The sequence below is a fragment of the Chanodichthys erythropterus genome, chromosome 3, assembly GCF_024489055.1.
Source record: "Chanodichthys erythropterus isolate Z2021 chromosome 3, ASM2448905v1, whole genome shotgun sequence".
Lineage (NCBI taxonomy): Eukaryota > Metazoa > Chordata > Actinopteri > Cypriniformes > Xenocyprididae > Chanodichthys > Chanodichthys erythropterus.
This window is the reverse complement of record NC_090223.1, coordinates 39385912-39527924: the sequence shown is the minus strand read 5'-3', so window position 1 is coordinate 39527924 and position 142013 is coordinate 39385912. Positions and strand designations below refer to the sequence as shown.

The window sequence follows — 142013 nt, the reverse complement described above, 5'->3', positions numbered from 1 at the left end:
TCTTTTGCACAATAATACAGAATTCATTTATCATAAGCTATTTATCAAGTATCTAAAGATACCTTCAAAATGTCCTGCAGCTGTTTCAGCACTGCATGCACCTCCTCTTTCAGCAGCCAATTAAATTCCTCCTCCTAAAAGCACATCAACTTGCCTTAAAGACATTGTTCACTAAAAATGAACATGACTCTTTGTTTTGTGGAACTCAAAATGGAGATGTGGTGGAGACTAAAACTCTCAGCCATCCTTCACTTTCACTGCATACTTTTATTTCTATACAGTGAAAGTCAATGGTGACTGAAACTCCTGTTCTAACATTTTTAAGCCAAAAAAAAAAAAAAAAGATTTGCAAATCCTTTCTGAGCGAACTATCACTTTAAATCTGCTGCAAAATCGATCGGTATGTTGCATTACTGGGGGAACCGGTGGTCAGAAGCAGCATCAATACATTCTGAACAGAGCAATGATAAGACAGAACAAATCACTGTTAAGATTGTTTAAGCATTCACACTGGGATGCATTTGAACTTTGTCCCACCAGATGCGCTGCACAATTACACCAACAAGCTCGGTCTCCTCCGCAAAGCAACATACACATCTGAAACTGAAATCTGCATCTGAAAATGACTGTTCATAATCAAATCAGTAATGTCTGTGATGCATCTGGTACATGTCCTAAACACAAACGAATCTCTCACCAGCACAGTCCTCTCTGCTTGACTCGCGGCGGTCATTTTCGCTAGTTCAGATAGAGTAGATCGCTCTGCTCCGAGCATTACAATTCAATAAAGCTGTCCAAAATCTGTTAAAAATGAGCTGAGCAGTCAGCTGTTTAGTGTGACGGGCTAGACGATCACACATAAACAATTAGGATTAACACCGCCCCCAACTCACAAACTTCCGGTTTGTGCAACCTTGAAATCTTCCGGCTTCAAAATGTACTTGAATATTTATTTCTGTAAATTAAATTTAAAAATAAATAAATAAAAATTAATAAAACAATAAATAATAAGTATGTAATGGCATTGCAGAGTTTTTATTTTTGCACATTTTCTGCAGTTTTGTATTGGTTAGTGCTGCTGAGTAGATTATTTACATATTGTAGATACTGATTCTAAATTAATAACTGCAGTTCATTACACATTTTAGGTAATCGGTATGCTGCTTTGAAACGATATGTATCATGAAATAAATGTGAAAAAAAAGTGTGAAATGTAATATCATCTGACAAATTTTGATTACTTTTAAATTACTTTTGACCTTATTTATCACATTGAATTGAATAAGATAATGTACCATGTTGATATACAATACAAAGAGAAAGAAAACATATTCTATCATCAACATGAAGTGCATTTTACATTACTTCAGGGTTTCCCAAACAAGGAACTGCAGGGGGTTTCTTACACATTTTAAATTAATTTTTAAATAATAAAAATTATAATAAAAATGTGTTTGAAAGACAAAAACCTTCCAAAGACATAACAATACAATGGCTCTGAGTGATTATTCAAATAGCAATGCATGTTGCAGTGTTGAGAAAACACTTCAAAGTGAAATGACAGTAAATCCAGTAATCAAATGCTTTGTGGCCTCTCAATTCTCCATGTAATTACAGCCACGTGACAAGTGGCTCGTCTGTGTGTGCAGTATGTGACATGTAAGCAATATGCTTTTTCAGAAAGGAAATTTTAAAACATGAAAATGATTATAGAGCAATATGTAATCAATTAAAAGTAAATGTAGTCTGATTAAGAGTATTTTAAAATGGAACAATCTAACTACAAGTACTTAAAATTTTCCAGGATTTTTCCAGGACATTTTCAATTTTACAACAGCGGGAATAAAAGACAAGGATCACGCCCTGAAGACATATATTGCTCTCTAAGTCTTTAAAAGGCGTACAGTTTATTGCCATGACTTATAAAATCAGTTTTTTAATATGAGCTCTTAATCATACATTATGACTATGGAAGCTTGTTTCCGTCACAGAATAAAAAAATAAATAAATAAAAAAAGGAAATTGCGACTTTGCAACTTCAAAATACCCCCACAAAATGCAACTACATAATTGTGATTCGATAATTGCAATTGCAAGATATAAAGTCAAAATTGTGTGATATAAACTCGCAATTGTATGTTATAAAGTCATAAAGACTTTTTTTTAATAGACAGACAGATTGAGAGTGACTCTTGAAGGACCAGCACCACATCCTCTTGTACCTCTGTTTGAAGGATTTATCTTCCAGAATCTGGCAGTATGTTTTGGAAGATCATTATCGCTGCAAGATGGACTTTTCAGGAAAGGAGATGGATTAAATGTGAACTCCCACACCTTACTGCCAGATTCTGGAAGATAAATCCTTCAAACAGAGGTACAAGAGGATGTGGTGCTGGTCCTTCAAGAGTCACTCTCAATCTGTCTGTCTATAAAGCCTATATATTTTACTACAATTCGGTATGTGATTCGAATTAAGTGGGGGTCATTTTTTAGGATTCTTTACCTAGCCTAAGTCTCTAAAATCCTGACACCTTGCACTTCTAATTTTTTACTTTTCAGTCAGAGTTAAATCTGTTTTGGCTCATTTTATCTGTAAAAAAAAAAAAAAAAATAACCCCTACTTAATAATTATGCACACCTGAAAAGGCATTTTTCACTTCCAGCCTTCATGAACAATTATATATCACATAAATGATTAAATAAAAAATTAATAGTAGTTATTAAGGTCCATGTGGTTTGGAATTGGTCAAATGTGCTTGAAAAAAAAAAAAAGAGATCAGAAAATCAACTTGAATGATAACTATGCACGCAGACTACACTAGACTATACATAGCAAGTTAGTGAATTAGGTAGCTGCTTACCAGTTAACATTCGCTGCATACATTTAAGCAGTTAATAACATTAACTAACTGCTGCAAGTGGCAACACGACACTAAACGTCATCATTGAAAATACTACTCCCATGTGTCAAAACTCAGTACTCATGAACATTGCACTTTCTGCAACTAATGGTAATTGGGCCAGTGATAAACTCTGTTCTTGGCTAAAGAAAAACCCCAAGAATTTAAAAATAATTTTCCAGGACATTTTGCATTTCCTCTAATTTTCCATGCATTTTCCAGGACTGGAAAATTTCCAGGATTTCAAGGTTTTCCAGGACGAATGGGAACCCTGTAAATGTTTGTAATGATTGTAATCCAGATTACATTTAATCAGTCACTACCCAGTACTGTATGTATATGTATATACAGTCAAATTTATTCAGACACCTTGAAAATTACATTACAGTTTATTCACTATAGTTAAAAAAAATGGTAAAATATTAGAGCTCAGAGTTAAACTGTGTCAGAAAAAATTTATCTTAATTATATCAGATAACACTTTAGCAAAACATGGTCAGGTCAAAGTGAATAATTTTTGGTTCCAAATTTTTATCAGTTTTACTGGTAGTCCACTGTATGAAGAATTTTTGGGTATGTCACAGTTTACTTTATTTTGCTATCCTCACTTACATAAAGTATATTTCTACACTTAGTAAAAAAAAAAAAAAAAAAAATTATATATATATATATATATAAAAAAAGAAAAAAGTATGAATAATTTTTGGTTTGACTGTACACACACTAATATATTATATATATATATAAATTATGTACAGTCAAACTAAATACACACATCTAGATATAATTTATTTGTATATTTTTAAGAATACAACAATATAACATGGACATGAAACCTAAACACCACTAGTTGGATTTTCGGTTCGTTTATTATTCAGAGGGTTCAGTTGACCGCACAAACAAAAAAGAAAAGAAATTTCACATTTACATGAAATTATAAATAACTCCGATTATAACACCAATACCTTCCTTGCACAACTGGAATCAAGTTGTCAGTATGTCATTACCAACTCTGTTTAAGCCACAAAAATCAAACCATTTACAGTAAATAAACCCATTAGCTAAGACAAAAGAACAGCCTACAATATTAAGACACCATGATTAATAAATTCAGTAGAGTCAAACTGAAAGCATGTTATTCCATGTATTCAAATAACCCAACCCACTCATGGGGATATATACAATGTCTTAATCTTACAGAGTCCTTAGTAATCACAAAATTCTCATCTATAATCAAAGTCTTTTTTTTTTTCTTTTGGCAGAACAATTTATAGAAAAGGAATCACCCTGTACTTGTTTTGAGTTTTAAACAATACCAAAATAACCATATTATATGCAACTGAATTTATGTCTTGTAATATCACCTAAATTGAACGAATGCAATCCTAATTGAGGGATAAAATGCAGCAACACTTGAAAGTCTGTTTTATATTTTTCATAACTGAAATTAAAATAAAAATTGTGTCAATTAGTCTTTAAAAAAAATTAGACAAAAGAAAAATCAAAAGGCAACAGATCAATCTGCCAGCTGACTGACTTGGACAAAATACGATAAGCCCAATTTAAAAATGCTCAAATAAAGCAAAATTATAATAATAATAAAAAAAAACCTTCAAATGTCAAAATGATTTTCTTTTTTTGCAGTCCAATTGAAAGACTTTAATGCTGTGATACAAATCTGACCCTAAAAAAGTCGAGCTGGAAAACGAAGTTTCACTGCAGAAATGATAGTCAAGACTCAAAACCTATTGGATTACTTTCAGCATTAACTTCATTGTAACTGATAAATCATTTCAGGATCCGAGTTACTCTTACACAACCAACTTCAAAAAAAAACAAACAAAAAAAAAAATACTGCATTTCTGATAAGGCAATAAAAACAAAAAACATCAACTTCTGATCAGGGGACCTCAAAAAAAATAAAAAAATAAAAACCTAAAAAAAAATAAAACGTACGGCCAAATTGCACCTGACATGACGGTGTTCCTTAGAGTTAAAATAAATAAATACATCTATCTTATATGGGTATTAAGGCAATGCAGTGGCTTTTATCTTCGTCGTGCTCCTCCAGCCTGTTTGTGATCAAAAATTCATACTTTACAGATTTCTGAACATCGAAAATTACAATGAGGGAATTCATTTGTAAAGATATGAATGATAAATAAAACCCTAGCCTCTTCAAACAACACTGCATCGTATGCAGTAGCCTTAACGAAATGTGGATATAATACACTGCACAGTCTATCATAAAATAATCATTCGCAGGGAGTCTAATAACCTCCCTTTGAGCATACGTGCAGCAATATTACAGTCAGTGCAACGCTCAGATTAGGCTGCTAAAGAGATCCCATTATACATGGGAAAACATATCACTGGTGCCCAACAAAATTCATCAGCAGAGGAGAGAAAGACAGAGGGAGAGGAACAAAGAAGTAGGTGAGGTTTGTGGTCCAGGACGTAGAGCACATCTACAGAATTAGTGAATATATGCTCTGTAGACTGCAGACATGTCATTGTCCGACTGGTCCAATGCTTTTGCTCTCTTGTACACCTGCAGAAATATGAAATAATGCATTACTCTAATGGAAGCATATGCAGAAATTGCATTTAGTCCTACAGAAAACAATTAAATTGGGGGTGTAATGCTATTTCATGCACTCTTGACGTATTTACACTGTTAAAGAGTTGGATTCTCATGCTAAACATGGCCAAAGTTTTAAAACACGAGTTGGACGTTTGACGGAGTATTTCTGTGCCAAAAATACTCTTCCAAATCCTCATGAACTTCGGGGTCTTTTTTTCAAGTATGGGCATGTGTGACGTCAGAATGGTCAGAATTCCTTGTACGGGCACTTCCCCCGGAAGAGCGCGCATGCACACGTCGACCAGAGAGAGAGCAAGAGGACGACATCAACGCACATTCGGCTTTACGGAAGTCATCGGCAGCGCTGCACAAGTCACAGGACTTCACGAAACCAACAATGTCACCAAAGAAGTGTGTTTTTGGTTGTGAGGGAAAGATAACCTTGCTTTCCAGCATTAAGTAAAGCTGAGAGTTTTGTGCTCTCGCATTACATTGATGCGCTCTCGATATTTATCATTAAAATAACCATAGAAACTGATAGTTGCATTCACTTTTTTTATTGGTTAAAATGAATGGAGAATATCTCAAGTTTTTCCGTGGCTGCTCGAGCCCTCAGGATCAGTGCTTATGGTTTAATAAACAAGGCCCAGTTCGATGCTGGATTTACAGATTGTTTGAAAATGAAAGATGTAGCGGTCACAGCGATAATGATCCCGGTCATGAGTCAGAACTGCAGGTGGTGAGTAAAACTGCATCAAATGTCTGTTTTGTCGGCAATAGGCGTGTGCATATAATGTAAACAACACGAACTTAGTTCATTTATAAACTCATTATTCATCATTCACTATACGCTGTATTCATTATAGTGATTATCCATGGATAACGCGATGGTGTATTGTGTGTGTTTAAATATATTTGTTTAGCTGACCATTGATAGCTTGCAGCCAATCTCTACACAAAAGCTGAGCGTGCTCGTGACAGATCGTCACTATCTCAGCTCACATGACACGCCTCCAGGCGCTCGGCTGTTTTCAGAAAGACTCGGTATGTGTATGTATCTTTTATAAATATGATCAAACTAAGGTAAAGGTATTTAAGATTAACATGAGATTGGCAGAAACTGTGTGATACCCCCCTTTAAGGTTTTAATGTCACTGATTGTTTACAGATAAGCTGATAACTCATTTTATGGCCAATAGTGATAAAGAGCATGTAGTAATAATATAGAATTTTTAATATTACTACATAATAATAATAATAATAATAATAATAAATAATATAAAGATAAAACACTAAAGAGAAAATTATCATTTTAAAAAATTCTACAAGTGAATTTAGGCATCACATTATAAAGTATTGTAAAAAAATAAAATAAAATGGATATTCATTTTGAGATTTGCTAATGATTGCATTTAACTGGTTTGTTACATTATTCATGCTTTTAAATATGAATTTTATGTGAATGTTAGATGACAACAAAAGGTAATCCAAATCGAAAAATAGGGAAAATGAGCAGCACAATTAAAGGGGTCATGAACTGCGTTGTTTTATAATGTTTCCTGGGGTGCACTTATAATGTTAGTATGCTTTTTACATAAAAATTTTCATACTTTAATAATAATAGGCATTTTTGCTACCCTGATTTTACCCCTCTCATTTGAACGCTCTGTTTTAAGGGGTGTGTCTGCTGTGATCAAAAAACATCTTTCCATTTGAAATGGACAAGTATTATTCTCTCTTTTAGCAGGTTTTCACCATTACAGCTCTCTAGGTTAACTAATCGTGAAAATTGCTGCATTACAATTTGCAGTACAATTTCTGCACACTAACGAATGCTTTCATTGTGGCTAATTTATATCGCTTTTTTTACTGTGTAAAAGCGACAAATGAGATTTGTTGAATAAAATAGGAGTTTTGGCACGAGTCCAGAACTCAGTCACTGAAACTTGTGCTGTTTGACAGCTCCAACTTTCTTTGATCGCTTTATATAATTTAAATCACTGTTTAAATAACAGATTATTTTCGTCCTACTAACAACAACGTGAAGTTGAACATTTAGACACTGGTTTGATTTACTGACACATGACTTTATATGAATCATTACATTAGAGCATTACTCTTACAAGTAACTAAGTACATGTTGTTGTGTTACTGTCGAGTCCATATCGTAAATGTCTGTTTGCAAAGCCAAAATGCGATTGATTTACTAAAGAATCCACAGTGAAATACTGAATACTAATAAATAAAGCTCAACTGAGACATTCACATTGTTGAAAAGAAATAACCATATTCCTAACATAAGGATCCTTTGAAAGGTAATGTTATTTTTAGTCCTGTATCTCTCTCCTCCTCATCTAACTAACACGCCAGTGGGCGGGGCTAACATTGCAATCATGAAGTAGGCGTTGATTTCTTCTGCAGAGGCGGGGTTGTCGTTGGCTGGGCCTGGTGTCAATAAAAGCTCTTATTTGACTAACAAGGAAGTTCAGTTCTGAAACTTCCAGGATATTCTTATAGTACGATAACCTCTTATATATCAAAACCTCAAGGAAAAGTTGATTTCTCAATTCATGACCCCTTTAAATATCCAATAATTTAATTCAAAGATGACACTCCAAAATAATCCATTCAGTTACCAAATGTTGTCTTACCTCATTTGCAGCTGCTGCCATTGGTGTTGGATGATTGACCGAATCTCCCATTGAAATGGCTAATCTCAGATCTTTCTGAATATGTTTCAGGTAGTAATCAGGTTTGAAGTTGCCTTGCAAGATATCTGCAAAGAAAACAAATAAATTTTAAGTTACTAAGGTCAATTCTAGTATTATTTTAATAGTTCCAAAGGTTAAATTGTCACACTGAGTTACCTCTAGATTCTAATAGTTACCATTTTCCACTCAAGTTTTGCAAGTTCTGTAACATTCCTCAAAAAATTTGCACAATGGATGACTAAATAGGCATTTGGTGGGCAGCGTTTGACTGAGACCAAAGGTTACGATCTCCAAGCAGCACCATGTTACAGAAAATGGTTAAAGGCAGGAGGATTCAAAAGCAGCAACTTACAACTCAGAAATACTATCAAAAATGACAGATCAAAAATAGACTTCATTGTAATCACTTATGTTTAGTAGAATCTTTAACATATTTACAAGTAAACCTACTCTGGCATTTCTGGTCCACAAATGTGCTTGCCATCTGTCCTTGGCAAAGAATATCCAAGAATGTTTGTTGTGACTGTCCCGTGGCCTGCGCCAAGGTCAATCCCTCTGCGATGGTTGCCATAAAACTGCCTTGAACCATGTTAAGGATCAACATCATTCTTGCAGCATTTCCTGCTTCCCCTGCTTCGTTGGACAGGACAAAGTTAATATCACATGGTAACATGCAACATCAATCTGGTACACAGCCCACACACCACAAATGAAAGGTGGTAGTACCTATGAAGAAAGACGTCTTCCCCATTGCCTGGAAGCAGCTGCTACAATCTTCATAAACACTGCGGTCACCTGCAGCAACAATGACCAGCATACCGTCATTGGAAAGCTGCTGGCTGCCCGAAACCGGGGCTTCTAGGAATCTGCCGCCTCTGGACGTGATGACCTACAGATTCAAATGAACCTTAGTTATAGACTAGTGCTGTCAAAATTAATGCATGTGATTATTTTTTTCAGTTTAACGTGTTAAAAATATTTAACGCAGCATCCGATTTTTTGTCATCCTTTAGCTAACGTTACATATGGTCACACTCTTGTTCATGCAAATGCTTTATGCACACACAAACGAGTCGTGCGCATAGAAAACTGCTTCAGACATTAATTTGGAGATTAAATGTGAAACTATAACAATAAAAAAATATATTAAACACTTTAATGTTAGGTGCGATTAATCGTGATTAATTACAGAAAAAGGAGTGATTAATTAGTTAATTTCTTTTAATTGATTGACAGCACTATTAAAGACTTATTAGTTATAGACGTTATTAACCTGACAGACTTGTATGGATGATGTTGGTTACCTGTGAGAGCTCTGTGATGGTTTCTGGATCAACAGTGGACATCTCCACATAACATTTGCCCGGTCTGATTCCCTGTAGGACTCCACTAGGACCTAAAACAAGCTGAACAGAAATAATACTGTATATGTAAACCAAAGAAAAGCAACTTGACAGATTGAAAACAAAGAGCCATTTACAAAACATTGACCTACATCTCTGGCAGCTTTAGGGTCTGATACACAGGAAAATGTGATATCGCACATGGACACAACCTCTGCAGGCGTTCGTCCTAATCTGGCACCTTCTTGGATGAACAAATCACACTGCAGAGTGAAAACAACAACAGTTGAAAACAAATCATTTACAAACTTAGTGTGACTTCAGAAGTGACCATATTTAAACACGTCTGATTGTACCTTTTCTGCTGTGCGATTCCAAACAGTCACAACATGCCCCATCTTCAACAAATTAGAAACCACACCACTTCCCATCAGCCCTAGTCCAAGGAACCCTATCCTGTTGTGAAAAAAAATAAACTACATTACAAACATTATAGGTATTATCATAATTTAAGCAAACCGTTCAAATGGGAAATGAACACTGCTCAGCAGAACACAGTAACATCAGCAGGACAGGAAGTCTGTACAAATGCAAACACAGCCAAAAGGGAAAAAAAAAAAAAAAAAAAAAAAAAAAAACAGGTCTGGGGATTTTAAGAAAGTAGAGTCGCTCAAATGTTATTGTTAACAACTCAAATTATACAAATTTGATTTGAAATAAAATGAAATAATATATAAATATTAAAAGAGAAACTTAAAATTATAAATATTATAAATAAAATGTTATATAATTTTATAAATAAAAAGAAGAGATTAGTAAAATTACTAAAACTGAAATAAATTATAAGTTATATAGAAATAAAAACTAACAAAACAGTAACACTTTACAATAAGGTTCATTAGTTAACATAAAGATTAATATGTTAATTTCAACATTTACTAATACATGATTAAAATTAAATGTTGTATTTTGTTAACATTAATTAATGCACTCTGAACTAACATAAACAACTGGATTTTTATTAACTAATGTTAAAGATTAACAAATACAGTAACAAAGATATTGCTCACGGTTAGTTCATGTTACCAACAAAATGACAAAAGCACATACCAAATTTCCAAATCTAAAACGAAAATAAACTGAAAATATAAAAATAAAAGCTATATATAGTGTGATAACCACCACATTAGTGTATAAATAATACTAAAATAACACTGATCACAATTAATTGGAAAAATAATATATGTTTTTTTACCCAGCCCTATTCAAAGACCTAAAATAGCACAGAATCGGGAATAAATCTTTATTTCTAGGTTTTGAATCCCAGAATTTCAATGCGTTTCTAACCACTAAAAATATGATTCTTTATTACCTTTTGTCTGTAGGCGTGATGCTGCCGTTGATGGCTGTGCTGTCTGCTGCTTGAATAGATGTTGATCTTGTGTCCTTTTCAAAAATAAAACACATAATTATTACAATTACTTAGCAATTCTAGCCAGCTAATGCATCAGATTATTGAAGAAAACCACAAGCTGTGAATTTCTAGGCAGTGCTCACCTCCTCGATTATCTTTAAACGTTTGGTGATGGGCTCCATTGATGAAGCTGGCTGTAAAGAAAGGGAAGGGTTTTTTGTAAATCAAAGTCAATTCAATATTCATCTTAGATTTTCTAGAAAGAGCAAGTCTTGCACTCAAAGGATCCTAGATACACATTAAGGTGAAAACACCAAGAACAAAGCCAGGGAAGGAAAACCAGGTGGAAACCTTTTGGCCCAACAGTCACAAATGATCTTAAGTGCATGTTACTCATTGCTCTGCCGGCTTCCTGTAAGGATTTCTCATATATTATCCTCTGTTGTCATGTCACGCGGCTCATACTGCCATATCTGATGTGAGAGCCAGGAGCGAAGCCAGTGTTAGGAACTGAAAATCAAGTTATCATGCTCAGCCACATGCTCCTTTTCAGTTTAACTGAAACTTATACAGGGCAAGAAAACGGCTGACACAGCCTACATCAACATTTTAAAAAGAAAAGCCTCTGGCAATTAAGATCTCAGTGCATCCTTTTTGGAGATATAAATTTAAGATCAATTTGTTCTAACTGTGGCGCCTGAAAGCAAAAGGGCAAAAGGACAAGCAAGAAGGAAATGTTCCTCTGAAGAGGAAGTGCCAAGAGGAGAGGAAGAGTCATTTAAACAGTTTGCTAGTATAACTGGCACAGGAACAGAAGCACAAGAGTAACTTGGCCAGGTGTCTCTGCTGGCTGAAAACAATCTTTTCCAATACAGCCCCCCACAATAAATCTAATCAATTATTTAAACACACTAGCCTGTACTGTGCAACCATAGCCAGGGTCCAAAATTAACATTTTGCCACACCTACGGACATAAATATTTATTACTACCCATGTATTTTGAATATTTGTATATTAAATAAGTATTTATGTCCACGATTTCACAGCTGTAGTGGCACAAAAAAACAGTACGATTTTCTTTCTCATCATAGTATTGTTTTAATGGCCTGTCAACTAACTATCACCCCACTTTTTGAACAAGCTTGAAAACTACTCAAAATGGTTGCAGTTAACAACTTTTTATTTTATCAACATGTATAATTGAGGGCATAACTGTCTCTTATGTCCAAAATTAAAATTTTCAGGAGAGATATTCAATGTACAATAGTGAATCTAGAATACTATTCAAAAGTTTCATAGGGTCAGTAATTTTTTTAAGGCTCTTATGCTCACCAAAGCTGCTTTTAAGCAAAAATATAGTAAAAACAGTAATATTGTGAAATAATTACAATTCAAAATAACTGTTTTCTGTTTTAATCATTACTCCAGTCTTCAGTGTCACATGGTCCTTCAGAAATCAGTCTAATATGATGATTTGATGCTCAAGAAACATTTTTTTTTTAGGATTCTTTGATGAATAGAATTCAGCATTCATTTGGAGTAGAAATCTTTTGTAACATTATAAATGTTTTTACTGTCAATTCAGATCAATTTTATGTGTTCTTGCTGAATGAATGTATTAAAAAAATGTATCTTACTGACCCCAAACTTTTGAGTGGTAGTGTAAATGTTTAGCCATGTGGAGTACTGTAGTAAAATAAAAAGTGTTAATTTTGGACCCTGACCACAGCCCAGACAAAGACCTTTTAAACAGGATTACAAAACCATAGCCAAAAATATGTTTTAACAGCAAAGCTGAGTACACGTCAGCTCATGATCAGAGGGGCAACCAATAAGCTCAACATAGCCTCGTTCTGCTACATAACTTCAGTACAACTGCCATGCTGCAGATTTGGCCGAACAGCATCGCCAGAAGCAGTTTGGGGGAGGGAATTACTCTTAGATTATTAGAGCAGCCACTGTATGCGATGTGCAAGAGACAGGGGTAAGGTTGCACTAACTAGAAAATCATTCAGCATCCCAGTAAAATGTCTCCTTACCTTCTCAGACTGGCTGAGCAGAAAGTGATGGAAATGTGGGTCATCCTTTACTGGCTATAACGGAAGAGAGTTAAATTGGAAACTATTCTCCAAAGAGACTTACTGACCTGAGAGCTGTTTAATCTGCATCTAATTAAAGTGACATGGTGGAAGGTGCAACTACACAGTGAAGGAACTAATGACTTGCATTTTAAAAAATAAGGTGTTTTCACACAAGCTAATTTGAGTGACTTAAAATAACCTTATTGGATTCTGTGTGTGCAGCTGCTATGAAAATTCACAGCTGTGACTGCACCTAACTCCATCAACCAACTGTGGATAAGTCTTATCGTTAACTAAAAAAAAAGGGTATTTTATGTGCAGAACCCATAAAAGTGCAGAAACAAACTGTGAATGTAACCTACACTGCTCTCCCATTTGAATCCTGATACTGTTCCAGCGACCAGCCGTTGTACAGAGGATGGCTCTGGGTCAGAATCAGTCTGTTCCTTAAGGGAAAGAGAGACACATTCACCTTGTGTATGAAACAAAGCCCTAAAATAGCTGCATCGCTACCCAGTCAAAATACAGCCATGCGAATGCATTGATCGCACTGCTAAAGATGACATCAGTCTCAGTGAATGGGTGGGTCCTGACTGACAAATCAGACACTGAAAAATATACAATTGTAACCCGACTCCACAGCAGGTACAACAGCAAATGGCCTTAGCAAAGGACAAAAAAGAAAAAACACGTCGGGTTATGATCTAACCTAACCCTCCACAGTGCCAATTAATGGTAAAGCATTATCTTCCAACCTTGTCCGATGAGCCACCCTTGAAGGCGTCTTCATCATCCTCTTCAATGATCTTCATTGGTTTAGCTGCTTTACGGCCTTTATCTGACTTGCTTTTGTCATCAGAGTGTGTCTGTAAAACATAAGGTTTTATGCAACATTAGCAATTATTTCTGAAACACTTCACTACTAGCTGGTGAATTTCAAAGAACCTGTTTACACCTGTTACCAATGTATTCTGGGTGTCAATCATACGTGGACAACATTAAATAGAGGCTTAAATCGAGCACAAAATGGTTTCTGATCTGATCGCTCAGATTCACAGGTAATCCCAGACAAAGCTAATAAGTGTAGCTTTAAACAAAATTAACAATCCAATTGAAAAGCACTTCCAAATTATTGTGATATGAAAAAAACTTCACCAGATGACTTGAATAGCTCTATTTGGAAAGAATTAATCATTCTAGCATGATTGGGGTGATTTTGTAGGTGAGTGAACATGCATAGAAAATAATGAACAAATTACAAACATAGATAAATATAATAGAACAAAGATGAATGAAATGAAATAAATAGTGCTTACGGTTAATAATGGGAATTGACTAAACAAACAACAAATATTCTGTTCAAAACATCCTGTTTACAGTGAGATTTATGTACTGTTAAAGTCTATTAACAACAACATACTAACAACATACTGCCTTTACGATACAGTATAAAAAGGTGTCGTGAGTCGTGAATCTGATTCTCGAAATCTGCTCACAAGTGGTGACAGGAGAAATGGGTCTAAATACAGGTGTAAATGGGTATAAAACATTTTAAATTTGTCCACTTTCAACAACTTCAAACAGACTGCTTTCATAGTGTAGAGGCTCATGTGATCGAATGTGTCCAAACAGCCACAAAAGCCTGCCTACTCACCTAATACGTAATCAGTGTGGTACGTATTGTGAAAAAGCGGACCAAAAGAAGCAAGTCAAATTTCACTGCATTTACCAAAACATGTTAATTATGGTTTAAACCGGGGGTGTCAAACATACGGCCCACAAAGGTGTCCAATCCGGCCTGCAGGATGATTTGAACTATAATAAAAAAATAGAGATGCACTAGTCCACTGGTCATAAATCCAAATGTTTTTTTAGTTTTATTTTGGTCAGTCTTTATTCCAGGCTTTGTAATAATTTCCCAAAGTTTCATTTGTGTGGAAATATTTAAAGGGGTGGTTCAGTGTTTTTTTTCTAGGCTTGATTGTGTTTTGGGGGTGCAGTTTAACATGTCTTAATGCTTCGTTTTTTTGAAAACGCTGTATTTTTCTATTCTATACCTCTGTTTCCACTGTCATATGAACGGCTTGTTTGACTTCCTGCTTCTATGAAGCCACTCCCTCCGATATACGCAATGTGCTCAGATTGGTTGGCAGGTTGGTAGCTGGCCCAGTGTATTGTGATACGCTGAAGTGTCCAGAAACGCCACGCCCCTTACCATTTGTAGTTACGCACTAAGCTGGAAATGTAAATAATGAAAGGATGTTTATGAATGGTATTTCATTTAGTATTTGTGTCAAAGTGTCTAGATGCTGTCACTAAAGGTATCGTTTAATTTATAGCATGAACAACTGTTTGTCTATGAACATAGACGTTTGTTGGTGTTTGTTGCACTAGAACTTAGCTAACTGGCTAGCAAAACGAGTTGCTCTTTGTATATGTCCTTGAAACATTAAAAATAGAAACAGAACTATAACATTACGTTTAAAAGACATGTACAAACAATAAAACGTACTTACAGTTTGAAGTCAATAAACAGCAGCTTCTGTTTTTAAAGTGGGAACTGCTTCATCTTTCAGTAATAACTTTTGTGCAAATCCAGCAATGAACTCGTGTAGATTATGGAAGAGGTCTTCAGCACCGCATCCAGTGAAGACAATATCACAGATTATAATGGGTTCTATTATCTTTTGACGCGTTGCACTGCTCGCGTCCGGTGTACACAACTCTTCCACTTCCATTTTGCTGCGCCACATGGCCTCGCCCACTTTGTTGCGTGTTCCCGGGTGCAGTGTTTATGATGTCACCAACCCGGGAAGAAGCTTGTTGTAGTCCAAACCGGCCGTTTTTGTATGCAATAAACTGCCATAACTTGTAACTGAATCTTCCTGAAGCAGTGTTTTGAAATCGGCCATCACTATATAAGTCATTATTTTTATTTTTTTTTTGGTGCTCCAAAAATATTCTCGTGGCTTTATAATATTAATATTGAACCACTGTACTCACATGAACTGATTTAAATATGTTTTTAGTACATTAATGGATATTGAGAGAGGGAAGTGTCATTGCTCCCGATGGAGGCCTCACGGAGCCATCGGATTTCAACTAAAATATCTTAATTTGTGTTCTGAAGATGAACGCAGGTCTTACGGGTGTGGAACGACATGAGTGCGAGTAATAAATTACATTATTTTAATTTTTGGGTGAACTAAACCTTTTAAATTTGTGAACATACTAACCTGATCTTTCCCCTTGGCCTTCTTTAGATACTCCTCAACCGCATCAACAGCCTGTTGGAAGCGCTTGCCTTTGTTTATCTTGATCATCTCCTCTTTATGGGGGTGGTACGGCTTCAGCTGTTCTACCTTAATCCAGGCACTAACAGGGGCAAAGCATATCAAAAGTCAACATCTTCTTGGTTTAACCTCAAAACCTCTGCAAACAAGAGGAAGTGATGGTAAACACTGTCATCATTTTACTCACTGATCTTCAGTTCCAAAAAACTTGACAAAGAAACATTTTTTGCCTCTTGGCTTTTTCAGGTCCTTCGGAGGACTGACGATCTGAAAACACAATGTTTGGAGGAGAGTAAATAAACAACCAAATAACGTACATTACTATCCACAATAGTCTGTTGATACAGTAGCTGTATCTCAAGCTGCCTACATAAAAACAATTTCTTGACATGTTTGAACGTTTAATTTGAAGCAATACTGCTTTGGTTTGATTAATAGCTCTTTTAAGACAGCTAGATCACTATGTTTTGAACACATAGTAGCCGGTTAGTTCGACCTCTATATGCAAGATCCAACAGCTGACCTCAGGAAAAACAACACAAGTTCAACTCAATCCTTTACATGAACAGATCTCACCTTTCCTGGCCAAGGTGGATAGCGTCCAAGCTTACCCCTGAAAATATATTGAGACAAGAGTTAGTGTTTGATATGACCGTGGCTCGAGTGAGGGTTTATTATCGTGCATCGAAACAAGCTAGCTAGTGTATAGCGTAACCCGCTCCGATCCCATCAGCAAACAACCATCTTAACTGCACTTAAGCTTGTATAATATTCAGTATTCATATAAACACACGTTTAAAAGTAAGATTAAACACCCACACAGCGTTAAACACACAAAGAGCACGTGTTTCCCCCCACAAAAAAGCACAGAAAGTAATCGTTAGCGTGCATGCTAAGCTCTCTCTCAGTGTTTCAGTGTTTGGCTTGACGACACATAAACTGGGCCATATGCTCGATTTTTTAACAAAACATTTTATTGCAGCCACGATAATCTGTCTTCGTGCTCGAAAAAGTATTTAACCTCGACGTGAAATGAAATGGTAAAAAGTTAAATTTGTTATCTCACCAAACCAGATCCCCGATCCTGAGATGCACGGTCGCCATCTTAAACTGTTAGTGAGATTGTGAGAAACGTCGCACTGAATGCAGGGAATGAACACACCCACTACACCCATCTACCCCCTACAAGCGACGCGACGCGACGCGACAAAGAAGGGCGCTCTCGTCACATTATAATCAGTGGTTTTTTTTACTGCAAAGCGTTGTAGTTCGGCTCGCTAGGAGCGCAGATGACCAGCTCTTCTAATTCATGTATATCTGCCCTGGACATGAGAAGTTATACAAAGTTATACAAAGTTCTCCAGGGAGAATTCAGATAACCAACCCGAAGAGAAATACGAAATTGTAAGCTAGGCTTTGAAAGCGCCTCACTCTGTAAGATAACAGAAACTGTCACATATTTGTTACTGAGTCAGGTTTATGAGCAAACTTATACAAAATAGATGAAAAGTAGTTTAATTGATCCATGTAGGGGTATTTAGTATTCTTCAATAAACTAAAACTAGATTAATGTCAACCAATAAAAAAATAAAATATTTACATAAAACCCCCAACAATCAAGACCCCCCCCCCCCCAAAAAAAATGATGTGGTGAAAAATCAATATAAATATCACTTGTGAATTTTTTAATATTTTGTCAACTTTTATATAAAAATGTCATGCTTGAGAAAAGATTTGAGAAATGATGTGGTGAAAAATCAATGAAAATATCATTTGTGAATTTTTAAATATTTTTATTTTGTCAACTTTTGTATAAAAATGTCATGCTTGAGAACAGATTTGAGAAATTATGTGGTGAAAAATCAATGAAAATATCACTTGTGAATTTTTTAATATTTTTATTTTGTCAAATTTTGTATAAATGTCATGATTGAGAACAGATTTGAGAAATGATGTGGTGAAAAATCAATATAAATATCACTTGTGAATTTAATATTTTTATTTTGTCAAATTTTCGATAAAATGTCATGATTGAGAACAGATTGGAGAAATGATGTGGTGAAAAATCAATGAAAATATCACTTGTGAATTTTTTAATATTTTTATTTGGTCAAATTTTGTATAAAAATGTCATGCTTTAGAACAGATTTGAGAAAATATGTGGTGAAAAATCAATGAAAATATCACTTGTGAATTTTTTAATATTTTTATTTTGTCAAATTTTGTATAAAATGTCATGATTGAGAACAGATTGGAGAAATGATGTGGTGAAAAATCAATATAAATATCACTTGTGAATTTTTAAATATTTTTATTTTGTCAAATTTTGTATAAAATGTCATGATTGAGAACAGATTTGAGAAATGATGTGGTGAAAAATCAATGAAAATATCACTTGTGAATTTTTTAATATTTTTATTTGGTCAAATTTTGTATAAAAATGTCATGCTTGAGAACAGATTTGAGAAAATATGTGGTGAAAAATCAATGAAAATATCACTTGTGAATTTAATATTTTTATTTTGTCAACTTTTGGATAAAAATGTCATGCTTGAGAACAGATTTGAGAAATGATGTGGTGAAAAATCAATATAAATATCACTTATTTTGTCAACTTTTGTATGTCAACTTTTTTTAATAAATATTAATGTAATTCCCAGTGGTACTAAACACTACATAGTTTGAGATGTCATGGAAATGACACTGGTGTTATTCTGGGGTGCGTTTCCCAAAAGCATCTTTAGCCAACTTACATCGCAAGTTCCGTCGTTACTTACATAGTTCAACGATTTGGTGTCTCCCGAAGCCACAGTTCAAACGAACATTCACAAACTGCCTCGCAAACTTGTGTGGTTTGAACGACAGCTCTCGCGCTGTGGTTAGAAGCATAGTTTCTTGTTTTTATGACATGTGGACTTAATAAATCCTTATCTTGAGCAAAATAAGCAAGCTAACAGAGTGTGCATGTGCGTACGTGTTCTAGTAGTAAGAACAAGCATTTGATTTAATCTGTAAATAAAGCAAAATAGCCTAACTGAGGAAAATATTTTAATTTATTTTAATTAGTAATCTAATGCCATATCTGTAATTTATAGCAGAAATTCTAGCATTAATTTGATCTCAAACAGATTCTTTTAAAGCGGAACTCAGTAAGATTTGTGAAGCTCCCCCTACAGTTTCCTTCAGTGAATCACACTGTCATAAATACTCCAAGCGCAGCTCTGGACTACAACACTCACCAGCGCAGTAGTTCTGCAAATACAGTACAAGAAATCTAGATGAAGGTGGGTAATTTTCGAAATTGTCTTATAAAGTCATAATATATACATTGTTTTTGAATTACCGTAAAGCATTTTGTCACTCTCGCGTGAACGTGAACATGAGGTGAGATTGTGTCGGGTTGGCGAAGCTCAACTTGCAAGTGCTGTTTTCTGGCGTAGACGTGCCAGAGGGGGTTAGTGCTCGCCTCAAACACACCACTACATTAAATATTTTCAGTCTTCTAATTTATTGTGTAATGTTTGGGAATCATTTAAACCATAGATGAAAGATATCTAATGTTTTTGTGAACTAAAAAGTAAAGGCAGTTTGAGCTTTTATCGCTTTATGATAAAGATGAAGGGAAAGAACACGCATTACTCAGGTTTATCCACATCTCATTCATGTTTTAATCTCAAATCAAACATATGAGAGAGAATAGATTAATCTGACTAGTGAACAGTGCATGAAAAGAGACAGATAGGGCTGTAACTTTATCATTAATGCACACACTTTATATGCCTGTATTAGATCAGATTACAGTGAAACTGAACTAGATTTCAGTAAAAACATCCTCAAAGTGTCTTGTCTGCTAATCTTCAATGAAAACACTTCAGGAATAGTGAAAGGAACATTAACCCAAATTCAGCACCATAACCATAAATGAACACCATCTTGCATTGATATAAGAATGCATTTGAAAATAAATACATACTGTATTGAGAAAGGGAATATAAAAAGAGATTTCAGCTGCAAATTGGGGGAACAAACAGCATGTTTACTCAAGATATTAAACCAAGTAAACACAATATAAATTTTGTAAATGGATTTATATGACTCTGCCTGACAGCATGACACCGAACTCCTGGATGCTTATCTCTTTGTTGTGATATTGTTGCACCTGACGGTTTGTGATGTTTCCTGCCCTCAGAGCATCATCAATGGAAAACTTCTTGCCTGATTTTCTGTCGTGGAGAACGGAGGACTCGCCATTCGGACCCTTGACGGTGATCTCCTCCCAGTCGCACTCTTGACTCTGAAGGTTGACGAACATTTTCCAGTCAATTAGACCGAGCTTGTAAGCCTCCTCAGGCCTCATCTCCTTTCCGGTGTCTGGATCGATGACGACAATTGAGCGGCGGAGGTGACTTTCTCGCTGCTCCTTCTTCACTCTCATTGCAGAGAGATTCTTCTGAAGCTTTTCGATCTCTTCATCCTTCTCCATTCTGATGCGTCTAAGGTCAGAGAGTTCTCTTTGCAAGGATTCCAATCGAATTTCCAGGTTCCTGCTACTCTCCATCGGAGAAGACTCAGTGATGTGCCTGGTTTCCTTTGATGTGATCTGGATTTCAGCTTGAAGCTTCCTTAATTCGTTCTGTAGGCGCTGGTTCTCCTGCTTCAGCTTGTTGCTTTCATCGCGAATGTAGTCGAGCTCTTTAGATGATTTTGTATTGGTAAACTCCATCTCAGAAAGCTTCGAGTTTAGGTTGTTAATCTCTTGGTCCAGCTCACGACGTCGCCTTTCCTCTTCTTCAAGGCTTTTCTTTAGCCGTATGATGTCCATCTCGGCATCTGGGTCTCGCTCAACTTGCACTTTTTCAGTTCGCACAACTTTTTCACGCACTTCCGTTCGCTCAAGTATTTCTTGTTGGTGCAGCAAGGCATTGTACTCCTTCTCCAAGAGCATGCGCTTGTGCCTCTCCTCGTCAACCTGAAGACGAAGGATGGAGTGCTCTTTTTCTTGCTGAGGGTCCTGCTGGAGTACAACCTTTTGCTTTACTGTAACCTTTTCTCTGTTTTCCTTGTCCCTAATCTCTAGTTCATTAAGCCGCACTCTCAACCTCTGAATTTCAAGCTCAGCATCTCTGCGGGCTCTGCGTTCGCGTTCCAGGTCCTCGAGCTGGAGATCCAGTTCAGTCTTTTGATGCTGCAGCCTTATCAGCTCCTCTTTCAAGATCTCTCTCTGTTTCTGCTCACTGTTGATATTTTGAGTGAAGGTGTCACATTCTGACCTCAAGAGTGGATCCTGCTCCATCTTCACTACTTCTTGCTGGACAATCTTTTCCCTCACCTGTGACAAGTCGATCTTCTTAAGCCTGATCCTTTCTTCATTTGTAGCCCTTTCGTTTTCCAGGTCCAAACGTTTCCTCTGTTCCTCAGCCAGTTTCCGCTTGAGACTCTCAATCTCCTCCCTGGTTTTAGGATCTTCTCTGTATTGGATGATCTCATTTACAACCTCTTTGGTCTGAATCTGAGGCTTGGTGTCTTTCCATCTTTGAATCTCCTCTTTGAGTTGGAGGATCTCCAACTCGAACTTCTCTGTTTGGTGGGTTTTGTCCACAATTTCATTCCTGAGTTTCTCCAGTTCTCTTTCGGTTTCTGGGTCAGTCTTGTATTTGATGACCTCTTTGATAATCTCTTTGTATTCAATTTGTGGGCCTCTCTTTCTTAGCATTGTCAGTTCATCCTGAAAGGACCTCAGTTGCTGCTCTGAATCTCTGCACCTTCTCTGCTGCTCCACCAGTTCAAGTCGAAGATTTGCCACCTCCGCTTCCGCCTTTGGATCAGGTCGAACAATCTCACGGACTTTCTCCTGAAAGATGACCTTCGACTTCTCTTCCTCCAGACTGGTAATCTTGCGTTGAAGGTCTGTTTTCTCTCTCAGCGAAGTGCTGCGCTTTGTGTTTTCGTCTTCATACTGTCTTCTCAGATTCTCGACCTCTCTCTCCAAACCAATATCTTTCTCAACTTTCAGGACTTCTTTGATGGAGATCTTTTCCTCAGCCATTGATTTTTCCTTTTCAAGACGCCTTAATTTCTCCTGCAAGAATCGAAGCTCGTCTTCAAGTTCCTTTCGGCTGTTTATTTCTTTTTGTTTCCTTTCAAGCAGTAGTCTGTACTCGCTCTCAAGTTGAGGGTCGTTTTGAACCTTAATGACTTCCTCCTCAGTGATGATTTCCTGCTCCCTGCTTTTCTCCTCTGCAAGAATAGTCACTTGCTTTTGAATCTGAATGATTTCATTCTCTCTGACCATCTTTAGCCGCCTGACTTCCTCTAGCTCTTCTCTTAGTCTCCTGAGTTCCTCCTCCTGCCCCCTGTCCCTCTCAATACGGAGAACCTCTTTGACTGTATACTGCTGAGCTCCCTCTTTCATTTCGGTCTCAATCCCACGCAGCTTTATACGAAGAGTGTCCAGTTCACTCTCTAAGACTCGAGTGGTCCTGCTTTCGTCTAAGAGCTTCTGCTGGATCCTATGATATTCTTCATCCAGTTGAGGGTCAGGCACCTTCTTGATGAGCTCTTTCTTGACGATTGTATCCTGTGGCTTCTGGCCCTCAAGTAAATAGATGTCAGTCTGTACACTTTGAATTTCCCTTTCCAGTTGGTCTCTGCGCTGAATTTCTTCCTGAAGCTGTTTTTTGATTCTCCAGGGCTCTTCACCTGGGGCTGATGATCTCACAGTCTGGACATCTTGCTTGATTATTGCAACTTCTGGTTGCTATAAAGAATTATAAAATATTGAATGTATATAATACGTAAAAAAAAACAAAAAAAAGCAATGCTTATACCATGCTATGGTTATTTGTATGCATAGCATAGGATAATGTGTTTTACCTGGTTAAGAAGGCTTTGAGCAAACTCTAGGTTCTGCAGTCTCTGCTTGTTCACAGCATTCACTTCAGTGAATTTTGCCTCAATTGCAGATTCCTTTAGAATACAACATGTTTAAACTTCAAAAGTCAGAAAAACAGTTCTCACTAAGAAGACCATAGAATGTTCTAATTATTTGATCCAGGAAACGGTTTACTTTTCAAAAATATTCACCTCTCTGTTCACTTTCACGGCAGGAGATTCAAGTCTGCTCCTTTTGTATGTCTGGGGAACCAAGCCATCTTCAAGGTCAAGGATGGATTTAAACCGTTCCGCTTCATTTTCGTAGTCCTGAAAGCCATGACACAAAGGAGTTCACAAGGCTTTGCATAAACATGATAGTAGGATAATTCTCTGTGAGTAATACACTGAGGTTTTAGTACCTTGACTGCTTGCTGATAAAGCTGTGCATTTCTTGACACATTGTTCAGGTCTGATTCCTTTCTTGTGATGTCAGAGAGCAGATTCTGTACATTACAAACATAGTTTTGGTAAATAAATATAGTTTGTAATATTACAATGCAATTATTGTAACGATGGAAATGACTCAAGAACTTACTCTTTGATTTTTCAGTTTTGCTTCAATCTGTTGGATGTCATCAGTTTCTCGTGGCTCATAGTTTGGTACTCGAGAAAGCCAGCTATTGAGGTTGTCATAGTCATTGTGGTAGTTGGCGTAGGCGGTTTTGGCTCTTTGCAGACATTGGTTTCTGGAAATTTTGAATAATTCTTTTAATTTCAAGTTTTATAAATTAACATTATTTTATGTATTATGAACAAACAAGAATTAGCAGTGAACAACAGTAAATTTATACATTAAAATGGATTATTAAATGACCAAATTTAACAACTAATATTAACAAATTGAACCTTGCAGTAAAGTGTAACCAGAAACATAAATGGTGAAAACAATCCTATTCATTTTAGGTGTAATATAAATAATATAATCACAGTACACAGTATACTAAAGACTAATCAGCAGAATTTAATTCTTATGTAATTTTTTTAAAGGACACTCCCGTTTGAAATAACCTTGGTTTAATATGAACTCACCTGGCTTCAGTCTGTCTGTTTAGGTTGTCAAAGCGTTTGGTGAGTTTCTGAACATCAGCCTCTTGCCTCTCAATATCAGGGCAATGTTCTTGCACTTTGTTGGCCATATTGCTGCAGCTGGCCTTGGCATCTCTCAGGTTCTGCTCAGTCTCTGTGATAACAGATCTTTTGCTCCTCAGCTCAGATGCAATGTCCTGGAGACAAGAATACATCAGAGATGAGTGCATAGTGAATCTTGGAAAAAAAGATCAGGAGAAAAAAGTGGCATGGATTACGAAGCTTACCACCAACTCGCGCTGGGTCTTCTCCAGTGAGATGAGGTCGGATGGAGCAATCTCCTCTCTTGCCAGTTTGTTTTCATAGGTGGACAGCAGAGCTTTGCCATTCTGCAGAGAATTCTCCAGCTTATAGGAGTTCTGCAATCTACAACAGTGCAATTTTAGGCTCAAAATTCAAGTTCAAGACATTCTTGAATTCCGTTGTAAAAAAAAAAATACTTACTTGTCACCTGCACACTTCAACAGCAAATCGACTTTGTTGTATTTTTTGTTAGTCTCATCCACCTTGGAGTAGAGCTGTGGTGCACTTGAACATTTGGGAGAGGATCTGAGGAAAGTCTCAGCCTCCTGTAATTTTGCTGACTTTTCTGGCTCTATCTTGCGAACAGCAGTAGCAATGTCCTATGAAGAAAATATTGGATTAAGGCAAGGTCAAAACATCATTTGCCACTGAAATACAGGGTCAAAAGTAATGCGTTTGTGTTTAAATTTCAGATTCTTGTTCACTTTACACATTAAGTGTACTGTGCTGATGATAGACATGAGATAAAATTAGGTGCATGTGCAGTTCACACCAAGAATGATAACTATAACACTATATTAGAGCCCAGACCAGCAGATGATATTGTTCTGTCTTTTCTTATTCTCCATTCACACGAGGCGTCAATGCTTGATGGAGGGCGATGTTGCATGAACGCAACTGGCTAGCGTCTGCTGTAGGGTATTTGCATAAGGCGATCTGATTGGCTGATGCCTGCGTTGGCGCTTGAAAAGTGGAACATTTTTCAACTTCTGCCACGAGCAATGCCAGTGACGCAACGCAACAGAACCCACAATTCAATTCAGCAATGCATGAGGTCACCCATTCGAAGTAAATGAGAAGTGGTAATGCCGACACCCGGTGTGAATGCGCTGTCAGTGCGCACTGCAGTTTATGTTGTCTGTCACTTTAAATGTTTGAGCTCTTAAACCAGGATGAATTCTGACTGGCTGTCAATGTTTTTATCATTCATCAGCTAGAAAAAATCATTCTGAAAATGATTCCAATGATATTGTTTCAATGTGCTGCTATCTTTATAGTGGACTCTGCTATTCTTTTATATTTAAAATGATTTTTAGAACTATATATTTGTGGTCTTTATCTAAATATCTGCTCAGACATAATTTAATGAACATTATTAGAATGAAACTTATTATAAAAGGTATTATTTATTCAGACACATGACACTTGTTGTCTACTACAAAATAAATACCAAAAGACTAAACGTTGTACCTTTATGTCCTGTAGCCTGTCAGCGCTGTCTTGAACAGGACGTGTTTGCTCCAGTGGGGGGCGCACGCGTGAGTAAATGGCCTTCTCCTGCTTATCCAGATCACTGACCACTTTATCCAGTCCTGCCATCAGTTGACGACACTGCTGCTCTTGTTTATCTGAGACCAAAGAAAAGAATGAATTAAGTATTCAAATCTCTTTAGGAGAGCTCTGGATCCAAGTTTATCATAACGTGGGAGACAAACCTTGACTTCCTGTACTCTCCTTCCTCAGCTCTGCCAGTCGTGTTTGTAGTGCAGATTTGCTGCTGGCTACTTTCTGTTTGATGCTTTTGTGCTGGTTTATCAGACTGCAAAAATGTTTTCATATTAGGCACAACTTACACACATACAAATGTCATATACAGATATCAAGGAATACCCACTTGTCAGCAACAGCCACAGCCTCAGGGTCGGTTGGCGGGATTATGAAGCACATTCCTGGAGCACTCATGGTGCGACCATTTGCATCCTTCATGTCCCATTTGGGCCCATTGTTCCTGAGCAGGGTATACCGCTCACCTCGCAAAATTGAACCCTGTGTCATTCAAAATAAGCAAAGTAAGCTCTGTTTCAACTTGATATTGCAGCTAAAAAACACAAATTCCTTAAATAAATGTGAAATCCGTTCAAAATCCTCTGCACACGTCTCCAGAGGTTTATATGAGATGAATCGTTTGGGTGAAGGCCGTCTTAAGGATTTAAATACATTAGATGGGGGAATCCAAAACCCGTGCAGAGACAGAGTGTAACGGTTTTCTATGCTTACTCATGATAATAGCTGATGTTTCACTGACTGGTATTAGTGGCGCTCTAAGCCGCATGCATAGAGTGAGCGAGAGCTCAAACTCCATACCTCATTAGTCTCGTATTCACACAGAGCCTCGATAGGAAGCAGTTTCTGAGGAGTCTCCCTTCGGTACTTCAGAGGGAGCACCTGCAGGCTGCGCTTCTGAAGATTTTTCAGTCGCTCGTCAAAATGATCCATGGCCTTTGCCTGATCCTGTCAATACAAACACAGACAGCCTTAGACAGTGCAGACACCTTTTAATTCATATATGCATAAAGAAAAAAAATTGTAGAAATGTGAGAAATGCAGTATATTTACATCCAGGTCAGCAATCAGACCCTCCATCTGGTACATGTCTTTAAACTCGGGATTATACTTCTGGTTGATCTCAGTCTCCAGGCGCTTCAACAAATCGTTGGTGTCTCTTGCATCCTTGTGGAACTGGAAAGAAAAAGAATAATGTGACTGAGCAAGTCTGAAAACAATATGATGGAGTATGGAACAGGAAATGATTGTGTGAAATGCAGACTGACCTTGTGATAGTCATCCATGTTCTTGAGGTGGTTCTCTTCACAGATGAGCAGGTTGAGGTATTCCTTCCAATCCGCATGCACGGCATCCATGTGTGCCTAAAAACAAGGCGAGATTTAGAATATGACCCATCACATTTGATTTAATTTAATTTAAAATGTTATGTTTCATATTTTAACTTTAGTTATTAGTTATGTGTACTGAAGTACGGAAGAGGATTAGGGATTAAGTATGGTGGTTATTTTAATATATGAAGCAGATTATTGTCCTCCAAATAGGATCACATCCTTTTATGATATATATGTCATTTGGCTCAACTATGCTCAGAGAAAACAGAGTGTGAAAACTCATATCAGATTAGACTGGAGTCATTTTGTCTTAGTTTCAGTGTTGAAACTAAAATTACTGCATATTTCTTTATAGTGCAGTACAGTTATACACTGTAAAATATACAGTTACAAATATGACATTCCATTATGCCTGAAACATTGTCAATGTATTTTAATGGTTATATTGTGGTAACCACAACTTCTAGTTTTTGAGTAAATTTAATGGGGAAAAAATGACTCATTATAGCAAACAGCTTATAATATTACCCCAATGACATTTTTTCCCGGATGGTTCTGCTCAATAAGTTCCTCTCCATCTTCATTCAGCTGGGTGACGGTTTTCTCCTTAGACTCCAGACACTTGCTGATGAAGTTCTGATGAAGTTGTCAAGCAGCATGTTAAAAATATATTTATAAGTAGTTTATTTATAAGCATTTCAGTACTACAATCATATCATTTGTAGGAGGTTTGAATCATGAAATCATTTACCTCGTACTGCCTCTTTCGGGCAGGGTAGTCCAGGTTGTTGTCGCTCCAGTCATATGTGATTCGCTCTTCAGCTTGCTGGTCCATCCAGTAGAGCTCGTTGGTGCAGCGCTGCATGTAATCTCTCAGACTGAGCAGGTTCTTCTGACGTGCAGCGGAGCTCGCCTGTGATGGACATGGTCAAATCCACAGCGTTTTGAGACATGTGAATTGACAACTAACTCTTAGTCTTTTACTAGTGCAACTTCAGTGCATAACTAGGTTGCAAATTAAAGGCAGAAAATTAAGTCTCACCAGTAGCTTGTTGTACTTCGCCTGCTGGCCATCAACACCATCCTGTTATGCAAGTAAACAAATGAGTCACGGACGCCACTCACATGACTGTTCATGTTATTCTTTTATTGCATTGCATTTTAAAATCATCAGTAAAAAATGTACCCGGTCTGCAGAGATATACGGAGCCAATGCCTCCACTTCACTGTGGAAAATATTGTGCTCCTCCACTTCATTCTCAATGGTGGGCAGATCTTGTCCAAATCCTTTGTTGTTCACATTTGCCTACATGGGAACATTTTTGAACATGTACCATTTGCATTTTAAATCATATATTTGAAAGAAAGACATAGAAGTATGTTTAGATACACACCAGTTTCTCATCAATCATCTTTCCCCAGTTGACGGTGGGAACCTGCTCCGATCGCGTGATGTGGTAAATGCGATCATGATCCTCGCGGAGCTTCATCACACGCACGCGCAGCTGTTTCATACTTTTTCATTGAGGAGAAAAAAAAAAAGTCATCCACAATCCCATATTCACAGCTTGCATGGCATATAGCATGCTGTTGGCAATTTCACTTTAAAGGTGGCTATATAGACTCACTCCTTCTCAATCATCTCAGCCTGAGGGTGCTGCAAACGAGTGGCTTGGGCTGCATCATTATCCAGGCTATTCAGTAGCTCCAGTGAGTTCAGGATCCTCTTGTTTGTGTCCTCCTGGTACAGGGGCTGCTTGCCCTCATTGATCTTCTTGATATCCTAGAAACATCAACGAGCAATGCAATTAACGTTAAAGGGATACTTCACCCTCATGTCATTCCAAATCTGTTTGATATTCTTTCACTTGTGTAACACAAATATTTTTAATTTATTTTTTAAATATTTTAAGTTTAGTTTATTTACAGTCATTGCAGTTTTACTTAATGTGTGCTAGACCAATGTCTTCCTACATTACCACCTGTGTTTTATGGCGTTTTTATTGGATTTTTATACACGGAATAACAAGTGTATAGATAACAGACCCATTCACCACTTTCTTTCATTTGTGTAACACAAAAGAGGAATTTTTGAAAAATGTCTTCTTTTTTGTCTGTATCAGTAAAATCAGTTGGGTCCAATGCTGTTTTGGAAATAAAATAAAATTAAATAAAAAATATTTTTTGAAAAAAAAAAAAATTTGAGACTCTTAAAAATATCTTCTTTTGTGTCACACAGAAGGAAAAAAATCCTATAGGTTTGTAGTTGTGTAAGGGCAAATAATGAACTGTCCCTTTAATGTCTCTTTCTCCATTGGTATACAACAGTATTGTTAATGCCAACTAAAACTAAAACTATTAAAAAAATTGTTAATTGAAATAAAATAAAATATAAATCATTAGATTTTAATCATTATATAATTAATTAATTAATAATTAATTATAATAAAATTATTAAATTATTAATCATATATATTCAATTATATTATTATATAACTGAATAAATATATAATTAATTAATAATTAGTTTTAACTATTAGATTAAGATAAAAAAACTAAAAAGAAAAACTAAAAAAAAAAAAAAAAAAAAACTTAAAAGGAATAGTTCACCAAAAAATGAAAATTTGATGTTTATCTGCTTACCCCCAGCGCATCCAAGATTTTATTCTTCAGTAGAACACAAATGATGATTTTTAACTCCAACCGTTGCATTCTGTTAGTCAAATAATGGTAGTGAATGGGAACTCGAACAATAAGAGTTGTAAAAACATGCACAGACAAATCCAAACTAAACCCTGCGGTTTGTGAAGACACATTGATGTCCTAAGACACGAAACAATTGGTTTGTGTGAGAAACCGAACATTATTTATATAATTTTTTACCTCTAATACACAACTATGTCCAACTGCGTTCAGCACTTGCTTAGTGAGGTCTGATCGCGCTCTGACAACAGCAGTGATGTCTCGCACATAGACTTCAATGAGAGCGAGACATCACTGTCGTTGTCAGAGTGCGAATGCTGAACGCAGTTGGACATAGTGGTGTATTAGAGGTAAAAAATGATATAAATACTGTTCGGTTTCTCGCACAAACCGATCGTTTCGTGTCTTAGAACATTAATGTGTCTTCACAAACCGCAGGGTTTAGTTTGGATTTGTCTGTGCATGTTTTTTTTACTCTTGTAGAAAAAGTTCCCATTGACACGCATTATACGACTGACAAAATGTTTGTGTTCTACTGTTCTACTGAAGAAACAAAGTCACCTACATCTTGGATGCGCTGGGGGTAAGCAGATAAACATCAAATTTTCATTTTTGGGTGAACTATCCCTTTAAAAGAAAATTCAAATGTAGACTTGGCAACTAACAAATATTAAATAAGTTGAAGTACTTAAATAATTGAAACAAAAACGGAAATGATAATGAATTCAAGCATAAAGAATTAAATGTAGATATATTTAAAACAAAAATTATTGACAAAAATACATAACAAAATCACTTCAACTAAAACTAAAATGAAAACTAAAAATATTAATTGAGGATATTTATAAATACTACAATATTTATCAATGGCATAACACTGGCATACACTTTCCACTATTTTAACCCAAATAACCCTAAAGGGACATATTTAAAGATGGCATTCAAATGACAGCCGGAGTGACAAACTCTCTAGCTTTGATTGTAATCCACAGAAGCGTTTACTGTTCTTACCCTATTGAGATTCTGTTCTGTCTCAATGATGTTCTTTTCCACCTTGTCAGCATTCTTCTGCAACTTGTCAATCAGGGTGGCCAAATCAGTGTCAGATAATCTGAGGTGAAATAACAGGAAGATAGTTTTTGAGGGAGCAGTTTTATATAGTTTCAGTGAGGCAAATATACACAAGTTTCGGTCTGCATTTTCCCAAAATACCGCAGCAAATGTAGTAGTTTTGTTATGTTGAATCTCTGGATCTAGGACAGAACACCTCACTTCACTTCTCTGTCATGCTGAGATGCTCTGAAAATAAATACAGGACTCGAAACACTTTCATTCCACATCATCTGGCACAGACTTCAGATCTGTTAGGAGAACAATGGTGCTAACAAAAAATATCGTCTCAGCTGAACCATACTGAAAAAATGCAGAAATGCTGTTCAGCTTAACTGCAGCCTAGCATGGTTTTAGCGCATTCTGGGAATTCTAGAAAAATACTGTGCGACAGTGCACAGTAGGCATGACTAAACTTGATCAGAAAACAAATTACGCACCTTGGGCCGTATTTGCCTTAAGGACAAGGCATGCTATTTGAACATACAATAGCATGAATCATTAATAATAAGTTTGCTGCATATTAATGGCAGTTATAAATACTGCCTAAAATGATAATGTCATGAATAAGAACACACAAAACAGTTTTGTGTTTATTTGAGCTGAAAAACAACAACTGTAGCACTGAGTTATGAGTGAGATATGTAAATGAGGCTGATAATTACAACAAGAAGGTGGCTTTAATGAGGGCGTTAGAAACACAAACAGGTCTAACTGGTTTTACTCACACATGCAAGAAGGTTAAAAAGACTTTCTAAGTCATCTAATGCATCTGTATGTGAAACCCATCACAATGTGTGGCAAAACACAGCTGGTCAGTTAAAGAAATAGATTATGTAACCAATGTTGTTGTAACTTTTTAAATCAAAAACAACTATTAAAGGAAAATAGAAAAACAAAGCTGTATTTTTTTGTTTTCCTGTCAAGAGAAAATGATTTAATGCGATTTGAGAAGAAGATCTGGGTGTGGCAAGTAATTATTTGATGCTCGCTTCCCTTCCCTAGAGGTGTTCCCATATCCAAAATATACAAATGCAAAAACATAAACTAAGAAATCTGGATATCTTAAGAACAGTGTTATGAAATAGACAAAGGTTTTGTCCTTATATAGTTCACTGCAAGCAAACTGCCCATATCTCTGTATGCCATGCCTTGTTTCTGTCAAAAGCAGACAGGCAAGTCACAAAATTTGGCACATTTGACACTGAGGGACCCATTGTGTGTAGCACAGTCAAACAACACCCAAAGATGACCTAAACAGAAAACTATGTGTTTAAGAAAACCCTTTTTTTTTGGTACATCTGTAACCAATAACATAATTTTGACTCAAACTAAAACCATATTCCTAGAGCAAAATCTTCCACAGTTGCAGTGAACTGCCCTGCACTGCTTTCACTATTTCGGAACGAAGCTCAAGGCTAGACTCATCTCTCAAACCATCAGCAGTTTATGCTTGTTTGAACTTGAACTTGTCACCCTGATCATGACACTTTTACCCTTAACCAATCAGTGTACTTTAAACATTCCCTACTTATGTTGACTCCAGCCTGTACTGATACACATGCAACTTGAGAACTATACAACATGAACTATAAAAATGTTGATTAATGTTAAATCATATGAATAAATTATATATGATGATAATAATACATTAAAATAAATAAAACATTTTTTAATGACTACTGTATATTCATCTAATATCCATTTCCCAGTTAGCCCACATCACTTTACTCTGTTCAGTACAGAATAACCACGCAATAAGTATCTCAGGGAAAAGTTATCCAACCTGTTACAACGCCACACCCTTACTACAGTAACCTCATGTCAAGCAAGCACAAAACCGATTTAGTAGAAATTGAGATTTTAAATTACGAGTTAAATTGTGGCTAATCTGCTACAAACCATAAACCAAACGATAATGAAGCGGAACCCAGTTAAAACACTCGCTCGCGCGCTCCGTCATGACACTCCAGTGACGCGAATGAAAGACCTCATCCCAACAAAACCTATAGAGAGTCAAAGTGTATCCGGTTGCCACCGACCTTTTCTCAGTGATGGTCGCTGTGTTCTTTGCAGTCTTTCTCTTGAACATGATGACAGTTGCGGAGTTCCTCCAACACCCGTCTAGCAGCTAAAATGGCACAGTTAGGATCCCACTTTGGTGTCTGTCGTTCAACTACCTGAAGCGTCTTCCAGGACAGGTACACCTCACATACAACGCCCACAATGAACGAAACTGCAACTACCCTCCCACGAATACGAGCTCGCGCTGTCCGCCAAGGTTAGAAACGTGCTTAAAAACATCAAGCCCATTTAAAGTACAGGCTGGTGTCCGCCCCTTTCTGAGAGACATACCTGCAACCTATCGAAACAGAGGCGTCGTCTCTGTTTCTTCTCTGTTTCGTGGGGTACATTTAACAGGCGACTTCACAGCAAACTTTTAATCAATAGTATGCTGTTTCAGTCAGAAAAGTGTGCTAAGCAACAATGCATCAGAGTTTACTGTGAGTATTTGGATAAGTGTGTAGCCAACAAATGTCTCAGTCCACAATTACGATATACACTTTGGTATCTCATAATTTAAAAAAAAAAGAAGAAAAAGGAAGTGTTTTTGAGACCTATTAAATTTTTTCATAATTTTTCATAAACAATCATCTAACATAAACATTTGAAAAAATATTAGCTAAATGTATACATTTGACTGTTAATTTGGCCAAAAATGTATAATTATAAAAAAATAACATTTTTATTTATTTTCAATACTTGTTTATACACATATATATATATATATATATATATATATATATATATATATATAATGGGGAATTCTTTATTTTTGTAATGCAGTAGGCTATTTATTTATTGAAATTATCAGTGCACATCATTATTAGATTTTTTTTTTAATTCATATCCCCTAATAATATCTTTCTGATGAACACAATCGGAAAAATATTAATAAATATCTTGACACATCCGAGCTTTATAATGGCAGTGACAGGGATCAATGAGTATGAGCTGAAGAAAGTGTCTCCATCCATCATAAACATGTGCTCCACACGGCTCCGGGGGTTAATAAAGGCCTTCTGAAGCAAAGCGATGCGTTTGTGTAAAAAAATATCCATATTTAACAAGTTATGAAGTAAAATATCTAGCTTCCGCTAGACCGCCTTCCGTATTCAAATTACGGAAACTGGCGTTGCATCAGGAACTTTTCCCTGAGCTGAATAGGGAAGGCATAGGACGTAGCGTAAGCTTTCTGAACTGCAAGACTTATACACTTTATTAGTAATTTGAATACGGAAGGCGGTCTGGAAGTTAGATATTTTACTTTATAATTTGTTAAATATGGATATTTTTTTACACAAACGCATCGCTTTGCTTCAGAAGGTGTTTATTAACCCCCCGGAGCCGTGTGGAGCACATATTTATGATGGATGGATGTGGATGGAGACACTTTCTTCAGCTCATACTCAATGATCCTTGCTGACTGCCATTATAACGCTCGGATGCGTCAGGATATTTATTAATATTCCTCCGATTGTGTTCATCAGAAAGAAGAAAGTCATTTACACATAGGGCTGGGGGATATATCGCATGTGATTATCACGCGCATTTCGTCAGTAAAGCCGGTTCCCTGATTACCGCTAAATCGCCATCACCTGCTTTCAAATGGAGCGCCATTTACTAGACAGAGCCGTAGTTCACTGACGAGCTACGAAATATCGCATTCATTATCGAAGGCGATTCATCTGTGATATGAACACGATATTGCGTAGCTTGTCAGTGAACTACGGCTCTGTCTATTAAATGCTGCTCCATTTGAAAGCAGGTGATGGCGATTTAGCGGTAATCAGGGAACCGGCTTTACTGACGAAATGCGCGTGACAATCACATGTGATATATCCCATAGCCCTATATACATCTAGGATGGCTTGAGGGTGAGTAAAGCTTGGGCTAATTTTCATTTGAAAGTGAACTAATCCTTTAAGTGTGTGTCCCAATTAACTCCCTAGTTCAGTAGTCAGGGCACTTATCAGTGAGTCGGCCTTTTTAAGGGGTGTCTTTAACTGCAAAATTCTTTCAGTGCACTGAAATGTTCATGCCCTGAGAAATCCCACAATGCGCCACAAAAACCAGGAAGCATTGATTCTCACCATGCTCCCTTACTGGAAATTATGTCCCATTTATGAAGCTTGTAATATAAAACGCACAAGCCAATTTAATAAATATAATGATATGCAAGATTTGAAAAGACATTACCGAATTACTCAATTTCTGGCAAATCCATGCATTGGTATGGTCTCTGGTGAACCGGGGTTCTTACCTGTGTCTTGAATCGTGTACATGATACACTGATTCAGAAGTTAGGGAGCTGTTTGAGGTGCACCCGTTTCACTCGGATATACATCACAATAGGGAAAAAAGACTATCGCAACTTCCATTTCATGACCACATTAATTCTGATGTTTATGTAAAGTTTAGCTAGAAAACTGCAAATCTCAAACACCAACATTTTATTCATAATGACTCTTGATTCTTATGTAAACAAAACATCCACCACAATTCAAATTAGCGTGTCTTATTTATTGATGGCTTTTTTTAAGCAATAGTTCTAGGTGGACATAACTCATTTTTTTCTCATATTAGAGTGTCAGATCAACAGACGGTTTACATAACCAGTCCGACCTTTGTTTGGGATGCAGCAACTTTATGAGCCAGACCTGTTTTTGGATAGAATGCTAATATGCTTGTTAATCTACTAGAGCGGTTTTAATTTTTATAGCTGGTACATATCTGAAACCGTTTTAAAATATCGCAATTGTCTCTGAACAGGGCCTCATGCTCAGAGCAGCTAAGAAGTCACTAAGGGACCCTTCTTAATGCCAACAGAGGAAAAGTCATGAGAACCGGGTATTGTTGGATGGCTAGAAACAATGAGTCATCAGGGGGTGTGTATGTGTGCATTTGTGTGTGTTCCAGTGTCTGTTTTTGAATGGAAGCAGATGGAAAAGCAACAGAAATGCTGGTTGGTGTTCGGTATCTCCCTTACTATTCCTTTTCACAGAATGCCTTAGGCCTCACTCTATATAAATAATAAGGTATTTTTTTCAAAGACCAATTCAACAGGTGTCAGGTGAAGATTGCGGCGTAATCACACATAAAACATAAAGTACAAACAAGTAGACAAAGCACGGGACAAATTATTTCTGAGGGCGTATAATTTCAAGCTGACCCAGGATGCATTATGGTTATCTGAATTACAGTTAAAAACGAATGGTAAAACAAGAATAATATAACACAAGATTAGCTCCAGAAACAAATAGCAAGTGTCCACAGGTGTCAACAGCCTCAAATATGATCATCTGCACTGACCGCAAACCAAATTCAAATCAAAGTGTTTAAATATTTTATGCTAATGTTTATGCTGATGTAACTTCCTGAATATGGTCAGATTCCAAGAAGCTTAAGAGCCTTTTAAAAAATGTAAAGTGCATATAAACGTGCACTAGTGTGGTGTCACAGTTGGTCGTAAAAACATTGAGGAGGAGGATCTATTTGCAGCAGTATCAAAGTTTATGAAACAAACACTCAGAACACTAGAAAACAGAACAACCGAATGAACTGACAATGATCTGAAAGAAACACAGCTGGCTGTAATACACAGGTGAATTAGACTAAATTAACAACAGATGTAACACATAATCAAATCAATGAGAAACCATGGCAATGAACTGAAAACTAGAGCTGTGTTCAAAATCTCCCCCTAATCCCTTATTCACCATTCCCTACATTACTACACTAATATAGTCCACTTGAAGGAGTGAATTCGGACACTGAGTGTGCCAGAAGGGCTGCCGCTTTTGCATAGCTTTTGTTTGCCGTTTAATAATCATTTGAAACATCAACTGGCAGCTCCAATAGTGATGGTAAAAAGATTAAAATATTTATCTTGAACTCTGTCATGGAAACTATGTATAAACCTAAATTAAACAATTTAATAATCAATTAAAAATGAATTTATATGATATTACACTGCAGGCGTCATCTTCTAGCGAGACGCTGGAATTAATTCGGCATGACTCTCACAGTGCATTATGGGTATTCTCTAGCCTTTGAGTGTACAGTTGTACACCCATTATTGCGGTGGATTTTGGGATTGAATAAGTGCACTTGATAATGTCCACTATGGTTTTGGACACCACTACAAATGGCTGTCGCCTCAAATACTGCCCTATTCAAGGGCAATTTCTGACACAGCCCAAGCCAAGCATAAGTCACAGAACTAAAACACAAACCCAGACAATCCCTTACATGTCAGAAATAAAATTTAAACTAGTAAATGTATTTTATTAATGAAAATAAAGCAAAAATAAAATAATAAACTTTTTTTATGATGTATTTTTATGTCAGTCAAAGTTGAAAAGGTACGGAAGAGGATTAGGGCCAAGCAATAATAAAAAAATAAAACCATCTCGAGATTAAAGTTGTTAAATTTAGAGAAAAAAGTCGAGATAAAATGTTGAGAAAAAAGTCGTTAAATTACGAGAAAAAAGTCGTTAAATTATGAGAACAAATATGTAATTTAACCAATTTGTTCTCGTAATTTAACAACTTTTTTCTCATAATTTTACAAATTTGTTCTCATAATTTAACAACTTTTTTCTCGTAATGTAATGACTTTATTCTCAATATTTTATCTCGACTTTTTTCTTGAAATTTAACAAGTTTTTTTCTTGAAGTTTAACAACTTTAATCTCGAGATGGTTTTATTTTTTTATTATTGCTTGGCCCTAATCCTCTTCCGTAGTGTAAAGAGCTTTACAAATAAATCTGAAATTAATTAATGTTTCTCTTCAGGTTTTTACATCAACTATTAAAATTGGGGGAAAAAATACACTATCATACTCTACATTATTTAATAATCAGATCTGCTCTCAGTACAATGAGAAATGAGTCTTAGATAAGTGAAAAATAATGAGAGCTCATTCAGTATCCTGTAACAAGGGCCTAATGCCTGACGCTGTAGAAGACATGAAATGTGTTATAGTTATATCTGTCTTACTATGGAGATAATTAATATAGCTGCAAGGCAATATGAAATCACATCTCTAAAGGAATGCCCAAAGATAAGCTACAACTGTGGAGTCCTTGTGTGGAAGTGGCTAGAAGTGAACACAGTCCATTGCAAAGGCTTAAATATTAACTTTATCATGTAGCCAAACCTCTCAAACAGTGTTTATAGAACACTTCCTAATGATCATTATGTGTGAATGGGTTTCGTCTATCATTTACATTTAGATAGATCTTCACCATTAGAGTCATTTTCATTACCTGCAGAGTTTCTTCTATGTCGGATGTGCTTGTATCGACTGTCTCTTCAACATTCAACAACTCAACAACATTCTAGCTGTTACACATTTTACACAAGTGAAAAGGGCAAGCAATAAATTTGTCATCACACGTTATATGCAAATGAATGGATATTTGCATGCACTGCTGATAATGTGTACTATTCATTGTAAGTGGGTTTGGAACAAAGAATTTATGAAACAGGTAAAAAGCCGGAATTCCCATACACACCCATAGTGAAGGTGAGGAGCGGAGCTGATTGAAGCTCCTGACAGACATGCGTGGATCATTATGTGAACACAGCGAGACCTGTGCTGCCAGATTTTAAGTACTGTAGTGCATCTATGCATGTGGGTTTCTTAGCATTCCACTGCCAGGATGGGCCTGTTGTGGAACTCAACACACCCAATGCAAAGTTGTAATGATGAGCTTGTGTGCAGTTAGACATTGTGTAGTGAACTTTTTAGTAGTGGGGGGCACAAATGACAGTTCATTCTCCTCTGGGGGACTGATAAACATGTAGTATGGACTATGGGGTGTGTACTGCATTGCACTGAGCATGTCTCTCAGTACAAGGTGCATTATCCAAACATGGGTGGAGAGACCAAAGTATTTTAAACATGTAGTTGTGAGCTATCAACCAAAACGGATTGCCCTACCTGACAGTGTAAGAATGAAGCATGCATCTCATATCAAGGATTTTTTAAAATCCTCCACTAATAGGCAAACCAATACATTATAACATTTGATTGGAAAATAGCAAAAAAGTAAGTGATTTATATTATATTGATGCATATATTTCTAAAATATAAGTAGAAATCACATTAATCAATCTTCTGATTTATAATGAAAGAGGAGTGTCGGTTTTTCCGGGTATGAATATTTAAGGTTCAATGGCAGGAGTGTCAGCACCTGTATTGTTAAATACACAACAACATTTTCTAGCCACTAAAGGTGTGTCGCACAGTTTCCCTTTGTTTAAAATATGCCTAAAAATGCACCTAGAAACGATAAAGTGCAAATATGCTAGTCATCCACTGAGGTATGTTGATACATTGTTGGTGACAACATGGCTTTACAACGTTTGTCTTGAAGGGGATACGCTTCAGTCATGAAGTCTTGCTTTACACCCGTTTCTCTTTCAGATAAAAGTGACACTTAGGTTCTAAGACAGATTACTTATCCTTTCTTTAGGTCAAAGAGGAACATTTACAACCACTGAAAATGCTGTTTCAGTGAGAGGCCAAGAAAGGTCATTACTTGAAATGTTCTGTTTCAGCTATAAAACAGTAATTCCCCATGTAAATGCTGTAGGCCGGGTTTCACAAACAGGGTTTAGACTAAGCCAGGATTAGGCCTTAGTTCAATTAGGGCATTTAAGTAGATTTTTATAAATGTTCACTAGAAAAAAACATTACTTGTGTGCATCTTGAGACAAAACACTATTTTAAGATCAGTCAGTGCAAGTTACTTTCAATTAAAACAGCTCAAATATGCATTTTAGTCTAGGACTAGCTTAAGCCTGGTCTGTGAAACCAGGGGAAAGTTTGTGAAGTCGGTCCAGACATAGATATTGGCTTCATCCAGCATGTCTACACATTAATCAGACTACAAATGGCCTCATCATTGTGCATTTACTCCAAAAGTAAAAAAAAAAACGCTCAGTGAGCATTTCAACATTAAAATATTCTTTGAGTCACGTAAACTTGGACAGACAGATGGAGACTGTAGCTTAGACTAGGCATGTAAACATACATATTTATTGACATTTTGATGACAAATGTCACTCCAAACTTGTTATTTCTCTACAATATTCACCTTTTGGAATGGGCACAAAAGGTGCATTGCTACTGTCAGCAGTGTAGTGATAAACAAAGCACAGAAGTCACTTTCAAACCAAGCAGAATTTTGTTGGTCAATGTGGTGAAAAACTTGAACCTGTTGCAAAATTCCCAGTCACATGAATTCCTAATGAAATGACTGGATAACGCCCATGAAATTTCGCCAAGCAACAGCAAATGTAACTGCACCTTTAGGGTTCAAGTTTTATTGGGTGTATTGTATCGTATCGTTATTGTTATCGTATCGTTGGGTTTCATTTGCAGTACAAGTTTCTAGTTTCTAACTAAAGATTCTGTATCTGTGTGTTTTAGGTATCTCTACATGATAGCACTACATTTCCATTTTGTTCGGGAACTCTTTTGGGCATACAGAGTGTGTCCAGAGATTGGCTGAATCCTCCCCGAGACTGTGGATAAAGCAGGAAGCCAAGGCTCAGTGAGTTTGAAAACCTCCCAAAGACCCTCTGACACACAAAACTGCTGTGTTGCAGCAATCCTGTTATGGCCCAGCCACAGTTCAGCAAACCAGACTGGCCATGGTCTCAAATCCCCAGCAGAAAAATCTCAACAGGGCAATGATTATCAGCCCCCATTGGCTAATCACTCTATTCATTCCTTCAGAATTCGCTTTTGTTTTTGTAGGATGTCAGAACGCCTGGAAAGTCTGATTAGAAAATGTAGAGCTGAAAGTGGCTATATAAAAGAGTCATGGAGTGCCACTGACACATACAGTACAGGTGACAACCACACCTAGGTCAAGAATGAGATTTAGAAAGAACCTGCTTGGCTGGGTCAGACATTGCAGCCCCACCTACATTCTACAACGGGGAGGGTCTGAGAAAACCAGCCAATCCTGTCCAGCCACAGCCATTTAAGTTATTTAAAAACAAGTATTAAACATGCTTTTTAAGAGGTCATAACTGTTTGAGACCAATATGATGTGTTGTTGAAAATGTCACTTTAGGGAATCTGCTGTCAAAAGCTGTAATTCCTCTCTGCTTGCTTAACAAAAGGAACATTGCCTTTCAGATAAGGAGGAATGTTGACAGAATGACTGTGAGCGGGCAGTAATGTGCGCTTGATCTACTATGCTATCTGAAACACGCTGCCACACCCTTTCTGTCACTCTCTCTGTCACTTTACTCCGCACATCACGATCTCATTCAAAGTATGTCAAGCGTTGTAGTTACCATGGCACTGAACTTCATGAAGTGACTCTTTTCTTTCTTAGGCAGGATGTCACTATCACTTACTCTTAGGCACACTTGGGTTTAAACCAGTGTGTAAACATGGTCATCTGCCACTTGCAATACACTTTAAATATTGAGTATAATTATGCATGCCAGGAGTCTGGAGGATAACATGGTTAACTACACTGTGATGCTCACTAAAGTTGTCACAGCAATAGCGCTTCCCTGCGTTACCAAATTCCCCACTAGGGGGAGTCGCATCGTTTGACAGAGACTTGGAAAAGGTGTTTCAGGTGCTAAATAATAAATAATAAATAAAAACAAAATATACGAAATGATGCATTTTTGATGCTAAATAATATACATTTAAAGACAAAATTTGCAATCATTCATCCTCTTGTTCTAGGATAATGTATGATGGCCAGTAAACAGAACTGAAAAAAAAGAAAGAAAGGTAACCATACGAAATATCATACTAAAGTTATTGTTTCTACAATAAAATAGTTGTAACTTGATATTAGCCACCACTTTCCTCACAGACAGATTCAACACCCTCTTTGTAGTGTAAAAACGCTGTGGTTAAATATGGCAATACAAAAAAACAAAAATTTGTTTCTGATTTTATTTTTGTTAACAAATTTATAATAATATTAAACTTACATTTACAAAGGTTACCAAGATTAAAATGTCCGGTAACACTTTACAATAAGGTTCATTAGTTAAACATTTGTTAATGTATTAACTAACATGAACTAACCATGAGTAATTAATTTGTTACTATATTTACTAATCTTTGTTAACGTTAGTTAATGAAAATACAGTTGTTCATTATGTTATTTCACAGTGCATTAACTAATGTTAACACGATTTTAGTAATGTAGCCTATAAGTACATGTTGAAATTAACATTAACAAAGATTAATAAATCCTGTATAAGTGCAGTTCATTATTAGTTCATGTTAACTAATGTAGTTAACTAATGTTAACTCGTGAACCTTATTGTAAAGTGTTAAAAAAATATATATCAGGAGTGTTGCTTTAATGTACACCACCTTTATTCACGCTTCTTTACACTATTTGAGCCATGTCCTCTATTAATTTATTATGATTGTACATTAGTAACCATAACTGCAATAGATGAAAGTATTATTACTATGGTAAATGTGTGTAAGGGCTTTTGACCATATAAGCGTTTCCTAACAAAACAACAGCAAATCCTATTTGACTAAGACTTGATAAATTTACAGAGTCACACAAAGCACTCTCCTCGCTTCTCTGGTTCATATGTATAAATGAAGGAGGAGTTACATAATAGTGTCCTTGTTTGTCACACAGACAGGTGACCATGTGTTGGGGGTAACGCATTACAAATAACTTGATTAACGTAATCCGATTACTTTTTTTTCAGGTAGCTAGTAAAGAAACACATTACTTTTAAATTTACAACAAAATGTCTGAGTTACTTTTTCAAAAAAGTAACTCAAGTTACTTAGTTTTCCCATTTATTGACTCAAACCTCTCCTGTCCCCATGCATGTTGAGAGAAATCGTGAGGCATTTTGTGTGAACATGATGGTTACTGTAGTTCTATCTAGACTAAATGTGAGCATTTACTCATCTCACGTGCACAAAAACAGAGTCAGTATTGCTCAAAATGAATAAAAACAGTGAAATGCAATCTCAGAATATTGCACAAACCTGCAATAGTTAAAGGTGCCCTAGAATTGAAAATTGAATTTACCTCAGCATAGTTGAATAACAAGAGGTCAGTACATGGAAAAGACATACAGTGAGTCTCAAACTCCATTGTTTCCTCCTTCTTATATAAATCTCATTTGTTTAAAAGACCTCAGAAGAACAGGCGAATCTCAGCATAACACCGACTGTTACGTAACAGTCGGGATCATTAATATGTATGATCCCAATATTTGCATATGCCAGCCCATGTTCAAGGCATTAGACAAGGGCAGGCAGTATTAACGTCTGGATGTGCACAGCTGAATCATCAGACTAGGTAAGCAAGCAAGAGCAACAGGAAAAAATGGCAGATGGAGCAATAATAACTGACATGATCCATGATAGCATGATATTTTTAGTGATATTTGTAAATTGTCTTTCTAAATGTTTCGTTAGCATGTTGCTAATGTACTGTTAAATGTGGTTAAAGTTACTGTCGTTACTGTTACTGTAGACTGTCGTTATTTTCATTTTTAAACACTTGAAGTCTGTATAATTCATAAACAAAACTTCACTCTTTATAAATCTCTCCAAAAGTGTAGTGTTAGCTTTAGCCACGGAGCACTATCAAACTCATTCATAATCAAATGTAAACATCCAAATAAATACTATACTCACATAATCCGACGCATGCATGCAGCATGCATGACGAACATCTTGTAAAGATCCATTTGAGGGTTATATTAGCTGTGTGAACTTTGTAAATGCACTGTATTATAGAGTCGCGAGCTCGATGGGCAGGAAGCACGAGATTTAAAGGGCCAGCAGCCCTGAATCGGTGCATAGTTAATGATGCCCCAAAAAGAGGCAGTTAAAAAAAATTAATAAAAAAAAAATCTATGGGGTATTTTGAGCTGAAACTTCACAGACACATTCAGGGGACACCTTAGACTTATATTACATCTTGTAAAAAAACGTTTGATGGCACCTTTAAACTAAACAAATATACTTAATGTATTTAATCTCACTTTATTAACCAATGTCTTTGCTGCTGACCTTTAATGATCTAATTCAGCCATACTATTAAGCAAAAATTACTTTAGATAAACATCACATTTATGATCAGCCTGAGGCATATTCATTTCACATTTGGTGTGAAAAGGCCTTTACATTTGCCAAAAATAAAACTTTTTTGTTGTTATTAAAAACAAAACAAAACAAGCAAGCCCAGCCCAGGTGAGAAAAAGTAATGCAAAAGTAATGTAACACATTACTTTCCATAAAAAGTAACTAAGTAACGAAATTAGTTACATTTTTGGGGAGTAACTCAACGCATTACTTTTAAAAGGTGACCATAGCAATGCCTGAACACTGAAAGGCAGAAAATGGCCCCATGGCAGGACTAGTTCTTAAACACAAAACAAAGTTGATTCCTTTTTATTATTATTATTATTATTATTATTATTCATATTTCTTCTTGCATGTAAAAGGCATTGCAAATCCCTTTACATAATACATAATGGTTTTGAGTTCTGCTAAGTACAAAGTGTGATGGTTTATGCCAGGACACAGGTTTTGATTTAGCTTACAGTACGAAGCTACAGAGAGAGATATTGGTGTTACAAACAAATGTCTATGTGAGGAAATTGGAAACCTCCTGGTGTTTAGGCTGCAGTGCAGCGGATCTCTTAGGACAGGTCAACAGTCGCACTATTCATCTCAGTTACCTGAAGCTGAACGGTCTACCTCAGTCCACAGTATATCTCTGTATATTAACCCATTTCTCAAAGCTTAGTTACCTATTTCAGGAACAAGCCTATGATGCCCTAAAATGCTCTCTAGGTAGGCAGCTCATGGTTTTTGAGAGGCAGCCAGAGACTCACACATCTCAGTATACTTAGACAGACATTACCTGTAGCTTGGCAAAGTCAAAGTAATGTGACCAGAGGGCTGTCGACAAGATGTAGATTGTGTCTAACAGACGACCAGGTCAGCATGAAAACCACGTGTCTTACAGATTAGAAACGGGCATAGTTGAGTCTCTCTCTCTCTCGCCTGGCAGTTGCTGTATCATTGATTTAATGCTGAATGAACGCTGACTCTTGAGCGAAGCTGCGAACCACAAGCATGACATGAAATTGCGGTGATGTGTCTGATGGTAATATTTGGAGGCAGCATTTAATTCCGTTTCCAGAGCAGACTATTTCAACCTTAACGTTTCTGGTGGATGCAATGTCCTATCTGAATCCCCGGGGGAGAGAGCTCGAGCGTTTTGATGGACTTTCGCTCATTTACTGGTAAGATTTGAATTTGCTTTTAGAGTTTTGCATGCTCTCTATTGTTTACCTTTGACATTAAATTAAACTCTAAACTTTACAGTTATTCTTGTAAACGACCTAAGTTTCTAACTGTGTGTATATATGTAACAAGTAAAGACAAGTCAGCATTATGAGTGAAAAAAGCATGTAGTACATACAGTATTGCTCACACACTGTTCTTGACGACGAGTACACAGAGAACAGGTATCCGTGAGCATCTTCAAACATATTTCCGGATAAACAAAGATATTTGGTACAGATTTTGTGGCAGATATTGACATTTTTTTGAGTAATGATAATATTTTGGACAGTCTCTTCAAAAACATAAATGTTCGCGCGCAATGTCTGTAGTTATTAAACAAAAAAGTACTGACAAAACGTGTTGTGTTTATATATAGCCTATACATATACAGATGAATTCATACTACATATCTTCATCTTCTTTTAGACCAGGGGTTTTTGATGCCCCAAAATGATGATACCTTTGCGAGAGAACCTCCGCCGATTATATAAAGGCAGATTTATATTTTCATATAGACTCATTTGTACTGAAAATATTAACCCTTAGCCTAAATTATAAAGTCAATATGTTGTTACCAGAATTAAATAATTGTTAGCCTAACTGATATTGTCAGTGTATTAAAGAAAAATGTACAATGAAAATAATATATGGAGAATATTTTCTTGTAAATGTTTAAACCTTTAAAAATGTTTTCTTATTATTAAAAACTGGGGCTGATAAAAGAACAAAGGTTTATAGTGATTAAAAATGATTTAATCGAATGATTTCAACCATTTTTTTTGAACGCACATACAATAATAATACATTCTGCCAATGCATTAAACATATTTAATCAACATCTTGATTGTTAACACAATAACTTTGACAGCCCTAGAATTACTATTTTGAGTAGGCTACAGAATGGCAGACTTTTTCTGTTTGTTTACATCTAAAGGCATTATCCAAATGTAGATGTTAAGTAAGGTGAACAGGCAATCTGTCTCCTTCTGAAAGGAGTTTAACATGGTTTATGATCGTCAGCAGCCTTCAAGTTCACATGAAAGTCAATAATTGCATCACCGATATCGGGCATCATAGCATGTGTGTGATTGACAGGTGGAAGCATTCTTGAATATTCTACTGATGGCACATTTATAGAATAGAAGAGCTAACAGCGAGTCTACCTGAGAATGAATCTGCCCGGTGACGTGCTAAATTTAGAGTTTGGTGACCGGGACTTCAATAGACTATTGGCAAGCCAGAGTAGAGAAGTGATGCCATCCCGTGATCTGAAGAAACTGAAGCATGTTGTTTGTGGAAAGAATAATATTTCTAAATTTAACAAAATAACATCTTTAAGATATAACAAAAGCTGCATGATATTATAATGATGTGCAAAGTAATTCTTTTGATAGTCATGCTTATTTCCATCTATAGACACTACATTTTGGTTGTCAATTTATTTATGTATTCACTTTTGATGTTTAATTGCACATTTAATGAGTACTTTAACTTCATAGTGTTGAAGAAAAGATTTATTTTGATAGTTTTTATTTATTTTTGTCACATTTATCACTTTTGCACCGATAACTAAATAGTTGATCTGATCATGGACATGGCGTCTGAGTCTCAGCATTGTGTCCATGTCTCCTAGACATTTATACACTAATTCGAAATTGACGCTATAGTCAATCAACTCAACCGACTTTGTGTACCATTATTTTTACCTTTATCAATCAGTGCATATGGTGTTTCACAAACAGGCCATTGCGTCCTTGTGTTCTGAACATTGTGAATTTGCTTTTACTTTTCTTATTTGATACAAATATAAACCAATCATGTGGTGTACAGCACCATGCTTCAGGTTTCTTTTTGTACAAATGATGTCTGAGAAGTTCAGAGAAGTTTTTGCAGCATTTATCTCATAGCCAGCATAGAAGTTTTGGACTTGAATAAAAGTTTTGCAGGAAAGAGCTCCCTCTACCATTAGGCTGCAGTTTTTTCAGTGTGACTGCAGGAATTTGTGACTGTTATGTCAATGTCTGTGGATTAAATACTCGACATCCAGTGTTGGGGGTAACTTGAGTTACATTATCAGATTACTTTTTCAAGTAACTAATAAAATAATGCAATACTTTTTCAGTTTAAAACAAAATATCTAAGTTATTTTTTCAAATAAGTAACTCAAGTTACTTTTTCACATTCATTGACTGACAGCATGTTGAGAGAAATAAAGAGGTGTTGTGTGCGCTGTATAAACATGATGGTTATTGTAGTTCTAGACTAAATGTGAGCATTTTACTCATCTCACTTGCACGAAAACATTAAGTATTCCTAAAAATGAATAAAAGAAGTGAAATGCAATCTCAGAATTTTACACAAACCTGTAATAATTAACTATATTAATTTATACAAATATACTCTATTTAATCTCACTTTATTAACCAATGTCTTTGCTGCTGACCTTCAATGATCTAATTTAAACATACTAATAAGCAAAAATGACTTTAGATTAGATATAAGAGTGTTGAACTTCTTTCTCCTGCATCCTATTCTTCTTTAATCCAAAATGGCAGCACAGCTGAAAGGTTTGTTTGAGCTGCGCCCTCTACCGTACAGGAGTAAATATGCATTTCCATCATCCTGAAGCTTATTCATTTCAGTTTTGGTGTGAAAGGGCCTCTACATTTACCAAAAATAAAACTTTTTTTTTGTTGTAATTAAAAAACAAACAAGCAAGCCGAGCCCAGGTGAGAAAAAGTTACGCGAAAGTAACGCAACACATTACTTTTCATGAAAAGTAACTAAGTATCGCAATTAGTTACTTTTTTAGGTAGTAATACAATATTACAATGCATTACTTTTGAAAGTAACTTTCCCCAACACTGTCAACAGCATTATGGCACACTCTGTGCCTGATACAGTAATACATAAATGAATGAAGCAAAGACAAAAGTAAGTGGTCATTATAAGAGCTCAGTGCAATTTAATGAGTTAGAATCAAAACTAACATTTGTTTTGGATGCAAACTTTATTATTATACAACAGACACAGAGATACTTGAGACATAAAGTTAGATTTTTTAAAACTTTATATTAAAGCCTCCTATAAAAATCTTTATCTGCATGGTGCTTTTTTTATTGATTCATTTTTGCATGTTTTTTTGCTTGTAACCATTATCAATGAATCAACATCATAATTTTGCTGACTTTGCTGTTTTGCTATCTGTCTTGTTTGTTTCAGTCCTGCCTAATAATGAGGTCTTGTCAACTGGTTTGTTGCGTCAGCTTTGTTGTGGTTCATTGATTTCTTTGTTCTTTGCAACACTGTTGTTATAGATTCATAAAAATCAGGCATGTTTTTATATTAGTTGACGTGCCAGTAGAACAAAGAGTCAGCTTTTGTGTTGTGTATCTACTTAGCAGAAAAAGAACATTATTATTATTATATTTGTAAACATATACGTAATTATGCACCTATACGTAATATTGACAGTTCATACACCTTATTGTCATTAAAAGAAGTTAGAATTATTTGCCATATTTTTGTCAGTTCAAAATATTATGTGAATATGTTATTTTTTCTCTTCACCGATTTTATAAAAAATTAGACCATTAATAGACTTGTTGGACTAAAACCGTCTCATTCAATTACAACCTTCCGTAATATGAGAAAAACAAGTCCTACTACAGTCTCCTCATGATTGTTCATCCCGTTGATTGTTGTTTTTATGCTAACAGCATAAAGCGTGATTAAAAAGTGGATGATATGTTGTGACATTTTCTGGGATGCGTTTCTGTTTGTTACCTATGGAGGGCAGTCATGGGCCCAGAATGCATCCGTTAGTAAACAGGTCAGACTGGTCTGTCAGACTGTTTCAGATTAACCCATTTCACGACACTCGGTGGTCCAGCATGGAAACTTGGCACCTGAGTAAAGCTGCCACCCTCATTTCCCATTCTTCATTACTGCAATGGGTGGCATGTTTACTGAGTTTTTCCTTGATGAAAAACAAGAAGCGGGACTGGCCAAAAACTGACATGACATAGTGCATCTCCTCCTCTCCGCTGTTATGATTTCTCAATGTGGACTGGATTATCCGATAATCTGATAACAACCCACTGTGCAGATTTGGTGATTAAAGTTCTGATGCAATGGGTAGTTGCCATGGCTGCTGGAAGGAGAAGGGATAGTATTCGTATGTGTATGGTGGTGTATAAATGTATATGCATACATATTAGCAATACGCTAATGTGTATTTTTTGAGGGGCCTGACGTGACATGCTTTTTCTGTGTCCTTTGAGTTTAAATGGTCTTTTACAAAATATAAATTTGTTATTCAAACATTGCTTCACAAATTAAAAAATTCATCCAACTACAAAAAGTGAAAATTAAAGAGTAGTGAAAACTAAATCTAAATCCTAAAATAAAGACTGCTATTACTTGAAAAACACAAACACATGTTTTTAACAAAACTATGAACAGATCTAAGATTCTTTTTTATTTGTTTTTATTTATGTGAGAAATGCTTAAAGGTGCTAAAGAGGATCTTTTCGTTGACTGAGAAACCAAAGACTGTTTTTGCATGCGTAAGAACAACCCCCCTCCTTCACAGCTCATTTCGAGGGAACGCCTCCCAAAAGTCGTGCACGAGTATTGGAACATGAGTGTTTACCACCAGCATTCGCTGTGTCGTGTTCGTGGATTCATTATGTCGGACTCACCGCAGGTAACTCATAATCTGCAGTTGTTACTCCTGTCTCCTGACAAAAACATTGCATGCGGCGCCTGTGGAGTGTGGAAAGTTACTGGAGCGCGCAGCCGCACTCGTCTCTCACAAGGAACGTCACGGCAGTGATTGACAAGCCAGAGGACCAATCGTTTACGCGATGATCGGCTGATGTTTTTAAGGCTCTACCTCGTGCACAGATGATGTATATTAATATTATTACGTTCAGTGCACCTAATAAATAGTCTTTTATCAGTTAGTAAAGACAGTTTCAAGTGATATTGCAAAAATGTATAAAACAAAACATCCTCTTTAGCACCTTTAAGGGTGGGGGGGGGTTATTTGCTATAATGCTATTTCATGCATTCTGACTTACTTACACTGTTAAAGAGTTGGATTCTCGGGCTAAACATGGCCAAAGTTTCAAAACACGAGTTGTATGTATGATGGAGTACTTCTGTGCCAAATATACTGTACAACGTCTGATTGGGGACATGTTTCGCTGAATTCTTTTCTAGTATGGCCCTTTATCACGTAATAAAGGGCAGAATTCCTTGTATAGGCAAGAGCACGCCCATCAACGCGCTTCGTTCGGGATACAGAAGCCAAGAGATTTTTCAACAATGGCGGTGTCCCAATTCAGAGGCTGCACCCTTTGAAGGCTGCATACATCATCAGTCTAATTTAAGAAAAATAACCATTAGACTGCAAAGTAAGAAAGAAATGACAGTATTTTACACCTCACAATGAATATCAGTCAATTTTATTATGGTTACTTTTCTTAAATAAGACATCCTTGATGAAATATTCAGCCTTCAAATGCAACCTCCGAAGGACACAGCCTCCGAAATGAGATGCAGCTCCTGTCACCAAAGGAGTGTGTTTGTGGTTGTGAGGGAAAGATTACCTTTTTCAGCTTCCCAAAGAACCCAGCGTTAAGGGAACAGTGGATGAAGTTAGTTTTTCCGGGGCAGCAACGGAGTTGTGCTCGTATGTTTGTTTGTTCCCGGAATTTCAGTGATAAGTGCATTGTAAACAAGTCCCAGTTCAGCGCTGATTTGCAGATCGCAGGTGGTGTGTAAAACTGCATCAGATGTCTGTGTTTTGTTGGCAATCGGCACGCAAGTGCATATAAAGTAAACAACACAAATTTTTTTGTTCCATTTTTATTTATAATGGTGTCGCAGCTTGCAGACGATCTCTACACAAAAGCTGCGTGCGCTTGTGACTCTTTAGTTCTTTAGACTCGGTAGAGCTTATCTATCTTTTATAAATATGATAAAACTAAAGACTTTTTGGAGATATGAAGGATGCAATATTACTCTATAGGTACTCAAGATTAACATGAGATTGGCAGAAACTGTGTGATACCCCCCCTTTAACATGTTTCAACAGCTACTTCATTGAAAAGTAGACATATATATTCTGACAAAATATTTTTATTTAATTTTTTTTCAAGCAATATTTTGTATTATTTATGTTTTTTGAGGACTCTCGAAAGTGTGAAATGGATTATATTTCCCCTGTCTGATGTCTTTCACACCACAACTCGTGGTAGTCACATGACATTTACGGCTCAGGTGAAAGCCAACAAGGAAAGATGGCAGATTTCATATATAATTCAAGTCATTATCAATGCAGTTGTCATATTAATTGAGATCATGTTAACTACATAGAATATTTATACTTTTAAAAATGAATTTGTCACTGCACAGGATCATTGAAATGAAAAGGTGACATCAAAAAAGTAATTGCATTAAATAATAATAATTAAAAAAAATTGCATTATTTTACCTCATACATTTATCCACACACTTACACATTTATCAAGTATTTTAACCACAACCTTCATTATATAAGCCTAAAACAAGTATATGATTTTCATGTCACTTGTTTGCTTTACCAGCATATGCATGTATTGCATGGTGGATATAATCCCAGTGTATTTGTTTACAATCCTTACAACTTCTGATCAGTATGAACAGATTGAAGACAGAAATCAATATTTTACCTTGAACATCCATTTCAGATAAGCCTAATATGTTGATATTTACAAACATTAAATCCTCCATATTCAACACTTTGAACTAGAACCACCATAAAAACTAATTTTATGCCAATAAAGACGTGATATAAAACAGCCCATATGAATGCATCATGAGAAATCACATGGACGGACAATCTGTCATGAATCATCATTCATAGGATTTACAGCTTCAGCGATTTAAGAGGGGTGAAGGGCTGTTGGCATTATAAGATTCTTGAGTGGTGAGATATATGGTACTTTGGAGCAAGATTTAGTGAAATTCAAAGATACTGGTATAAATATTTACATTTATTACTTTTTTGGTTTAATAGTTACCTCCATCCAAAGCTTGAATGGAAAAAAGCTACAGCACAATGTAAGTATTGCAACTGCAACACATACAAACACTCTTTTACTCACTCTTTTCCAGTATTAAGAAATTTATATTTGTGTTGTCAAATATGTTAGAGCATGTTGCTCTAGTGCTATGTAATGTGCTAATGCCTGACAGGCTGTGTATCAGAGGTGATTGAAGGGTGTTTTTAGTGCTGGTAGATTATTATAGGAAATACTCTGCAGACACAGCATAAGTGAGACATATACACAAATATTTTTGTCCTATGAATAAATGATGATTTCAGTTTATTTTTATTAAAATGTAGGATTTTTCAGGATGTTCTCTGGGACATTTCAATAGCTCATTTAAAATGGTCTCTTCTAGCACATAGACTTATGCTAAGCCTTCCAGTGCTAAATATCTGCCATTCTGCTTGAGCTTTACTGTTCTGCCATTCTCGGGCACAGCAGATTCTTGAATAAAGAACAGCTGTCTCCTGTATCACAGTGGCTGCCCTGAAAGGATATTTATAGCCTTTTAGTATCAGGCTTTATAAATGTAGGCACATTTGGCCTTTTTAGAGCAAATGAGATGAAAACTCTTCTATTTCGGTCATCACAGAACAACTCTTTCTCTGTGTCCATCATCAACAAAGGGCTATGACACACAGGTCAGACCATAGAGGTCTGCTGCTTCGTCACCTGTTTATAGAGTGCTGCAGGAAACCAGTTAGCATTTGTATACTTCCGGTTCCATCATCCCTAAGTGTTTTTTGTGAAAGTGTTTTTGGTTAAATGCCAGAAAAAAGGTTTTTGGCAATCACAAGCTTAAGACATTTTCACATTTTTTATGGCAAAGTACATCATAATACATAAATACATAAGTAATACACCACTCGTGATTTTTTTTTAAAGTTTATCCATCTTGAAAAAGGCGGCTAGTAATGAGTGGCTAAATTGACCACTCTTCCTGGTCCTTCAGTGATGTTTCAACTTCGACTGGTTACTTTCAGTTACCATTACAATCAAAATACTACCTTATAGACCTTAGTCAGTGTATTTAATTTTAATAAAAACAAAGCTGTGATAAATATGCTTTCTTATTGATGTTTTATTTACAAAGTTCTGGAGGTGCACATTCATATAATCTACCCAATCAGCGTGAGGAGGCCTAGATAAATAGACAACTCACCTCTGTCTCACGACAGTTTCCCGATTCCTCGCTCTCAACTGTTAAACCTGGGATGGAGGGGGGAATATTCTGGGTTTTTCAAACATATAAGATGACATAAAAAAGAGATGTGTCTCAGTGTTCCTCCTTGGCAATATTCAATTCGACCATCAGTTTTTGCTTTTTCATGCGAAAAAAAGTGTCAACACACTGTAAATTAAACATTTATTATGCACTTTAGTTAGATTAATTGAATAAAGTGTGAGTTTTCACAATTGTTCCAAAATTATTGAGCTTGCGCTGCACTGACTGACAACATTTGTGATTATAAAGGGAGAGCGCAGTGCATGCTTTCTGTGTAATTCATTCACAAGTTATTCTTTTTCATTAGATTTTGTGAGTACTTCATACTTCACCTTGACAAAATGTATTTTTAAACCTAGTGATTTTATAATATTTAATATTTATTCAAAAGCAAAACTGAGTGAAAAACCATTACAGGAAATGGCTAATATGAGTCAATAAATGCTCCTCTGCCACCATCTGCTGGATTATATTTTTAAATAAAAGTGTTTTCTATCAAATGTTGGATTTCCTACATCTTAAAAACAAATGGGGACAATCTCAGAAGGATGAACAAATAATATTTTTGGTCATCACATTAAAAATAACATTTGAAGTGCTGGGAAAATGTTGTGCGTGTGTGTTTAAAGGGTTAGTTCACCCAAAAATGAAAATTATGTCATTAATGACTCACCCTCATGTCGTTCCAAACCCGTAAGACCTTCAGAACACAGTTTAAGATATTTTAGATGTAGTCCGAGAGCTTTCTGTCCCTCCATTGTAAATGTTTGTACGGTAGACTGTCCATGTCCAGAAAGGTAATAAAAACATAATCAAAGTAGTCCATGTGACATCAGTGGGTCAGTTAGAATTTGTTGAAGCATCGAAAATACATTTTGGCCAAAAAATAACAAAAACTACGACTTTATTCGGCATTGTATTCTCTTCCGGGTCTGTTGTCAATCCGTGTTCACGACTCCGCAGTGACGCTGCTGACATGTTATCCGGTGCGCCCGAGCTTCGTTTACAGTCTGAGGGAGACACACACTGTATTCAAGCTATTCTACATTGTTTGTATTTTGGTATTGCTATATTTTTTAAAATGGTGCGTAACTGTGCATGTCGCAGATGTCCTAATCGCCAAAAACAACGACGTAAAAGTGCATTACCAACGCCGACAGATGAAAGGATTCAATGGAATCAATTCAATGGAATCAATTCAATGGAAAGGATTCCGGAAGAGAAGACAGTGCTGAATAATAGTTTTTGTTATCTTTGGACCAAAATGTATTTTCGATGCATCAACATATTCTAACTAACCCTCTGATGTCACATGGACTACTTTGATGATGTTTTTATTATCTTTCTGGACATGGACAGTTTACCGTACATACATTTTCAATGGAGGGACAGAAAGCTCTCGGACTAAATCTAAAATATCTTAAACTGTGTTCTGAAGATGAACGGAGGTCTTACGGGTTTGGAACGACATGAGGGTGAGTCATTAATGACATAATTTTCATTTTTGGGTGAACTAACCCTTTAATAACAGACACTGCGTTTCTCATTTCTAACGTTCCCAATAGCTTTGTCTTTATTGCAATCAATACAACTGGTTTATTGGCAAATTAGGCAATGTGATAACTGCATTAAAATATAAATCCAACATTAAAAAGTCAACCATTGATGGGTTTGGTCGATGAACAGCGAGTGCAGAATGACAGCTAAAGCCCAAAGTACAGTTCACTGGCGTACGTGAATTTCGTTATTAGAAGAATACTGCACGCACACCGCCGGTCGCACATGCACATGTAATTTTTCTTGTAGTAGTTTATCCACAAGGTGGCAACCGCACCCTGGGGGTGTCGATTCACAAAGTAGTCAAGGTCGGTAGTCAAACTGCATAAACAGAACAGACAGGAACACATGCAAGCTACAGCAATGATGGAGGCCAATATAGACGAGAGATTGTGCGAAGAGGTTAGAAATTACCCTCAGTTGTACAACTCTAGCATGAAAGAATACAAAGATACTTACATGGGTTTTAACTCATGGCGAGAGAATGTGTATGCGTCAAATGAAGTATACTTGGCAAGGCTGTGCGTTCGACTGTGCATGTACATTAGCGTATCTGTAAAAAAACGAAGTATACCCAGGGCTTAACAGTTCACAAGAAATGCCCAAGCTGGATTAACAAAAACCAGGAAGTAACTGTGGATATGGTCAATTGAGGACCCACTCTCCTGCAGAGATTAGGCTTGTTCGAGATGCATCGGCACTACGCAGACCAATCGGTGTATGACATCAAAGTACTAGGAGAGTGATTGAAGAGCAAACAACTCCTTATGCTTTTGAATCGCTCTTAAGTTACTGTGAAGTCATACGCCGATCGGTTTGCGCAGCGCCGACGCGTCTCGAATAAGCCTATTATTTCCAACCTGATTCAGCACACATGCCTGTGATTTTCAGGTGATCCCAAAGAGCTTGATTAGCTGGTTCAGGTGTGTTTGATTAGGGATGGAGCTAAATTCTGCAGGACAGTGGGTCCCCAGGAGCAGGGTTGAAGACCTTTGCAGTACGTGGTTGATTGACAGGTTGTCCTAGCAGATTATTGTGCACAATAAAGTACTCTGCCCAGTCTTGACTTGATATGTGAATGTGCAAATCACACTTGACATATTAACCTCATGAGAGGATTTACAGGAAAAATTTAAGGCTAGCCAGACAGAGCGCTGTGCTATTCAGTGTATTTGGTGTGATATTTTTGAAAATAAAGCTTATGATGGCTGGGTGTGTAAAAGCAAATCCGCAAATTACATCATTACAGCCTGTGAGTTTGGCACAAGAAAGCTTAGTCTGGTCACAATGTGATTGTCACAGGGACTTGACAGATTGTAGACGGCAGCAGATACATTAATTACATTATTAACTAAGACAATAACATATGATGCACGTATTTCCACTTTGCAGCATTGTACTAAGCTTTGTAGGAATTACAAGCATGACATAGACAACAGAAAATGTAAAGCAAACAAACTGAGCAGCTTGAACATCCTTGTGTAACTTGTTTTGGAGTGTAGCTCAAGTCGGTTATAAAAAGTTATAAAAAGTGGTTTCTGATTCACAGGACAAGTGTCGAGGTAAATGACAGTGAGGAGTTACATGGTGACAATGCATTTAAGGCAAAGTGTCACTCTGACTCTAACTAGGGCGCAAGCAACACTCTTTGTTGAGCACTAAATGACAATAATCTCTTTTAACAGGTAGTCACTTCATTACATTATGCATGCAGTTAGTCTTTTCAAAGAAAGTTTTTTTCAACCCACTTACTTAAAGGGTTAGTTCACCCAAAAATGAAAATTCTGTCATTTATCACTCACCCTCATGTCTTTCCAATCCGATGGCTCAGTGAGGCCTCCATAGGGAGCAATGACATTTCCTCTCTCAAGATCCATTAATGTACTAAAAACATATTTAAATCAGTTCATGTGAGTACAGTGGTTCAATATTAATATTCAGAATCATGATTCAGATCGCGTGTCAAACCGACAAACTGCTGAAATCCCGTGACTTTGGCGCTCCGAACAGCAGATTTGATACACTGATTCATTTATGCTCCAAATCCTCCTGAAGCAGTGTTTTGAAATCAGCCACCACTATATAAGTCATTATTTTTTTATTTTTTTTGGGCACACCAAAAATATTCTCGTGGCTTTATAATATTAATATTGAACCACTGTACTCACATGAACTGAGTACATTAATGGATATTGAGAGAGGAAATGTAATTGCTCCCTATAGAGGCCTCACTGGGCCATTGGATTTCAACTAAAATATCTTAATTTGTGTTCTGAAGATGAACGAAGGTCTTACGGGTGTGGAACAACATGAGGGTGAGTAATAAATGACAGAATTTACATTTTTGGGGGAACTAACCCTTTAACATTGAAAACATTACACATGATATTGTAAGAATACAAAAAGCTGAGTGAATTTGGACAGTGTAATCCACCTATTGTGTAATTTTACCTAAAGTATGTATAAATCTGATTGCTGTGTGAGAGAAAAACACTCCTGCTGTGCATGGGCTGACCATAGACAATAACACTGGCTAAAAATGGAAACGATTGAGAGATTAAATATGTCTTTCTGAGTTGACAAGGATTTAGAGTTTGAGAGTCTGCTTTTGCACAAATGTTGTTTTCCCCCCAAACCATCAGCATTTCCTATTTTTCCATTTTTTTTCATGACTCATAAAATAACTACAGTGGCAGTGTGAATTCCACACCATCAGGAAGTTAAGAAATCACAACCATCCTTCAGTAGGATACTGTAAAAGTGAAAATATGTCATTAAGGAGCTATTTCTGTCTGACCTGACTCTTACCAATGACGTTCATTGGTGTAACCAAATGTAGTAAGGCTGATTTACTCATATTAGTCAAATTATATTTTTTAGATGTTGCCATCTAAGATGATGCATGCATGCAGCACATTTTAGATTAACTGCCTTTTTGTTTTTTTACACTGTTTATTGTATCATTTTATTTATCTAATTCTTCACAAGACTATGGGCTTCACCATGATGTGCATTCCAGTGTTATTATTTTGTTTCAGAAATCTATATAGCTATCAGGAGATTACAGTAACTTGTCATTTTCAGTTCCCATATCAGATTTGATTTGATGCAAAATGCATATTTCTATATTAGAGTTCAGCTTGATGTCCTTGAAAGACCCCATGGATTGAAAAAGCTTAATGTTAGTAAGACTTTGTATATCACACCACTGTTAAATCTTTAAAGTCCTTTAAAAAACGTACATATTTGTTTTTTCTGTCTGGGAACCACCTGTTCAGTCATTATTAAACAATGACCAAAAAATTTCTATCTCTAAGATATCTATATAAAAAAACACTACCCCTCATTTCTGTTGCATAAGATTTAATCTGTGGTTGAAAGTTGGTGATGTTTAGGATCATCTGTATTAGAGGGCTGTAGCAGTGGATCATGTGGCTCGCGCTGTATCGGACCTCCGCGAGGCGCTGATCACGAGAGGAATGGGCATAAGATACGCGTCGCTGGATGCGCAGAAATCTCTTGAAAATGCCAACATTTTCGGTCATGTACAAAGGAGCGGTCATGATTAGCAGGTAAAAACGCTTGTTTTGTAATTTTGTGGTAGTTAAGCTGCATTATGGCTCGTTTTTTCAGCTCATTAGTTCCAGTGAGTGATAAGCGCTCGAGTGTTTATGAGAGAAGCGTCGACATATAGGTGCGTCGTCACTTTGTCCTCTGCTGAAGGTTTCGGTGACTTTTAGGTACTTTGTGCTAACGTTACCTGTTCTGTGCTCAGGTGTGTCACTTACAAAGCGTGTTTTCTTTGGACTTACTAATATGAAAGAATGAAAAGCGTGTGTAAAATGTGTTAAACGACAGTTACTTCACCATTCGTTCTTATATAGCTTATACATTCGACTGTAGTTACAGTGTGGAAATTGCATATTTGAGTTTATTTGCCCGCTATGTTTTGAAGAATCCACAGCTCTGTAAAGGATGTACTTATAATGTGCTCTAATCACCCGGAGATTATAATGTGTCTGTGCGTACTCACTAAATCCATTAATACACACCTCATGGAATCCATTAAACTTTAACTGTGCTTTTTTGTTATTGATCAGAGGGTCTTAGCACCAAACTTCTTGATGCTAAGAACAGCCCAAAATGATGATCCCCTTCGTAGACGTATATTTTAATGCAAAGACCACGTGAGAGCGATTAGGCATGATGTTATGCATGAAGTATGCTAATTGACTTTTATATTTTCATTATACTAAAACTAAACGACACCATTAAAATAATATCTGGAGAATAGGTATTAGGGTAACTGTGCCCATTTTCAGTTTTCATTCTGGTTAGAAAGGTTTTTATTATTATTATATTCTTAAATGTATGTATAAACACCTGATGAACTCTTGCAACAATATGCACGTGGTTTTTTTTTTTTGTTTGTTTTTTTTCTTACTGCCAACAAACTAGAATTATTATTAGAATAAAATAATCATAATTAGTTTCAGGATGTCTGATCAATTTTTGAATTAGAAATAACATCAGATTTAGTAAATGTGATAAATGATTGCATTAAACATATTTAATTAATATATTTCAATGATTGCAATATCCATTTACCAGGTTTAACTTTAACAGCCCTAAAAGTACAATTTATCTTTTTGTGATTTCCACAGACAGACCCCCTATTATTTTAAAAGGCTATTTTACAGGGTGCTGTGTTGGGGACAGCGGACACTCGTTCTTACGTAACTCTTGGTTACAAACATGGTTAGCTTGAATTTTAGCCTCAGATGAAGTCTTCAGACAATCTAAAGTACAATTTCAGGGACATGCAGCATGCCTGAAAGACTGGATTGTGGTGGAAGCTTGTAATCTTTCTGGTGTAGTGCTGGTAAGTCACTCAACAACAAAAGACCCTTGAATGTCAGTGTCCTGTTATATATCCTACTAAAAAGGCAATATTACTTCGATTGCATGGTAACAGCACTGCCAACAGGGTTGAGTTTCTTTAATCAATTACATAATTTTACTTAATGACTCAAGTACTTAAGTAAAACTTAATCACTGTTATATGACTGAGTTCTTAAAAAACAGTATCATACACAGACTCTGAGTTCATTTGAAAGCGTCCATTTTTAGGAGCCTGTCCAAAGCAGGACATTCATGCTAAATAATTAATACTGATTCCCCACTGGAAATAACTGGTCTTGATGCTAATAACAGTCCACAGTGCAGCGCGTACAGCAAAATCTTCCCACACTTAAATTCACAGTGTATTTTGTTTACAATATTCATATATGAACTGAAAGTCACCTGCTTCAAATTTAACTCAATTTAGAGAAAAGTTTGATTCCTTGATTATTACTCTGAATTTAACAAGTCTCACTATGTTACTAAGTTGTTGTTTTCATTTATTGGTGAAATGCTGCTCTTGTTCTCTGTCCTGTACAGGACGCTAATGGGTCCATATGGAGTAGATCGAGCAGTGCATTCTATGGAGTTTACAGACTGTGAGAATGGATTAGGTAAGTGCCTCATAAGATGCTCCTCTCATTTAACATTTGTGTGTTTGTATAATTTACTAAATATCCTGTCATATCTTGATATAATTTAAAATACTGTCTTCAATCTGTGCAGACTACTTCAAAAGTAATATTATTATAAATGCTCTTAGAATGGTCCAGATTGAGCCTAAAGGGTTGCTAAAATTTATTCAAGACATAAGCCCCTTTCACCCATCAATCCCAGTAAATTACCATAAAATTACCAGAACAACTTTTCCAGTAAATACACAAATGTGCTGTTCACACAAGCAGCAGCATTCACACATCAGTACCAAAATACCGGTAAATTCTGTGATGTCAGACATCGGAAATGGCTTCTTTTTTTTGAGTGACAGGTGTAAGAGGATGAGTACACAGAATGCGGTTTTGCTCTTAAAAACACGAGACGCATACTAGCTACTATAGTACTGCAGTTCCCATAGTACGCAACATCTGCAGAGCTGCAGCACTGATGAATTAAAGGAAAAAAAGGCAGCGCAACATCAGATGTTTTGTCTAGCACATGATTACATATAACACAGTTAAAAGCAGCGGAAATTACTGTAAACAGCTCCAACAGAACTTATGGGCCTTTCCAAATACCCACATTTGTGGCCTTTGTACTTGACCACTTTGTCTACTTACATGACGTATTTCCTGTATTTGGCTCTAGTGTTCAAGTGTGTGTGAAGACCGCAAGTGTCTGGAGAGCTTTTGATTACCCAAGGGGACACACTTATAGTGTTGTAAAAATGCGAGTGTTTACAGAGCTTTATTTTGATTTGATAAAAAGCAGTTGCAAAATACACATTTGCACCAATAAAATGTGCAACACTTTGTTTTACTTCCAAATTATATGTAATATATAATTAATTTAACTTACAGTAGAATGTTTTCCACAACATCTTGCGAGTTCAGGGTACGTGAGTTCCTGAACATGATCTCTTAATGGTAATTTATGGGTAATTTACCAGTGAAGACTGTACTGTATGTGTGAAAGAGGCTATAGACTCTTTTTTTATTAGCATTTATGGTTCCATGAAGAACCTTTAACATCCATCAAACCTTTCCATTTCACAAAACATTCTTTATAGTGGAAAAAGGCTCTTTAGATTATTAAAATATTCTTCACATTAAGAACTGTTCACCAAAATGTTTTTTGAAGAATCAAAAATGGTTCTTCTACAGCATCACTGCAAAAAACACTTTTAGAAGCTTTATTTTTAAAGTGTATAGAGTAGCACATTTTCTAGTCGGTTTTAACGAGGGCTATTCTACATCAGGCGTTTCTGATCTTTAATGGGTAAGTGAAATGAAGCGTATGGTGGAGTCTCGAAGCAAAACGTATAGGCATAGGTTTAGGGTATGGTTGTTTTCCAGTCTTTCAAGTCTTGTGCTGTCTTTGTTATATTTATACCACAGCCTGATCTCCCTCTTCACAATAGATCAAAAACATTATTTGAAGGCAGCTCTAAGCTCCTTAAACCTGTCCTTCTTACATCCCAACTTGCACAGTCAACAATCTATTGTGTTACAAGACGATTCTGTTTTAGGAGACATTTTCATGATTACAGACTCAGGAGTGGTGCTCTGAATAAAAACAGCACAGATAAATCAAATATTTTACAACACATATTTGCAGTGCTATCATGTACAGACTCAAAAGTGTGTTTTTTTCATGACATAGTCCTCACTTTGCATTTAATTTAGAGTATATGAAATATTTTGAATTTAAGTTTAGAACAGAACATGTTTTGTGGATAACACCAGTAGCAAGTCTTCTCATTAAAGTGTCTCCAAGATTTATCTTGAAGTAAATCTATTAATATGCAATATCAGCTCAAAACTCAATTAGTGCCAATACATTGTCTGTCTATTAATACCAGATAAGCCTGAAGCAAAAAGAGGTTATTTATTATTCCATGAGTGTGACTAAACCGTGTGACCAAAGCGAATCTAAAGAATCTCTACTGTCCATCAAGGGAAGTGTATTCTGCTTCTGAACTGCCTGCAAATTAATCTTACACACGTTTTAGTGCTGTCAATATGTGAATATTGGACGTTTGAGTGCCTATGGAAATGTAAGTAAAAGTATGTGTGGTAAAACCACACTTTACGCAAAATACATTCATGAGATCACATTGGGTGTGAAAGATGCTCATCTCATTAAAGGCTTTCATGTTTTGTTGGCATTAGAGCTCATTCCTGTCTCAACAATCAATGGCCTGATGACACAGATTTGCTGTTGCTCTTTCAAATAAGGGATCTGCCATCCTTTCATGTTGGCATCTAGACAATGACTCTATTCAATATATTGTTTTTAGATAAACCCTGAGTTCAATATGAAATGAAATTCACCCTATCTAATTTCTAAATGCTTATTGATCTCATTGTGAACTAATTGATGTAACTGAAGTCTTCATCTAGTGTGAGTGCACATGATTTTTAAAACTTTATTTCAAAAGTGCTATTAATTTCTTTCAAGGTAAAACGTTTAAAAACAATGAAAAATTACTTAAACTCAATATGTTTAACCTCAATGGAGTAAAACAGGATTCCCGTGTGTTTAATGGATTCAGTGCAGCACAGTGTTTACATCAGAGGAAGAAGATCATTCTGTCACCAGAGAGATTTGGAGCTTTACAGAGTTGCTGTTAACCACTGAAATCCAATAAACTCATTTCACTCCATTTGACGACCTCAGGGGGATTCGATCCTCACAGCATTTACCTGAAACTCTTAAAGTTGAAGTTATATGTGTGTAATACTTAGAAGTTAAATACTGACCCGAGTCCACTGCAAATCCTTATTTTAGGGTTTGAACATAAGCTGTTTAAGGCCTCAGTTATCAGACTTGAAATCAGACACAAATGGCAACACACCTACAGCAGCTCGGCTGCACTATTTAGTCATCATATATTTACATTTGGATTAGTTCCCTTACCAATATAACCGAAAGTACACTACAGAAACTACCGTACTATACCTTAAACCTAAAATGATCCTTCAGAAATTCTTCATCCTTCAGAAATCATTCTAATATGATGATTTGCTGTTCAAGAAACATTTTCCTTTGTTATAAATGTTGAAAACAGTTTTGCTGCTTAAAGGATTAGTCCACTTTTAAATAAAAATTTCCTGATAATTCTTTTTTTAAAGAATATGTAAAGCAGAAGCATGTGCAAGGCGATAATTTGTGTTTATAAAGCATATACAGTTTATTTTTTTATTTTTATATATTTTTATATATTTTATATATATATTTTTTAAAACGACCGATCGTTTTGCAAGACCCTTATTCCTCGTCTGGTATTGTTTAATGCCCTTTGAAGCTGCACTGAAACTGTAATTTTGATCTTCAACTGTTTGGAGGCCATTGAAGTCCACTATAAGGAGAAAAATCCTGGAATGTTTTCATCAAAAACCTTCATTTCTTTTCGACTGAAGAAAGAAAGATGATCTTGGATGAGCATCTTGAATTTACTCACCCCCATCTTCATGGAGGTGAGTAAATCATCAGGAAATTTTTATTTAAAAGTGGACTAATCCTTTAATGTTTTTGCGGGAATTGTGATGTATATTTTTTCAAGATTCTTAATTTTAATTCATAACCCAGAATATTGACGTTTTGTCAGTTATATCACAAAGTGCACTCTCAAGCAATTTATCTTATAATCAAGCAATTAATAAGTTCTCATAAAAAAGTCAAAGTTAAGTAAAATTTAAAGTTACGTTTTATAACTATTAATTTATATTTTGGTGGCTATCAGACCACAATTAAAACTTGAGAGGTAAAGTATGGAGTCAAATTAATGCCTTAAAGTTTTGCACAAAAATAAAGTTTTGCAAAACAAAAAAAAAGAATTGAGCTATAAAAAAATGTTTTGCAAACAAAAATAAAGAATTGCAAAGGAAAAAATAAGTTTTGCAAACAAAAATAATGCATTGCAAAATAAAATAAAGTAGTGCAAAAATAAAAATATAATCAATTACAAAAATCAATGGCAGCTGTAATCCTATTTTATCTTTGCCACATATTTTTCATGCTCAAACCTACTAAATCATTTGCAACGCTCATTTTATTCTGTGTTTCAGTCAAGCGTGCGCTCACGATACCGGTTTTCTTTTGCGCTGCACTTTTCTGTGCGGATCTGTTTATGGCACTGGTTTGACGTGGGGGTGGAGTCAAGAAACGGGGGCACGCCCCCGCGAAACACATTAGAGGGGAACGTAATCGGCGACAGGTGAAATAATTATTTGACATGGTTAAAAATAATGAATGGTTTGTTTTTGTTGGTTTGTTTAGCATATGTTGTCGCCGATTACGACCCCCTCCAATGCATTTCTTATAGTAATATGACCCGTTGCGCTCTGTCTCACTGCCTGTATCCACTTTTGTGTCCTTAAACATTCGTTTTTTGGGGTCGACTGCTTATACAAACTTATTTCTGGGTTTTTTAGCTTGTTAGCTGTGCACCTTGACACACAGCACCTTTTAGGCATTGTTCTGTTTTTTGTAATGAGTCAGAAAAGACAAGAAGGCAGCCTGAAGACGGTTGGATTGTTTAATAAATGCGCTCTGTCTCTATGCTTGATCTGTTCTGTTGCGATCTGCGTCTCCTGCCGATGATGTGTTTCGCGGGGGCGTGCTCCCGTTTCTTGACTCCACCCCCACGTCAAACCAGTGCCATAAACAGATCCGCACAGAAAAGTGCAGCGCAAAAGTATCGTGAGCGCACGCTTGACTGAAACACAGAATAAAATGAGCGTTACAAATGATTTAGTAGGTTTGAGCATGAAAAATATGTGGCAAAGATAAAATAGGATTACAGCTGTCATTGATTTTTGTAATTGATTATATTTTTATTTTTGCACTACGTTATTTTATTTTGCAATTTATTATTTTTGTTTGCAAAACTTATTTTTTATGCTCAATACTTTATTTTTCCTTTGCAATTCTTTATTTTTGTTTGCAAAACATTTTTTTATTGCTCAATTCTTTTTTTGTTGTTTTGCAAAACTTTATTTTTGTGCAAAACTTTAAGGCATTAATTTGACTCCATAGTAAAGCTCTATCAGGCATCAAGTAAAGATATCTGTTGTTCATGGTAAACATGATAAATCTGCATTATCATCTCTTGTTTAGATAGAAAAAGGACGAATCATAGTCAGAAAAACATTAGTGAATGTTTAGATCTTCACCATCACCTGTCATCAAATTATCAGTGTGTACCGGTGGTGCAATCAAAAGACCATACAGTCCTGTTGTCACAGGGACTGTGGTAAGATTTCTGGGTTTTGTTTACATTTATTTGATTGATAAATACAACATCAACAGCAATACAAATGTATGGAAGAATAATATTTTACAAGGTCATACTTTGAGTGAAGCGTAGTGATGCTCTGTCTCTTCTTAAGGAATCAAAGTGATCGGTGGTGTGAAAGAACTAACAGGAGAGGAATATGGCGTTTATGTCAAGAGGATCTTACCTGGTGGACTTGCTTCCAGTGATGGTAAGTTTTCTCAAAGATATTTTATCACAGTTTGAAATAGTTTTTTGCCTCAAAGTGCCCCTATTATGCTTTTTCGAATTATCGTAGTGTGTAATATCTAGCTGTTTGTGAATGTAATCGGTCTCCAAAGTTTTAATGTTCAAAGTATTTTCCTAAAATAAAGAATCAGTTTTGAACTGCTGATTGATTGCAATTCCAGTCTCACTTCCTGTTGCAAACCTACATAGGTTTGTAACAAATTTTCATAATACCTGCCTATGGTCTTCATTGACTGGCTTTGAGCAACATCTACTATAAGAAAAGAGGTGATTAGCAATGCATATTATGAGAAAATTAAAGTGCTTTTTGACCTTGGATGCACCTAAACTTATTGTAGGAGACCTCTAAAACAAAAATAGGAACCTTTTGAAATAGCATAATAGGGGCAGTTTAAAATTTTATCCAGGCAGTCTCCTAAAAGTTTTAAACAATGTTAGAGCATCAAGACACAATGCATCTAAGACAAAACCAGAAAATGAAGCAGCTTAGATAGGCATGAATTTCCATGCTGGTCTAGCTGTTAGACTAGCATAATCACATTGTTACCAGCAAAACCTAAGTGGTTAGGCTAGTCAGCCATGGGAAGTTAAAATCTGCTCTGAAGCTTAATTAAATTGCTTTGATCTGCATTATGCAGCTTTTGCTAATGAACAAAGTGAATCAATCTTGTTATTATGAATCAAATCATTTACTGCTATTGGAGATTAGCTTAACATTTAAACCAAAATCAGGTGAATGTGAAACATAATAGCCACATTATAATAGAACAGAAATTCGAAAGTTAAGACACAAATTTAGAAAGGAAACCATGTCAGTGCAGCTGTTTACATTTCTGTGAAACAGATTGTCTGTCTCACTGCGTATACCTCTGCTTAAGTCTCTCACGTGTGAAGGGGAGTTTAACGTCATCTCTGTGCTTAGAGTTAATGCCCCTGACGGACTGGAATTAGAGTCTGTCTCCCATTCTGCTGCTGCCGAGCACGGGGTATATGGGAGCTTATATGGGCGCATGCGCTCTGTGGGGCTTTGCTTGTTTTTAGCCCGCTCACACGATTGCTGTCAGCGCACCATTCAGAGAACTCAGCAAGATTCCTGGCTGCTCTCTTTGGTTTGGTGGAGAGACAAATCAAGCATGCTGGTATTGAACTGGCAGGCTGATATTCTGAGGGAATCTAGACAGCTTTTCACAGCACTGATTATCCAGAGTGACTGTAAAATATGAAACTGGAGAGGTGGTACTTGGCTGAAGTGCTCTGACACAGAGTAGGACATAGGTGATCCCTTTGAGACTTTGCAGCTTGTTCCATTCTAGATTTGATTTGCTCTGACAAGATATCACTGAAGTGAAGGTAGAGGGGGTTGAGAAGACATAACCCTGACCTACATCTGAAAGATATGTTCTTAATGTCTTACGGAAATGAAAAGATTTGAGGGTCGTATGCTGTCTCTCCTACGGCCACATTTTGCTAAAATAAGTTGCCAAATTATGACATTTTTAACATTTGAATGATGGCCATCTCTTAAACCAAAATGCAGTTTGGACATTTTTTTCTGAGCTGTTTACTTTTTTTATTTTATATAAAGTTGTGAAAAACTATCATGTTGACGAATTTGAACTTTATGGTCACAGTCAACAACATTAGTCACGATCAATTTACAAGTACCCTAGTGTGACAAAAGTATATATTTCACTTATTTAGGTGATCAACATTAGCTGCTTACAGTGGGTACGGAAAGTATTCAGACTCCCTTAAATTTTTCACTCTTTGTTATATTGCAGCCATTTGCTAAAATCATTTAAGTTCATTTTTTTCCCTCATTAATGTACACACAGCACCCAATATTGACAGAAAAACACAGAATTGTTGACATTTTAAAAATTACATTTTAAATAACAAAAATTTTAAAAAAATAACATTATTAAAACAGAAAAACTGAAATATCACATGGTCTTAAGTATTCAGACGCTTTGCTCAGTATTTAGTAGAAGCACCCTTTGATCTAATACAGCCATGAGTCTTTTTGGGAAAGATGCAACAAGTTTTTCACACCTGGATTTGGGGATCCTCTGCCATTCCTTGTTGTAGATCCTCTCCAGTTCTGTCAGGTTGGATGGTAAACGTTGGTGGACAGCCATTTTTAGGTCTCTCCAGAGATGCTCAATTGGGTTTAAGTCAGGGCTCTGGCTGGGCCATTCAAGAACAGTCACGGAGTTGTTGTGAAGCCACTCCTTTGTTATTTTAGCTGTGTGCTTAGGGTCATTGTCTTGTTGGAAGGTAAACCTTCGGCCCAGTCTGAGGTTCCCTCTATTGCAACCAGTCGTCCTGTCCCTGCAGCTGAAAAACACCCCACAGCTGATGCTGCCACCACCATGCTTCACTGTCGGGACTGTATTGGACAGGAGATGAGCAGTGCCTGGTTTTCTCCACACATACCGCTTAGAATTAAGGCCAGAAAGTTCTATCTTGGTCTCATCAGACCAGAGAATCTCATTTCTCACCATCTTGGAGTCCTTTAGGTGTTTTTTAGCAAACTCCATGCGGGCTTTCATGTGTCTTGCACTGAGGAGAGGCTTCCATCAGGCCACTTTGCCATAAAGCCCCGACTGGTGGAGGGCTGCAGTGATGGTTGACTTTCTATAACTTTCTACTCTCCCATCTCTCGACTGCATCTCTGGAGCTCAGCCACAGTGATCTTTGGGTTCTTCTTTACCTCTCTCACCAAGGCTCTTCTCCCTCGATAGCTCAGTTTGGCCGGACGGCCAGCTCTCGGAAGGGTTCTGGTCATCTCAAATGTCTTCCATTTAAGGATTATGGAGGCCACTCTGCTCTTAGGAACCTTAAGTGCAACAGTAATTTTTTTGTAACCTTGGCCAGATCTGTGCCTTGCCACAATTCTGTCTCTGAGCTCTTCAGGCAGTTCCTTTGACCTCATGATTCTCATTTGCTCTGACATGCACTGTGAGCTGTAAGGTCTTATATAGACAGGTGTGTGGCTTTCCTAATCAAGTCCAGTCAGTATAATCAAACACAGCTGGACTCAAATGAAGGTGTAGAACCATCTCAAGGATGATGAGAAGAAATGGACAGCACCTGAGTTAAATATATAAGTGTCACAGCAAAGGGTCTGAATACTTAGGACCATGTTATATTTCAGTTTTTCTTTTTAATAAATCTGCAAAAATGTCAACAATTCTGTGTTTTTCTGTCAATATTGGGTGCTGTGTGTACATTAATGAGGAAAAAAAATGAACTTAAATGATTTTAGCAAATGGCTGCAATATAACAAAGAGGGAAAAATTTAAGGGGGTCTGAATACTTTCCGTACCCACTGTATGTTATTAGTTCTTAAATACCTTTACTTTTGATTCATTCAAAGTGGACTACTGATTTAATGACTACATATATTATCATTCAAAAGTTTGGGTTCGGTAAGAGTTAAGAAAATACATTAAAAGCAGTACTATTTCGATATATTATTGCAATTTAAAATAACTGTTTTCTGTTTGAATATATTTTAAAATGTAATTTGATTTTCAGCATCATTACTCCAGTCTTCAGTGTCACATGATCCTTCAGAAATCAATTTAATATGATGATTTGCTGCTCAAGAAACATTTCTTATTATTATTATGTGGAAAACAGTTGTGCTGCTTAATATTTATGTGGAAACTGATACTTTCAGGATGCTTTGATTAATATAAAGTTCAAAAGAACAGCATTTATTTGAAATCTTTTAGAATATTATACATGTCTTTACTGTCACTTTTGATCCATTCAATAAATTTTTTCAAAAGAAACTAAATTCTTAGTTTCTTTTGAAAAAAAGAAGAAGAAAAAAGTACTGATCCCAAACTTTTGAATGGTAATATATTTTATATGGAAAAAATTGTAAGAATAGTATATAATGTAGTATGTAATAGTAATATATTTGTCAAGTCATCTCATGGATCTTTATAGTTTTTATTTTGTAAATGCTTTATTAGGAAACCTGCAGCCTGGAGACCAAATCTTGGAGGTGAACGGTGAAAGCTTGATTGGTGTGACAAGTGAACGGTACATACTGCACTCTCATATTTTTTTATTAATTAATTTGTTCTTCTATTCTGCTTGTATGTACTTTCTGTGATGTACTTTCTTGTGTGTAATTTTTGTGATTTCACATTTACCTTTGTAACAGATAATTTCTTTACCTGCAAAATTAGCCATTTGTTATTCTTTTATTCCCTTCAAATCACTTGATTCCTGATTTTGTTCTTTGATCGTAGAGCGGTGGACATTCTTAGAGCAGCATCCTCAACCAATCACATGCGCCTTCTCATAGCCAGAGATGAGGAAGCCAGGTAAGCCACTGATCCATCCATCAAAACATCTGCTCTGAAGATCACAAACTTTTAGACATTTGAAAAGTTGATTTTAAATGCAGCTTCCAAAGAAAAAAATTTATGTTCAAAGCACATCAAAGCACATTGCAGCACAACACAATTATAAAAAGTATAAATATGTTCAAAAGTTTGGGGTCAGTAAGAATTTTTTTTTTTTTTTTTGATTGATTGATTGAAAGAAATGAATACTTCAGCAAGGATGCTTTAAATTGATCAAATTGAAATGATAGTAAAGATGTTAAAAATTGAAAATATTTCCATTTCAAATAAATGCTGTAAAAAAAAACAGCATTTTTCAGCATTGATAATAATAAAAAATGTTTCTTGAGCAACAAATCATCATATTAGATTGATTTCTGAAGGATCATGTGACACTGAAGACTGGAGTAATGATGCTAAAAATTCAGCTTTGTAATCACAGGAATAAATTACATTTTGAAATATATTATAATAGAAAACAGTAATTCAAAATTTTATAATAATATAGACTTTAAAAACATTTAAACAATCCTACAGACCCCAAAATTTCGAATGGTAGTGTATATGTAAAAATAAATACAAAATAATTATTTAAAAAGTTTAAATAGTGTGTTGTTTTTTCTGCTTATAGTCCATTTCATTGCCAACCTTCCACTTAGTGACATTTAACCAACCTAAACTTGCCATCACTTAAACCCTCTCATCCAGTGATATTGATCTATGGACGTCTGACCTGAGTATATTTCATCTGAATGTCCACCCCTTAGAAGACATGTTAAATAATTCACTGAAAGATGAATAATTTTGTTCATAAACTAGATCTGACTGAGTATTGGCAGTGCCTGTGAGTCTCTTGGCGAGCTATTCAAAGACGAGCTTCTGGCCCACAGGGCTCCATATACTGCCTCCCTCCACTGTTAACTTCACTCACTAGAAAAAACTATCAATGGAAAAGCAGCATTCCTGCTCATGGCAATGCTAGTGACCTTTTCACTTTCTAAAACTTCAGTTAAATTAGGTCCATTGCCTTTTAGTAATGAGCAATCATTTTTCAGTCATGAGCATTTTTAATGCTTTCATTTTTAGTAGCATGTCTGAATACATAGTATTCAAAAAACAGTTTTCGAAAAGTCCCCAGATGACCTACTACTTCTATTGAGATTCTGAAGTGCGCATTCAGTGGACACTTTACTATCCCATGAGGCCCTGGGAGAGGATTTATGAATGGCAGTGAACTGAACGGATGCTGGTAGGTCATTTGACAGTAACAACATGGCAAATGTAGTACGTCCGAATTTCATTTATATTACCCATACCACCCAGAACATCCGGTCGCAAAGTAAATTCAAATTCAAATGTAGTATGCAAATTCAGACTCAGCAACATATTAAGTAGGATCCCAGATGTGTTCACTGTGAGTGTCAGTGGTACTTTTGAACTTTACATACAGACAGACTGGCAGGAGATTCAGTCCCATTGCCAATGATTGTATGAACGAAGGAAAAAGGCATTGCGTGCGTGGAAATATGGAGGGAGAGAGTGCGAAGGAGAATGAGAACAGACTCACATTTTAAGCCATGATGAGATGAGTCCTTGCGTCTCCATGCTTTAATCTGCGTTCTGCCCTTAACCAATGTGCACTGAGGGGATTACGCCTCTGCCTCCATGCAAAGACCTCCGCTGCCTTCACCCACATATCAACAACCTGGAAGTCTTCAGGGACCGAAAGACTGAGCGCAGCATTTCTGTGCTTTTGTTTGTGTGTATTTATGAGGAAGATGGTTTAGAATGTGCACGTATCCTCTGTGGTTTATTGAGACAGCGCTCAAGCCTTTGAGAGTCAGCTCCTTACCATAAGCATCACAACCTTGTGTGACCTCCCTCCTTTTAATCCTCACTGATAACCCGTCCTGAGGACGAAGAAAAAAAGGAGGAAAAGCTCTTTGTGCATTGCATCATGCACTTCGAAAGCTGTCACTTTTGAGTACACCTAGATATTTTGGGCTTAGAGTAAATATGAATCGGCTCTGCATGGAGGAATGCAAAGAATTATGGGTCCAGTTATTAAAGGCTTGACTGTCTTTATATAGTCTTCTGAACCCATAGTTGCTTTGTATTGTGGTTAAAACAAGCAAAGATCTGGGATCACTCAGGGACACCTGCATGTAGGTAAAGAGGCCAGTGGCTGAGGCTGTGCACCAGTGCGTAATGAACACATGTCCATAACTGAATAAGATTTGAGTCCAGTGACAGGACATTTCTGTTGACCTATATCTGACATTCAAGAGGTGTCTGGGGGAAAATGGACTGGGATGCAGATGGAGGGGAATATTTAAATAGATTGTAGATAGTGCCCAGCCTAACTAAAGGGACTAAAGAGAACTCAGCATGTTTATTTGTACTCAGTAGGTGTATCACAAAATCTGTTTACATTGTTTTATCTTTCAGTAACAGTACAATTATTTGATAGTACCAGTGGTTTTCCAGCAGAAGTATTTATGAATTTGTTGTCATAGTTTTAAACTGTAACAGTTTTATATCTAAAACATGGTTTTATATCTATAACATAGTTTTATATCTATCTATCTATCTATCTATCTATCTATCTATCTATCTATCTATCTATCTATCTATCTATCTATCTATCTATCTATCTATCTATCTATCTATCTATCTATCTATCTATCTATCTATCTATCTGTATTTAAAAAATGTATTTAGATATCACTTATAGTACATTTGAACCCATAGTGTACTACAAGTGGAAACTAAATATATTTTTTAAATACAGTGATAGTATATTAAAAGCACATTTTAGTTCATATTTCATGGTGACTCAAAATAGCACAGTTGAGTACACTTTAATGTTCTCAAGATAATCTTAAGAAGTACTAAAGAGGATTTCTTTAGTATATTAAATACAAAATTAGTAAGTGAAAATAGAGCATTTTAAGTACATTATAGAAGTGTATTTTTTCACCTGGGCATGCTTTTTCCATCTTGTAATGATGTAGAATATTTTAATCACTGAATTCAGCCCTCTAGAGAGTACTTATATCTGCTTAGAGCATATTTGGATTGTGCAAATAACATTCCTGAGTCCTTCGCATTCCCTCCAAAACGAATTAACTGACATGATAATATATATTTTGGAATAGTGCAAGCTGTTACATAATCTGAGCGAAGGAAGGACTGTTATGTCATTTAGGTGTCTAACGGTTTTGTTCTGTATTATGTTTTTGAAGGTTTCAGTTTTTTTCTTAGCTGACTGCATCATTGTTATTTCCTCTTTTGTCATTGTGTAGGCGAGAATTTGCAGAGCTCCTTGAAAAATATGGCTCAAACGGAAGCACAGGATCTACCAGGAATTCTCCTATTCAGCAAAGTATGTATATTCTCAAGTTTACATGAAATGCACATAATTTAAAGCCATTTTGTTAATTTATTTGTGTGCTCTGGTTTGGAATATCTTTCTTTCCTAACCTCACTACTTCCTGACATAACAAAGGTTAGGAAATGCTGATTCATGCAATATGATCCTCACAACTGGCTGACAAACAGGAGGAAGAGAAAAAGAAATTCACATCACATCTCTTCATCATCATCTCTAACCTTTGTAACCTCTACATTTATACTCATTCTCAAGTGTGAATGAAAAACAGGAGACATACAAACTGTGTTTACGAAAAACAATCTCTCTTTTTTTTTGGAGCTCAAGTCAATTATTATTATAATGTTTGAGGGAGAAATAAATCAGCCCTTGAAAATGGCTTAAGACAGCGCATTTGTCCATTATGCAATTTTGAACATCTGTTTCTGCCGGAGGAAAGACGCTCCACAGGAAAAGTTCTTGAGAACGGAGCGTGTGCTCAGTGTACTGGCTGCTCAGTCTTATCCCTGCTCTCCCCTCTGTGTAGAATATTCTAATGATGTAACTTGCTTTAAGCACAGCAAAGAGTTTAATTTAAGTCTTTAATTTAAAAGTGCAAATGGGAGCTTTATGGTCAGATGGCTTCGTCTGGACGTTTTGTATGTTTGTTTTTGACAGTAATGAAATTTCCGAGACTTGCAAAACTTGAAAACTCAAAGAATGCTTCACACATGATGACTTCTCTTGGTTTCAGCACAGCTTTATATATATATAGATAGTCTTTGAAGGGATTTTTTGTTTATTTTTTCAGTTTTTGCTACATTATACAACAGTTAGCTCAGACAAACAGCATTTCAAGAGTTCTAATATTAAAGGTGCCCTAGAATCAAAAATGTAATTTATCTTGGCATAGTTGAATAACAAGAGTTCAGTACATGGAAATGACATACAGTGAGTCTCAAACACCATTGTTTCCTCCTTCTTATATAAATCTCATTTGTTTAAAAGACCTCTGAAGAACAGGCGAATCTCAACATAACACCGACTGTTACGTAACAGTCGGGATCATTAATATGTACGCCCCGATATTTGCATATGCCAGCTCATGTTCAAGGCATTAGACAAGGGCAGCCAGTAACGCCTGGATCTGTGCACAGCTGAATCATCAGACTAGGTAATCAAGCAAGAACAATAGTGAAAAATAATAACTGACATGTCCATAATCCATGATATTTTTAGTGATATTTGTAAATTGTCTTTCTAAATGTTTTGTTAGCATGTTGTTAAATGTTAAATGTGGTTAAAGTTACCATCGTTTATTACTGTATTCACAGAGACAAGAGCCGTCGTTATTTTCATTATTAAACACTTGCAGTCTGTATAATTCATAAACACAGCTTCATTCTTTATAAATCTCTCCAACAGTGTGTAATGTTAGCTTTAGCCACGGATCACTATCAAACTCATTCAGAATCAAACGTAAACAATATAACAGTATACTATACTTACATAATCCGACGCATGCATGCAGCATACATGATGAACATCTTGTAAAGATCCATTTGAGGGGTTATATTAGCTGTGTGAACTTTGTTTATGCACTGTATTATAGTCGAGAGCTCAGGGGTCAGGGAGCGAGAGGATTTAAAGGGGCCGCAGCCTGAATCGGTGCATAGTTAATGATGCCCCAAAAAAATTAATAAAAAAAAATCTATGGGGTATTTTGAGCTGAAACTTCACAGGCACATTCAGAGGACACCTTAGACTTATATTACATCTTGTAAAAACTGGTTCTAGGGCACCTTTAACTCAGCAATATTGCTTAAATAAAAATTGTGGGAAACAGAAGCCACTGTTTTTGAAATGGATAAATTTACGGATTGTGTTACTGCCCTCTGGTGGTTATATAAGCTTGCATAATTACTAACTTCCTAGTGTTATGTCAAGTTTGATCAGGCATTTTGTAATCACTAAATCAGGCAGATACTTGGACAGCACATCATCAGGGTCTTCGTCCAGATCTCAGAGTCCTCTGTTGCTTAGTCCTGCTGGATCTCAGAGTAATTACAACACAGGACCCTTGCTACGCTCCCTAAGGTACTGGAAACCAATTACTAAATCTAGAGTTGTTTAACAGTTTATTTTGACCTTCAGCCCCACGCTATACTGCAGTAATAATTTTAAGTATGTGTGTGTGTGTGTGTGTGTTTGGTTTCAGTCACCCAGGTGAAGGGGTGATTCAGCTGATATCAATCGCTCGCTCCTGCAATCTGGGTATTACCATTGGAGGAGGCTCCAACAGACCTGATGGCCCTGCAGTTTTCATCCAGGAAGTGCTGTCTGGAGGAGACTGTCATCGGGTGAGAGATTGGCTCCCTTTAACAAAACTGTGTGCCTGCATGTTTTTGTGCATAATTCTGTGTTAGTTTTTTCACGCAGTAATTAGGATTGATCAAGGATCAGTAATTAATTTGAACTGCAACTGATTTTGCAGTGTAGTCTGATTCCTGAACAAATGGCTCATTCTTTCAGTAAATAGAAAACATAAGGTGCGTAAGAACTAATTCATCCAATTATTATAAAATGAAACTCAGAGTTAGAGTGAGAGTGAGAGCAACAAACACAAATGAGTGGGATAAGTGTTTAATCTGAGCTGGAGAAGGAAACCTCTGGGAATCTTGCCCTCAAGGCAAAGATCAATCAGCTTTTTACACCTTACCGTTAAGCTCGAACACATTTAGCCATCTTTATGGCTGAATAGGGTTAGGATTTAAGTGTCAGAATGTCAGACTACTACGTTATAGCCTGAGCCAGTGCAAAGGTTTCCTTTTAAGTAGGTAGGTAGTAGTAAGTAGGTATCTCCTGGAAATGATCTAAGCAATTTATTCCCTGCTTTACATTGTTTTCCCCAGTAAGTGTTTTTCCTGATAGACGCAATAGGTAAAGACTCCGCTGGGCTGTTCTGGGAATGGACAGTGCTGTCGCAGCAGACTGCAGAGGTCAGGGGCACAGAAGGCCGTCTAGGGCATCACCCTCCCTTTGGAAAATAAAACTTTCGGAGGGGAGGAGAGCTGTATTCACCTACAGGACTATTGTGCTGAAACTCAGATATTCAATATCGCTTAGATTTTCAGTGTCAGATTGTTGGCCATCTGTAACACCTATTATAAAAGGTTCCTTGTCTGTTTTGAATCATTTAGCTAGAACCAATGATCATTACTTTCAATTAGAAATATTGTTACCATGTTTTTGGTTTGATAGCCATTCAGTGGATTTTTTTGTTTTAGTATTTACTTACATATTAGTGGTGTCTCCATCACTTTTACTGTTGCTCATAGTTAGAACTTAAAATTTGGTCAAATCATGTGACTTATTGAGGAGAGGAATGCTGCAATAATTAACTGAATCAGTATTTAATCTTACTGAGTATTCTTTTTGTGTCTTCCAGTAAAAATACACAAATGTTCCAAAGTTTGGTGTTGGTACAGGGTCTGAGTAAGCATTTTATTTGAACTAACCAGTAGGACATAAAAAGGTCACAATTATTTGCCGATATTGATATACAACTCTGATATCCAGCTTACTTTTAATGTAGGAGTGGCCGTGGACATTTGTAACTTGAGTGTGCAAGGCTTCCTGTTATTTTTAGCTGTACAAAACAGCTTGTTATGCTACTTAAAATTGCAAACTAGCATTTATTTTAACATTTTGTCATAATTATAAACACACTGGACTGTAGTGCAAATTGTTTCACTGTTTACTGCAGGTCTTGTATTTATTTACCTATAGTGGCTAATGAATCAGAACACACATTCACAGAAAATAGCTTACTTCTGTGTTGCAAAATAAGGTTGATATAGTGCATCCCTAAATCATCAAGCTGTGGAAATGGTTGGGAGCGGATTGGATTCACTTGAATCTGAGATTTTTGGCACAGTTGTGTATAGTTTTAGTGACTTTGGTGTCTCTGAGGGGATGGAGTTGCTGTAGTGGTGTCCTCTGTGACATGAGAGAGGTCTCCACCTGGTGATGAGTAGTGCAGTGGGTTATGTTCCTGCTGATGCTGTTTGTGCAGCATTCTCAAACTGAACGTCTGCCAAGAATTGTGACTGATCAGCAACATTTAGTAAGGATCTTCATTCCTTTGGCCTTATAGGATGGACGGCTTAGACCTGGAGATCAGCTTATCGCCATTAACAAGGAGTCGTTGATAGGAGTCACATATGAGGAGGCCAAAAGTGTGCTCAATAAAGTGAAATTCAGGTATTCACTCTGGTTTATGTAGCTTTAAGTCTTTTGATCAATATTCAATAATTAATCAGTATCATTGTACTTATTTCTTTTATAGAATTTTTTTCTTTTGTCCCTGTTCTTTGCCCTTGAAGTCAGGAACCAGTGGTGGATATTGCCTTCATCCCAGGAAAAGGACCTTTTTCCAACAGCCCGTTGTTGCATAATGGGGTTCAGAGGGGCGTTGGGAATGGATACAACTCCAGCCGGTTAAAGGTTCATGTCCGATCTCCTGAGGTGAGTGTTTACTAGTGTACAGATCACATCATGTCTCTGTATAAAAATGTTGTGTACATTATACACAGGCAGTTTCTTTGATATGGTCTTTTTACTAAGCATGCAATGCTTCATAACTTTCTTCTCATAGATACGACAAGAGGAAACAGTACCAGTGCTTTCATCCTCCCTGGAAATCTGCCCTCCAGACATACAGGTTTCAGGTACATGTCTCATGTCTGACACCCTTAACTTTATCTTAATAAGCTTTACAGCTAGTTTCCACACTTTCTCATCACCCACATGAACAGTGCAGATTTTGTTATTTATAAGGCTCATATTTCCCTTTTGAAAGGAGTACTCTAATTTCATAACCTTTCAAAACAAATGCATTTTGTGCAAAGTAATCACAAGATCTCTGTATGCCTTTATATCATATTACAAAAAAATATAGTAAAATATCTAAACATTATTTTAAAAGGATACATTTACTTGAGAGGCAAAATTGTGTAGAAATACTACTGTTCAAACAATTGGGGTCATTAAGATATTTATGAAATCATCTTTATTCAACAAAAATTGATCAAAAGAGAGAGTAAAGTTCTTTATAATGTTACAAAACATTTTGTTTTTAACTTTTTATTCATCAAAGAATCAGTGGCGGCAAGTGCAGGATCATGAATACAGGAAGAAGTTGCTCTTATAGTTACTGTATCTTACAGATTGCACCTTGTATCTTGGTGGAAGTAGCATCCAAAATTAACCAGTGCTCGGAGAAACAGGATTTCTTGTAAAGCAATTATTTATTTTGAGAGAGAAAGATTGGGGATTAGTCAGTAGCGGTGTTTGGATATTAATCAGCGGCTAGTTGCAAAGTAATCTCTCTGTGCTCCGGGGGTCGGGCATGTATGTGAGGTGTTTAAATTACACAATCAAATTCTAGAAGACGTAACAAAGTAAAGGAAGAAGGCCTCTTTCATGTCGAGTCAGATAGTGCTCTTATCTCAGTTCACAGTAGCTGTCTAGTACAGATTGGTTTGCCATGCATAATGTGTAATCCTTTCTTGGGGCACAAAACGGGATTGATAAATTGTTATAGAAACCATACAGAGAAAGCCACTTAAGTCCATTTTATGGTATTAGATACTTTGAAGAAGCTATCTGTGTGGATGTTAACATGCCAAGTTACTTTTCTTGACACTGAGATCTTTGTATGCTTAAGTAATGCCAATAAAATGCTTTACCTTTGTGTTTATCTACATAGAGACCCAAATTGTATTTATTCAAAATATCTGAATATCATGTATTAGATACAAAATACCAAACCAAGTGGAATTTGCAAACAAATGATGCTAGTCCTTTCTTAGAATAAACAGAATAACTGTAATGTATGAAGTGAATAAAACAGTTTTTGACTTAATTTTAAACAGTATATCTATTGTTTTAACTTTTTTTTTTTTTTACTTATCTTTATATAAATAAATAACTTTTGGTTTGACATTTTGTTATTTTGACATTGTCTTTTTCAAGTGTGGCTTCAGTGTCCAAATACATTTTGGTGTCACTGTATTTATCATTCATACTATGAATGCATGTCAGGCCCACTGAGATGTGCACCACGCACCCATCCATCAGGCTATCACTGTCCCAGAGCTTAAGGTGCAGAGGTTAATCTAGACCTGGTGTAAGCATGCCTGACTCGCCCTTGAACTCTAGATGGTGTTGTGTTTACAGGCATAGTGTTCTAATCATTCATGACATCTATAAAGTGTACAGTGCTTAATTACCCATTTATACAGACTAACCGATAAAATCTTATAAGAATAAGGAAGATCTATCTTATCTGAATTAAATAGGCACTGTAATCCTGCAAAAGCCCTTTTGGGTGTCCTTCCTAGAAAGGAAGACTGGGTGTGCTCAACTCAGCTCATGCTTATCTTCATTCGTTGTCATTCTTTAATCATTGTGATTTGTAGAGATGTGGAGATTGTAATAGTATTCTGCTATCCATGGAAAATGATGTTTACAGCTGCTTTGCACCCTAACATACTGTACAAGCTGACTGTTAGTTAAATTAATGTACTACACTTGGCTAAATATGATACATTTATATAAGTTGATGTTAAGTTTATAAGTGCTTTTGTTGTTGGATTTTGAGCTTGGCTACTGGATAGTTGAATTTCTGATACCATACTGTTTTTAAAGAGATAGCTCACATAAAAATAAACATTTTGTAATTATATACACATACCTGTATGATGTTCCCCATATCGCCTGAAGAATATCTGGGCTCTAAAGTGAATGGGGACTGGGGCTGTCAAGCACTGAAAATGACAATAAAAGCAACAAAAAACATCATAACAGTGGTCTAAATGAATCATGTGCTATATCCCAAGTCTTCTAAAGTCATATAATAGCTTAAATTGTTTTTTTTACTGATAAACTTCTCCTCCGTGATGCTCTGAATGGACTACAAAAGTCCTAGGGACAACAAAATAATGACAAAATGCCATTTGTGTCGGGACCCCAAATCTAATGTTGCCATATTTAGTTTGAGAGTACTGGGAATATGGTGCTAGCGTGGTGAGTCCCCATTTACTATCATGACAAGGAAAACTGGCCAGAAAATTCTTCAAAAATTCACCTTTTGTATTTTTTTCCTTTTGTAAGAAAGGAATTTATACACATTCGAATAACTTTAGGGTGAGCAAATTGACAGAATCCATATTTCGCTGAACTATCCCTTCGATTAATAGTTACTCTACAAACATATCTGGCTTTCCACATGCTTGCAATTCTGGTGGAACATTCATAGAAGCGCCATTAATCTGGATTGTTTTAGTTGTCCTGGATTGTGTACCATCAGTACCACCTGTTAAATCCACTCCCCCTGTGCGAGCTCCCTGCTGTGCGTGTTGGTCCTGAATTACCAGCATTGAACCTGTCTGAGTTTGCGTGAGTTTTACGTGTCTGAGCTCAACCTGTCAGTCATGAGCGTCAGAAGGCAGCTAAATCCTCTGCGTTGCTTAACAATACGCACACCACAGAAAGCACTGCCGTTAATACCTCTCTTTCTCAATCACTATCTCTCTCGCCCCCTCGATTCAAATCCCTCACACAGTTCATAATCTTTATTGTATTAATATAATACCCATTCATTTGAGCTCCCAGACAATGAAAAAACACATTAAGGCCACATTTTGCAAAGCAGCTAACTAGCTCTCACCACTAAATGCTGTAATGCGAGTATGACTCTTAAAGTAGGTGTTTTACTGTCCCACTTTCCCTCTCAGCCTCCACTGCACAGAGACCAGCCACTGTTTCCAAACCCAAGATCTCGCTGGACCCCCACATACGGCTCAAATCAGAGAAGCTTGATTTGGTAAGCCTGGTTTACACAAAGTTTTGCATGTGTATAAAGAGTTTCTTCAACACACTTTGTATTGTTACAATGTCGCTAGATATGTAAATGAACAATGTGTACTCATTCTCTGTGTTACCTGGACAGAGAAATTCATGTTTATTTGTCAGCATCTTTTGACAGCTCCAGGGCTTTTGTGAAAACTACAGGTAACACTTCCGTATTTTTGTAACTCCACCCACATTCAGTCAGATCAACAGAGGGTTATTAACAGAACCGTTATTGTAAGGGTAGGTTTATCACTGAAAATTGTATCGCACTCACCCTCATGTCGTTCCACACCCGTAAGAACTCCGTTCATCTTCGGAACACAAATTAAGATATTTTTGATGAAATCTGAGGGTATCTGGTCCACACACAGGCAGCAATGTCATTGCACCTTTGACGTCCAAAAGGTAGTTAAAAACATGGTTAAAATAGTCAACGTGACTACAGTGGTTCAACCTTAATATCATGAAGTGACGAGAATATTAGCCAACTCAGTACTGGCCGAAAATAAATACTGTTATTTAAGGGTAAATGTTGTATTGAGAAAAATGAATGAGTGCAAATTTTATTCAACTTATATATTTCTGCATTATTTATGACTGCAATGACATTGTGCTTTTACCTGTACTTTTAGTAATGACAAGATTAGTCCCAGCAGTTCAGAAAACATAAGGTGAATTTAAAAGGTTAATCCTCATTGAAATCTGCACAATTGACTTCAAAAGGAGCCTGTATCTCAATGCAAAGTAACTGACAGAGTGCTTATGAAGATAACCTGTCATATCCCAGTGTCACTTTCCTCATAGATCTCTGTCTCTGCTCTTTGTTATGGTGCAGTTGTTTAGCAGAGATTTAATTTAATCCTGCTGATCCAGGGGCTGACCCTAATCTACCGGTCCATTAATAGGATTAGGTCTCAATGGACGAGAGCACTTAAATGTGGACTAAAGGCACAATGAAGACTGTATTAAGTGTTGCACAAACAGGTATTTGACATGGTGCAAAGTTTTTAGTGTGACTCTATACTGTTCATCACGTTATTCAAGCAGATATTTTTTCTGGTACAGGACAGTTTTCCTGCCATTGATTAAGCCGTATGTCTTATTTTTGTGGCAGTATCAGATTGTACGTTTGAACTTAATCTGATTAGCTTTATTAATGCCATTTGAACTCTTATGGACCGACCATAAGCCTGGATTTATTGTACGCCACTGACTTCACCTCTGTTACCACACTGCCATCTTGTGTATGTGGCAGTAACATGACTTTTTTCAAAATTGACTGGATACTGTACAGTCGGACAGGAATCATAGTCATCAGTTAATGTATGAATATGCCTGTAGCAATATAAGGATGAAGGTTTTTGACAGTTTGATCATATTGCAGGCTCTGTCGTACCTGGGCCTGGATGTAACAGACGAGAAGAGACGGCAGCTCAGAGAGAGTCTCACTACAGACCCTCAGGGAACGGTCTCATATGGAGGTATAGATACATACTTTACACCTTTATTCGGCAGCTGTATAACATGGTCCTCAGTTAGTCAACTACTGTAGATGCAGGAAATAATCATTAATTTCCACAATCATTTTGATGTGAACTTATAGTATCATATTCATCACATATTTCAATACTGAAAATGAATCTAAATCAGCAACCCTTTTAAAGGTGCCCTAGAACTTTTTTAAAAAAGATGTAATATAAGTCTAAGGTGTCCCCTGAATGTGTCTGTGAATTTCAGCTCAAAATAACCCATAGATTTTTTTTTTATTCATTTTTTTATCTGCCTATTTTGGGGCATTATTATAAATGAGCTGATTCAGGGCTGCTGGCCCTTTAAATTGTATGCTCTCTGTCCACGGAGCTCGCACTTGCCTTAAACAGCATAAACAAAGTTTACACAGCTAATATAACCCTCAAATGGATCTTTACAAAGTGTTCGGCATGCATGCGTCGGATTATGTGAGTATTTATACTGTTATATTGTTTACGTTTGATTCTGAATGAATTTGAGGCTGTGCTCTGTGGCTAACGGCTAATGCTACACTGTTGGAGAGATTTATAAAGAATGAAGTTGTGTTTATGAATTATACAGACTGCAAGTGTTTAAAAATGAAAACAGCGACGGCTCTTGTCTCCGTGAATACAGTAAGAAACGATGGTAACTTTAACCACATTTAACAGTATATTAGCAACATGCTAACAAAACATTTAGAAAGACAATTTACAAATATCACTAAAAATATCATGATATCATGGATCATGTCAGTTATTATCGCTCCATCTGCCATTTTTCACTATTGTTCTTGCTTGCTTACCTAGTCTGATGATTCAGCTGTGCACAGATCCAGATGTTACTGGCTGCCCTTGTCTAATGCCTTTCATAATGTTGGGAACATGGTCTGGCATATGCAAATATTGGGGCGTACATATTAATGATCCTGATTGTTGCGTAACAGTTGGTGTTATGTTGAGATTCGCCTGTTCTTCAGAGGTCTTTTAAACAAATGAGATTTATAAAAGAAGGAGGAAACAATGGTGTTTGAGACTCACTGTATGTCATTTCCATGTACTGAACTCTTGTTATTTGACTATGCCGAGATAAATAAAATTTTTCATTCAAGGGCACCTTTAATCTGAAGTGCAATTTTTAATATTTCCTCACTTTCAAATCACCAGCATGTGCACACGAGAACCACTGGATAGGCAGTTTTCTTGTTCACTGTTCACTGTTAAGAGTGTTAGGCTTCCATAGAGCTTATAACTAAATAAAACAGGTTGCATGATGAAGAAAAAGGATTACTGCAGTTTAACAAAAAAAAAAGAAAAAAAAAAGATGGAGTTTCGCACGCAATGCGTTGGAATTCAACATTACTGAAAAAAAAGAAAAAGTAATCTCTCTTGTATTCATCGTTTGGATGCCAATGATTACCAACCTTCAGAGGCTACCAACCTATGAAATAACCACAGGAAATAATCACATTTTGACATGAACGGAAATACCCTTTTTGAAAAGGGAATCATGTTCCATATTTGGATATTGGGTTTAAAAATGAGTTTTTAGAGACAGATTGTCAGAGGGGAAAAAATTGGGTTCAGTACAAACTTAGACAGCTAAGTATATTTCCAGGCTGCTCTTGACAAGGAGTTACGCTCCACCGCCGAACTCCTCAGCAGGAAGATGCCACCACGGCAAATCCTGATCAAAGCATGTGTGGTAGAGCAAGAGTTCTCCCTGTTTTCTTGTACTTCAGCTGTGCAAACACTTAGAGCAAGGGCAAGAACTTAAATATTCCCCCTGGACACTCTTTCTCCTGTTATGAGGAATATTCTGGATAGATTTAGCTGAGTGAAAGGAGAAGAGAATATAAGGCACCCAATTTTCTGTATAGCAAGCAAATGTTAACCTGAAATCTTGTGTTTTCAAATCTACACTGAGACTGGTCAAAAGTTTGGAATAATTAAGATTAAGGTTGCATTTAACAAGTGACAAGTGATTCCTCTGATTTTATTATTATTATTATTATTATTATTTAAATCTTACTTTCCCCAAATTTTTGAATAGTAGTATATCACAGTTTCCACAAAATTATTAAGCAGCTGTTTTCAACATTGATAATGATCAGAAATGTTCTTGAGCATCAAATCATCATATTAGAGTGATTTCTGAAGGATCATGTGACACTGAAGACTGGATTAATGATGCTGAAAATTCAGCTTTACCATAACAGGAATAAATTACATTTTAAAATATATTCAAATAGAAAACAGTCATTTTAAATTGTAAAAATATTCACAATACCACTGTTTTTATTGTATTTTTGATCAAATAAATGCAGGCTCTGTGAGCTGTGACTGACTGCTTTCAAAAACATAAAAATGTTTTAATTATTCTAAATGATTTTGATTCTATAATTGCAGAATGTTTTTTATATTTCTAGTGCAATTCTTGGCTATTTCTAACTATGCCTCTGCTTCCTTAATAAGATTTTGTGGAAGCCACCCGCACTGTTTATCAAGAGAAGCTGGAGGAGGCGGGACTGGGACAGGGGCCCTTTATGTTCTCCTATCAGGAAGCAGCTAGTTTGATGGACACTTCTGCCTTTCATTCCCCAGTAAGTAGACCCGCAGGATTTAGTATCAGAGTGCTTAACTTTGATTCGGTCTAAACTTCGGCACAATCCTCAGAGCACCTCCTCACATTTGAGACTTCGCTTTCTCCTGAAGCTGAGCATGTCGGGAGATTTACTTAGCGTTCTTAAAGGAGCTTTTCTCCTGCTCAGAAAAGTTGTCAAAGCTGTCTTTTAAGCTCTTAAATGCTTCAATTGTCAGAGTTTGCCTGTTTCGTATCCTGTGCCTTTGGATTTGTCTTACATAGATGTATGAGCACTGAATTGGTCTTGGTTTTAATGTAGTTTTTGTCCCAGATCCCAGAAGCAGGGTAACGCACTTGTGAAAGAGTTGTTTTAGCAGTGTCACTCTCTCTTTCAGACCTACGAGTCAGAGTGCAGCTACAGCAGTGAGGAACTGGAGGAGTTTCAGACTGAAGTCAAACAACTCCAGCTACAAATGAAACAACTCAAGGTGAGTACTGAAATAAACGGGTGTAGCTGAACTGTGTTGCTTCCTTCCATCAATATACAAGTTTAGGACTATAAATGCTGACCGCGGGATCCAAAATGAACACTTTTTAAGTGACAAATTCAAGTCAAAATAGGCTTTGGTGAGTAAATTCATCAGGAAGTATGATATAATACATGAAGTCACACTGTAAGAATGATAGTCTGACCTTGACTGATTCACTTAAGAAAACACCTGTCGCAGCTCAGACAACTTTTACCTCAGTGGAAAACTTACCATCATGTTTGTCTGCCAGGTTCTTTCCTCTATAACTCCATATTCCAACACATGTGGAATATTCCTTACTTAAGGCCACAAAGTAAAAAAAACAGAATATGGAATAAACAGAATAGACAGAAATAAATTATCAAAACAATAAATAATGCAAAATTACGGAAGCTCATTTCCATCACGTAAGGCAAAACAATTGGTAAATAATTATGACATAAGTCGAAACATACTAAGTCATAATTATGACATAAAAAGTCAAGATTATGACATAGGACATACTAAATCATAATTATGAGATTTAAAAAGTCATATTATGACATAAAAAGTTGAAATTATAAGAAAATTTGTATTATGAAATATTAGATGAGAAATATAGATATTGTTTCATATCTATGATATACAAAAGCATGATTTTTTCTTATGTGGCAGAAATGGGCTTCCATAAAAAATAAAGTTTCATGTCGGTGCGAATAGCCTTGTGGGCAGCCTGCCGACATATAGCCCGAGTTCGAGTCCCGGTTCGCATACTTTTCTCGATCCTGTTCCTCTCTCTCTCTCCCACCATGCTTCCTGATACTATCCTATAAAGGCAAAAATCGCTAAAAGTAAATCTTAAAAAATAAATAAATAAAGTTTCATAACCTGTAATAAATGTTAGTGGTCGGTACATTTTATATATGTGCACACTTCAAATAAATTTACATTTACTTAACATTTACATTTATGCATTTAGCAGACACATTTATCCAAAGCGACTTACAAGAAAGAAACAAAGCAATTCATCAAGGAGTCAACAGTATTCGTTATAAACGATGCCATGTTTTTTTTTTACAACTAGATAAGTACGCAAGCTAGAGAAGAGAAGAAATACAGAGAACATTTTTTTTGTGTGTGTGTGTAAGTGCATTGGTTTAAGGGTGTGGGGTAGTTAATTCACACATCAATGGTGTGACTGTGGTTGACTTTCCATACAATTTTGCTTGACTACAAGGCCCCACACATGACACGCAGGGGCAAAAACATGATATCGTGGCCACAACAAATGACTTAATTTATTTTCTAATGTTAGGCAAATTGTGGTCATGGTTTAACTAAATTAAAACAAGAGTACAAATTAGTACAATGTGGCCACAAATTAATAAGTTGTGGGTTCAAATTCTTCACAATATTTATTTTTCTTCCACGTGTCATGTACAAGACAGAGCTGAACAGCTGTGACGAAAGATTTTGTGACATGAACATCCATTGCATTGCTCTCAGGTGTTACTGAAAGACACAGAAGACAGTAAGAAGACTCTGGAGGAGGAACTGCAGAAGACGGCTGAGGTAAAGCCTGGGGAGTCTCAAATAAACTTCTTCAATGTGACTAATCTTAAATGCCTCAAAATATGACATCCAAATATTAAGAGGCATGACAGCTGATTTAATACATCAACACTTTGTGATGCCTATTTTACCTCATTATATTTGTGCATACCAAATATATACTATCACAACATGAGCATCTGAGCATTTAAGACATTTATCCACCCGTCAATTTGTGTGTTCCCTTATTTCCGTGCGTGGATGAAACAGAAGGCCACGGCCACAGTGGAGGAGAATAAGTGTCTGAAGAGTAAGCTCCAGGTAGCAGAGGCTGTTCAGAGACAGACTAACAGTGCTGAGCAGGACTATGAGGAGGTCATTCAGCTCCTGGAGGCTGAAATCAAAGATCTGAAGAACCAGCTAGCTGGAAAGAAACAGAGAGGACTTGAGGCTACTAAGGTAAATGTTCCTCTTCCATCACATCTCTCTGTTTGCTGAAAAACAATTCATGTAATTTGTAAGAAACTTACAAGATGATGCAATGACTGAAAACTTTTTTGAATGAGTTGCCAGGTGATTATCTAATACAACACAGTTGTTTGTGATGAACACTTTAAACAGTGCTATTTTAGTATTATTTATACACTATTATAGTATTTATGAATATTTTAAATTAGCTTTTATTTTTTACTTTTTCAATTTTAATTTTAGTAATTTTGTTTGTGCTTTTTTGTCATTTTTATTAGTTTTTTAATAATTCTATTTAGCTTTATTTTTTATTTCACTTTTTAGTTTTAGTAATTTTATACTTCAGCTAAAACTAATTTTCATTTTGCTTTACATGCCAACATTTCTTCTAAGAAGTATTATATTTTATGTCATCTTTATTTAAATTAACCAAAATTATTTTAATAGTTTATGGATACGTTTACACGACAACAATCTAAAAAATAGACGTGCTGATATTCGGTAATAGGATATATCACGATAATGAATATGAACAATATTGTTATTGTGGACACTTAAAAATACCGTAAATAATAATTTATTATCAATTATTAACATTTTTATAATGCATTTTAAGTATAATTTCCCCATCAACCATATAAAATGCACAACACTGCTGTATGTTGCATCAAAAGGACACTCAAATGTAAACAACCCAACATACATGAGAAGCACGTGCCGGAATGAGTGAAGGATATTCGCTGAATGAAAGTGCACATTCACTCTCTGACAGAAGTGCAGAGGTTACCCCAGAAACCCAGTAAACAAAGCAGCTGCACCACTGAACAGATTTTAAAATGCTTCAAACAGCCATTCAGTTCTTTTTGTATTCGCAGTGTTGTTCATCACAGCACCAAATACTTAATACTGACTTAACAATGATCAGTTGTGTTTCTTAACTAACATTAACAAACAGTAATGCCTTCTGTAACAAATGTAACTTTTGCTCAATCATAGTTAATGCATTAACTAATGTTAAAAAATGAGACCTTATTGTAAAGTGTTACCTGTTGTTCTTTATAATTATTTTGCACTTTAATCTGTTTGAAAATTTTACTTAATATATATTTTTTTTGTTTATTGCATTATTGTATTTAAACATTCAGAGTTCTTCTTGTTGTAAGAAATGACTGGTTAACCTGTTAACACTTTTTTTGCAACTTATTTCAATATCGCGATAATACCGTATACCGTGATAAAAGCTTCAGCAATTACCGCAACATGAAAATTTGATATCGTCACATGCCTACTGCGCACATACACATTTTTATACAGAGCTGTTAATAAACTCAATATCTTGTGCAGCACAAACACAGTCCTGAAGTGTTTTTGGTTGTCAAGTAATCGTGCATGTCTATAGACTGAGAACGTAATATGCATGCGCACAACGTCACCAGATATCAATTTCAAAAACTTGAACTTTAAAACCTGTTTTCAAAAGTTTCAGGCCCCCAAAACACCATTGTCATGTAAATGAACAGCCAAAACGCATAAAAAGTTTTTTTTTTTTAGTTAGGAAACAGTGTTGTGTAAATGTCCCTTAGTTCACAATACCAATGCCGGTTTTAAAGGCCATTTTTTTTCACAGGAGGACGTGATGGACCTGAACAGAAGGCTCACCGTCATTGACAGCAAATTGAGAAAGTCTGAACTCACACGGAAACACCTGGAGATTTCCAACAAGAAGCTCCTTGGCTTTGCCCAGGTAAACACAAACCACATTTTGACTTAAAATCTGCTGTATCTAGGTATCAGTGATCCCTAAAAACACTAAAAACATCCAAGTTTATAATTTGCACTCTGTTTTTACAGAATGTCCACAAAGTTCTCACCAACACCAGCTTATTTGGGATTGAAAATGGGTAAGTTTCTCAAGCCAGACATGTTAAAAGTTGCAGTGGTAACCCCTATCAGTGATCATGACATCTCCTACTCATCCTACAGGAGCACACGGGCATCTCCAGCGAATGACAGCCCCGATACACCCTCCCCGATCCCCGACCCTGCCTGCCAGCTCGCAGCTGAGGCCAAAGAACTTGTGGATGGTGTCTGCTCACTTTGCACTGAGGATCACAGTAAGTCAGAAATGTGTTCTAGATCATCAACAGTTCTGGGCGTCTACTCTGAGTGGCTGCTCAAAGCTTCTCTCTTTCAGTCTGACTGTTTAAAGCCCTGTTTGAGTGGAGTGTGTTTTAAATAATCAGTTTCTGGACTTTTTGATCTAATTAACTCATTTGAACTTGTTTTATCACATCTGTGATCATTATTCACAGAACGTTTGGTTGTTTTGCAGCATTACCGCAGTACGTTGAGGGATCCGTTCTGAAGGCCGAAGAGGACTGTGATTCAGAGTGAGTGCCTGTTTTTGTTGTGATATGAAGCAATCAGCATTTTCCCCTTCAACTGCTTCTGTCAGCTGAGTTTAGCTCAGGCCAAACGTTCATTTCTCTGCCACAAAACCCTTCACTATAACTGCTGGCCTTGCAAAGTCTGTCAGTTATGCAGTTTGACAAGGAATTTAGAAAAACACCAATGCAGGTGTCACATGTCTCAATGTTTTAAATGGCATTAAGTGTGGCATTTTGAAGGGAGATCAATTGGGGCAGCCTTGTCATAGGGTCAATCCAAACAGAAGTGCTCAAAAGTGCAAAATTATATATATGTATAGAACCGGTAAAAATTTTGGACACAATACTATTTTTAAATACACTGATTATTATCAGTGTTGGAACCAGTTATATGAATAAATAATTATATATATATAATTATTTATTCAAAGATACAACTGGTGTCCAATAGTGTCAGTCATTGTGTGATGTAATACTGCTCCGAATGAGTGTTAGTTTTGCCCCCTGTTAACCTCTGAAGCTTTCGCTGTGGAAGCTGTCCTCTGAAGAGAATATGGCCTATGACTTTTGAACAGAATGCACTCATAAACATGCTAATTTTTCAGATTCAGTATCATATTTACTGTAGAATATTATAGACTTATGCAATGCCACACATAAACTACAATCATGCTCTCTTTTTTCCTGTAGCCTCACACATTGGCCACAACCTCCTGTCCTCGCGGGTCCTGCAGTAGAGCGGAGAGGTCAATAGAGCATCTGGGACAGACAAACAAACTGCGCTCGTTCAGAACATCAAGGTTGAACTGAAACTATACTGTGGAAAATAAGAGACTGTGAAGTTTTGCAGTGTGGTTTTTACTCCTTCAGTTCATTGTTCGAGTGATATCAGAGGCCTGAGCTCTACTGATCAAACTGATACTCATTTTTTAAAGCCGTCCATGTACATATTTAACATGTAGCATTACACAGTGTCATAATATAAAGGCAGAAACCAACCAAGGGGATTGAAATCTGAACCGCAAAGGGCACCATTAACAGCAGAGGTGACTTTGAGATGCTCAAATGCGATTTCAAGCATGTGCCGTGCAAAACACTTCTAGAGCAGATGAAGATGATCTCTTCCGAAGGAGAAAGAGAGCATTCAGATATATATCTCCCCATTCAACAACTGTAATAAATACACATGTGGCTGTGCAGCTGACCTCTCTATTAGAGTTAGGTATATTAAACAGTACATGTATTACATTTCATTTAGGGATTTTTGGGACAGTCCCCACTCTTCATCATTTGATATGATGCTTATTTGTATCTGTTCTGAGAAGTGCTATGACGTTTTGAAGATTTTATATTTTCAGTCCGAAACTTTTATTATGCAGAGACACATAGACATGCTCGCTTCTAAGTACGTGGGCGTTTGCCGTCATAAACCTTGTAAATCTTGCCGTCGAACCCTTCGATGTCTTCTTCATGTATTTGGCGAACACGCCAGTCTGTGCTCGGACGCATTTGCGGTACAGTACGGTCCAATGTCACCCAGCATCCACCGCACTACTATCAGGTATGGTCTTTTAAGTGCTTTAGGGGGGATCCTTCGTGTCTTGTTTCTGTGATGGACAGTAACTTTGCTCCATCTCAGCGTCCTCGTGACTATACTGATAGTTTTGAGGGGGATTTTGGTTGTCATGGCACTAGAATCAAGTAATGGGGGTCATATTGCAGCGTTCCACCCCGAATGCATCCATTCAGCTGAACAATGCACATGGTTCGGGTTACTGTTTTCATGAGCACACTGTATTCGGCTGTTTTGTCTTGGCGTATAGGATCTACAATCACCTATATCAATGTGTAGTAAGTTCATTTCCTGAGGACAGAGGTGTACAATTGTGCAGATGTTTGTTGATATTAATAACAGCTCATGCTCTACAACAAATGCTGACATGTAGTCCTGTGATTTAACTAGATCGCATCATATATGTGGCCTAAATATATTTCTTGTAATGTTTTTATTAAAGTCAGAACAAACGTGTCATGTGTATCTTTTGTATGACTATCTGCAGTGAATTCGGTACACACTTCGCTTTGACACTTAAAATACTAGAGGATTTGTGTGTTATTTTCAAATCCACTCATGCTCGTGTGCCTGGAGGAATAGCTGTGCATGCGTGACAGTGTACATTGTTGATACAATATTTTTAAATTTATTCGGCTACCAAAGGTTGCATGCTGACATAGTTTTAATGCTTGTGTAATCAGCAACAGCTTGCATGGTCTTTTTTTTTTTTTTTAAAGATACGACTATGCACATCTGTACAGTTTCTGTTAGGGATGCATCTCTGAATTTGACCTATCAGCAATCTTTATATATACCATTCAACATTTTGGGGTTAATAATGTTTTTAAAAGAAGCTCTTCTGATGTCCATGTCTGCATTTATTTGATCAAAAATAGAGTAAAACAGTAAGATTGTGAAAAATGATTACAATTTAAAGTAACTGTTTTGTATTTCAATCTGTTAAAGCATCATTACTCCACTCTTCAGTGTCACATGATCATTCTGAAATCATTCTAATATGATTTATTGCTCAAGAAACATTTCTAATTATAATCAATGTTGAAAACAGTTGTGCTGCTTAATATTTTTGTGGAAACCATAATTTTTTTTTTTTTTTTGATGAAAAGTTCAAAGGAACAGCATTTGAAAATTTGTTTGTAACACTATACATTTCCTTACCATCACTTTTAATTGCTAAATTTTTTATTTCAAAAAATAAATATACATATACACACATACATATAAAGTAACACTTTAGTTTAGGGTCTTATTCTCACTATTAACTAGATGCTTATTAGCATGCATATTACTATGATATTGGCTATTTATTAGTACTTATAAGGCACATATTAATGCCTTGATCTGCATGACCATAGTTTACATCCCTTAATCATACTCAATACCTAAACTTAACTACCTTTTATAAATACTATTAAGCTGCAGTTAGAAGTTTGAGGTGAATTGCAGTTAATTAGCTAATAGCGAGAATTGGACCCTAATCTAAAGTGTGACCACATATAAACATTTAATAAAATTATACGTCTTTAGAAAAACAGTCAAGAGTTAGATCATATTTTCAACATTTTAATAAGATAGCATGACCATTTAACGTTATCTTGAAGAGTACGGATTTCAAAACTTGAGTGTCGCACAAACACAACATTCAGAATGTGTGCGCTGTGAATTTTGAACAGAATAATATGAGACAGCTCAATAATTGTGATAAAATTTCAACCAATAAAACAGAACTCCATCTTTAAATTAAGGTATTCTCTGTAAGTCAGTCACTTACAAAATATTTTGTACAAAAAAAGACACCGGTTTAGTTAGAGCTCAAACTCGTAACATGGGAAGTGACCCCCATTTACCATTGAAACTACCCCAGGCAATTCCAACCTCTCCAATCATTTCAGAATAAGCTGAAAATATTAAAAAAAAAAAAATTATCTCTGTGATAAATTTAATTACAATAGTCTCTGACAGATTCATCTGAAAACAGAAAAAAACATCAGACTGTCTACTTGAGAAGCAATGTTTCTTTCATTTTACTACTAATATAGTTAAAATATGCAAACAAACACATATTTGTATTTTATGATGCAGTCTTAAAGTGTAATAGAGGGTTTAGTAAAACTACTGACAAACACTGGGGTCAGTAATGCTGGTGTGTCTAGAGCTCCAGTAAGATCTGCGATAACACAAACAGTCCTTGAGCGCCCCCTCATGGTGTCAACTTGGGCTGAACAGCCAATTTGTGACCAGCTGATCACCACAAAGATGGATCAGAAAGGCCTCTGCAGGAAGGAGATGGGGGGAGAGCCCACGCTGCGTGGACTGTGCAGATGGGAGTCATAAGAGCCCGGAGTCATGCCCACTATTGAGTCTCCATGAGGTGTTTCTCCATGCAGAAAGTCATCTTCCTCCTCCATAGACCCCTGCGAGACAAGATCAAAAAGTGTTATCAGATGTTCTCTGAGTTAATGAAAAATCTATTTCAAAGTGGCTTAAAAAAACAAAAACAAATCTTTGAATGGGATATTGCTAGATTATAAATGATTTATCCATGCACATATCTTAAGTACCCTCGTAACCTTTAATTAAAATAACTTATCCTCCCTCTTGCAGCGACATCTCGGTTTACTGGCATGAGGGCGGGACAACCTGTCACTCATATGACATCCAGTGTTTCCCATACATTGACTAGACTGTGGCGGCCCGCCACATTCTAATTTGTCCCGTCACAGTCTCAAAATGAAACGGAAATGTGGTTTGTCGCGATAATTAAACAACCGTCTGATAATTGCGCTCTTTTATATGGCAAAAGTGGGAGTCATAGAGTAAAATAAGTAGACTAGCACCAATTAAGTTTTCGTGCACTATATTCAAATTAATCTGAAGCCATTCCGCCTCATGTCGTTAAGTTCACGGTCAGAAACTCGTCTTCCCTCTGCCACAGCTGTCAATCATTCTCTGTTCAGCACTCAAACAGCGCGTCGCGTTCGGTAACGACAGTCAGCACGGTAAAACTCTCCAGTATGATATATTCCCATTTTAATACTTGATATGTAGATAAAGGGCTGTGGATTTGCATAAAATTACTTTATCTTGCTGGAGTTTTATGCTGTTTCTGAACAATGTCATCATACTGGCTACAGTGTGTCTGTTAGATCGCACAACACAAGGACTATGAATTTGCGTCACACGCATAATAACTGTTATTTAAAAAAGTGAGAAGAAACATATGTTTAATAAACTGTTAGATGCAGATATACACAGGGATTCTCTTTGTACCGTGAACTTTTCAATGCGCAGCGCAACTGCGTGCTCTGACTCGATATTGCTTCAAGCGCATCATTCTGCTCCCGGGATGCGCATAAGCGGTTTTTTGCTGCTGTTTTGAAGCGTTTTATATTATAATGGTTTTGCACACTGAAAGATCATTAATAGCCTATTTTGTTCTGTCGTATCTATCATATATTTTTGCCCCATTAAAAAGCTGCACAATACATTTAAAATAAGCGTCTTTTAATATGAATACATAATTATTTACATATAAATCTAATATAAATCGTTTTTTTTTATTTCATAAGAATACAAATAGTAATTTTACACTTTTTATTAACATTTGGATTTATAAAATTACTCTGCAAAGGTGTTTTTTTTTTTTTTTCTTCAAGATTTAGGCTAGAATACTTTTTACTGCTGAATTATATAGGCTACTCACCTAGTTTACTTATTTATTTATTGGTCAGCTAATGATTATATATTTTTATTCATTTATTATTTTTCTCTATAATGAAGTAATGTATTTAGTGCATTCTGGATTGTTTAACAAATCAAAGAGTGACCATTAGTTCCACAAATACAGATGTATAGATACAGGCTTCCACTAATACATTAATTCAACAAAGGTAACCTCTTTTGCTACATATTTTGAATGGTTTTATGGTTTTAATTGTATATTCTACATGTTTGACCACTTATGAACTATATTTATCTTTTAACCTACTATATGTCGTGTACGTGACAGATGTGCCCTACTATCAACAATAAATAAATTACTAAAGCACAAATTGTTTACAAGAGAACAAATTTCTTCATTGATCTAGTCAATCAGTTTTGCTCTCAGAATGCACCAGATTTATGCTTTTAAATTTAAAAAGTAAAACATTTTCCAACGGGGGGGCATGCCCCCGGACCCCCCTAGAGGAACCGATGTCCACCCACCACAGTCTCACAAAATCCTGTGGGAAACACTGGACATCACAACCATCTAATTCCCAGTGGACAAAATAAAGTCCTGCCCAACATATTTTCTTGTTTGAGAAGCATTTCACTCAGATATATGTCACAATAGGGAAGAAAAATCAAAATTTTAAGTATCCAAATCCTCTTTGTGACCACTGTGAATGCAGGTCAGGCTCACCTTTCTGACTTCCTTTTTGGGCATATCGAACACACAGTCAGATGGCTCCTCCCAGACCTGGTAGATTGGCTCTATGAGTTTTCCAGAGCTGTTGGTAAAAATTAATAAAGAAATAAAACACCAGTAAACTATTATTCCACTGCTGAGATTGATAGAAACTGACATGACTTTAGTACCTTTTCAGAAGATATGGATCAAAAGGGAAGAAGGTATCCAGAGGGTTTGTGTTAGTGGACACTGAGTTGCCGCCCACTGAACTCCTCACCACTGGCAACAAGTGCCGGTTGTTCCGCTCGATGATGGTGTAACAGAACACGAGCTGGTACTTCCTGCCAACAGACGGGTGAAATTGCCCTCATTTGTCATGCTTTTATTTCATAAAGCTTTGTAACCTGATGAACGATCTCTCTGGTGCTGTACCTGGTGATGGCTGCAAACATGTTGGTGACAGCAGGTAGACAGACCCTCAGAGGGTTGAGCTGACACATCACGATACGCTCTAGATTCAAACCCTGAAGATACGCCAACCCTGCAGAATCATCAGAAAAGGAAAAATCTAGTTTAAAACGCATTTGTCAAGGTCTTAGATATGTATTCATGTTAGTTCTCATAAAAAGAAAAACTATTTTTACAAATAGTTTTAATGAATAAACTAAAAATATCATGTGGTTCATCCATCAAATACAAAAAAAGTAATAGCATGCTTGTATTAATTCTACATTAATTACATTTTTTTGGTGGGGGGAGTTGCATAAAATTTTACAACCTGAACTGACCTTGTCTTGCTGTAAAAAATATCAAATTATCTGATATTAAGAGACGTATTGACCTTGACATAGTCATGAGGGTCCGTGGGGGTCCTCTTTATAACATTTCCCTTTGTTTCTGCATGTTGATTGGACCACAACTTTGATTTGGCAGACAAATGTTTTTCAGATATTAAATACACAAAAGCATTTTTGTTCAAATATTTTAATAATGAAAGGACTTTGATCTTTGAGGGTGCTTTCATTTGATTTGATTGCCTGGTCCGAACCAGAGTTCGCTTGCTCCCCCTCCCCCTTTGTATTATTTGGGTCTGAACCATGGTGTGTTTACATCATCAAAGCAGCAGCTGTTATGACCCCATAGCGTTGCTCACATTCATATATAAATTTTTAAACCTTTGGTTTTGTTTCAAAGCATAAGCACAAAATAGCACTTGTGTCTATCTTCACCGAATGTACTGCAAATGTTCTAAAGAACACGGGAGGAGTCCATTTCTGCTGAAGTCAAGTCTCTCTGCTCGCAGAGCATCAGTCACGCTTGCCAGGACATTGAGTGAGAACACACAAACACACAGTTTTATGACATATACCTTCAATAGCAGTTCACTTCTGCAATTTAGTATGATTGTGTGTTCATATCAGCAGCGAACTGGAGTTCACATGTATCGGACCCCAAACCATCCTTTTTATGCCGACTCGGGTACGGTTCGCAAATGCACACCCGCATTTACATCATACAAACAAACCGAACTCTGACATCATTCAAACCCGGGTTTGCACCAAAAGTGCTAGTGTGAAAGCTAGTGTAAAAGCATTATGTTGTCAGGACAGTTTTTGACTTAATATCTAAATGAAAATATCTAAATGAATTTGAGATTCAAAATAAAATACATGCTCATCTTAAAAGTGGTCATTGTTTGCATGCATTTTTGAATAAATTAACAGATTGGTGCAAAAAAAATATATATATTTTTTTTTAATTGACCCAGAAACACAACATAAAACTAATGAAACTTCTTATATGTGACCCTGGGACCCTAGCAATAGTCAACCATACATTGTATGGGTCAAAATTATCGATTTTTCTTTTATGTCAAAAATCATTAGGATATTAAGTAAAGATCATGTTCCATGATGATATTTTGTACATTTCCTACCGTAAATATATCAAAAAATTATTTTTCGAAGTATTATGCGTTGCTAAGGACTTCATTTGGACAACTTTAAAGGTAATTTTCTCAATATTTTCAGTTTTTGCACCCTCAGATTCCAGATTTTCAAATAGCTGTATCTCAGCCAAATATTGTCCTATCCTAACAAACCATACATCAATGGAAAGATTATTTATTCAGCTTTCAGATGATGGATGACCCTTATTTTGTGGTCCAGGGTCACATATCAAATGATTTTCATGTTTTAACATGTAAATTCCACATGTACTGACCTTTCTTCAGATTGCCCTCAAGAATGACACTGTGCCTGAAGATCAGTGTGTAAAACACAGCCTGACAGGCTGCATAAAAGGGGCCGTGTAGACTGACATCACAGAATGCTTTGGATCCCGTGTCCTGACTGTCAATGTAAAGGTGCAACCAGGGAACCAACAGGTCCAGACAGGCCTTGACTGTCCTGTAAAAGAGAAAACTCTACAGCACCAGTTTTGACATGTAGGTTTCAAATTATGTTGCGACAAATAAAGGTGTCCAATCAAATTTTTCTTTTCCAGATACCAACAAAAGAGGCATTAATGTTTAATTAATTACCTAATCGAGGTAACAAACCACTGCCAAGAAAAATGATTAAATATTGAAATCCAATGAATTAGATAAGATAAACTGCATGATAAGGTCACATACGATACTGGCAAAAACTTGGCTCTTGCCATGAAGCTGCCCATGTACCCAGCAGCGGCCTGTCTCAGGATGGGGGGCTGGTTGGGGCCTTGTAATAGCTTCCATAAATGATCCAAAAAAGCTTCAGCCAAACCCTGGGGAAAAATAAATACGTTTTTGATGTCTATGTATGTTTTTTTTTTTTTTTGGATTGTTTGTTTGTGAATGAAAGAGAAGTGGGATCTCACCAGACGGAAGCTGCACAGGTAGAACATGTAGTACTGCACGTGACAGGAAGCATGAGTGGGAAGCACCACCTTATCAAACACAGACACCAGGTCTCTGTACAGAGCTTTGGTTTTCTCAATATCTACAGAGCCTAATGAGATTGAAACAACAAAAAAATAAATATACATGAATAGGAAAAATTAACAATATATGAATGCATATATTAACAATGCATGTCATTAATTAAATATGATTAACGCTGGTGCATTTTGATGCCCTTCCTTACATGAAGGTATATATATATATATTCACACAAATTGGCTCACACAATCATTACACATCGATTGCCATTCAAAAGGTTTTTTAATGTTTTTGAAAGAAGTCTCTTCTGCTCAACAAGACTGAATTTATTTAATCATAATTTATTTAACTAAAATAACTGTCTTTTATTTTAATATGTATTAAGCTGTAATTTATTCCTATGATGGCAAAGCTGAATTTTTAGCATCATTACTCCAGTCTTCAATGTCACATGATCCTTGAGAAATGATGACTTGATGCTCAAGAAACATTTTTATCATCAAGTTTGAAAATGATTAATAGTTGCTTAATATTTTTGTGGAAATTGTGATCTTTTTTTATTATTTGATGAATAGAAAGTTAATTTATTTGAAGCAAAAATCTTTTGTAATATTATAAATGCCTTTACTGTCACTTTTGATCAATTTTATGTGACCTCACTGAATAAAAGAATTAATTTTATGCAAAAAACAAATTGTTCTCACCCCAAACCTTTGAAAGGTTGTATTTTTGTTTTTGTTTTCTTTCCTAAATAAGGACTGAGTGTGCTAACTGAATTGCAATTAAACATTCTTCTTGACCAACAGCTCTTAAAAAATTGAGTTAAAAAATTGGTAATGTCCTGACCTTTAACATGGCACACGTCTTTAATGAAAGCCAGCAGGACAGTCATCATTGTGTCCAGTTTCTCTGCCACAGGATGGACCATTACAGCTCTTTCAGGTCTTGAATTCAGTGGAGAGTCCTCTTCCTCATCCTGAAACAAGCATATAAGAAGAGTAAGATCTATGACTATAAAGCAACGGCGCAAACAGTTGTTTATCGATCGATTCAAGTTCAGCGCAGAGATTCAGCTTCGAAGTGGGCTTTCCTTTGGCTGAATGTACGTTGTGATGACATCACATGACTTGTTCAGGCCCAAAATCTGCTGAAAATCTGCGGCAATTTAGAAAAATTGCAAGCCCCTCCGAATTTTGCGGCGTTTGCTTGATTTTGCGGTAAATTCTGCGATCGCGGAATCCTGGAGGGACTGATATTACTAGTCTTGTGGTGAACAATCTGTGCAAGTTAATACAGAGAAAAAAAATTGTTTGTCATGGTAATCTTAAATCAAAATCTGAACAGTTACTTCAAGTCTGGAATGGTGTTCCTTGTCTGATGATGTCAGTTTGACAACCGTTAGTCTGCTATGAGCCCTGCCCTCTATGCAATATAACATTTCACTTGGAAATACGTCACAACACTGGAGAAAAGTCACTTGCAACTTCCAGTTCATGGAGACTTTAAAGACTGCTAATATAGACTACTTTTGTGAAAATTTTGCCTCTTTTTTTTGAATCATGAAAGTTCCAGTAAACATTCACTGCAAGTAAAACAGCGAATACGATACATTCTTCGAGATTTCACAGAAGAAAGACAGTCATAGATGTTAGGAACGACGTGAGGGTAAGTAAATGATGACTTTTCATTTCTTGCTTAACTATCCCTTAAAATTTTTCTCACTATATCTGCGTTAGACTTTTTGTGCTTTTATGGAGTGTTTTGGACTCACCATGTTGAAGAGGCAATCATCCTGCGATGCTCCACTGACATCTTGCTGCGCTTCACTTTCCACTTCTTCAATCTCACTCCGCGGTGCACTAACCTAAACGTCAAAACCAGCATTCAAACATCTGCACAGTTGCAAAGACATCAGTACAGTGCTTGAACACAAGCCACTTACATCTAGCGTGAGCATCTTGCTGATGACGAGCTCTAAGATGTCTCTCCTCAGGTCAGGGATGTAGACCGAAACCCTCAATAGGTTGTGCACATAACACTCCTGTGTGGACAGATAACACGGTCTCAGTACAATCACATTCAAACATGTAATCACATCACTATACTCAAATACTGGATTTAAATGCTGTGGAAAACCTTTCCAAATAACTCACAAGTGTTCTGGAGGACTTCTGCACAAAAGGGAACTTCTCAGAAAGGATTGGCAAAAGGAATCGACTGGTTCTAAAAGAGCAAGGCAGTGTTTATTAGTGACTGCTAAACATTGAAAGAAGCTTTTTGGGGTTTTGTAAGACACTTACGATGGGACATATCTTGTGATCAGCTGTAAGGCTTGATGACAGTGATCAAATATCCTCGGCAGATCTGTGTGAAGTTAAAAAGAAATTAATTATGGAGTGAAGTAGAAGGTTAATTAATGGCCCACTGATATGGTTTCATTGATCGATGACGGTATCTAGAGAGGAAGGGTGGTATTTTATTTTATTTTAATGAGTCCTTGCTGAATACAAGTATAATATAATGGTACATCAACAAAAACAATAGTCAAAAGGCCTGTCATGATCATAAATGTTCTGCTGACGATTAATTGTCATACAAATAACTGTGTAACAGGTAGTAGTGATGGGTGCTTTCAAAACACTGCTTCATGAAGCTTTGAAACCTTAATGAATCTTTTGTTTCGAATCATTGTTTTGGAGCGTGTTTCAAACTGCCAAAGATATATGATTTCAGTAAACATGGCTTTGTTACATCATAACGGTTTCGAAACGCTTCAATTTTAATGGTTCACCGCTGGGAGCGATCTCTGTGATGAACCCTTGAACAAGTGTCTATGGTTTTTACCTGATCTCTGATCAGTTTTATGCAATTGTCGACATTTTAATCAGGTATTTGTATAATTAAAAGAAACAATATTAGTTAATAAGTCTCTTTTAGCTGAGCCATCCATAGAACAAAACAAGCCCTGAAAATTGATAAAAGAACACATATTACACAGACACTTAATATATAATGATATTAGATGATTAGTTAATTGTATTTGATAGATTATACTTTTAATAAAACACTTGAAATTGGTTTTTAAAAGCTGTTTTATGCATATTTGGCCTGAGTTTTTGTTGCATTTACACTGTTTTGACCGGTAGGCATCACCAGCGTGGTGTACAAAATTTTCTATATATATATATACTGTTAATAATAATCAATTGCTGAGTGATTTAAAAAGATCTGCAGTGAGCCTCACTTACTGACTTTTTGCATTGAAAACTGAATTTTATTGAAACTATTTACACTGATTTTTTTGTGTTGGTTAAATTTTGTTCATTTGTGCTTTTTTATTGCTTTGTGCAGTGTCTCAGGAGATGAGTCTTTGAGTCTGTAAAAAAAAAAAAGTCAACAAACTTAAAAAATAAAACCAAAGATTTTTTGAGGTAATGTAATCTTGTTAAAAAAAGATTTTATAAAATTGGTATTGAAAAAGGCATTGTTCAGGAATCGTTATCGAAGTCAAGGTATCGGTATCGAAAATTTTTGAACGATACCCTGCCCTACTAGGTTTTTTTTGTAATAATAATATATAATAGTAATAATTTTTTCATAATATTAATATAAATATTCATAATATAATATAATGCCGTCTGATTAAACACACAAACCTTCATTTCATATGAAGGAAGACTATCATGTGTGTACATTATAACTGTTCTTTTGATGGCATTTTTAAGTGCTAACATTTCCGTTATTTGGATGGGAAAATGTAACTGAAATTTAAACCTAACAATTATTGCGGTTATCTCAAATCACACAATCAATTAAATAATTGTGTCAGGCATAATAGTCAGCAGCACACAAGAAGTTATATAACAAAATACACCAACTTTCATCTTCGTCATCAGAATCTGAAAAATCCACATTTCCCTCCTGGATTCTTATTCTCTCTGGGGAAAAAGGCAAAAAACAACAACAACAACATGATTTTAAGTGATCTGAACAGAGTGAATGGAGTGAAGCATTAACAAGAAATCATAATAAATCTTACTTGGTGCAAAATTAGAGACGACCATTCTGAGACAGGCTCTGAGATGAACCGTCTGGGCCGACACTAGATTACTCAGAAAAGCCAGATATTCTTCCACGACAGCCTGATTGCGACCGAGCCATGGTAGCTTCTGTATGGGGAAACGTTTCATATGTTACAGCTAAAATGTCCTGACTGTATGTGATTATGATTTGACATATTGCTGTATCACTCACCAAAAGAACATATATTAATTGCTCATGATCCTTGCCGAGTTGAGTGACACACACCCTGAATTCCTGCAACCAGCTGATAATTTGAGCATCCTACAATGAGACACATAATAATTAGTACATTTCTAATGTGCATGTTTAAACAAACTCCAGGACTCCCAGAACAATCACTTGTGCTTACTAAATAAGGATTTTTAAACATCATTTTGATTCAGACCGATTTGTCAGTGAATCATTAATGCGGATTTGAGAGTCTGTTTGACCAATTAACTAAAAAGAGACTTGAGAGAAACTACTAAACACTATGACTTGAAATTGCTTTATAGCTGAATTGAATTCATTTCATTATTGATGAACTTTGCAACACTAGCACTATTATTGCACTGAATGGAGTCAACATTGACCTAAACACAATTTTGAGCATGAGGACCCTGAAATATCCATTAAGATCAATACTTGCCTTAATATCAGGATCTGTGAGTTGGTGTTTTATCAGTTCGTAGTCACTTGTATCGCCCTGTAGACGACACATCAGACATGTCAGGGCATGTTTAACAGACAGTGATATGTATTATTAGCTTTATGTTGTATTTACAATCTGGTCATCTGTAGTTGCTATCTACTCGCCTGTTGTAGTTTAGCTAAAGTATTGGCAACATTGCCTCCAAAACGCACGGTTTTCATTGGAGGTGAATTGAGAAAATCTCTGCCCTCAAATTCCATCATGTATCGCAAATACTGTTAATCTGAGGACACAAAATAAAAAAGACATTAGTGACACGTGACAAGCTGAATCCGCTTCACAGTTCATTCAGTAAACTATAACCGCTGCCTCTTTATACACTAGGAAAGATCAACAATAACAAGACAAAGATTGTTAAAGACTGCACGTACTTACTAAAACGACTATATCAGGCGAGTTAATAGATGAAAACTTACCAAATAATGTATATTCAAAACAAGTTATAATTAAATCAGGCATTATAAGTGAGATATAAAAATAGTCACATGCGCAACCATGCCGAGCTCTGCACAACCGGATGCTCTCATACCGCTGTTTTGTTATTACGGAAGTAACGTTAGCCTGTTTAGTTCAGTTGTGCTCTAGAAACAAAGAGTTCTGCCACCTAGTGGTTTGAAGTGTAATGACTCGATATTTACCTTTCCTGTGTTTCCTCATTAGCTGTTGGAAAGAGTGGAGCAAGTACACTTCCCGGCCAAAAAAAGTCGCTGTTTGGATTTTAATGGGCAAATACTTAAGAATCTGTGGATGGATCATTATTACAGCGATTATTATGTTTCTAGCATGGTATATGTTTTGCACCGTCACTTTTAACCCTAAAAGATGGAGTGTGTAGCTTTTCATTTCATAAACAACAATGTATGAAGACACATCATGGCCATGCTCCAGGATTACAATGTCAAGATTCATCAGGCTCAAATTGTGAAAGAATGATTCAGAGAGCATGAAGAATCATTTTCATACATGCATTGGCACCTCTGAGTCCTGAACTTAAAGGGTTAGTTCACCCAAAAATGAAAATTACTCACCCTCATGTCGTTTTTTCACCCGTAAGACCTTCATTCATCTTCAGAACACAAATGAAGATATTTTAGTTGAAATCCGATGGCTCCGTGAGGCCTCCATAGGGAGCAATGACATTTCTTCTCTCAAGATCCATTAATGTACTAAAAACATGTTTAAATCAGTTCATGTGAGTACAGTGATTCAATATTAATATTATAAAGCGACGAGAATATTTTTGGTGCGCCAAAAAAAAACAAAATAACGACTTATTTAGTGATGGCCGATTTCAAAGCACTGCTTTCAGGAAGCTTCGGAGCACAAATGAATCAGCGTATTGAATCTGCGGTTCGGAGCGCCAAAGTGACGTGATTTCAGCCGTTGGCAGTTTGAAATGCAATCCAAATCATGATTCGACACACTGATTCATTTGTGCTCCGAAGCTTCCTGAAGCAGTGTTTTGAAATCGGTACCTCGATACCTTCTCTATCCTGTCCTGGTATGGCAACGCGTCCAGTCATGATAAGCACCAGCTGGAGAAAGTAGTGCGCAGAGCCTCCAAGATCATTGGCTGCAGTTTGCCTACCAAAGCCTCACATTATGTCACCAGAATTATTAGAAAGGCGAGAAACATTACCAATGACCCCTGCCACCCAGCACATCACCTGTTTACTCTTCTGCCATCAGGGAAGAGGTACAGAGGTATCACTAGTAGAACATCACGTTTCAGAGACAGCACTTATCTCCAAGCTATACGATACTTAAACACGGCTTGATGCTTGAATGTTTGACTTAGGGTATAACTTGTGGACTGTTCCTTGACTGTGTGGCTTGCACTAAGTGCTTTATGGTCTGGCCACAAACCAGCTGATACACTTAATATGTGATATGTGTTGTTCTGTCTGTGTATGTGTGTTCATGTCGCTGCATTGTTGTTAATTATGTGAGCATACCAAGACAAATTCCTATCAACTGTATTGTTGAAATGGCTAATAAATTTGACCTTGACCTTTTAAGCCTGGCATATTATAACGTCTACATAATTGTATTATCATTTACTTCCAATGTATGGACAAAAAGAAGAAAAAAATTACATTTCTCCAAATTTCCTCAAAAGAAAGTCATAGAAAAAAGTCATTCATTTTGAAAGGACATGAAGGTGAGCAAATAATGACAGAGTTTTAATTTAGCGGTGAAATTTCCCTTAATATTGTATTTGTGTGAGATCAAACAATTGGTGGACCCCTTATACTTAAAGTCTACAAAATGCAATTTCTTGTTTTTCCTTTTCATTTTACCGTGAAGCAGGCAGTTTTTAAACAGTGTCAGAGCATTAAAACCTTACATGAAATACATAAAAGGTATATGGATGGCCTACTGAGAAATAAAGCTATAAATCCTGAAAGCTGAACAAAAATATCTAGTAAACTCTTGTGGAAAAGTGAGGACTGTCGTTGAGTTAACGATCAAACGTCTGCCACCCATCTGCTTCATTTACACCTGCTGATTCTAAATTGGTATGAGCAAACAAAGATAAGAGGAAGCAAACCTAATAACACTTCTCACTGTCCAAAGGTTGTACAGTAGAGATGTACGAGATTCAATAAAAGCAGGACACTAAAGAACTAGGTTTCAGTCATATGTTGGTTGAAACCTTTAAATCAGATACAAAATACACAATTAAATATAGGAAAATACATAATTGTATTTATTTTGTCATACAGCCATTTTGTCAGTGCATAATCTCAGTGTATAGTACAAAGCACAAAATCAGTCAAATCAACAAAAATAGTACAAAATGTCATTCAATTGTAAACATTTTCAATAAAAAAACACCAAAGTCAAAAATGAATGTTTCAACAGGAGAGAAAAACAAAACTTCTTTTAGGCAATGCCATATGGTTGAATATCCTCTTCTGTAATCTGTCAAAATAAAACAAGAAAATGTTATTCAAAAAGTCTCTCTGTCTCTCTCCAAAAGTGTCTGATTGTTCTAACCCACTTAAAAAACATAATACATTTTTGTGCTTTCATACAGTTTTTAAATACTTCATTTTGCTATACATTTTTATTTATTTTATTGTCCTCCATACAGTGTATGCCTTCTTTACAACAATGTATGCAGAATCAAATTATAAGTTAGGCCTATATCAGGTATTAAAAAAATATTTTCATATCATGTTTACTTAAATATGAAGATAAATCTGTCATCTTTTACATTGCAGGTCTCCTCTGCTGAACTGAGCTATTGTAGGTTTCATGGTTGATGTTTAACAGAGTGATCTGCCCTTACTTGTGATGCAAATACTTCCTCAAAGTCATTTCTTTAGCATGTTTTCTGTGCCTTTATAACCAATTTTCATTCCATGCCAATTATTAAATCAAGAATAAGTGATGACACAATAAAATATTTAAAAACACACACTTTGAGTATAGCTTAAAACAATTAATTTCAAACATGAATGGATAAACTGCTGAAGTTGGCATTGTTGTTATGTTTATTATTGATACAATACAGGCAATCAAACCAACGTAATTAAATTGTATTAACCTGTATGGTTCATATGGCCTGTGTTTCTGTCACTGCCGCAGACACAGTGCTCACATTATCCTGAGAGGTCATTGCAAAAGTCACTGGTACTTGACTGCCTTCTCTTCTGCGCGTTGCTTGACCGGGAACTGCCCCTTGACCTCGAGTATCCCCATTTCTCCTGAAAGAGTTTCTGATTCCGCTCGACAGGCGACTGGAGAACCTCCTGACAACCCCAGCCAAACCTCTGCCCTTCTTCAGCAAACCCACATCATCCTCAAGCTCCTCGGGGGGCACCTCAATATTACCCGTGTACCAGAAAACCCACCAGATGAGACTCAGGAAAATGATGATAGCGCCTGCGTATATCAAAAAGTCATAGAAAAAAAATTCTCCAAACACGCCAAGCAATAATATGATGAGACCAAAAACGTCGAAAGCCACCGCGAGCCAGAACGCGCAAGAACAGCGCCCGAGACCGCCCGGCGCTGCCTCCATCTCCAAGGTGTTTATGGTTATTTTGGTCGTTTGGAGCTGTCGAATCGCTTTTTTGACAAATCAGCCGCCTAAATGAAGCGTGTGGAAGGGTTTTTAAAGTGTTTTCGTTTGTTTCATAGCCATAGGTAAGCAGCGCGAAGGAAGGAGCTCTCCGTTACCACTTCACCTGGAAGGGAGTGGCATAGAGCTGTGGGTGCGTCTTATCTACAGACTCACCTAGACACCAGAGCCCAATGCTGCCCCGAGTGTACGACACAACACTCGTCCATATAGGCGACTGTGGACCTTCAGGTATGCTCATTTTAAACACTTACAGTACACTTTCAAGTATAGTATAGTATAAGCATGGTTTCAGAATCCTTCTTTTTTGGATGGCAGTGGGGTTTTCTCAAGATACAGATTTTCAGTGAAAATGTAATAATATATTAATACAATATATTAACAATTTATTAGAAATAAATACAATAATTAATACAAAATACTTTATATATATATATATATATATATATATATATATATATATATATATGTGATAAGTTTCAGAATCTTTCTGCAATTTTGTTTAATTTATTTAATATTTGTTTGTTTATTTATTTATTTTTGATAGTAGAGGCTATACCAAGCTTAAAACAGATTTAACACATATAGAATTGGGAAAAATAATCCTTAAGTTTAAATAAAATGTCCTTCAAAGTCTCTAGCAGGGTTGGGGAAAGTTACTTTTTTAAAGTAAGGCATTACAATATTGCATTACTCACTAAAAAGTAACCAATTGCGTAATTAGTTACTTTTTATGCAAACTTTGCAAATGTGCTTTTATTACTTTTGTGTTACTTTTTCTCATATGGACTGAGCTTGCTTGTTTTTTTTTTAATAAAAAAAAAACTGATATTTTTGGCAAATACTTATGTAGCCCCGCCCCTTTTCAGCGTTGCGCTCTTTGTCTTTTGACTTCTGGCTTGTATTTCCACAGCGATCTTATGTATTTATGAATGAACTGCTCATTTTAAAATCCTCCCGTTCTACTGACATTTGTTAAGACACCCGCTTTAAACATTACAATGCTCATGATAACTTTTGTTAACTCTACAACACGTAAATCCACTTCACCAGCTAATTATTCTTCAACAGCGATGCCATAGAAATATACAGGGTTACCGCGAAAACGGAAGTTCAAAGACAATATTCTAAAGATGGCGGCGTGCATTTTTCTCTGGAAAATAAGGTCTATATATCACACCCAAAGTGAAATGAATAAGCCTCAGGCTGAAGGAAGTGCAAATTCATGCTTGTACAGTAGAGAGCGCAGCTCAAACAAACATTTCAGCTGTGCTGCCATTCTGTAGCACAGGAGAATAAAATAAAATAATTTCATAATAGAATTACTTCAGCAATAAAAATAAAAGATGAAACAAATGTCATGTTTATCTATAGTCATTTTTGCTTATTAGTATTAGTTAAATTGGATCATCAAATGTCAGCAGCAAAGACATTGGTTAATAAAGTGAGATTGAATACATAAAGTAGCTATATTTGTGTAATTGAATAAATTAAATTATTTGCAAGTTTTTGTAATATTTTGAGTTTGCATTTCACTGTTTTTATTCATTTTGAGGATCACTGAATCTGTTTTTGTGCACGTGAGATGAGTAAATGCTCACATTTAGTCTAGAACTACAATAACCATCATGTTCACACAAAACGCCTCTGCACTTACTCACGATTCCTCACCGGGGGACAGATGAGGTGTCAGTCAATAAATTGGAAAACAAAGTAACTTGTTGATTTTTTCTTGTAAATGTAAAAGTAATGCATTACTTTACTAGTTACTTGAAAAAAGTAATCTGATTACATAACTTGCATTACTTGTAATATGTGTTAGACTGGTCCTGAGTGTAAAAAAATTTTTAACTTGCTAATGCAACTAAGTGATGCATATCATGCAAATTGCATGTAAGAAATGACAAAGTATTATGGCAACTTGTTATAAAAACAAACCTGAATGAAACACTTTTAATGTTTATTCACACCCTTCTTAATTTGTCTAAAATATCATCCATTTTAAAACCAAAATAAAAAAGCATTTTTGAAACTAAAATGCCAAAGTCATGACATACATGTACCTAATAGAGGATTCAACTGTTATCAGAGGTCATACTTAGAAGACAGAGCGCGCACAGCAGACATTTTTGCCCTTCCAAGATTAGCAAGTGTGTGATCCTGCCTAATCCAACACAGACAATCAGTACCGGAAAAGCTGTTTATCTGTTACCCAGCATCACCCTCAATATCTCATAAAATCTACATTAAGCTGCTGCGTTTCACAATTTTGCATGGTTATACCTCACCTCTCACATACACTTTCATAAAACAGAAACTTTACAACTCATCTACAAACAATCTGATCTAACTAAAATACATTGTGTAAACTGCAGAAAGCAATATATAATCAAAATATATATTTGTAGTCATATACAAATCTTTTGATCACTGCATCCCTTATGAATAAATGTGCATGTTATGTAAACCTTAAAAGTTTCTCTTTGGAGAGATAGTCATGTTTGGAAAAAACACTGTATAGTGTCCCTTTTTTATTATTATTTTTTACAATTTTTCAATAAATTAATAAGGTATTTGGGTTAAATGGCAACCTAATGTCAGAGCTGGATCAAGGGACTGAGGGGAACTGGGGCATAAATGTCACAAGACCCCTCCAAACCACGCAGCAACACTATGCAGTAAAATTTATAAAGACAATTCATTTCCCTTCCATATAAACAAACTGAATAACATAAAATGTAAAACTATACAAAATAAAGTGTTTTTTTTTAGCATAAATATAAATAAAAGGTGTGCACACGTTAATTATAAGTTAATTTAATATAACTTTTAATAAGATCATAACGTGACAAGATTTATAAAAACAGCCTCAATACAGTACCATTGTGGGACAGAACTGTCCAACCGCAAAGGCACAAACTTGTCCATGTGCGCCACTGTATCTCTATTTCTCCTCATCGGTACTGCGAGGTAGAAGCCGTTTTTTGGGGGCCATGACCCAAGCTAAGGCCACTGCTGCTGTCCCATCCCCACTCTGTCGTGAGAAACATAAGAACGTGGCCCACAGGAATGCTGAACAGCCCATAAATGCTGTCCTCAGATAGAGAGGCATCAGAACAAAATTCAGAAACTGCAAGAAAATACAGATTATTCAACATAAATAGTCATAGGATGAGAAAAATGAACAATTCAAGGCAAAGGATCAAGCAGTATTTATGGCATGGCTATGTTATGTGGTGACAGAATTACCTGCATGAATGGCCAATACATTAGTCCGGTCTGAAATGTGAACAAATATATTTAGACTATTAGCCATAATGAATCCTTTAGACCTTTTGGTCTTTGAATATTACACTCAAGTCAGGAGTTCAACACATTAAAGGGATAGTTCACCCAAATATGAAAATTCTGTCATTATTATTATTAACATCATTTACAAAAGAAGATATTTTAAAGAAAATGTTTTCTGGGGTTTTTTCATATGCCACGAATGGGGACTAACAACGATTCTTTGAAATATCTTCTTTTGTGTTCAAAGGAACAAAGAACAGGTTTAAAACAACATGAGGGTGAGTAAATGATGACAGAATTTCATTTTTGGGTGAACTGTCCCTTTAATACACTATTATACATGTTATAATGCTTAATCATAAGTTAATGAAATGTACATATTTAGATTTTAAAAGAAAACCACGCAGGTTTGTATATCTTGCCAAGGACAGTAGAAAATCTAGGCTAAACCTTCGATGGATTTTTCAACTACCATATTTGATGTGGACATTGATGAATTATCCTCTGTAAAAGAGGCTGATCATGGGCTAGCTGGTAAAAGATGACTTCCCTTTGGTGGGTCATCAGTGGGCCTACCTTGTATGTATTAAAAAACTTTTCTCGCCAGTCTGCAAATATGTCCTCTTTACCCTCTAAGAAACTCACACCTGTAAAGAGAAGAGAACTGGGTGACTGCAACAGAACAAACAAACAAGCGTAATATAGTGACTGAGTTGGTATATTTACCTGTGTAGAAGACACTGGTCGCCAAAGGTGAAGCAAAAGTTTGGTCCAAAAGCAGTTTGCGGAGAATCATACTAGCAGATCTTCCCGGGAAACGATGTTCTAAGGCTCGTAACCAGAAGTAATTGAAGTTACCTTGGAAACTCAGAGCAACAATCGCCACGTTTCTCGTGTGCCTCCAGTCCATCTCATCTCTCTGCGCGATGCACTGATGGACGAAATCCCCGCCGGCGAACAGGCATCCGTACAGAGTCACATTACTGATCCAAGGCAATACCTTTGCTCGTTTAAAAAAAGATTTTCTCATGTTCAACAAAACGACGAACTGTTGTATTCTGTAACCTTGATGTCGAATGATGTCGAAGGGCACAAAACAAAACGGTGACCTGACATTGACAGACGGGCGCAGCTAAGCTCATAAAATGACCTTTAGTACAAGTCAAATATTCAATTCATCTCTTTTGTATCTAGTCAGTTTGGTTCAAAAGCTATATTTAAAAGGCACAGTAAATTTACAGGTTAACAGTTTGACAGCTCATTGTGACTCTTGGTGAACATCCTTCGGAAACATTACAAGTTCATTACAAAGCACTGCCACTTAAATCACTTTTGGTTCGGTCCATCTTCTTTAACTTTAAAAGGGACAGCAATGCAAAAGTAAGAATTACGGTTCAATAATCCATTCAGCAATTAAATTAAAAGGTTCCAGCGCGCGTTCATACAGTGATCAGCAGTTTCCCGTTACTTAGTCAGATGCTCAAATCCTACATTAATCTGCCCGCGCGCTCCTGCGCGTTCAAGGGCGGCGCGCTTTGATCTGATCTGTATGTAATGAAGATCGGCCGCGCATACTCAGCAAGACCAGTCACCAGATCTTTATGTTCGTGGTGCGATCAACGTTTACTGAGACTTTTAATGCTTGCAATGTTAATATTTCATATGCTTTAGAGGAAAACTGAAAAAATGACACTCTAGTCATGTTTTTTTCTCTTTTTTTTTGGTGTTGAGATATCTTGTACAACCATGCACTTAATATGCACAAGCTTCCCAAAATGTTTATTTTTCAAATATTTGCTTAATGCCTCAGGTTTTGCATATCCTGTCTGATTCTTGAACGAATCGTTACTTTGTGTTGGATCTTCTCAATGAATCAGCTGAAGAGTCATCTCTGATTCGTAATGAAAAATGGATTATTAAATACCCGAATAACAGCAATAGTTTTATCCATGCACGAATCTAATTTGTTTTTGGTAAATATTAGGTATTTTAATCAATCATGCAAAAAACATTTCAACCATTATGGTTTTAAATGAGTTGTGAGGAGCTCAGTCATAGCTACAACAAACTGAACTTGGACACGTTAATGTTATTTATTTTGGACTTCATCATAAAAGCATGTGATTGACACGCCGAGATGTCAGAGACCACGTGATGACGTAAAAGAATAATTTAATCAAGGTTTTGGAATCTTTTTTTATTTGGTGTTTTGGAACGAACCGTTCGAACGAACCGATTCTATTTGGAGTCCACACGCTACACCGCATCATCGCATGTCTTTGCATTACACCTAAACCAAGAAGCTCGCGCACACTGTAAAGGGGGCGTATGTTTAGGCTACGTCAGCGCTGCCAGCGTGGAGCGGCATGACACCAGGAAGTAACAACTGACTATACAAATAACCAAGAGAAAGGGTACGCGAGGTGGATTTTTTTAGCCTTTTGGATTTGCTTCCCTAAAATACACAGCACGCGACAACACACAGGGACACAGAGAGTCCCTGCAACTGGGTTTTCAACACTGCATGGATAAGCCGCCCGTGAAGGTAACGTAGAAGAGTGCGTATCATTCCCTGAAGGTCTCGCTCGCTCATTTGAGGAAGCTTATTCACTGTCATTGCCATAGGGAGGATGATGCGGAGCTCTCCCGGATTCATTAAAAGCCACAATCGACTATTTGCTATTAGTGCATTAAGCTTGATACTCACTGTCCTTCTTTTTAATGTGAAAGTGAAATTGAGGCTTTACTAGATGGTGGTCTGCAAATCACAAAAGATGGTGGTCTGCAAACCGCTTCCATGTACAAAGTTTAATATCTAAAAACTGAAACAGTCACAGACCAGTTGTGTTGCAAATTCAAGTGTTGTGTTAGAGCAGGATGCGCACGAGATAACCAGATGAGTGCTCGTGTAATGACTCGAGCCGTGTCATCCGACAGGTTTTCATATCCTGAATTTCAGGAATTATACGTGTAGAACAGAGAAAGAGCAACCTGACTAATTTTACACAAGTTGACACAATTTACAAAAAAGGCGTTTATTAAGTCTACAGATAATATTTGTATTATTTATTTAGTGTATTATAATGTTATTTTCACAAATGGACATAGGCCTGGATGTTTTCTTTTTTTCTCTCTCAGTGAAAGTGCCCTACAGGTGAAATATGAGTTTGTTAAAGCCTGAGGGATCTTTTTTTTTTTTTTTTTGATGTGACAAGAAATGTGATATACAGCCATTGTCATCAAGTTTGCTAGCTATGCAGTTTTTGATATGCCTTTCTATGATACCCGTATATATTTTACTGTTTAATTGTAGATGATGGACCCTACACTTGCTGAGATGGGGAACCATCTTTCTGATGCCATGAATATTTTAGAAAGTGGAAAGTTGTAAGACCTTTCACATTACAATATTTTCAGTATTTGTTTTTATTACATTTAAACTGCAATATGTTACATATAACCTGTACCTTTTGTATAACTATAACGTTGTGTGGATTTATTCAGGGTATCTGAAGAAGGCAAAGAAAGAAGAAAGTTGAGTTGGAAAGACATTCCAGGACCCTTACAGGGAGAGTGAGTGAGACTCTTATATTGTAAATCACATTTTACATTTACTGTAATTCTATTGTCATATTTATAAGGTATTTTATGGGGTTTAAAGTCAGTGCATATCAGCTATATTCATAAAAAAATTCTTTCCTTTCTTCTCTTCTTTCTTTTTCCATATATTTCTGATAGTGGACAGGATGTTGTCAGCATACTCCAGCTAGTCCAAAACCTGATGCATGGAGACGATGACCAGCAGGGTCACCGGTAGGTCACTGCATTATGGAGCTGCTTGGTTTGTAGTCCTAAAACCAAGAAACAAATTCCTTATGTTTTTAGAATAGCAGTTTTCAATTTTAGAATAAGATTTATTTTAATAATAAGATTTATTTTTGCGCAGGTGCTTAATTGAAATAATGCTCAATTTTAATAAAAGTAATTGATACTTTTATTCAGCCAGGGTGCATTAAATTGATCAAAATTGACGGTAAAGGCGTTTATAATATTACAAAAGATTTCTATTTCAAATCAGTGCTGTTATCTTGAACTTTCATTCATCAAAGAATCCTAAACAATTATGGTTTCCACAAACAATATTAAACAGCACAACTGTTTTCAACATTGATAATAATAATAAATGTTTCTTCAGCATTAAATCATCATATTAGAATGATTTCTGAAGGATCATGTGACACTGAAGACTGGAGTAATGATGCTGAAAATTTAGCTTTGACATATATTACATTTTAAAATATATTAAAATAGAAAACTGTTCATTTAAATTGTAATAATATTTCACAATATTACTGTTTTACAGTGTTTTTGATCAAATTAATGCAGCATTGGTGAGCATAAGGGACTTCTTCAAAACATAAAATAATCTTACAGATCTTTTACAGACAAACTTTTGAATGGTGGTGTAAATAAATAAATAAATAAAAAAACCCATAAAAGTCTCTTCAAGTAATGTGCCTTTTTTTACTCATTAACTATACCTGAATTAGTCTTAGGGTTGGTCTACAAGTTGCTCCATTATATTGCACCGAGAGCATATGTAAACCCCTCTGTGTGGTGTGATAAAACTATAAATGTCTGTTTAGCAGGATGCAGTATGTCGGAGAGCAGGGACACATGGCTCTGTTGGGACACAGTCTGGCCGCATATATCTCTGTTCTGGAACGAGAAAGATTGAGAAAGCTGACCACCCGCATCCTGTCAGATACCACTCTCTGGCTCTGCAGGCTTTTCAAGTATGTTCAAGTTCTGTCTGTGATCTCCTGTGGTTTCAGGGGATTTTATTCTCCCTGTCATACAAACACTTTTAAGTGATTAAGTGAGATTTATGTTAGAGTATTAATAATGGGCTCCACCTTTGGTTCACCTTAGCTAATTTTATTGGCAAAGCTTAGGAGGCAAAACATTGAGCTTTTTATGATAACAATGACTTAATGAGTGGACAAGGGGAATCTTTGACTTACGGTCTTGTTATCATTTAACACAGATGGTTCATTCTTTAAAACTTTGGTGATTTTTGAAGTAAAGTATTGTATGGTTTTAAAATTTCTATCAAATATTTTGTTTAAGGATGCACTGATATTTTGCCTAATACCAATAAGCAAATAATTATTTTCATGTAATGTCCAGTAAATTATATTAAAATTCTATATACTTTTGTCAAAATAAATAAAACTGCTACTAGGGAATTTAGTTATGACAACATTGTAATTTTATGGAGTAAAAATGGAAATTAATCTTGAGATTTGCTAAATATATTAAAATATTTGAATGAATTCTTTTTTTGTAGATATGAAAATGGCTCCGCATATTACCATGAAGATGACCGCGAGGGGCTGCTGAAGGTGTGTCGTCTAGTTATTAATACTCATTATGAGGAGTACGCTACAGAGGGCTTTACAGTGCTGAGCTCTAAACATCCTGTGATTTACCAAAGTGCTGCATGCAGACCTGGCCTGGGACAACATCTCTGCAGTCAGGTACAATGTCACCTCCACTTCACTTGTCTATGCTGCAGGATATGAAGTGTTTCACATTACCACACTAAATTAAAGGTGCCCTAGATTCAAAAATTTAATTTATCTTGGCATAGTTGAATAACAAGAGTTCAGTACATGGAAATGACATACAGTGAGTCTCAAACTCCATTGTTTCCTCCTTCTTATATAAATCTCATTGTTTAAAAGACCTCTGAAGAACAGGCGAATCTCAACATAACACCGACTGTTACGTAACAGTCGGGGTGTACGCCCCCAATATCTGCATTTTCCAGCCCATGATCCCAACATTATGAAAGGCATTAGACAAGGGCAGCCAGTATTAACGTCTGGATCTGTGCACAGACTAGGTAAGCAAGCAAGAACAATAGTGAAAAATGTCAGATGGAGCAATAATAACTGACATGATCCATGATATCATGATATTTTTAGTGATATTTGTAAATTGTCTTTCTAAATGTTTTATTAGCATGTTGCTAATGTACTGTTAAATGTTGTGAAAGTTACCCTCGTTTATTACTGTATTCACGGAGACAAGAGTCATCGCTATTTTCATTATTAAACACTTGCAGTCTGTATAATTCATAAACACAACTTCATTCTTTATAAATCTCTCCAACAGTGTAGCATTAGCCGTTAGCCATGGAGCACCATCAAACTCATTCAGAATCAAATGTAAACATCCAAATAAATACTGTACTTGTGCGAATAGACATGCTGCATGACGAACACTTTGTAAAGATCCATTTTGAGGGTTATATTAGCTGTGTGAACTTTGTTTATAGCTGTTTAGGGCAAAAACGAGCTCTGTGGGCAGAGAGAACGGGATTTAAAGGGGCCGCACTGCATAAATCGGCGCGTTTATAATGATGCCGCAAAATAGTCTGTTAAGAAAATTAATTAAAAAAAATCTATGGGGTATTTTGAGATGAAACTTCACAGACACATTCAGGGGACACCTTATATTACATCTTTTGAAAACATGTTCTTGGGCACCTTTAAAAAAATGTGTGTGTGTGTGCGCGCGTGTTTATGTGTAGTGGTGGATTTGACAACTTTTTTGTTTTCTTTTCAGCTAGGACTGCCTCTGTCAAGTCTTTGCATTGTGCCCTGTAACACCATGTTCGGCTCCTTGCACCAAATGGTAGGAATTTGTCTTTTTTTAAGTACTGAAGGGAATTATAGCATACCGTTCAAAAGTTTGGGCTTGGTAAGATTTTTCAAAATGTTTTTGTCAATTTATTTGATCAAAAATGCAGTAAAATAATTGATTTTTGTTTTAATATATTTTAAAGTCTAATTTATTCCTGTAATAAAAGCTGAATTTTCAGCATCATTACTCCAGTCTTCAGTGTCACATGATCCTTCACAAATCATTCTAATATGATGATTTGATGCTCAAGAAACATTTTTTATTATTGTCAATGTTGAAAACTGTTCTACTGGTTTATATTTTGGTGGAAACCATGATACATTTGATCAGGATTCTTTGATTTAATAGAAAGTTCAAAAGAACAGCATTAATTTGAAATGGAAATCTTTTGTAATTTTATAAATGCCTTACTGTCACTTTTAATAAGTTTAATTTTTCCATGCTGAATAAAAGTATTTCTTTAAAAAAATCATACTGATCCCAAACATTTGAATGATAGTGTACATTTAAGAACAAATTCAAACCAAGTAAAAGATAAAACGAGGAATTTGTGCGCATTATAACACATTACATAGATAACAAATTAAATAGAAAGACAAATGGAATTAAAACTCTCTGTTCAGAAATGTGTGAATAATGAAACAGTGTTGATGAAATGAATAAAAGATGAGTTATATAGTGTTTTTCTCTTCACAGGATGTTGCATTGCTTGACAAGCTCATCAAAGATGATCGCGAATCAGGGAAAGTTCCACTGCTGTTGATAGCGAATGCTGGTCGGTTTGCTATAACACCTTATTTATTCAAACAGCTTAGTTTTTTGAATGCATTTGTTGATATTCGGTTTTGCAGGTGATCATTAAAATGTAGTTAATCTCTCAGGAACGCCAGGTGCAGGTCACACAGACAAACTCAGTCGCCTGAAAGAGCTCTGCGCTCAGTACGACATGTGGCTCCATGTGGAGGGGTTGGTATCAGCTGGTCTATTTTTGTATTTCCTCTTTTGTTTGAGGAACAACACATATATACATATAAATAGACTTGATATTTTATCTATGTTGTTAATATTTATTGTTGTTTAAGTTGACATTCTGTGGCGTTCTTTTCAGGGTTAATTTGGCAACGCTTGCTCTTGGTCAGGCCTCCTCCACTGTCACGGTATGTTGTGGGTTTTTTAGCACTCAAATGCATGCATTTGTTTCCTGTTGTCCAGAATATGCTCTTATTTTTTCGCTCTCGCTATCAAGGCGGCCACCAAGTGTGATAGTATGACTTTAACTCCAGGCCCGTGGTTGGGTCTGCCGGCTGTGCCTGCCGTCACTCTTTACAGACATGAGGATCCGGCAATGGTAAGTTGAAACGTTACTATAACTACCAATCATCGTTACACAGCACATCATATCCAGAGTTGTGATCATACAGTGTGCAAATGCCTCATGCTCTTTGTCCTCCCTGCCGGTTGGGGGCAGTCTCTTGCAGCAGGTCTGACCTCCAGCCAACCGGTGGAGAAGCTTCGGGCTTTGCCTCTTTGGCTGTCCCTTCAGTACCTCGGGCATGATGGGATTGTTGAGAGGATTAAGCATGCCTCACAGCTAGTGAGTACCCTGCCAACTTCATTTAGATAATCCCATGCACTGGAGTGGGCGTAAAGTACTTTAAACCTTACAAGAATTGCTCTGACCTTGTTGGGAATTGTTCTGTTTCCCTGTAGAGTCAACAGCTTTTGGAGCATTTGAAGACACTGGCTTCAATAAAAACCTCGGTAGGTGAACTTGTCTTGATCCATTCAGATGTATGTCGGTACAGAGTATTTTAGAGTTACACCACAGTCCCCACAAATAAGTATGTGAATTGAAAAGTATCTGAAGCTTCAATCAATATTTCCTCTGTCCTGAGTTGGTGTTGCTCCATCTATTTAATGACAGTTCTGTCTTTACTCGCCCCATGTTGTTCCAAACCCATATGAATTTTTCTTCCATGGAACATTTGAGGAATTTTCACACTTTTAATATTAAAAGTAGTTCATGTGAACATCTAAGTGTACTCAAATGTACTATTTTGAGACACCATGAATATGAACTAAAATATGCTTTTAACATACTATCATTCTAACTAAAAATGTATTTAGTTACCACTTGTAGTACACTTGAACCCATCTTTCATACAGAGATGGGTTCAAGTGTACTACAAGTGGTAACTAAATACATTTTTTTAATACAGAGATAGTGTGTTAAAAGCACATTTTAGCTCATATTCATGGTGTTCTTAAGATTATCTTAAGAAGTACTAAAGAAGAATTTTTAGTATTTTAAGTACAATATTACTGTGTGTAAAAGAGAGCATTTTAAGTACATTATAGAAATGTACTTTTTTTTCACCTGTGATGGTCTGTTGTCACACAAAACTATCATATGGCAGTGTTGTTATTGTTAACTAAAGGTAAAACTATTAAAAATCATTCATTGAAATAAAGCTATAAATATTAGAAAAACTTAACTTTAAATGAAAATTAGAGATGTTGCTTTGCAAACTAACTGAAATAAAATGTTTGTTGAAATATTAGCAAAAAAAAGAAATGAAAATGACAAGCACATAAAATTACTAAAACTTAAAGCAGAACTAAGTAACTTTTTTTACCTCCATAAATAGTTTTCTAAGTCCTTACGATGGTTAATTGACTTCTAGTGGTGTGTTTGAGGCACTAACCCCCTCTGGCACGTCTACGCCAGAAAACAGCACTTGCAAGTTGAGCTTCGCCGACCCGACACAATCTCACCTCATGTTCACGTTCACGCGAGAGTGACAAAATGCTTTACGGTAATTCAAAAACAATGTATATATCATGACTTTATAAGACAATTTCGAAAAGATTTCTTGTACTGTATTTGCAAAACTACTGCGCTGGCGAGTGTTGTAGTCGTTGTAGTCCAGAGCTGCGCTTGGAGTATTTATGACAGTGTGATTCACTGAAGGAAACTGTAGGGGGAGCTTCACAAATCTTACTGAGTTCCGCTTTAAACTAAAACTAAAAAAAGCTTACTCAAAATATAAAAAAAATGCTATAATTGTTTATGAATAAAACTCAAATAACAGTGTTGTATGGCTTCTGAAGGTATAAAATAATAGCACATGAGTCCACTACTTTTTAGATACCTCTATTGTGCTTTTTTTAATTTTGGAGTTCGACAGCCCCAGTTCCCATTCACTTTCATTATATGGGAAAGAGCAGTCACGATATGATTTTAAATATTTACCTATTGTGTTCCACGGAAGAAAGAAAGTTAAACAGGTTGGGAATGACTTGAAGGTGAGTAAATGACCAACTCTTCATTTACTAGTGAACTATTCCTTTAAAATCTTGATCTCATTTAAAACCATACAGTATCACAGTGCTGAAAATGAATCTATGAGCTACATTTTGTAGATATTATTTACTTTATTTACTTTTTTTTTTTAATTTGCAAATTTAAATGTCAGTGGCCCAGTTTTTCCTTTCAGTCAGAGAATCTAGGCTAAAATCTTAAAAGCAAACACCTCTGTTCTGTGTCACCACCATTAGGATATCCTTGACAGTGAGGTGTCTCTCCTCGAGGCTTTGTGCATGGTAAAGAGCGGAGTGTTCGTCATATGTATGTTGGCGGTGTGGTTTGTGACAGTCAGCAATGTGTGCAGCTCTTATTCTGTATACATAGTGTGTTAGTGAGCGTGGGTACCTTGGTTTCAGGATGTGGTGTCTCATTCCCGGGTCCCTCCCATCTCCGGGGGCTCGCTGCGGGACGTGCTGGGCTCTCTTATACTCTCTATTGTAGGTGGGACCAACCCTCTGCCTGCTTGATCCCACTCCTTCTCCCTTTCACTTGCGCTATTTCTCCACTGTTCCCTCCCTCACCATGTCCACCCATAAGTGCTGGTGCTCAGTATAAAGGCTTTTATTCATGTAAAGGCCTCCCAGTGCTACAGGCATGTGCAAACAACATTTAGGAAATGTCACTTCACAGAGCTTGATGACTTGTTGGGCATCAATGCTGGACCTCGCTTTAGAGCAATGATGAGCCATCACGGGAAACGAGCAGAATTATTTAACATGGCCTTTGTGAGAGATGGAGCAAAATTAAACAGTGATGTTCCTGTGTGTAATACTAACACTCATCTTATAAGAGATTGTTCAGAGTAAAGTTATTCATACATTAGCTACAACTATATAGCTATAACAGGAACCACGGTACAACGTTTATTTAATGTTTTTAAGAGGCTCAATGAGGTCATTTGTTCATAAAACAAATCTTACATTTGTTTAAAGGGCAGAAAAGAGTCACTTGGATGATATTTTTAAGGTTTTACTTTCTTAATTTATGTCTGTGGTGGTTAGACTTTTGTTCATGAAAATGTCCATTAATCATGAGTGAAGCATCATTTAATAACTATAATAATGGGCATTTCATAAGCTAAATTACAACAAAGGTTCCGGCATCACAAAGACATTCCAGCAGCACTAATGCATGACTTTAGGTCATGTGCTACATTGTCCAGATTGGCCTGTTGAACCTGTAGCTAGCAAACAAAAAGCCTCTCCATGACATTGCATCACAACATTTAAACACTAAACCAGTTTTCACAATAACATGGTAGTGCTCACAGCATGACATTAAGGCTTCCTGTAATAAATGCTCAGATGTGTCACAGGTGTTTCGAGACCCCATCCCCACCCTCTGTGTCTCTCTGATGTTTGTAGGTGGACGATGAACTCAATTCTCCAGTGGTGGTGTTCAGGTTTTCACAAGACAGTGCTCGTAAGTTTCCTTTCCTCGGTTTTGTATGTGGTTATATATATATAATATAAATTAAAAATACAGTAAAATCAGTAATATTGTGAAATATTATTACAATTTAAAATAACTGTTTTCTATTTGAAAATATTTGAAAATGTAATTTATTCCTGTGATGCAAAGCTGAATTTTCAGCATCATTACTCTAATCTTAAGAAATCATTTTAATATGCTGATTTGCTGCTCAAGAAACATTTATTGTGCACCGATGTACAAAATATTTGTGTACAATATACTTTGATGAATAGAAAGTTCAAACGAACAGCGTTTATTTGAAATATAAACTGTTATTACATTTTAAATGTCTTTACTCTCACTTTTGATTGATTTTAATGCATCCTTGCTGAAAAAAAATATTAATTTCTTTAAATTCTTCTCAAAAACATAAAAAATCTTACTGACCCCAAACTTTTGAACGGTAGTGTATAATGCTACAGAAGCTTTGTATTTCAGATAAATGCTGTTCTTTTGAACTTTCTATTCATCAAGGAATCCTGAAAAAAAAAAAGTACACAACTGTTTTCAACACTGAAAATAATCATAAATGTTTCTTGAGCAGCAGATCAGCATATTAGAATGATTTCTGAAGGATCATGTGACACTGAAGACTGGAGTAATGATGCTGAAAATTCAGCTTTGATCACAGGAATAAATTACACTTTAAAATATTTTATGATAGAAAACTGTTCTTTGAAATTGTAATAATATTTCATCATAATATAATTGTTTATTGTTTATTCAAACTTCTAGTGGTGTGTGTGTGATATATATATAATAATAATAATAACAATAATAACAGATTATATATATATATATATATATAATCTGTAACAGGCAAAAACTCTCATTTTCAGCCTCGAGTGGTGGCTCAGTAGAAGGATATTTTGCGGGAGAGAGAGATATCCTTGATGCCCTTAACAGATGGGTAAATGCTTTTCTCACTAACAGTATATTATAGGAAATAAGTAGTCTGTGAGCATGTAAGCAGAGCGACCTATATATACTGTAGATGCTTTTCTGACCTGACTACTTTGATCTTATTTGTCAGTTGGGTGAGCAGTTGGTGCAGCAGGTGCCCCTCAGTGGCGTAGATGTGGTTGAGCTGGAAGATGAGGGCACATGTGTTCGTTTCAGCCCCCTAATGACTGCTGCAGGTAAGACATTTGGGAGATAATTAAAAATCTGGAATGCTAACACAATGTTCAGGCCCAAGCCATATTGACTAAAGAACTGTTGCTGGAGACAAACTGGGGCGGAGCTTGTCTTATAATTATGTGGGTTAAACTAAGAATAATATATATTGTTGCTTGCAATAAAACTAATTTTGTCAGAATACATGTCTACATTTGAATGCCCATGAAAACAAACAAACGTATCATTCTGAGCATGGCAAGTGAAAGCTGTTTTCTTTGCCCAAAAGGTCCCACACATTTTTAACAGGCTTATACAGTCTGGAGACCCAATTCATGTTACAGTGTTCATGCTGACAATGGTGGTGGTATGTGTGTGTGTGTAGCTCTTGGCACTCAGGAGAATGATGTGGCTGCACTGGTGGAGAAGCTGGGAGAGATTATTCCTGTGCTGAGCTGCACTCTACGCTTCAGACAGGACTTCAAGGATGAGGTGCTTCAGCAAACTTTACTCTCATACATTGATGACCTGAGCTGGCCTGGTCTTGGAGTTGTGAGGTGAGACTCTGGAGTTAAACTCTTTACAGGACATTTTACATTACGTTCATACATTTGACAGATGCTGTTACACAAATTGCATTTTATACATTTAGTGAGTTCTCTGGGAATCAAAAGCATGACCTAAACTGCCAGTTGAGTAACAGGAACAAGCTACAGGATACATTGACCCTAATATCAGATATTCCCACATTACGAGAAATAAGGACATTTTTACTTATTGCATGTTTCCACAGTCCCTGACAGGTTCTTTTGTTTGTTTTTCATCAGGTATGAGCCCAGAAACACAGACCTTGATGAAGAGAAGAGACAACAAAGGGTGGAGAAGATCAACAGTGAATTGCTTAAGAAACTGATGGAGCTTGATACAGACCTGGAGTTCTCTGGTGGTAAATAACTAATGGTCCCACGATTGACTGTTGTAGCATTGCTTTTAAATTCACATGAATTTAAAAACCTCAAAACTACTGTCTTGTGTCCAGGTCCTGAGTTTGGTGAGGAAACAAATTGCATATTTATTGGAATGGCAACAGAAGACCTGGATGTGGCAGAGCTGGTGGAAACTATAGGATCTGTCGGAAGAGACATTGAGGAAAGTGGAAAGGTATTCATTCATTTTTTGTTATTTATTTTGGACAGGTTTTTAATAATTTGACACTGAAAATCAGATAAATAATTAGAAATAATGCATCTGTTTGTGTCTAGTTGTTTGAGAACATGACTGAGGTTGTGAGAAGAGGCATTCAGGAAGCTGAGCTGCAGCTTCAGAAAGCAAATGAAGAGAAACTTATGGAGGAGGTGAGTGTATTTGTGTAAGTGGACAGTGGGGTCCAAAAGTCTGAGATCAAAACAATCTACTTTAAACCTGAAAATAAACAAATTTCAGGATTTTGAAACTTTCTGCAAGTTCCTGCACTTGATTTCTTGGACAAATAAGTAAATATGGCCCTACTCTGGTATTAAGATGCTTTTTGGTCGATCGGATCACAAGTGGATGAGGGAGACACATTCCCGTTTACACCTGGTATTTTAATCCATCTCTTTTTTCCACTTTCAACCACTCCTTCCCTGATTTCTTCAAGGGGAGGGTCTATGGGCGGGTAAATGTATGGGCTTTTTCAGATCTTACGATCTAATGGACGAAATAAGCTCACGCAATTTGAATGTGAAAAGACGACAGGGAAACACAGAAAGAGCAGCAGCTTTCGTTTCTGCTCTGATAGCCACAAGATCAGAGAGAACATAGTGAATGTGTATTTAGAAATCAGGAATGGTGAGAGAACATTGTGCTTGGTACATTTTTAGCTGACAAAGTTTAAATCCTGTCTGGTTAGCTCACTTTCCATAGTGTTTACTCATTAGGTCAGTAGGCGGTCTTTTCTGGCTGTTCGACCACATGAGCGTTTACACTACGAAAACAATCTGGTTGAATGCGTTTTCAACTATCTCTGGAAGTGGTTGAAAGTGGAAAAGCTCAAAACGTTTTTAGACCCCATTTACACCAAAGTTTAGTGCCGTCCACTTGTGATCCAATCAACCAAACTCATCTTAAAAGTGCTACAGAGGATGTTTTGTTTTATACATTTTTGCAATATTACTTGAAACTGTCTTTACTAACTGATAAAAGACTATTTATTAGGTGCACTGAAAGGAATAATAATAATATACATCATCTGTGCACAAGGTAGGACCTTAAAAACATCAGCCAATCGTTTACGTGATCATCGCATAAACGATTGGTCCTCTGGCTTGTCAATCACTGCCGTGACGTTCCTTGTGAGAGACCAGTAACTTTCCACACTCCACAGGCGCCACATGCAATGTTTTTGTCAGGAGACAGGAGTAACAACTGCAGATTATGAGTCCGACATAATGAATCCACTAACACGACACAGCGAATGCCGGTGGTAAACACTCGTGTTCCTTCGAAGGAGGGGGGTTGTTCTTACGCATGCGCTCATTTCAAAAACTCAGTAACAGTCTTTGGTTTCTCAGTCGACGAAAAGATCCTCTTTAGCACCTTTAATACCAGGTGTAAACAGGGCCTATGTGACATTGATCATGTGACTCTTTATTCAGATGGTCAAATGTTCTTGTTTCCATTGAAGATGCTCTTTATATCATTCTCAAATCAAAAAAGAGAACCTGATCATCATGTTTTACAATAAACAAGAGAGACAAACCAAATAGACTAGATGATAGATAATTATATAATTTTTCATAAATAATGTTAATAATGACATTATGAATACATATATTTAATCAAAAAATATTTTCACTAGTGGTGTCAAACATTTGGACCACACTGTATGTGTTCTGTGTGTAATTTTTCTCCATTTATTTTTCAGGGTGTACTTCGACAAATTCCTCTAGTGGGCTCTGTGCTTAACTGGTTCTCCCCGGTTCAGGCCTCTGTCAAAGGAAGAACTTTTAACCTAGCTGAAGGTACTTTTGTGCTAAAAAAAAAAATATTTTTTCTGACGAAATTGTCAAGAGAACTTGTAGTTGTCAGGTTTGTATAGTGTCTATTTTTCTCCATAGGTTGTCTGGACAGCACTGAGCCTGTCTATTCCATAAAAGCCCAGATGAATAAAGAAGCTTCCCCTGATTCCCCCAAGTCAAGCACCAAACGGTTTCCAGGTAACGGTAATATCTTGATCTAAAATCAGTGTGGCCCTAATTACCCGGTGTCCACAAAATAATTAAATCACATATGGTCTTTAATTGATGTTCACAGCACTCTCAGGTTAATCATACCATGTGATTCACAGGCCAGAAACTCTTCCGGCGGCATGGAGCCGGCTCAGACTCTATCAGTGACACCAGCTCTGTCAGCCAGCTCGAAGAATCGTTCAGGGAAACGGCACACGTGCAGGCCACTGATGCGGATGAGGCAGAGGTCCCTCAGGAGCTTCCTGCACACATACCGGAGGAAACGGCTTCCTCAGACCAGCGTGTGCCGGAGGGACAAGAGACAGAGAGTGTAGAGACCCTTAGATAAGACCACTCCTAAACGGTTGCTCATGAGGTTTGCTCTATAAATCAGAGGAATATGCGTCCATGACCTTGATGCCTTTGAGCAAACCACTTTTGAAAAAAAAGAAAAGAAAAAAGAAGCAGCTTTAAATGGAAATAACAAAACACTGGAATTTCATGAAAATAATGTCTAAATATATGTCTAAAATTCACATCCCTTATTGTTAGTTATTAAATCATCAATTGCACATTTTTTTTAAATTTGGTTAATCATATATTTTAGGGTCTCCTCACAGTAATTTATGTGCACTGCCAGTATATCCTTCCATTATGGGTGACAGTACTTACGTTTTGATTTTGAACGTTTATCTTTGTCATCTACAGGCCTGTCTGACAGGTTTTCTGATCCGTTTCCACACACTATTTACACAACGAAAGGGCTATTGTGGCCTTACCGTCATGATTATTAGTGTCAAAATGTCTTGTTTGCCAAAAGCTGGTTTTGTTTTATGTACTCTCCATAGGCAGAGTTATAAGAAGGAAAGGCGATGCTTGAAGACTCATGCAGCTGTTTCTAATCAAAAGATAGCCTTATTGCACTTTTATGTACAGAATGTCACACTTTAATCAGAACAGCAGAATATTTATTTATTCTATTAATAATTCTCTTGGAGGACATTAGGTTATTTAGAAAGGAGAGTAACATTTGTTATGTCTAAAATAAGTTAAAATCAATCAGATACCCATCCAGCACTTTTGGCTTAACCAATAGTGACATGATTATTAGACTGTTCTCACTGTGAAGAATGTTTCAGAGATGTCTCTTTGAGTAATTGTTACATTTTGTTTTGGATGTTTATGATGGCTAAACATAATGTACTGAAATGAAGATCCTTATTTGTTGTTTACACCGATGTTAATTGTTTTAGCACACAGAAAGCATTCTGCTACTGGGGAAATGATGTAAGTCCATTTAGTGTAAGAATATTGTGTGAATTACACATTCACTACAGCTAGATCACGTCCATCCATATAGTTTTTTTTTTTTCTCTGTTTTGGGCATAAAGTGCTCTTTTCGTAAATGTGCTTCCTTACTGAATAATGTAATTGTAGATCTGGTCATCTCTTTCAAAATGATTCTGTCTTGACTGGTGCAATAAATCATTGGGATTTTCTTTTTTGGGACATGAGTACTGACTTGAATTTGTCAAAAATAAGAATATAGTGGTTTTTATAATTACAATTTTATTTTACAATGAGCAGTTATGTAAATGACAATAAAGAAAATGCTTAAATTAATACGATTTTTAGAGTTTTTTAAAACTGCCCTGAAGTTGAATTTTTACATAATTTATGTAAAACGATTTATTGCATTATTAAAGCCTATAAAAGTGACTTTAACGTTTAGCTTCGAATAAATGTTTTAATATAGTTGCAGTGAACGGTAGTATTTAGTAGTTTAAAAAGAGGTCAGCAAACGATAATATAATGCGGAAATGTAGTTTTATCATCAACACTGCTCGGACGCCTACCGCGTTCTGTCAGAAGACAAACCACTACATTTCCCAGAATTCCGCTCGCTATTGCTCCGCGAGGTCAGGCGAGTCGTCAGCGCACACGAGGACTCATTCCGAGTGCTTAGTCAAACCTCCCTTTCTCTCGCCTCTCGCTGAGGGACACCGGCTGTTTGATTTCAACCAAACAGGGGGAAGGCCACACGCCACTAACAGAAAGTTTTAACGACGCACGGGGTGACCTTAACAGCGGCTAAGGCCGGACACGAAAGTGATCGAGTCAGTGGCTTTAAAGCGCGGTGTGTGTGGAACAGCTGTGTGGCAATGGACCCGATAGACACTGCCCCTGATTCCTGGGATCAGGAGGACGATGGCGAGGCCCAGGTCGACGTGCAACTTTCCAAGGCTCTTTCTACCACCCTAAACGTGGACGCCAAGCCGTTCGTCCCCAACGTGCACGCCGCAGAATTCATCCCATCCTTCCGGCCGAAGGGCTCCTCGGAAACTGTGGAGTCAGCGGGTGAGTTCCCGGTTATTTAACGTCTGTTAGCCGCGTTAGCTGTTAGCCTCACACACGCTTGTTCGCATGAGCTTAGCATCGAGGCTACAGCAGAGTTACCGTCAACCGCTCGAAGCGGAAACGTGGCCAACGTGTAATATGGAAGTTAACAATCGGAAAAACTTGCTCGACGTGAATAAGAAGTGTTCGTTAACACGATAGTAACACTGTACCGTCTGTTCGGGCTAGAAAGTGAATAATTTGGGTGGAGACTTTGGGTGTAGGTGCTTGTGAAGCAATTTTAGCTTTATAACAGTATATTTCTGCCTCTAAATAAAGAGTTAAAAGTGTGTTTCTTTAGTTATTTGGATAACTAGGCCGTTAGCCGAAGCTGTAGTCATGTTAATGCCTTTTTATTGATACACATGGACAAAAGGTGCTCTCGTTTGTTAGCGTTGCAAAATCATCATTACTGATGTTCAGAGGCCTGGCGCTTCATAATCAACCAGCTTCTTTGCTTGCTTGATTGGTTGGGGGCCACTTTTGACGGAGTTTTGGTTAAGGGTGGGGTTTGCGCCCCCCCAGTCTTACTGCAAGCATGTTCCCTTAAGCATTGTGCTGTTGTGGTGAAACAATGAAAGTCAATTGTTGCCCTAATCCACTCGGATCATGACACGAGAAATGTTTCACCACCTACTTTTAGATGAAATGCTGATCTACAAAGCATTACCTTCCAGAAGATGGCTGATGTCAAAGCAGCTGAATGTTGCCACTACAGCCAAGAACTTACCTGAAGCCTTTGTGTTACAGGTTGTATTTGAATACATTGTGTTTATAAGGTACACACTGGAGGTCTTCTTAGAAAGATCAGTGTAGCGTGTAATGGAGGTAAACGCAGTGATATGATCTGATCTGCTTATTTAACCTTTCCAAGCTTATTTGCATTTAAAAAGCCCTGAAGAGAGACTGTTTGTAATAGTTTTCTATTGAGATTTTAGAGAGATTTGAAAAATATTGCATTTCACAGTGGAACCGAGGCTACAGATGTACATGATCTTGAACTAATTTGGACAAAAATATGGGAGTTATTTTATTTTTTTTTTTTGAAGGATTAGGATCCTATAACTTTTTTTCTGTCTTACCACAAGTGGAAGATATATGCCATTCACGCACTATTATTACATCGTGCAGTTTGTTGTCTGTGATTGTGTTGAATGTTGACATGCAATTTCCCTTTTAAGATAATTATTCTTAGTAACTACACTGTCCTGTATAATTACAGCTGTAAAAATAAACATTTTATTTTCCTGCAGGTCCTGAAACAGATGCCAATGTGGAAGTGTCAGAGCCTGAGTGTAAGTAAATGCTGAGATAAACCGCCACATTTTTCTTCACATCCTCATAATGATGATGATAATCATACACATGACTCTGCATCTAGTAACTTGAGCTTGTTCATATTCCAGTTTCCAACAAGTTGTCTAGTATTTTTTGATAAACCCCATAGCAATTTAAAAAAAATTGAATGGCTGTTTGGGAAAAGTATAAATAATTGTTTTAAATGGTCTCTATAAAGGTCGAGGAGATGACGCAAAACTTGCGAGACAACTTTTCTATGTGCAGCTAAAAATGCTTCACTACATTCACTGGTCTTGTCTGGCAGTTCAACCAGGTGTCTGAAAAAGACAATATATTTGAAACTCATTGCAATGACTGCAAGAAACTAGGGCGGTGTGATTTTTAGTGCATTTCTTTCCTTCGTAGTGGTGCCCTTTAGTTTCTCGTTAAATGCCCAAACTTAACGTCCAAATCAGCAGTGATTGTCGTAAAATGCATTCTGCTGTTGCTAATCTGCAGGATGTACTTTAATGAAAAGAGTTAAAAAAAACTTTAAGCTAAGAGATGCTGTTCCCCAAGCTGCTTTCTGTACGAGTGTAACACGGGCTTCGATTTTGCGTCTAAATGGTCAAATACACACACACACATGTGAAAATGAACGGTTTGAATATTCGCTTAAACACCGTTGTTTATGTCTTAAGTGAACAAACAGTTGGGAAGTAAAGTCACATATGTAACAGTATATTGGATCCGTGCATTTTGTACTAAATTGACAGCAGCCTTATTTATCACGACTGTTTATGCGAGTACTCGCCAAGATGGGTATTTGAAATAATTTTGTGCGTTTATGAACGTTTAAGTGCAAAAAGTTTTGTACTCCCCCACTTTTTGATTGGCAACTTTGTGCATGCTCTCTGGGTATGAGTGCACAAAACACTGTCCTGCATATGATAAACTAGTAACCATGCAGCACTGACCCGACTGGGCAAGTGACAACTATGTACCCAAAACACAAGCGAAAGTCTTGTTTCACGGCGTGCAGCTCACTTACACAAAAGATGTGGAGAGAGAGAAGATGCGGTACGACTGAATCACTCTCGCTGTTTGTGAAATTGTCTCAAAGTTTTCAAATTACTGATTTGATCTGATAATCTGTATGGATTGGTTTGCTTGTTAAACCAACAAGCTAACTGAATAAATGTCACTGGTAGTGGTGCTTCCAGTGATTGGTGATTGGCCCCTAAAATCCTGATCGGAGCACCCTTAGTGAATCTGCAGTTTCTTTTATCCCGTCTGCCTTTTTTTTTTTTTTTTTTAATGCATTGCAACAGACGTGTGAAAATCAGAAAGTTTTTTTTTCAGTTTGCTGTGTTGTTGTTCAAAATAAAGTTTAGGCACAGTTATGTTGACATCATACACTGTATTAGTCAAAAAGGAAATGACTGAAGTTGTTGACATATGACCAGCAGTAAGAGGGTAAACGGTGTAAATGATGATGTTGGTTTTGACATCAGCTCCGCCCTTGGAGAACGGTGATGCAGAGATGGCAACAGATGACACCTGGGAGCAGAAAGGGAGTGAGCCCAGTGAGGCGGAGGCAGAGCCAGGAGGCCCTGAAGGAGACGGGGGTCAGGCTGAAGAAGACTCCCCTCAAGAGGAAGGAATGGAGGAAGAAGAAGTGCCAACACCTAAAGTAGCCCCCACACAGCCAAATGCCCCCAAGAAGGAACATGTTAATGTGGTCTTTATTGGCCATGTCGGTTAGTTTTTTGGTTTTTTTTGCCTATTTGATTTATATGATAGAGTCCAATGTCTGTGATGTACTGTGAAGGTTTTAACTCCTCTAGGACTTAATACTTTTCAGTTGATTCTTGTGAAAAGATTTTTAATGAAGCAAGAGCAGATTTAGTTTGAATTTTTTTCATCGATGATTAACTTCAAAAAAATAAATTGTTTTTATTTTATATATATGTATGTATATATGTTTTTTTGTTTCTCGTTATGAATATAGCAATGGTAAATTCTAAATTGGTGTTAAATTATACAACAAACAAACATGATTGCACAGTAACTTCATACCATTTCTTTACAGTTTGTTGCATTTTGTCTTTAGCTAGCATTTCAGCTTCTTAAAGTGAGTAGTTCCAGTAACTTCAAAGGTTCATTCGTCTTATTTGCTGAAATAGTTTTTGCACTTGGCTTTAAATTGGTTGGATTTGTTATAGAACCACTTTATTATTAATCAGTTACCATCAAGGCAACTCAGTTCATGCATCTCAGGAGCATCATGGGGAACATTTTTAGAATTGGCCTCACCCTATCTTTTTCTTATCTCGTGTTCCTCCAGATGCTGGCAAGTCAACTATTGGAGGACAAATCATGTGAGTTGATAATTTTGACACTGTTTTAGCAGATATTGTTGGGTTTTCCATCCCCTGTTTCTGATAGCCTTGCCTGCTTGCCTTGCTTATCATCCACAGGTATTTAACGGGAATGGTGGACAAACGAACTCTGGAGAAGTATGAAAAAGAAGCCAAGGAGAAGAACAGGGAAACTTGGTAATTAGCTTAGTTGAGTTAATTTACTAGAACATCTGGTGGGTAGTCAAAAAAGATTCCCTCCAAACATAGGTGAAACTTGTAAGACTTCAGTACTTTTTGTGCCTAGAGGTAGACTGATTTACAAAGTAAATGTTTTTTCTCAGGTACCTCTCCTGGGCCCTTGACACAAACCAGGAGGAAAGAGACAAAGGAAAGACTGTGGAAGTCGGACGTGCTTACTTCGAGACAGAGAAAAAGCACTTTACCATTCTGGATGCACCAGGCCACAAAAGCTTTGTGCCCAACATGATTGGTGGAGCTTCACAGGCCGATTTGGCAGTGCTGGTGAGTCATAATGTTGAATAGGCACTGAAGGGCTGCCATGAGAAATATCCACTCATGCTACCTGCACTTAAGAAAATCCACATGGAAAAACCCTCTCCACTGCTGAGCTGTAAACAGATCGGATGTGGTTACAGTAGAGGGCGCTGTTTGAATACAGATGTCAGACTCAAAAGGCGTTGACTGTCACTCAGAGAACAGAAACTGCTGTCTGTTTGTTTTTCCATTCACTTCAGTCCCTGTAGTAATTGTCATTATTTCTCTCTCAAGGTAATCTCTGCAAGGAAAGGAGAGTTTGAAACAGGCTTTGAGAAAGGAGGCCAGACGCGAGAGCATGCCATGTTGGCCAAAACTGCTGGAGTAAAGCATTTGATTGTACTTGTAAACAAAATGGATGATCCAACAGTCAACTGGAGTCTGGAGAGGTCAGTGAATGGACATTTATATTCAGAGGCTTTTGTTTTTGTATATTACTACTTTTTCTTTCTTTTTTCTTTTTAAGAAAAAATGCTATCGATTGTGTGTTCATTAAATTTATTCTCTGTTTGCATGTAGGTACGAAGAATGTAAGGAGAAGCTGCTTCCGTTTTTGAAGAAAGTGGGATTCAACCCCAGGAAAGATATTCATTTTATGCCATGTTCGGGACTTACTGGGGCCAACCTAAAGGAACCGGCGGAGTATTGCCCTTGGTATACGTGAGTGTGCTGAGCTTGCTATTCAGGGATGATCAATATGTTCAAAAAAATTATCAAGATAATTTTTTTTCTGTGCCAGTTGATATTGATAAGTATCACAATAAATGTCAAATCTTTATTTCATTCAAGTTGAAAGGCAGATTTTTGCTCCAGTTGTAGAAACCAGACTGTTAATTGTGGTTTTAAACTACTCTTTGTCAGAACATTACAAACCCTTGCCAAACAGTTGAACATTTCACTAATCTAAGGTAGAGCATTCAAAACATTTTGGTGGCACATTTCAGTTTGCAGTGCAGCTGTAATATTAATATTACATGTTTTGTCACTTAGAAATGCACATTTGACAGTGGCTTGATTTGATAGTAGCAGTAGCTTGAGTTGGAGTGATTTTATGTTCATTAACAAAAACAGTCAAATCTATAAAAATTGTAACAACCTCATAGGGTAAAATTGAAATATTCTGACTTTTTGAATTAGGACTCTTTTATTAAAATTAACCATTGGTCATCATCTGTAGTATCATAGATTTAGATCATGACAACCACAGGTAAAACCACGCATATAGCACCTCACTACCATAGTAAAATGTAACTATATGGTTTCAATGGTATTTGTATGAAAAACAGTATCCTAAATAAATTTTGTATAAATACAAATGCACAAATGCTGTAGCTTAATAACAAAAAATATTGTAATTAGTCAATTACTCCTTTAAGTCTAAATTAATATAATAAAATATGATATCCCACATTTCTGCCACAATACCATGGTTTTACTACAGTAAATACATGTTAAATGATGGTGATTTGTAGATTGAAGAGCCTAACTGGATCGTTCATGGCACAGTGTTTCTGTTGTTTGTCAGTGCTGCTGAGAATGTCAGTGCTGTTCCTTCTGGTTTATACAAGTTTAAACCACAGACAAGGGTTGGGAACCGATAACTGGTTCTTATCCTGAACTGGTAGTGTTTTTTTGGTTAACATTAGTTAAAAATCCAGCTGTTCATAGTTTGTTTGTTACTCAGTGCATTTGCTAATGTTAATAAATACAACTCTTGATTTTAATAATGTATTAGTAAATGTTGAAATTCGCATTAACAAAGATTAATAAATGCTGTAGAAAAGCAGTTCATTATTACTTCATGCAAACTAATGTAGTTAACTGTTAACTAATGAACCTTGGGTTACCAAATCTGAGATTAGCAGTCTGTTAAACTCGTTGTACAAGTACAATAATCACAGTTTTTTTAGTTTTTATTATTGGTGGTTTAATAATTTTAATGGAATCGAAACCTGAATTGTTAGGCTGAACCGGACATTTTTTACGATTCCAAAGCTTTTCAGAGACATTTGAGTTCTTTGCTGAAATCGAGTACTACTCCCTGTATCACAGTACTGTTTAGTGGTTGTGTGATTGAGACCGATCAGCGAGTAAATGCATCTGCTCTAGTAACTTTTAGTAGTAATTTGCACTAATATATTGTTTGAGCTGAGCAAATAAATGGTCCGTGTGGCGCAGTTCAAATGAGTAGTGCTGTTTCGTTCCATTTTTGCTGCACAAACATTATATCGAACATTTATTGAACTTTTGTTATTGTTTTATCAAAAAAATTATATTGTGATAATTATCGTTATCATTTTATCGCCCGGCCCTATTGCTAATCATTATTTTTTGTTTGAAAGTTTTGACCAAGATCATTTAAACATTTTAAATACAGTATAAAATGCATAAAATCAGTGGTTCTTAACCTTTTTGACTCCAGAGGCACCTTTTTGTCCAAAGCAATATTTGAACGCCATCCTGTCTAAGCTGATACCTTTTTTTTTAGTTTATTCATTATTATTACAGAAGAATCAGAGGTACTCAAAAGTAATGTTTTACTTTATTTAATGTTGTACTATAGTTTTACTTACTATTTACATTTAGTTCTATTAACTAAAGTCTTAAAGACTTATCTGGGCCTCCCTGGAAGTTTTGTTGACACCTCCTGATTGTCCTTGGTTAAAACAAGTGCATGAGTGTTGTCTCAATTATTTTTGTGAATTCTTTTTTTTTTGTGTGTGTACTTTGGACAGAGGGTTACCATTCATTCCACATCTGGACAGTTTGCCAAACTTCAACAGATCAAGTGATGGACCAGTCAGGTTACCCATTGTAGACAAATACAAGGCAAGTAAAGTGCAGGAACATGTTCTTGTTCTGAATGGTGTTTTTGACAACAAAATATCAGCTTTTTTTTTTTATTCATTTATGAATTATTTTGCCCTGTATTGCTTTTGTTTTGAAAGATGCTTATGGTGTGTTTTTGCAGGACATGGGCACTGTTATATTGGGGAAATTGGAGTCGGGAGCAATCAGTAAAGCTCAGCAACTTGTGATGATGCCCAACAGGGTAAGATTGTGGTAATATAACACTTTAAAACGTCAGGTTTTATGGCAGGAATTGGCTGAATGACATATCCATGCCTGCCTCAACTGTTTGTAGCACACTGTGGAGGTGCTGAGTTTGCTTTCCGATGATGTCGAAACCGATGATGCCGGACCTGGAGAGAACTTGAAGTTGCGGCTCAAAGGCATTGAAGAGGAGGAGATCCTGCCGGGCTTCATCCTCTGCAATGCTGAGAATCTTTGCCACACTGGGCGCACCTTTGATGCCCAGGTCGGTGAATAAAGGAATGATCCATCTTCAAAACAAACTTAGTTCTGATTTCTCCATTTTCTGTGTTTTCCTTTGTTATTCCACATATTAATTGTGCTTTTGTCTCTGCCATTTTCAGATAGTCATCATTGAACACAAGTCAATCATCTGCCCAGGTTACAACGCAGTTCTTCATATCCACACCTGCATTGAAGAAGTGCAAATTACGGTAATGGTTGAAGATGTTACTCCAATTTTTTTTTTTTTTTTTTTTCCCCAGTATAATAACATTGATTGATTTGATTTATATGATTAATTTAACATTTGTGCGGAAATTCTTTTGTAAATCTGTGCTTGTAAGCTGCTGACTTTAGCTTGGGTGAGTGCCCTCATTTACAGCTAGTTCTGTATCAGAGTGGTTTAAATGTGCCTCTGGCCCCTTTACAGGCCTTAATCTGTCTGGTAGACAAAAAGACGGGGGACAAGAGCAAAACACGACCCCGCTTCGTCAAACAGGACCAGGTGTGCATTGCTCGTCTGAGAACAGCTGGGACCATCTGCCTTGAGACCTTCAAAGATTTCCCTCAGATGGGACGCTTCACCTTACGAGATGAAGGTGAGTGGACATTTTTGCCAAATGTTACTTCAACTTGGATTTGTAGTTTCATATCTGTTCTGTGAATTTGAGTTTCATGAATATGTACTTTCCTTGTTTTTCAGGGAAAACCATTGCCATTGGAAAAGTGTTGAAACTTGTTGCCGAGAAGGACTGAAAAAAGAAAGATTGGGGGTTCTGAAACGACTGACCGAGGCGGAGGTAGATGCTGCTTCAGCGGCAGCACACTTCATAGCCCTCCTGTTCTTTCTCCCCTCCGCCTCCTGAAGACCAGCTTAAAAAAACTTCTCTTAAAGAAATCTGTTTTTAAGCAAATGAAAATGAAATCAAGTCCACATGTGTCAGCTTTCTCATATTGAGAGCTCAGCGATGCCATTGTTTTAGGTTCTCCCCCATGACCTGTTCCTCATCAATCTGCACACATTAAATGGCAAGAGATCTAGCTCTTCCGAATGTTTTTTTTTTTTTTTTAGTTTTTTTTTTATTATTATATATAATTTCTTTTTGCTTCCATCAGAGAAATATAATGGCAGCATATACAGAAAACGTATGTGGACCAAGATTTGCTTGTTAACATAAAATGATTTATGAGCAGTAAAGTTTGAATGATTAACCAATTGAAACCAAAATGTTAATATCTTGGTTGTACATGTGTCCCATTGCTTATTCCCATTTTGGTTTCTGTTCACAACGTTCTTGCAAAGTGCACGAACGTGTTCACGTTATTAAAGCATCTTCTATGACAATAAAATATAAAATTGGGGAAAAAATTGAATCGTTGTATTTTTTTTTTTCTCTTCCTTCATAAGATGTTTTGTTCTATATGCCTAAATTCTTTAAAAAGATGTGTGATAGAAATATATTTGACCCATATATCTGCCTTGTTAATTCAGGATAAGGATGTTTTGGTGAAATTTCCTCTCTTGATCCATGTTAACCTTTTATTTTGTTAATGATTTGGCTTCCATCTTTTTCTGCAAAAATGCAATTTAGTCAAAAGCAGAAATCCTAAGCACTATGCAATACTAAATCCTATATCACTTAATACCCTGTGTGTGCAAGCAATGATATTGTCAGTGTTTGTTTAAATCCCATGTCTTAAAACATGGGCTTGTTTATGAACTATCATTTAGTTGATAAACTCTGAAGTGGATGCAATTTTTTGTGTGTTTTATATATATATTTGGGCGCAACTGTTCTGAAACCCAAATAGGGCAGTGTAATGCTGTAGTCCAGATGTTCATACTGACGCACCCACAGGGAGTGGCTTTTCCCCCACTGTATTTTTGTGGATAAATACAGTAACTGGCAGACAGAAGTGCAACGAGAGCTTCTGTATAACCACTGGTGTTCTTTGGGCTTTTGGAGTAAGTGTACTTTTATTTTATTTTTTTTATTTTATTTTGATTACAGAAACTACTTTGAAACTACAAATTAGTATGAAAGCAATATTTAGTTATTTTATGTGTGTTTTGCATGCTCTAAGGCTGAGGTCACATCGATGGTCTTGTATTTCTGTAGATCAAAATGCACTCCAACATATCTTCTGTCCGGACCGAGACTGATGAAGCTGGTCCATACCCTGGAAAGACTTTCCACAAAGGAGTGAAATGTGGATGGAGTCACTTTCAAAAGCCAGCCTTGGCCATCTTCATTGGGAGTCTTCTCTTTGGCACAGGCACTGCACTGTCCTTGTTGTACTTCACCCAGGTGGGCAATGTGCCCTATTTAGTAGGACCTATATTCTTGTCGGTGGGGCTGATGTTTCTGGTCACTGGACTTGTCTGGGTGCCGGTCATCAAGCAGAAGATGGTCTATACGGCCATGACCCAAATGAGCCATGGCAGACCTCTGCTACCTGAGCAAGGAGTTCATGCACAGTCCTGTGTTACCATTTCGTAGAGACTCTGAGCCGTGGCTGTTAAGACAATGTTTTATTTATGGGATATCATTTATATAATGTATCTTTATCCTGTGAAATGAGAAATGTTGTATTTTATCGTGTGCAATCTATAGATGTTTCTCCTGTTGTAAGTGCTTTTTTTTATTATTGTGTTCCTGGTAAATCCCTTCAACTGGATTAAAATGGCTTCAAATGCTCACTGCTGATGTCATCGGAGGTCAGAATTAATTCAGCTCATACTGAAGAGTAGGGCCACACAGAACAATAATAATAATATATATATATATATATATATATATATATATATATATATATATATATATATATATATATATATAATTTTTTATTTATTTTTTTATTATTATAGGTACAAGTATGTAGGTCAGCTCTAGGAAAAACCTTTAGATTAATAACATGAAGAATGGATTTTGTCCACCATCAATTCATTTATTTACTGATTATGATTTAACACATTCAGTTATTGAACATATTGTTTGATTATTGTTGTATAAGCACATACTGATTGTCGCAATGTTCAATGTCTCACTTGATTTTAGGAAGTAATACTAATAATCAGAGGTTAAATTGGGATTTGTTGTATGTGGGGTGAGGCTCTGTGGTTTCAAAGGCACATGACTATGACCCTGTCACAGACAGGGCTTAGCCTAAACCAGGATTAGTCCTTAGTTCAATTAAGATATTTAAGTGTCTTTTATAAACGTACACTAGGAAAAAAATCATTACTGGTGTACATCTTGAGACAAAACAATGGCAGTGACATATTTTAAGATATGTCAGTACAAGTTGCTTTCAGTTAAAACAGCTCAAACATGCATTTCAGTCTAGGACTAACTTAAGCCTTGCCTGTGAAACCGGGGACAAGTAAACTAATAAATAAATCATGTAATATTTTTTGTAAAATTCATAATACTGTAATGTAGAAATACTACACAGAACAAACTGTCATATTACTTGACAGCATGTCAGGAAAAAATACATAAATGGAATATTTCTTGTGCTACATGTGTGTCTATACTGATGTAAGGTTATATGAGTTGTGCTGTCTGTATGTTTTTTTTTTTAATTCATACCACATCAGTATACAAGTGTCTTTATAGAAATCTTAAAATGTTTTGTTTTGTTTTTTTCCCCAAAAGGCAAATAAAATTGTATCTTCATTTTAAATGGACAGCCATGTATTTAATCATGTCTGGCAATTCAAAAATGTTTTAGCCTTCCACATATTTCTACACTAATTATATAAAACTATATACACCATAGTTATACAAATAAACTAGATCAAATGCATTTCCATTCAAAGGGAAGGAAACTGATAGGAAAAACGTTAGGCTTAAAAGAACCTGTGGCTCCCTCTAGTGTACAACATCAATATCAAAACCATCATCTTTAATTTTAAATAGCTGATCATTTATAATTTGCTATTAGCCTTCAGAGCAAGAATCATACATTTATGAAACTGAGCATGTTTGCCTTAATGGAAACCCGCTGCTCCAGTGCACAAAGAATCTTACTGCTATATGGAAGTTTTTTCCTAAAACAATTAAATTGAAAATTCAAATG

At 36.5% G+C, this 142013-nt stretch overlaps 9 protein-coding genes across 21 annotated transcripts in view; 3 read left to right on the top strand and 6 right to left on the bottom strand.

Moving 5' to 3' along the window:
- Nucleotides 1-1523, bottom strand: part of rogdi (rogdi atypical leucine zipper) — a 9136-nt gene extending 7613 nt beyond the window's left edge. The window contains exons 1-2 of the mRNA XM_067382205.1: nt 698-1523; nt 63-134 (exon numbers count right to left, since the gene is read on the bottom strand). Of these exons, the coding sequence (XP_067238306.1) occupies nt 63-134; nt 698-775 (150 nt within the window). The 5' untranslated portion in view covers nt 776-1523. The remainder of the gene's footprint in view (nt 1-62; nt 135-697) is intronic.
- Nucleotides 1524-2875: 1352 nt separating this feature from the next.
- glyr1 (glyoxylate reductase 1 homolog (Arabidopsis)) lies at nt 2876-17968 on the bottom strand. 5 transcript variants are annotated; one of them, XM_067382201.1, is made up of 16 exons: nt 17394-17968; nt 16904-16940; nt 16515-16594; nt 16271-16409; nt 13790-13900; nt 13397-13480; nt 12993-13046; nt 11096-11146; nt 10911-10984; nt 9895-9994; nt 9691-9801; nt 9500-9601; nt 8922-9084; nt 8646-8825; nt 8136-8260; nt 2876-5451 (listed from the first exon to the last, which is right to left on the bottom strand). In XM_067382201.1, exons 1-16 carry the CDS (start codon nt 17429-17431, stop codon nt 5377-5379), a joined length of 1524 nt encoding a protein of 507 aa, XP_067238302.1. In that variant the 5' UTR covers nt 17432-17968; the 3' UTR covers nt 2876-5376. The 5 variants fall into 5 exon arrangements, with proteins under 5 accessions (XP_067238302.1, XP_067238301.1, XP_067238303.1 ...); XM_067382200.1 differs by having other exon boundaries at nt 2879-5451; nt 8646-8828; nt 17394-17966; XM_067382202.1 differs by lacking the exon at nt 12993-13046 and having other exon boundaries at nt 2879-5451; nt 8646-8828; nt 17394-17965.
- Nucleotides 17969-20047: 2079 nt separating this feature from the next.
- Nucleotides 20048-33272, bottom strand: ppl (periplakin). Its single transcript, XM_067375349.1, has 22 exons — nt 33123-33272; nt 30982-31081; nt 28896-29050; nt 28662-28782; nt 28454-28573; nt 28310-28351; nt 28019-28180; nt 27796-27903; nt 27202-27297; nt 26987-27109; nt 26735-26881; nt 26265-26416; nt 26086-26189; nt 25841-25998; nt 24791-24969; nt 24574-24712; nt 24290-24483; nt 23796-23946; nt 23620-23703; nt 23411-23527; nt 23201-23293; nt 20048-23084 (listed from the first exon to the last, which is right to left on the bottom strand). Exons 1-22 carry the CDS (start codon nt 33170-33172, stop codon nt 20415-20417), a joined length of 5265 nt encoding a protein of 1754 aa, XP_067231450.1. The 5' UTR covers nt 33173-33272; the 3' UTR covers nt 20048-20414.
- An 11973-nt stretch (nt 33273-45245) lies between these two features.
- On the top strand, nt 45246-93125 carry si:dkeyp-72e1.9 (syntaxin-binding protein 4). Of its 4 annotated transcripts, none has more exons than XM_067375327.1 (22): nt 45246-45433; nt 60801-60874; nt 66311-66406; nt 70431-70500; nt 70713-70787; nt 74114-74193; nt 76158-76275; nt 76397-76538; nt 78335-78441; nt 78564-78705; nt 78836-78908; nt 81978-82066; nt 83480-83576; nt 86079-86206; nt 86583-86675; nt 88203-88268; nt 88518-88706; nt 90343-90459; nt 90567-90616; nt 90699-90829; nt 91048-91105; nt 91793-93125. In XM_067375327.1, the coding sequence occupies exons 1-22, from the start codon at nt 45369-45371 to the stop codon at nt 91854-91856; spliced, it is 2124 nt and encodes a 707-aa protein (XP_067231428.1). In that variant the 5' UTR covers nt 45246-45368; the 3' UTR covers nt 91857-93125. The 4 variants fall into 4 exon arrangements, with proteins under 4 accessions (XP_067231428.1, XP_067231418.1, XP_067231436.1 ...); XM_067375317.1 differs by lacking the exon at nt 45246-45433 and adding an exon at nt 58821-58930; XM_067375335.1 differs by lacking the exon at nt 45246-45433 and adding an exon at nt 58821-58930 and having other exon boundaries at nt 91028-91105.
- Nucleotides 93126-93528: 403 nt separating this feature from the next.
- On the bottom strand, nt 93529-105321 carry rrn3 (RRN3 homolog, RNA polymerase I transcription factor). 2 transcript variants are annotated; one of them, XM_067382198.1, is made up of 18 exons: nt 105182-105321; nt 104870-104988; nt 104703-104759; nt 104246-104335; nt 104031-104160; nt 103870-103929; nt 102292-102355; nt 102145-102214; nt 101934-102032; nt 101763-101855; nt 100838-100967; nt 99931-100061; nt 99707-99837; nt 99295-99479; nt 97504-97612; nt 97260-97412; nt 97084-97171; nt 93529-95092 (listed from the first exon to the last, which is right to left on the bottom strand). In XM_067382198.1, exons 2-18 carry the CDS (start codon nt 104966-104968, stop codon nt 94940-94942), a joined length of 1842 nt encoding a protein of 613 aa, XP_067238299.1. In that variant the 5' UTR covers nt 104969-104988; nt 105182-105321; the 3' UTR covers nt 93529-94939. The 2 variants fall into 2 exon arrangements, with proteins under 2 accessions (XP_067238299.1, XP_067238300.1); XM_067382199.1 differs by having other exon boundaries at nt 105251-105297.
- A 2166-nt stretch (nt 105322-107487) lies between these two features.
- si:dkeyp-72e1.6 (transmembrane protein 238-like) lies at nt 107488-108966 on the bottom strand. The gene is made up of 2 exons (XM_067375304.1): nt 108319-108966; nt 107488-107690 (listed from the first exon to the last, which is right to left on the bottom strand). The coding sequence occupies exon 1, from the start codon at nt 108793-108795 to the stop codon at nt 108328-108330; it is 468 nt and encodes a 155-aa protein (XP_067231405.1). The 5' UTR covers nt 108796-108966; the 3' UTR covers nt 107488-107690; nt 108319-108327.
- A 2833-nt stretch (nt 108967-111799) lies between these two features.
- On the bottom strand, nt 111800-113273 carry mpv17l (MPV17 mitochondrial membrane protein like). Its single transcript, XM_067375291.1, has 4 exons — nt 112873-113273; nt 112723-112793; nt 112105-112134; nt 111800-111985 (listed from the first exon to the last, which is right to left on the bottom strand). Exons 1-4 carry the CDS (start codon nt 113174-113176, stop codon nt 111800-111802), a joined length of 591 nt encoding a protein of 196 aa, XP_067231392.1. The 5' UTR covers nt 113177-113273.
- Nucleotides 113274-114491: 1218 nt separating this feature from the next.
- Nucleotides 114492-129628, top strand: pdxdc1 (pyridoxal-dependent decarboxylase domain containing 1). Of its 5 annotated transcripts, none has more exons than XM_067382193.1 (24): nt 114492-114691; nt 115460-115533; nt 115651-115719; nt 115885-115959; nt 116796-116942; nt 117497-117686; nt 118780-118848; nt 119554-119632; nt 119739-119823; nt 119966-120014; nt 120104-120205; nt 120326-120451; nt 120568-120618; nt 122581-122661; nt 123589-123646; nt 124537-124607; nt 124731-124836; nt 125199-125370; nt 125641-125759; nt 125853-125974; nt 126076-126168; nt 127719-127815; nt 127912-128010; nt 128142-129628. In XM_067382193.1, the coding sequence occupies exons 1-24, from the start codon at nt 114671-114673 to the stop codon at nt 128369-128371; spliced, it is 2385 nt and encodes a 794-aa protein (XP_067238294.1). In that variant the 5' UTR covers nt 114492-114670; the 3' UTR covers nt 128372-129628. The 5 variants fall into 5 exon arrangements, with proteins under 5 accessions (XP_067238294.1, XP_067238293.1, XP_067238295.1 ...); XM_067382192.1 differs by having other exon boundaries at nt 116793-116942; XM_067382194.1 differs by having other exon boundaries at nt 114492-114704; nt 116793-116942.
- Nucleotides 129629-129959: 331 nt separating this feature from the next.
- Nucleotides 129960-139315, top strand: gspt1l (G1 to S phase transition 1, like). The gene is made up of 14 exons (XM_067382191.1): nt 129960-130380; nt 131673-131714; nt 133212-133457; nt 134045-134078; nt 134178-134255; nt 134402-134582; nt 134850-135004; nt 135135-135275; nt 137351-137444; nt 137587-137667; nt 137761-137934; nt 138053-138142; nt 138361-138529; nt 138634-139315. The coding sequence occupies exons 1-14, from the start codon at nt 130185-130187 to the stop codon at nt 138684-138686; spliced, it is 1734 nt and encodes a 577-aa protein (XP_067238292.1). The 5' UTR covers nt 129960-130184; the 3' UTR covers nt 138687-139315.
- Nucleotides 139316-142013: the final 2698 nt, after the last annotated feature.

Coding starts and splice junctions, on each gene's coding strand:
- si:dkeyp-72e1.9 (XM_067375317.1), top strand. CDS start 58,863: ATGCGCAGAAATCTCTTGAAAATGCCAACATTTTCGGTCATGTACAAA. Junction 74,194..76,157: donor GAATTCTCCTATTCAGCAAA/GTATGTATATTC, acceptor TCACTAAATCAG/GCAGATACTTGGACAGCACA. Junction 78,706..78,835: donor TTCATGTCCGATCTCCTGAG/GTGAGTGTTTAC, acceptor TTCTTCTCATAG/ATACGACAAGAGGAAACAGT.
- mpv17l (XM_067375291.1), bottom strand. CDS start 113,176: ATGAGAAAATCTTTTTTTAAACGAGCAAAGGTATTGCCTTGGATCAGT. Junction 112,794..112,872: donor GACCAGTGTCTTCTACACAG/GTAAATATACCA, acceptor TTCTCTTTACAG/GTGTGAGTTTCTTAGAGGGT. Junction 111,986..112,104: donor TGTATTGGCCATTCATGCAG/GTAATTCTGTCA, acceptor ATTTTCTTGCAG/TTTCTGAATTTTGTTCTGAT.
- pdxdc1 (XM_067382192.1), top strand. CDS start 114,671: ATGGATAAGCCGCCCGTGAAG. Junction 115,534..115,650: donor ATTTTAGAAAGTGGAAAGTT/GTAAGACCTTTC, acceptor GGATTTATTCAG/GGTATCTGAAGAAGGCAAAG. Junction 120,015..120,103: donor AGGCCTCCTCCACTGTCACG/GTATGTTGTGGG, acceptor CTCGCTATCAAG/GCGGCCACCAAGTGTGATAG.
- glyr1 (XM_067382200.1), bottom strand. CDS start 17,431: ATGGCGACCGTGCATCTCAGGATCGGGGATCTGGTTTG. Junction 13,047..13,396: donor GATTCAAATGGGAGAGCAGT/GTAGGTTACATT, acceptor CTTCCGTTATAG/CCAGTAAAGGATGACCCACA. Junction 5,452..8,135: donor TGGCAGCAGCTGCAAATGAG/GTAAGACAACAT, acceptor ATATTTCTGCAG/GTGTACAAGAGAGCAAAAGC.
- ppl (XM_067375349.1), bottom strand. CDS start 33,172: ATGTTCAAGAGAAAGACTGCAAAGAACACAGCGACCATCACTGAGAAA. Junction 28,783..28,895: donor GCTGAGATGATTGAGAAGGA/GTGAGTCTATAT, acceptor TCAATGAAAAAG/TATGAAACAGCTGCGCGTGC. Junction 28,352..28,453: donor CGTATATCTCTGCAGACCGG/GTACATTTTTTA, acceptor CTTGCATAACAG/GATGGTGTTGATGGCCAGCA.
- si:dkeyp-72e1.6 (XM_067375304.1), bottom strand. CDS start 108,795: ATGGAGGCAGCGCCGGGCGGTCTCGGGCGCTGTTCTTGCGCGTTCTGG.
- gspt1l (XM_067382191.1), top strand. CDS start 130,185: ATGGACCCGATAGACACTGCCCCTGATTCCTGGGATCAGGAGGACGAT. Junction 135,005..135,134: donor GTCAACTGGAGTCTGGAGAG/GTCAGTGAATGG, acceptor GTTTGCATGTAG/GTACGAAGAATGTAAGGAGA. Junction 135,276..137,350: donor GAGTATTGCCCTTGGTATAC/GTGAGTGTGCTG, acceptor TACTTTGGACAG/AGGGTTACCATTCATTCCAC.
- rrn3 (XM_067382198.1), bottom strand. CDS start 104,968: ATGATGGAATTTGAGGGCAGAGATTTTCTCAATTCACCTCCAATGAAA. Junction 102,356..103,869: donor TTCTGATGACGAAGATGAAA/GTTGGTGTATTT, acceptor AACTTCACACAG/ATCTGCCGAGGATATTTGAT. Junction 101,856..101,933: donor GCAAGATGCTCACGCTAGAT/GTAAGTGGCTTG, acceptor TTTGACGTTTAG/GTTAGTGCACCGCGGAGTGA.